The sequence below is a fragment of the Schistocerca gregaria genome, chromosome X (genome assembly GCF_023897955.1).
Source record: "Schistocerca gregaria isolate iqSchGreg1 chromosome X, iqSchGreg1.2, whole genome shotgun sequence".
In the NCBI taxonomy this organism is placed as follows: domain Eukaryota; kingdom Metazoa; phylum Arthropoda; class Insecta; order Orthoptera; family Acrididae; genus Schistocerca; species Schistocerca gregaria.
Window position 1 is genome coordinate 578562588 of NC_064931.1, and position 144179 is coordinate 578706766.

Here is a 144179-nt window from a genome sequence, read left to right on the forward strand (position 1 = left end):
TCCGATCTTTCTTGCACCGCGAGTGCAACTGCCTTTGCTTCCTGAGCATTCTCCGAATTGCGAGGAAGCATTCTCCGAATTGCGCTGTTAAACCACGGTGGGTCTTTTCCGTCCTTAACCCACTTTTTCGGCACATACTTGTCCAATGTGTGATTTACAATGTGTTTAAAATTTGCCCATAATTATTCCACATCCATCGTACCGGAAGTAAATGAAGTCGATTCATTTATTATTAGTTACATGGATTCACAGCAGTAACCAGACAACTGACCATCACAGGCTGTGTTCAAAATTACCATCGGCATTGGCAATTCACATTTCAAGGCTGGTATGGAGCGACTGCTGCAGACGTGCTAGCATTTCAGCGGAGATGTATGAGCAGGCTGCAGTAATACGTCATTGCATATCATCGGGTGTAGCTGGTACGTCCTTGTAGACAATGTCTTTCAGGTTTCCCCACAGAAAAAAGTCTAAAGGCGTCAAATCCAGGTAACTAGTCAGCCAAGGAGCAAGTCCTCTGCATCCAAGCCAAATGATTTGGAAACAATTCGTGAAGACATGCTGTAGTACTTGGCGCACTATGGGCAGGACAGCTATCTTGTTGGTACCACAGGTTCCTCCTAGTCTGCAGAGGAACGTCTTCTAAAATCGGTGTATGGTGGTCTGTCAGGAGGCTGTAATATTTGTGCGTGTTCATTGTTCCATCTATGAAGCACTGGCTTTTGAGCTGATGGTTCCCTATTCCACACCACACGCTTCCACTCCATGGACGCTGCTATTCCACCTGACGAAGTCAACAGGTGATTGTCAACAGACCAAGAGTGCATGTTTCGGCAGTTTACCTGGCCATGATTGGTAAATATGGTTTCATAACTAAACAAGATACATGATACGTCTGGAGCATCCTGTCTTAATGCTCATGTATGGAAGTTAACACGATTCTCGTAATCGTTCCCATGCAGCCTTTGGTGGAGAAAGACGTGATAGGTATGTAACCTATATCGATGGAGAATGCGCTGGACTCTTGCCTGATTCCTACCACCTCCTCGTGCGATTTTGCAGGAGTTAGTGTGCGGATCAACTGCAACAGCAGCAAGAAAATTAGCCTTCCCCTTTTCTGTCGTTACTGGTTTCCTTCTGCCACGTTGTCTAGGTGTTACTCCACCATTTCACATAACTGGTTGAAGAGGTTGATAAATAATTGCCGAAATGGTTTCTGTCTATTTGGATATCTTGATGCACACATCGTGAAGGACGAATTGCATTATTCCTACACTCTCCATACACCATGAGCATGTTGGCTTTTTCTGCACTGGTAAATCCCATCGTCCACTCACCACCTACTGCTTGTACTGCCACACACTAACTGAGTAGTAACTTTTCGCGATACGATATCTCGTAAACGACTCACACTAGACTCCTGCAACAAACACCACTGACACTCTAATTTACCCTACAGTACGTTTAGTTTGTTAATGTCAATAAGCGTTGTTCCAGTTAAAAATACGCTTTCTGAGTGTTATTATAATCTGTTTATTGGCTAACAGTGAAAGCCCCTGACTACCAATCCATTCTGTGAAAACCGCACATCAATAGCACTTTCCATGGAAGTTTTAGTTGATTCACCCTGTGTTTAACAGCGTTAGACAATCTGAGGTACGATCACATATGTTTACTAAATATTTTAAATGTAAGTTTTTTCCTATTTATTGCGTTGTACTACAACAGTCTTATTTTAATTTCGTATTCCTAGAAACAAATATGTACCGCATTTAAAGATGGCCGTCTCTATAATGCGCATTGACCAATCCACGGTACTTCCAGCAAAAATTTGTACCACAGCAGCTAATCGCTACGAGGCACACCCACCCAAGAGTTTTCAGCTCTGGATGATAAACAAGAATATACTCCAACTAAACCACCATCTATCTGTCCCAGCACACAACTTCTCCCCTGATAATGACGGGCGCGGCTCCTATAATTCCAGATTTGACGAAGAGATCTGGTACAGTCGCTTCTAAATAACCTTGGGTACAGTCAAAAGATCCAACTGGTAAGTATTTAACCGTTACTGGTTTCGGATATACATAAGTTATCCTCCATCAGAAGCTATTAAACATTAGCACCTGTCGCAGATGGAAACGTTTATTAAAATACACTCCTGGAAATGGAAAAAAGAACACATTGACACCGGTGTGTTAGACCCACCATACTTGCTCCGAACACTGCGAGAGGGCTGTACAACCAATGATCACACGCACGGCACAGCGGACACACCAGGAACCGCGGTGTTGGCCGTCGAATGACGCTAGCTGCGCAGCATTTGTGCACCGCCGCCGTCAGTGTCAGCCAGTTTGCCGTGGCATACGGAGCTCCATCGCAGTCTTAACCACTGGTAGCATGCCGCGACAGCGTGGACGTGAACCGTATGTGCAGTTGATGGACTTTGAGCGAGGGCGTATAGTGGGCATGCGGGAGGCCGGGTGGACGTACCGCCGAATTGCTCAACACGTGGGGCATGAGGTCTCCACAGCACATCGATGTTGTCGCCAGTAGTCGGCGGAAGGTGCACATGCCCGTCGACCCCGGACCGGACCGCAGCGACGCACGGATGCACGACAAGACCGTAGGATCCTACGCAGTGCCGTAGGGGACCGCGCCGCCACTTCCCAGCAAATTAGGGACACTGTAGTTCCTGGGGTATCGGCGAGGACCATTCGCAACCGTGTCCATGAAGCTGGGCTACGGTCCCGCACACCGTTAGGCCGTCTTCCGCTCACGCCCCAACATCGTGCAGACCGCCTCCAGTGGTGTCGCGACAGGCGTGAATGGAGGGACGAATGGAGACGTGTCGTCTTCAGCGATGAGAGTCGCTTCTGCCTTGGTGCCAATGATGGTCGTATGCGTGTTTGGCGCCGTGCAGGTGAGCGCCACAATCAGGACTGCATATGACCGAGGCACACAGGTCCAACACCTGGCATCATGGTGTGGGGAGCGATCTCCTACACTGGCCGTACACCTCTGGTGATCGTCGAGGGGACACTGAATAGTGCACGGTACATCCAAACCGTCATCGAACCCATCGTTCTACCATTCCTAGACCGGCAAGGGAACTTGCTGTTCCAACAGGACAATGCACGTCCGCATGTATCCCGTGCCACCTAATGTACTCTACAAGGTGTAAGTCAACTACCCTGGCCAGCAAGATCTCCGGATCTGTCCCCCATTGAGCATGTTTGGGACTGGATGAAGCATCGTCTCACGCGGTCTGCACGTCCAGCACGAACGCTGGTCCAACTGAGGCGCCAGGTGGAAATGGCATGGCAAGCCGTTGCACAGGACTACATCCAGCATCTCTACGATCGTCTCCATGGGAGAATAGCAGCCTGCATTGCTGCGAAAGGTGGATATACACTGTACTAGTGCCGACATTGTGCATGCTCTGTTGCCTGTGTCTATGTGCCTGTGGTTCTGTCAGTGTGATCATGTGATGTACCTGACCTCAGGAATGTGTCAATAAAGTTTCCCCTTCCTGGGACAATGAATTCACGGTGTTCTTATTTCAATTTCCAGGAGTGTAAATACTTAACATTCGCAAATGCTGGCTGTAACTGACTCCTTCGTCGAATAAAATTATTGTGTAGTTGCTGACAATGATTAGCCATGTTTGTGATATCAAAATCCTCCAACATAGAGCAAAAGAATTTTAAATTACCGCGCACCTGTTTGACAACAATTACTGAGCAGAAAAACCTCTCTTAAGAATTTCTTAACGTTACTTGTTTTGGATTCGGCTGTTAGTTATAAAATACAGCTGAAAACCGAAGCCTGCAGGAATACTTGACTAGGGCTACGAGTGACCCGTGGGGGTTGCAGTTTGACAACCACTGACTCAGATGGATTACCGAAGTCTGACCTCTCATCTCTGGCTAAGAGGACATGCCTACAGGCATGGCCAGGGTTTATATGTTACATTCTTTGTCGAAAATCATGTCTTGAATGTCCAATCCACAACGACAAATTTCTTCTTCTTTGAATGATGGATACTGCAGAACTTTTATGAGTGTATTTTTCCTTTACAAGCACTACATCCTGCTGCTTCATACATTCAATGCACGTCTGCAAATTGAAACTCCATCTTAAAAAAAGCCTGTCATGAATGGTAAACAGTGGTTAACTCTAATGTGGACACATCACAGATGATTATTTATTATTTCTCAAAGTAGTGACACAAATGTCTGTGCAGCAGGTTACGCTTCTTATAAAGCATATTCAGCTCTTAAACATGTGCCTCCCACCCACTGCTAGATCAGTATGGCCTATACATTACTGAACATTTATTTCTTATCTCAAAATCCTCCATTCAAGATCTTCTGTCATCTGTATAATTTTGACGATAAAGTTTTGGGATACACTATACATTTAGGAGCTCAAAAGTGGAATAAAATGAGGTGCTGCATTAAGAGCTGAAAATGCACAAAATGGGTGCCTTTCCAAACAATGTGGTATGGACATCCACTATCTCTAAGATGATAAATGAGACAGGAAATTGGTTTGGGTATAACAATTTGGTCACATACTAGGAAAAAATGGTATGGTTGACTTTCAGTAACATTATAAGTACAGTTAGAAGCAGTGCAAAAGCTGAGTTAGGGAATCGTACTAATGCACAAGCTCCATTGAAGTATCTAGAAGCTTTGAATAAAAAACTATTACATGCTAAGAATTGGGAATGTTGCAGCAATGGATCACTGTTCTGTGCCTATTATGTTTGTGTGAACAGCTTGCTTAAATATGGCATGATCTTCTGGGGATGTAGAGGTATGGCACAGCAAAGTATCAAGTTCGATTAGATTAGATTAATACTTGTTCCATAGATCATGAATACGACACTTCGTAATGATGTGGAACGTTTCAGGATTATCAGAATAATGAAAGGAGTTCCCCATAGAGAGGCATGAGGGGAAATATTTAAAGAATTTAAAATAATGACACTTCCTAGCTTATACATTTATGAATGTATATGTGTCCTAAAAATTCACCAGGAATTTTCAACATTAAACAGCTACAAAACAAGAAACAGAGATGATTTTCTCAAAGCCTCCCATAAAAAATTCCTTTAGTAAAAATGTGTCTGCTACAATAAGGAAAATTACAGAATTTCATAACTTGAGTACAGATGAAGCAGTTTTTAATAACATGTAGCTTTTATAATACTGAAGAATATCTGAATATGAAAAAAAATTACTTATATATACTGATGTTGGATGATTTTATTTATATGTATGATTGTAAACAAGTTAACTATAAGAAATTTTACTGTAACTAGACCTGGCTATGAACTGACTACATTCATACAATGTCTTTTGTTCGTGAGTGAGTAAAGGGACCCAATTATGTGTGCTTTTAAAAAATGGTAATTTCAAGTAGTGTCAAGTATATAATCACACAATTATTGCCTCTATTGAGGAACGGAGTGCTGCAAGGGGAATGAGTATAATTTGTGATGTGAGTAGGTGTTGTTGACTAGAATATGCCATAGCAATTTAATTGTTATCCTACATAGAAGCATAGAATTCTGATGATTAGAAGTGGAACAAATGTATTCAGAGTCTGCCAAATCATTGCCTATACTGTAGAGTGTGATATCCACAGTCACTAATAGCAAGACTTAACAGGCAAATTTGCCTGATGACTAGTGTCAGAACTAATAACATCATAACAACCACACTCTCAAGGTAAACTGCCAGTTAGCAGCTGCACACAGACATGAAAATAGCTCTTGGCAGCCTTTACCAGAAAATGAAGAGAAAATACAGCCTAATATTAATGACATCTGAAGAATACAGAGGCAGCAATTACTAAAAAAAAAAAAAAAAAAAAAAAATGTCAAATGTCTAAAGGTCTTTTCTGTTATTATTGAATTTTTAATTTTTCTGTATTTTAATATTTTATGAAAACTTTCATATGCTAGTCTTTAAATAGGGACCATGAACAAAAAATGGTGCACTCAATCATCAGAAGCCACACTCGAGTTCAATCAGTATGAGTGACTATAAATTCAGCCACCATCAAAGTCATTCCACATTGAGTCGGGTTCCAAGCATCATTGTTCCCATTAGAGTAGTAGTAGTACTTGCTGCTGTTGCTATGGTCTTCAGTCCAAAGATTAGTTTCATTCAGCTCTTCACACTACTCTATCCTGTGCAAGTCTCATCATCTCCAAATAACTGTTGGAACTCACATCCGCTTGAATCTACTAACTGTACTTGTCTTTTGGTCTCTTTCTGCAATGTTTATCCCCATGGTTCCTTCAAATACTAAACTGAAAATTCCTTGAAATCTCAGAAAGTATTCTATCACATGATCCCTTCTTTTAGTCTGGTTATGTCATAAATTTCTTTTCTCCTCTATTCTACTCACTACCTCCTCATTAGTTATGCAATCTACTCATTTAATCTTCAGTTTTCTTCTGCAGCATCACATTTCAAAAGTTTCTATTCTCTTCTTGTTTGAACCACATATCATCCATGTTTTACTTGTTTGCAAGGTTACTCTTCAGACAAATACCTTCATAAAATACTTCCTAACACATTTGTAGTCAGTGTTCACAAATTTCACTTCTTCAGAAACACTTTTCTTGTTATTGTCAGTCTACATTTTATATGCTATCTACTTTGGCCATCGTCAGTTATTTTACTGCCCAAATAGCAAAAATCATCTACTACTTCTAGTATCTCATTTTCTAATCTAATTCCCTGAGCATCACCTGATGTAATTTGACTGTATTACAATACCCTTGTTTTCCTTTTGTTAATGTTCATCTTCTGTCATCCTTTCAAGGCACTGTCAGTTCCATTCAACTCCACTTCCAGGTCCTTTGCTGTCTCTTACAAAATTACATCATCATCAGCAAACCTCAAAGATTTTATGTCTTCTCCCTGAAATGCAATTACTTCTCCAAATCTTTCTTTGGCTTCCTTTTCTGCTCACTCAATGTACAGGCTGAATAGCATTAGGGATAATCTACAACCCTGTCTCATTTCTTTCTCAGCCACTGCTTTTCTTTCATGCCTTTCGACTCTTATAATTTCCATCTCGTTTTTCACTCCCTGTGTTTTAACCTTACTACCTTCAGAATTTCAAAGAGAATATTCCAGTCAACATTGTTAAAACCTTTCTCTAAGTCTACAAATGCTATAAATGTAGGTTCACTGTTCCATAATCTATCTTCCAAGAGAAGTTACAGGCTCAGTGTTGCCTGAAGTGTTTCAACATTACTCCTGAACCCAAACTGACATTCCCCCGAGGTCAGCTTCTACCAGTTATTTCCATCCCTCTGTAAATAATTCATGTTAGCATATTGCTGCTTTCTTAGGAACTGGAATTATTACATTCTTCTTGAATGTCTCATATCTCTTACAGACTAGATGAAATAGTTTTATCTTGGCTGGACCTCCTGAGGATATCAGTAGTTCTCAGAGAATGTCATCTACTCTGGGTGCCTTGTTTCAATTTAGGAATTTCAGTGTTATGGAGAATTCTTCTTACAGTATTGTACACTATGTAATCAAAAGTATCAAGACACCCCAAAAACATGCATTTTTCATATTAGGTGCATTGTGCTGCCACCTACTGTCAGGTATTCCATATCAGCGACCTCAGTAGTCATTATATATCGTGAGAGAGCAGAATGGGGCACTCTGAAGAACTCAGACTTTGAACGTGGTCAGTTGATTGGGTGTCATTTGTGTCATACATCTGTATGTGAGATTTTCACACTTCTAAACATCCCTAGATCCACTTGTGATAGTGAAGTGGAAACATGAAGGGACATATACAGCACAAAAGCGTAAAGGCCGACCTTGTCTGTTGACTGACAGAGACCAGTGACAGTTGAAGATGGTTGTAATGTGTAATAGTCAGACATCTATCCAGAACATCACACAGGAATTCCAAACTGCATTAGGATCCACTGCAAGTACTATGACAGTTAGGCACAAGGTGAGAAAACTTAGAGTCCATGGTCGAGTGGCTGCTCATAAGCCACATATTATGCTGGTAAATGCCAAACAATGCCTCACTTGTTGTAAGGAGGGTAAACATTGGACGATTGAACAGTGAAAAATGTTGTGTGGAGTGATGAATCATGGTACACAATGTGGTGATCCAATGACAGAGTGTGGATATGCCGAATACCAGGTGATCTTCACCTGCCAGCGTGTGTAGTGCCAACAGTAAAATTCGGAGGTGTTGCTGTTATAGTGTGGTCATGTTTTTCATGGAGGTGGGTTGCAGCCCTTGTTTTTTTTGTGTGGCAGTATCACAGCACAGGCCTACATTGATGTTTTAAGCACCTTCTTGCTTCCCGCTGTTGAGGAGCAATTCAGGGATGGCGATTGTATCTTTCAACACAATTGAGCACCTGTTCATAATGCACAACCTGTGGCAGAGTGGTCACATTACAATAACATCGCTGTAATGGACTGGCCTGCACAGAATCCTGACATGAATCCTATGGAACACCTTTGTGATTTTTTGGAACGCTGACTTTATGCCAGGCCTCACCGATCGACATCGGTACCTCTCCTCAGTGCAGCACTCCATGAAGAATGGGCTACCATTTACCCAGAAATCTTCCAGCACTGGATTGAACATATACCTGCAAGAGTGAACAGTGTCATCGAGGCTAAGGGTGAGCCAACACCGTATTGAATTCCAGCATTACCGATGGAGGGCGTCACGAACTTGTAAGTTATTTTCAGCTAGGTGTGTGGTTACTTTTGATCACATAGTGTATCTCCCACCTCATCTTCATCTACTTCCTCCTCCATTTCTATAATATTGCCTTCATATTCATCTCCCTTGTATAGACCCTCTATAGTCTATATATTCCTTCCACTTTTCAACTTTCTCTTTTACTGGTTTTCCCCTGAGCTATTGTTATTCATGTAGCTGTTTCTCTCTTCCGTAGGACACTCCCATTTACTGTAGGTGGTAGCTGTAATTCCCTATTTATACATGCTTTCAGAGACTTGTATTTACCCTGCAGCCATTTCTGCTAAGTCAGTTTGCGCTTTCTGCCACCTTATTTTTAGATGTCTGTATTCCCTTTCATTTGCTTTGTTTGTTGCATTTTTATATTTTCTCCTTTCATCAAGTAAATTCAGTATCTTCTGTGATATCCAAGGATTTCTACTAGGCCTTGTCTTGTTTCTTTTTTGATAATCTGCTGCCATCACTATTTCATCTTACAAAGCTACCCATTCTTCTTGTACTGTATCCCTTCCCCAATTCAGTCAACCGTTCCTTAATGCTCTCCTTTCTGCAATTTCTTCAGTTTTAATCTACAGTTGATAACCAATACATTATGGTTAGAGTCCACATCTGCCCCTGGAAATGTATTACTGTTTGAGATCTAGATAAGAAATCTCTGTGTTACCATATCAGTATGAAAACTTCCAGCAGCTACAGATCTCTTCCACCTGCAGAACCTTCTTTCATGGGTCCTAAACTAATTGTCAGTGATGATTAAATTGTGCTCGGCACAAAATTCTACCACGCTTCTTCCTCTACCCCCCCCCCCCCCCCTGCCTTCCTAAGTCCACATTCTTGTATTCTCCTGCTACTCTTCCTTCTGTTACTCTTCCTACTACCAAATTCCAGTCACCCATCACAATTAAATTTTCCTCCCCCTTGATTACCTGAATAATGTCATCATACATTTCTTCAACCTCTTCATCATCTGCGTAGTTAGTTGGCATATGAATTTGTGCTACTGCGTGTTGGTGTTGTATCTGTCTCGACTACAAAAACATGTTCACTATGATACTCATAGCAGCTTACCTGCATTCTCAATTTCTTATGCACTTTGATTTTGTATTTATAACTCTGTACACCTGACCAGACCCCTTACTCATCATGTCACCAAACTTCACTGCCCCCCCACCATATCTAACTTCAAACTATCCATTTCTCTTTTTAAATTTTCTAATCTACCTACCTGATTAAGTAATTAACATTAAATGCTTCAGTCCACAGAATGGCAGTTTTGTTTTTGCTTATGACATCATCCTCCCGAGTAGATGCCACCCAGAAATCCAAATGGGTACTATTTTACCTCCAGCACATTTTACCCATGAGGATACCGTCTTCATTTAACCATACAGTAAACCTGTGTGTCCTTAGGAAAGGTAATGGCTGTCGTGTCCTCTTGCTTTCAGCCATTCACAGTATCAACACAGCAAGGCCATGTTGGCTGGTGTCACAAGGTCAGATCAGTCAATCATCCACATTGTTGCCTCTGCAACTACTGTAAAGGCTGCTACCCTTCTTCAAAAACATCATATTTGTCTAGCCTCTCCACAGATACCCCTCCATTTTGGTTGTACGTATGGCATGGCTATCTTTATCATTGAGATACACAAGCCGCCCCACCTCAACAATGACTGTGTCTCATGGGGCAGCCCACTTAGTTCTTATTAAACAATGTAAATACTCAAATAAATTACACGGTGGCTACTCAAACTTGGAATAAAATTTCCTCAGAATTCCAGGGTGAGGAGGAAGATGGTGTCTATAAGCTCCTGATTAATTAATGGTGAACAGGGGGAAGGGGGATGGGGCAGCATACAACAATAATGATCTTTCAGTCCTCTCAGCTGAGCTATATACCAGCCATAAGCAGTAGTTTAACCACAGTTTTTAAACATCGGTAATTTATATGCATAATTATAATAAACACATTTTGAAATATTATGTATTTTAATTTTTTTTATTTAAAAAACTCAATAAAATCTAATATCAATGCTTGGTTGTTGTTGTTGTGGTCTTCACAAATTCCATTAGATTTCCCTGATTTTTTCCAGGTAAGATGTAACTGCCCGAGAATTCCAGGTTTTCCAGAAGAATTGCCACCCTGAATTTATGTTATTTATTCATCCATTCATTGGATTATACAATTTTACAAGCAGACACGCCAAAATGGATCTAATATTTGTACTATGACTCCACTTACCATTTTATGTTATATCTATGTAAAAAAAAAAACATTTTACAGGAACATAAAAGGTCTTTAAATATTCTTCTCAAGTCACCATTTGATACCATAAATTGTGGCTCTTTTATATACATGGAAGGATGTGTGCTATGAATTGTCACTGTTGGCCCCTAGTGCAAATGAACCAATAGTACCCCAGTGGTGAAAGTTGGCAAAAAAACCAGTGAATCGCTATCGACTACCACTGTCAACATATTCTGCCAGCTGAATGAATTATCAGCATTTTTAATGGCAGATAAAAAAGGTTCCAAATCTTCCTCAAAGCATAACCATTGTTTCTATTTAAAATGCTGTCTGAATGGTAAGATGAAGGGAAAACTGTTTGTGTCTACTCCACCTCCACAGATTTCTCATGCTTCACCAATTGTGTGTGGAGATGCTGCTCAGTACATGTGTGCAGAATGATGTGAATTTTCCTGCCAACATAAATTCCCCACAGTGGCAAGGGATTTAATAAACAGTGGTGAACCGTGAATTTACTTTCAAAACCTTTTCTTAAGAATTTACTTAATTTACTAGCGATTCATCAAGAACATTAACACATTTAATCACACTCTGTGAGCATGGGAGTAGTTGCCAATGGGTAACTGATGTCACAAATTAATTTTTTTTTAAAAATAAACTGAAATTTTATTCCTAGAGGCCTTTTTTTAACAGATTTAAAAATTATAATCATAAAGCACCCTGTAAATATCAAGTCACAAGTTATTCAGAGCCAAAAATAATATGAGCTTTCGGGATGATAACCTTGCTGCCCCCTTTTAACATGGCCGTAGTCACGACTGCTTACAACCACCTCTGAAAGACTACATTGGTGCCACCAGATTATGTTAAACTAAAAATTTTAACAACTCACACAAACACATAAACTATGCACCCCATAAGAGGGATGGAAATGGTACAAAACACTCACATTAAAAATATTTGCCACCGAAAGTGCAACTTGTTTTTAAAGGAACTCTTACGGTGGAAGGGTGGCAACTTTATATACTAAAATGACCATTTAAATAAAATCCACACAATGCAGTTTTACATAAAATGTACCAACATGCTCTACATTACACATATACCACCTCTCAAGATGATAGGCCAGATAAAAACATATTTCAGGAATTCGACCTTTACACTTTAAGCAATAAATTTGTTAACACCGAATCCGACAAACATGACAGAGGTAGCTATTAACATACGGCAGACCGACAGACAGACAGACAGACAGACACTAACTGCCTAAAAAATGCGGATTATGAGAGACTGACCAAGAAAACAAGTAGAATTTAACAAGTAAATGAAACAAGATGTCATGAATCACTTAACTTCTAATGAACTGAGATGTCTGGTGAAGACCTGGTGCAGCACCCCCAAAAACACTCTCCCCAACCACCTGCTGCCACCCACTTCAATGGACGCAGGAAGGTGCCGATCTCCCGTCTCACGGCGTCGCAGCTCGCACCGGCCAGTCCGACGTCGTGGGCTGACCCCTGGTGCTCCTGCATCGGCCATGAAGCCACTGCTCCCGCTACACAGTGTGACCCACTGGACCAATGTGGCAACCTCACATGCGCCATGCCCAAGACGGACAAGTCATCCCGTGTCTCAGCGTGCGACCGACCAACCGATCGATGCAACCACCAACGACCACTGCCTGGACTAACTCGAGCAGACTGGTGGCCTAACCCATACTAGCACTCCAGATGACAGACAGACTCTGACGGCTCCACACTGAGCCAGCTGACCATCTGACTAGCCTCTCCCAGCCCGACAGACTAACTGACTCGCCGACTTCACTACTGGTCCGTCTCCAACTGCCCGCTCGGCGAGCTGATAGTGCCCCTTACATGCACATGAACAGGCAACTTTTACCCTTTCACACCAGAGGGAGACACCAAAGCTGTGAGTGCCACAGTGGTGCCACCGCCAGAAACGGAAGGCAACTGCTTTACACTACGCGCTGTAGCGCACTCTTCAAAACAGCAAATTTTTACCACAGCTCAAGTGGGCTTCCTCAATCCTAGGTCATCAGACAAGAGGTTTCACATATGCGGCATCAGGCTCTGCCCCTACTGAGTAATATCTCCTCCATCAAAAGGGCAGTGATCTGATCCATAAGAGACAATTTTTATTTGTTAATCCTACCAGCAGACGAAAGGTAATACCCTGGTTCCTCTTTCTTGGGATGATTATGTGGGCAAAATGTATCTTTTACTTAAGGGCTTGGTATACAATGGATTGCAGAATACCACAACTGAATTAATAAAACAGAAGACACTTTCACTTTTGAAGAAGAGTTAATTATCCACTGATGTGTTTAAAAAACATCATCCTGCATACCTATGAGATTATATGGTTTACCCAAAAGTTAACAAAGGAGGAGTTGCACTATGTCTCATCATGAGTGATTCGGGCATGAACACTTACAACTTGGCTAAGTATTTAGCATCTGTTCTTAGCCCTCAAAGAAGAAAGTGTGAATATATTTCCAGTTCTATGATATTTATCCAGTGATTGAAGTCTTTGTGTCTTGGTCCATCAGATTTGCTTGTGAGCCTCAGTGTAGTGCTGCTAATTACCTGGGTTCCTCTTGAAGAATCCTTTATGTTAATTAATGAAAAACTGGACATGGAAATGAAAAATCTTTGTTATCGTGTGCTGACATCGATATAAAACTGATGGAGTGGCTATAGGGAGCCCATTATCCCCCATAGTTGCCAACTTATTTATGGAAGATTTCGAAGACAGAGTGCATAGGATGGCATTTTTAAAATCCACCTGTCTTTGGAGGTATGTTGACAATATTTTTTATGGTATGTACACAAAGAATTCACACTCATAATTGTTTCCTGGATCATTTTAAATGCCTTCACCCCAGCATCAAGTTCACAATGGAGGTCAAAGAGGATGGAAAGCTTCTGATTTTAGAAATATCAGTCTATAGAAAGGACAATGGGATGCTGGAACACAGTGTTTGTTGAAAGGCTGATGCACACAGACCAGTATCTGCATGCAGTGAGTTACCATTCATTGTATAAACACACAGGGATCATGCAGACTTTGGTAAAGAGGGTGTATGCCATCTCAGATGCTCAGAATTTGACACAAGGGCTTGATCACCTTAAGCTCATGTTAAGTCAGAATAGCTACACAGGTAGACCAGTTTGGACTTGCAGCAGAACCTCATGAAAAAACCTGCAGATCAGCAACTTTTCTATCATATGCTGGTGGCAAAGCTTCAAAATTAGGAAGAATTTTAAAAATATATCAAAAGTATATTTCATCTGCCAGCCAAGGTTAGAGCATTCCTTGATTCAGTAAAAGATGACATAGGATTGAAGAAGCCTGATGTTTATAAAATTCCTTGCCACTGTGGGAAATTGTATATTGGCCAATCAATTTGCACCACTCAACACAAATGTACTGAGAACCATCCACACACACTTTGTGCAACCTGAACAACCTGAGGTGGTGGAGCACTATGTTATATAGAGCACAGAATGATGTTTGATAAGACAAAAATGGTTGCCCCTGCATCTCATGATTGGGACTGTGTTTTAAAGGAACCTATTAAAATTAGATTTTCAGACAACATTATCAATAGAAACAAATGTTACCCTTTAAGCCAGACTGGGAATGCTGTTTCATCTGATATTAGAAAATGTTGTTGACTCAGCTGGCAGAATGTATTGACAGTGGTACTTGACTACGATTTATTGTTCCTTCCAACTGTCACCACTGGGGTGCTGTATGTTCACTTGCACTAGCGACCAGCAACAGTCATTTCTGGTGCTTGCACTGTTGGCCTTCTACAGCATACAGAAGGGCCAACTTGCATGTTATCAATCTGTTCCAGTGAGGTTAGCATACAGTGTTCTCACCTGACTAGGGTGGCCAGGTGGACCATAAAAATATTATGTTCAGATGATTGCATGATCTGGGTGCATACCTGAGAAAAATATAATCTGTTAATGAACTGGAAAAGTCCGCTTGGTACTTTATTGTATTGTGTACACATTTCTTCAAGACATACACTTTGAAATGATTTTCAGATAATTTATTTGCTCTTATTTCTTTAAATGAGTTATTTCCTACATTTTTATTTTATCTTTTACTTTATAACTTATCAACTTACTGAAATGTATTAGGTTAACATGTTTTAATCTTATTAATTATTTTTATTTTATGATGGAAGAATCTCTTTTGCACTATATCGGTGTACTAGCCAATGATGTGTGCATGTCATGTGACTGACTATAGGTGTATTTTTCCCATCACTGAATCTTGTTGGTTTTATGTCATTCATACCACTATTGACAAACTACACCTTCTGGCACAAGGTATATGTGGGTTTCATGACGTTATTTGTGATTACTTTGATGGTATTGTTTACAACATTGCATGCTTTTAATTTTTGTTTTGTCATCTCTCTTTCCTTTTCCAACTTAGGTGTCAAGATGACCTGCAGAGCAGATTGAAACTGGTAGTCATTAATAACACTGCTCCACATTTTAATATCTTTTAAATTATGTTTTGGTTTTGAATAATGGTTTTTCATACTTTTGGGGCACTGAAAGCGAATATGTTATCAGTTTTTTGGCATCACATCACATTTTCTTGCAAATCAGGATAATAATTTGTGCTTCCACATACATTTTTAATTACATATCACATTTTTTCAGTCACATTATTTCTTACAAATTACTATCAATAATTTATAAGAAACAATGGAAAAATAAACGAATAAGTGACACATTCAGATTTCAGTTTGTAGGGTAGAATTTTTTTTTCATTTAACCATTTTACCTTAACCTTCTCTAAGGATGTTGACTCTTTTTCAGAGAACAACAAATCCAAACCCCATAATACCATTTTTCAATGTCCTTTAAGCCTTGGTGAAAGTGTTCACCATGTTCCTCACTGCAAACTCCAAGATTGTCAGGGAAATGGTCTATGTGAGAATGTAAAGAAATGCAGTGTAATGCTCATGTTGCACGTTTTCCAACAGTTATTGAACCATTTGTTTGTACTGTGGACTCATGTAGTTACAAGAAAGTTTTCAGTAAAATTTTTGAAACTTGCCCATGGCTGTTTCTCAACTTGTGTCATAGTATTCTCAAATTGTGGATAATATTGTAACATTCTTTTCTCATGTCCAGTAAATACATCAGCTGCAAGTGTTTCATAATTCACAGTTGTAAATGACATGCAGGTATATTTGAAGGAATTACCATTCTTAACCATTGTATGCACAAACTGGGACATAATTCCCAATTTAATATGTTTTGGAAGAAATAATATTTTGTTACATTACACAAGCATCTCATGTTTGATATTCATGTAACCAGCAGACAGAGATATTCAGGGTGGCCATTCTTTCCATTGCCAAAGCTCACTCCTTACACAAAAGTTCAATTCAGACTACAACACCCTCATTGGCATTGTAGCAAGAAGGAAGTACTTCCCAGGGAGGTATGATCAACCTGGTGTCTTGCTGCTTCGGAAAGTCCCTCGTCAATCAGTAGTAGCGCCCAGTTGTCAGGTTCCATGTAGATGGGGATCCTGCTGAAGTGGAGTGTTTAGGGATGCCAGTTGTTAATTGTCAACAATGTTTGTAGTATACTTGGTGTAATACAAAAATTGCTTTGTCACACACATCACAGAATCAGCATTTGCAATATGGCAGCTCTGCACTACGCCATTATATTCGACCCTTTCCGCACATTAACACAGTTTTCTGACTGTACATAATGATAGACACTGCCCACGAGACGTGGGGTTCTTATAATTAATAACTTCACTTTATATCTTGTTTAACATCTGAAATATGCACTCGCGACCGTTCTTTTAGAGCCGCCCTGGTTCCTTGACCGTGTGTTTTGAGTGGCTCCTCACGACTGACTCGCCCTGTCTTCCCGAAGGACAAGAGAGACCCCCCCCCCCTTTCTCCCTCAGCCAATAAGGACACTTCTCTTGCTTCCTACATTATACACAACCAATGGGCGTTCAGATCGCTATTGCTAGGCGGATCTGACGTCACATTTGCGGACATTGTGATGGAAGTTTGTCTCGGAACACTGTCTCAGATTGTAAGATCCTACTCCCGAATAGTCGGATCTTGTCCCTACTAAGGTTGCACAACATTGCCTCTTATGATTTCATCACTAATGCTCTTGCTGATGCTTAATTGTTAAATGTATGTGTAGGCTGGCTGCTACTGAGCATTCCCGGTCGCATAAATGTGCGTAATACTTGGCTTAAACATGTGAAGGGAATGCATATATGCATTACAAGACAAGAGACAAGAATGTTTGGGATAGTCCATTTGAAAGCCCACTAACATGCTTATCATTTCAGTTGCCACTGATGATCTTAGTAATTAATGCACTGCAGCATACATTTAATACTTTCGTAAGTTCTTTCTTGTGAATGGAACGGACAACAGGAATAGACCCAAGGTGATTTTCATTGTGGAGCAACACATGCTTTAAGCTTGACTGCAAGGAGTCAATAAAAGGTCTCTACTGAGAGGCCTGATAGTTGACACCAAGCCACTCTACCAGTCCTGATATATCACTGCAGTAAACCACAGACTTATGTTTGGAAAAGAAAGATATGATGTCCTGTTCCCTTATTCCATACATCATAAAAGTAGTCCCAAATGCAAAAAGATTTTTGAATTTGCTTCTGCACTTTCTTTTTATAATTTCAGTTCATTGATCAAGTCATTAAGTTCTGGCTATGTAAATAACTCTGATGGTGGCACTAACACTGGGATCAAATTCATCACTATCTAAATGTTGTGTTGAAGACACTCAAGTTGCAGACAGGTAAAATGAGAAGACACTTACTCAAAGCTTTCAGCCACAGCCTTCATCAGTAAAAGAGAGGCACACACCATTCACACACACAAGCAAGCACTCCTCATGCACACACGACTGCCAACTACAGGATTTCTCGCCTGAGGCGCTGGAGTTGGTGGTTGTGTGTGCATGAGGCATGCTTACGATCACAATAGCAAAACCATGTCCAATGACCTCACTGTCAGCAGGACGTTAAACTCTGATCTTCCTTCTCTTGCAGCAGCAGCAGCAGCAGCAGCAACAACAACAACAACAACAACAATGCTCTCCCTACCCTAGTATGCAAAACTATAGTTCCTCAGTGAGATGCAGTGATTTCTACCAAAAGAGTGCCATTTCATAGCCGTTTGATAAATTTACGACTACGTGGAATATTTTCCTGTGGGTTATGGTTGCCCTGAAGAACTCATCATTTTTAACACTCCAGGGGCAATATGTAACTTATCAAACAGTATGACTGACATAAGAATTACCACCTACTTCTGCAATGAGCATTAGTAACCACAAAACTGATGGGCATTATGAAGAAAGATAAATATGAACCAATTAATATTACAAAACTGATTTGTATTTCGCAACTCCATATTGGCATCAGCTGTTTGTGTGTCTGAAAGTGATTGTAATTTGAAGATACAGACTTTGTACAAGCACACACATTGTCACTATTAATGATGAAACCAATTAATAATAGCCCAATCCTAGTGCTGAAATATTGTCATAAGATACACAGAAGTTGAATCTCCCATTATATATTAAAAAAGAGTTTCAACACTTTTTTAACAAGCATTTTGACAACATGATAATATAAGAAAGCAAACAGCCTTTCAGTGTAGTTTCTCATTTTGTTCAAAGTGATTGTAATAGACAAACTCTGTAAGGGACCAATCTCATAGACTGGTAACCATAATGTAGTTACCTGGATGGACAGTTCTATGTATTAGTTGTCATTTCATTTTCTTCTCTCCCTGATCGTCTGTATGGACAGGAAGCTAGTGACAAGGTCACCGTTTTATTATTGTTATTATTATTAAAGGTCTTGACATCTGCTAAGGAGGATTGAAGTGGAGGTGGAGAACAAGCTGACTGCCATTGAGCATTGAAAGTTATTGGCCAAAGGCTTATTAAAGAAACTTTCTCTGAATTAATGAAAATCAGTAAAGTACAATATTTCATCAACAGTATCCAGACACCTGCAGTCTCTGGCCAAATTATTAGATGCACTGCACATTTTTAATGTTATTTTTAATAATTACGCATTGAGTACTAACTATATTTACTGCAATTAATCAGAAAATTTATGACTGTTATTCGGGGCACTTATTAAATTGTTGAATTTTGTATCTGTTGTTGGTACGTGACACTAGATTGTTCACTTATTTTTGGTATCAATGTGCAGATTACAGCATACACAAAAGGACCAGTTCAGTGGTGTTCTCGTGTATAACTGGTGTAATACTTTGTTCACTTTGATTATCAATTTGATAATAGCGATATCACAATTGATTGTTTAACAGCCAGATATTACTAATTGTGACCTTTAAAAATGGGTAAAAAAAGGCACATTTCACAACGTAAAAATGATGAGGTCAACGCCCTCAATAATACGAAAATGTATACCAATCATGAAATTTCATGAAGGTTGGAAATGTCAGAAGCTAGCATGAGGTACATAAAGAAGAAAATTGATTCAGGCAAAGACTTGAGCCCTAGAAGGAAAAAGAAGTGGAAGAAAACTAATTTTAACCCCAAGAACAGAAAGATTTCTCACAAGAATTTGCCTTCAAAACAGATTTGCAACAACGAAACACACAAAATCTCAACTGGAAGAAGCCGATGTGAATGCATCCAAACACACTGTTTGCAGAGAGGTGAAGGATATTGGTTTCTAGGCCTGTCGATCTGCTGGAAAGCCAATGTTAACAGCCACAATGAAAGCAAAGCATCTGAAGTGGGCTAAACAGTGGTGTGATAAGGATTTGGACTTCTGGAGATCAGTAATTATTATTTATGATATGATATAACCTATGTATTCATAGAATATTAATTATGTTTCTTCATTTTTATGGGTATGCTTCAGTGATGAAAGCATGTTTGAAATTTTAACTAACAAATCTCTGTACGTGTGCTGTTGAACAGGAGAAAAATTTCATCCCAACTGCATTATTCATGTCATAAAAGATGTAACTAAGGCTATGATTTGGTCTGTCATCTGTGGCAAGAGTACAGGATGTCTTTACGTGGTTAAAGGCATAATTGGGCAACACAAGTACGTGGAAGTCTTGCAAAAACAGTTAATACCACAGATCAGAGAATGGTTCCCAAATGGGCAACCCTTTATTTTTATGCAGGATGGAGCTCCCTGTCACACAGCCAGGTCAGTTAAATCCTTTCTGAAGGAACAAACTATCAGTCTGTTAGACTGGCCAGGTAATAGTCCCAACATGAACCCCACAGAAAATGTATGGGAACTAATGAAGAGGAAGGTGACAAAAGAAGTCATTAGCCAGGGACTGTATTAGTGACATTACTACGGCATGTGTCCACCCTTCGGCTTTATGATCAGTTGAGCTCTTCTGCGGATACTAACAAAGAGGTGTTCCACAAAATTTCGGGCAAACTGCCGGATGTTTGCAACATCCTGCCACAATATTTCGGCGCAGAGTCTTCTGACCATCTTCAGGTGATACTGGTGAAAACTCCCTGAACTCTGGTATTTAAGGCTCCTCTGGCACATGTGTGGCGGATTCACTTGGAGTCGCACATGTGCTACTTGAGTGCGTTCGATTCTGCTGTGCCTTGCGCCCTGTATGGTGAAAACTCACCGCATTGAAATCAATTCGATTGTCTTCCTGCTGTTCCATCACAGAACTATTCCAGCTACAGAGGTCATGAAGTTTTTCAATGATTGTATTCCATGCCAAATTTAGTTGGTACCCGCCATCATGATTAATAAGAGATTCATTGTCAGACAGCCATATTTCCTCAGATTGATTAATAATAGACATCCAAAAGTTAGATGTATGGGCCACAATTTTTGTCTCATTGTAATTCATGGCATGACCAGTGGAAATACAGTGTTACTTGCAAGCCGCTAGTTGCCACCATCCGGCACAAACTATGGGTGTTTTGAAGACGTTTATTCACCGAGCCCACGTCATCTCTGACACTGATAGTTTGCTAATGGAGCTTGAGCACCTGCAAACTATATTTTTGAAGAATGGGTATTCATCCCAGCAAGTGTAGAGTTCGCTGCAGACCTGTAAATGACAGAGCAAAGAAGAGGAAGAGGCCTTTAAAACCTTTGCCTATTTACCATATATTGGGAATATTTCAGCGCAAATAGGCAGAACACTAATGAAATATAAACTGAAAGCAATTTTTCGCCCTCCTGCAAACATTTCTTCGCTGTCGGGATCTGTCAAAGACGACCTACAGCTGCACAAGGCAGGTGTTTACAGGATTCCGTGTGAATGTGAAAATCTTATATAGGTCAAATGATGCATACTGTGTAGGATCACATTGTAGAACATCAGGGGCATACTCATCTTCTCCAGCCTTGTAAGTCTGGCATCGCCGAACACTGTATTTCCACTGGTCATGCCATGAATTACAATGAGACAAATATTGTGGCCCATACTTCTAACTTTTGGACTTCTATTATCAATGAATCTGTGAAAATATGGCAGTCTAACAATGGGTCTCTTATTAATCATGATGGCGGTTACCAACTGAATTCGGCATGGAATACAGTCATTGAAAAACTTCATGACCTCTGTAGCCGGCATAGTTCTGTGATGGAACCGCAGGAAGACAATCGAATTGATATCGATGCAGTGAGTTTTCACCATACAGGGTGCAAAGAGCATAGCAGAATCGATCGTGCTCAAGTAGCACATGCGCGACTCCAAATGAATCCACCACACATGTGCCAGAGGAGCCTTAAATACCACAGTTCAGGGAGTTTTCGCCAGTATCACCTGAAGATGGCCAGAAGACTCTGCGCCGAAATATTGTGGCAGGAAGTTGCAAAAATCTGGCAGTTCGTCCAAAATTTTGTTGTACACCTCTTTGTTAGTATCCCCAGAAAAGCTCAAGCGGTCATAAAGGCGAAGGGTGGACACATGCCGTAGTAATGTCACTAATACAGTCCCTGGCTAAATTATTAGATGCACTACATTTTGTAAGCAAATTTTGATTTATGTCTAATGAATTTTTTTTAATACATAGATTGTGATAAAATGATTATATAATTACAACAGAAATTAAAATATTGTGAAAGTGGAAACATTTTTTAAGTATCTTGTTGAGCCACCTTTTGGAGCTATGTGAGCCTTAATACGATGTGGCATGCTTTCAACGCAGGACTGTACTGTGTCCTGCATTTGTGGATGATGCCACACATGGATGATCTTCCCTAAGAGCTGTGTTTTTGTTGTGATGACTTCTTTTGTCACCTTCCTCTTCATTAGTTCCCATACATTTTCTGTGGGGTTCATGTTGGGACTATTACCTGGCCAGTCTAACAGACTGATAGTTTGTTCCTTCAGAAAGGATTTAACTGACCTGGCTGTGTGACAGGGAGCTCCATCCTGCATAAAAATAAAGGGTTGCCCATTTGGGAACCATTCTCTGATCTGTGGTATTAACTGTTTTTGCAAGACTTCCACGTACTTGTGTTGCCCAATTATGCCTTTAACCACGTAAAGACATCCTGTACTCTTGCCACAGATGACAGACCAAATCATCGCCTTAGTTACGTCTTTTATGACATGAATAATGCAGTTGGGATGAAATTTTTCTCCTGTTCAACAGCACACGTACAGAGATTTGTTAGTTAAAATTTCAAACATGCTTTCATCACTGAAGCATACCCATAAAAATGAAGAAACATAATTAATATTCTATGAATACATAGGTTATATCATATCATAAATAATAATTACTGATCTCCAGAAGTCCAAATCCTTATCACACCACTGTTTAGCCCACTTCAGATACTTTGCTTTCATTGTGGCTGTTAACATTGGCTTTCCAGCAGATCGACAGGCCTTGAAACCAATGTCTTTCACCTCTCTGCAAACAGTGTGTTTGGATGCATTCACATCGGCTTCTTCCAGTTGAGATTTTGTGTGTTTCGTTGTTGCAAATCTGTTTTGAAGGCAAATTCTTGTGAGAAATCTTTCTGTTCTTGGGGTTAAAATTAGTTTTCTTCCACTTCTTTTTCCTTCTAGGGCTCAAGTCTTTGCCTGAATCAATTTTCTTCTTTATGTACCTCATGCTAGCTTCTGACATTTCCAACCTTCATGAAATTTCATGATTGGTATACATTTTCGTATTATTGAGGGCGTTGACCTCATCATTTTTACGTTGTGAAATGTGCCCTCTTTTACCCATTTTTAAAGGTCACAATTAGTAATATCTGGCTGTTAAACAATCAATTGTGATATCGCTATTATCAAATTGATAATCAAAGTGAACAAAGTATTACACCAGTTATACACGAGAACACCACTGAACTGGTCCTTTTGTGTATGCTGTAATCTGCACATTGATACCAAAAATAAGTGAACAATCTAGTGTCACGTACCAACAACAGATACAAAATTCAACAATTTAATAAGTGCCCCGAATAACAGTCATAAATTTTCTGATTAATTGCAGTAAATATAGTTAGTACTCAATGCGTAATTATTAAAAATAACATTAAAAATGTGCAGTGCATCTAATAATTTGGCCAGAGACTGCAGGTGTATGGATACTGTTGATGAAATATTGTACTTTACTGATTTTCATTAATTCAGAGAAAGTTTCTTTAATAAGCCTTTGGCCAATAACTTTCAATGCTCAATGGCAGTCAGCTTGTTCTCCACCTCCACTACAACCCTCCTTATCAGATGTCAAGACCTTTAATAATAATAAAAATAATAAAACTGTGACCTTGTCACTAGCTTCCTGACCATACAGACGATCAGGGAGAGAAGAAAATGAAATGACAACTAATACATAGAACTGTCCATCCAGGTAACTACATTATGGTTACCAGTCTATGAGATTGGTCCCTTACAGAGCAAAGAGGAGGAAGAGGCCTTTAAAACGACTGCCTATTTACCATATACTGGTAAAGATAGTCACAATACTAAGGAAATATAAAATGAAAGCAATTTTTGCCCTCCTGCAAAAATTTTGTCGCTGTCAGGATCTGTCAAAGACGACCTACAGCTGCGCAGGGCAGGTGTTTAGAGGATTCCGTGTGAATGTGCAAATCTTATATAGGTCAAATGATGTGTACTGTGCAGGATCACATTGTAGAACATCAGCAGCACACTCATCTTCTTCAGCCTTATAAGTCTGGCATCGCCGAACACTGTATTTCCACTGGTCATGCCATGGATTACAATGAGACAAAAATTGTGGCCCATACGTTTAACTTTTGAACTGCTATTATTAATGAATCCATGGAAATATGGCTGTGTGGCAATGAGTCTCTTATTAATCGTGATGGCGGTTACCAATTGAATTCGGCATGGAATCCAGTTGTCGAAAAACTTTGTGTCTCTCGTAGCTGGCATAGTTCTGTGATGGAACTGTGGGAAGAGAATCGAATTGATATCGATGCAGCAAGTTTTCACCACGGAGGGTGTGCAGCACAGCAGAATCAAATTCGCTCAAGTAGTGCACGTGCAACGCCAAGTGAATCTACCACACATGTGCCGGAGAGGCCTTAAATACCAGAGTTTAGGGAGTTTTCACCAGTATCACCTGAAGATGGCCAGAAGACTGCACCAAAATATTGTGGCAGGAAGTTGCAAACATCCGGCAGTTCGCCCAAAATTTTGTGGAACAATATGTACGCTGGGAAACTTTTAAATCTCATAACAATGAGGTGTCTGAATCTCTGTGGAGGAATGGTAGCCATTCTTCCTAAACAGATGAAACCAAAGAATGTAGTGATGGTGGACGCTGGGGTCTGGAGTGACATTCTAACTCATTTCAGAGATGTTCCATTGGATTCAGGTTGAGACTGGGCAGGCCAGTCCATTTCAGGAACGTTGTTATCCACGAACTATTGCCTCATATGCTGGTTTATGAGAGGATGAGTTGTCATGCTAATTCAGTCAACCATCCATAGTGTTCCTCTAACTGATGCAGTACACATACCGTAAAATGTGTTCATATCCTTCAGCACTTAGCATTCTCTTAAGCACATTAATGGACCACACATTAGTCACAAATAACACCCCTATGTCATAACATCAGTATCTTTGTACTTCTCTGTTGGCACTACACATGATGGCACATAACATTCTCCATGCATTCACCAAACCTAAACCCTGCCACCAAATTACAACAGAGCATAACATAATTCATCACTCCTAATCACTCACTTCCAATCACCTACTGTTCAGTGGTGTTTTTCTTTACACCACATCAAGTGTTGTGTAGCATTCACTACAGAAATGTGTGGCTTCTCAATCACTGTGCCCCATTCTTTTTTTATTTCACTGTGCTAGCTGAACTGCTGGTAGCACCTTGGAACTCATGAGTGCTCCCTTCTGCTGATTTCATGCAGTTTTTATAACCACCCTCCACAATGCTTGACTATCCCTATCGATCAGTACATGACGGCTGCTTAGTCTTAGTTTAGCTGTCGTCGTTTCTTCACTTTTCCACTTGACAATCACATCAACAACATTCAACTTGGACAGTTGTACAAGAATTGAAATGTACGGGATGGATTTGTCATATGGGTGACACCCAATGTGTAGTCAATGTTTGAAGTCACCGAGCTCTCGTGACCAATGCATTCTGCTATTATTGCTTTTCTACTGGCAACACAGCAGTGCCTGACTCCTTTTGTACTGGTGGGTCAGCCTCTCACAACTTCTGCTGGTCAATTCCACATTACATAGGAGTGTCCTAATACTTTCGTTCACACAGTGTAGCTACACTAGGAGTTCAGACAGCTTCCTCCTCACCAGAACTTTATTATTTTTCTGCTGTCCCCCCCACCCTTCAAACTACTCCATGTTATGTTAGTATATTGTGATATCCTCACAACATATCCATTCTTCTCACAGTATTTTCTTAACTTATTCCCTCCACTGTTCGACACAAAACCTAATTGTTCTATGGACTGTAAATCCATTTAACCTTCTTGATCCCACCACTGCTCATTTTTGAAGATTCCTGTCTTTCAGCTATCTGTAAAAATTGATTAGTGGAGACATTCATACACTTTGTGCAGCAATAATGTTTAGTCATGCATTTAGAAAGCAAAGATGCAACAACTTAACTTTTATTATTATTATTTAATAGGCATAGCTGTATTTGACCAAGTGATTATAAGATATTTGCAGCAATTTGGTATAATCAAAATTTGCATTGAGTTCAGCTGTCCAGGCAAGAACTCTGTCTCATGGCCCTTTCCCTTGGTTGAAATAGAGCATGATTATGGGAAGTTACACCTTTTGGTTCCAGGCATGGGTTAAAGTTCGATGATGTAATTCTAAGTCTGTACCAACATACCAGCTGATAAGTGATGATAGTGGTATCCAGATGGTGTTGTGGCTTGTATTGCAGCAGAAGCTTAGTTGGCTTATGATCCTTCTCCCCAGCAGCATGTAAATATTATCCATAGACAGCACAAAATTTCATGAAGACTACTGTTACCAGTGTCACATTTACACACATACTATCTAAACTGCAGGCTATGGGGGGTTCACCAACCTCCCTACACTCCAGACATCGCTCCTTGCGACTTCAGGTTGTTTCCAAAATTGAAGCCGCCCCTGAAAGGATCCCATTTTGATGGTGGTGGTGGTTATGGTGTTATGGGCGCTCAACAGTGTAGTCTTTAGCGCCCGTCCCATTTTGAGAGTAGAGAAGAGATAATGCGGAACATGACAACGGAGCTGAACACCATTGCGAAAGAAGACTCCAGAGGTGTTTCCAGCTGTGGAAGGATCAGTGGACTAAATGTGTCGAAGCACAAAGGGCCTACTTTGAAGGGGATTATGGTCCCAACCCCATCCGGTATTCAAAATATTTTTTCTGGCCATACGTCTGATGCTTTTTAAGCAGGCCTCATATTTTATTTTATTTAGCAGTGTGCTGTGTCTCCAATTGCAGCAAGTGGCATATCCTCAAAAGTCTTGGTTTTGAGCAAGTAGTGTAATTTCAGTGCTTTGCTCACTGTATAATTTCTTTGTACAGCTACATGCCATGTGTAATGTAAATTCCATTCTTTTACAAAATTCCTTCTTAGTGTTGAAGTTTTCATGAATTAGCAATAAGTGTCTAAAATATGGGAAGAAAAAATCAATTTGATACACATCTGCTGGCTACTGTCACTGCAACCCACTTTTTAATCATGCCTATTTTTCTAATAGACAGGGACAAAAACTCATATTCCAACTGGGGTAAATTTCAGACAGTTCACATTCTTAAGTTAAATGTCGAAGGAAAGTTCTTTTAGAATGTAAATACTTCAGGATTGAAGGAGACAACTCATCAAAAAGCAGAAGCATTGATATGTTGATAGGCACACATAACAGAAAGAAAACTTGCTAGATTTTGGAGTTCTCCTTTGACGACCTAGGGGAAAAACAAACACACACACACGCCTATGCCCTTACATGGTGCCAGCTAGACAAGAGTGCCAATACTGTTTTGCTGCAGGTGGACTGGTAGTCATGAGGGTAGTGTCAGGTACAGTGGGTGGAGGGAAAGGGAGAGGGAGGCAGGAGGAAGGGAGAGAGACTGGGGTGGGTGACTAGCAGCTTGGAGGGAAGTGGCCAGTTTGCTAGCTAGGAATGTGGGAGGGAAGAGTGGTAGGTATATGTCCTGGTATTATTGTAGTAGCTGGTGAGAAGCAGCACACACTGGTGACGTGAATTGTGATGGAATGACTGGACAAAAGAAGGGAAAAATGTTGGGTGGAGGGTGTGGACAGTGGGTTACCTCAGATTGAGGCCAGGACATTTACAGTAATGGAGGATGTGTAGTTCAGAGAAGCTGGTGATGGAGGACAGGATTCAGCTGGCTTGGGTTGTAAGCATCCATCAAAACTGAGCATGTTGTACTTAACTGCATGTTGTACCACAAGGTGTTCAACTCTGTTCTTGATAACAGTTTGGTGTGGCCATTCATCCTGTTGAACAGCTGGTTTGCATTCATACCAACATATCAGGCTGTACAATATTTGCAGCAGAGTTGGTGCAAGGCACGGCTGCTTTCACGAATGGCCTGGTCTCTGATGCGGCAAGATAAGTCTATGACAGGCTGGGCCACATGTGAAAGCAGCCATGTCATATATAAAATTTGATATGGTTACCTGGTGGTACAAAATACAGCAGTACAACACACTCAATTGCAATGGCTGCTTCACAACCCTAGCCATCTGGATTCTTCTCTTTGAAACAAACTTCTCTCAAGTATGCAGATAGGAGTTATCCTTATAATGCATTTTCCACTCCCATAACTGTACTGTCCTCAGTTCCTGACAGTCCACTGTCCCCACATTCTCCACTCAATAGTTTCCCCTTCTTTTGTTCTGTCACCCCTTCCCAAATCACATCAGTTTCAGCATGTGCTACTTTCTGCCGGCCACTATTATCATGTCAGCCCTTATGCCTGCCACCCCACCGTCCCAAACTCCTAGCCAGCAAACCAGCTAACTCCCTCCGAGCTGCTAGCCACCCACCCTCAGTCAGTCTCCCTTTCTCTACCCACCGCACCCAACACTATCCCCAATGCAACCACTCAATCTGCTGCAAACTAGCATTGGGACTTTCAGCCTAGCTCACACCATGGTGTGTGTGTCTATTGTTTTTTTTTTTTACTCAAGTTGTCAAAGGATAACTCCAAAATGTAGTAAGTTTTGTTTCTTTTGTGTGTCCCTATCAACAATTCACACTTAAGTTAACCTCTTTAAGCACACTTTCAACTGAGACTAAAACGACATGTCACATTATAATTTTCTTTTATATTAATGTAACTGTGTCATAAAATTTGATGTATTTAAAGGAGGGATAATTTTATCTTATCATTTATCATCCAGATGAATTGTAAGTGGAATACACAGTTAATAGGGAAAACATTAAGGAAAGAATGTTGTACCATTTAGTGGTTTTTATTTGAATAAAAATAACAGAAAGTATTAATGACTCTTGAAAGGTGCTTAAACTGAAGTACATATCAGCAATATAATAAAAACAAACAGACTGTTTACAAATACATGGGTACATAATACTGTTGAGAGCCCACAATATTTTTTCCACAAAAATAGCTTTTCAATTTGTAATCAATTGCTCCACCATTACCTCAAATATACAATTATTTTGCATGTAACAGTGACAGATTGCTTTAACATATAATGCTTTTTGCAAAATTACATTCACTTTGTAATGTAGTCAGTCTTTTACAACTCCTACATTCATATTACGTTATTGACCACTACACAGGACTTGTAAATCATTCACAAAAACTATTTCCTTTTTTTAACAAAAATCTTTGTTTCACAGAACATCAATTTTTGTTCCACCAAAAACTTTGAAAAACTTCACACATGCAAAAGGTTTTATCTCCCACACCAGCAAAATTTATAAAATACAATGAAAATTTACAGTGCCTAAAATTATTTCACTGCCTGTATACTTCCTGCCAATAAATAGCAATGTAGTCTTAACTTTCAACTGGAATTTAATAAATATAACTAGTAACTTTCAGGTCTTTGTATCACATATAATAACAGTCACGCAAAATGCAGTGCACAAGGAATGCAGCATTAAACCAATCATTCATAAACAACACCAGCAATGAGCTGCAAGTATACAAAAGTACAGCTATCCTTTGGTTCTAAAAGAAACCATTATAGCTGAATGCCTCCAATTAGCTCAAACTGGCAACATTAATAACATAAGGCACATTTTTCAGCAAGAAACACACATTCCTTCATTTACATACAAATGCACCATTTGAATTATTAAACTGCAATATTCATTAATTCTAGCAAAAGTATTATGTGTTTTACTGTGGATAAGAGAGATGGCAAATGAACATTGTGAATTGCACCAACTTGGGCATATAATATGCAAGTTTATTGCATATACATTTTAAATTACTTCACTGTCAAAATATAATTATGCACACCTTATTCACAACCCTCAGCAATCTGATATATTTTTGTTTATTGAAAACACTAAATTTTGTCACAAATTTAAGCACTTACTCTGTTAGAGGCACATTTCAAAGCAAATATCCCAGTTTTTACACTTGTGTAGAGAGAGAGAGGGAGGGAGGGAGGGGGAGGGAGGGAGGGAGGGAGAGAGAGAGAGAGAGAGAGAGAGAGAGAGAGAGAGAGAGAGAGAGAGAGAGAGAAACAATGATTCCTGCTGCCTGAAGTGTGAGGTTATTCACACCACCCTCTAGCAGCTGCCAGATAATGTAGAGAAAACGACCATTGCTCCTACAATTCCCACTAAGTTCATCATCAGCAGATTTATTACCAGTTTATGATGAATGGAATGTTTGAACTAGAGAAAGATGATTCCCTGACTAACTTTACTGATCTGTCATAATTTATAAAACTGTAGGCTCACCTTAATCAGTACTGGATTACACAAAAGAAAGATTTATCTATTTAATGGACTGTATAAATGAGGATACGTATAAAAGTTGCTCTTTCTCATATTGTGTCTTCTGAAAACACAGGTATGAACAGCTTTGTAAGAATCCTCAATCAAACAGTGTTTACGTGCCTATAAAAATGATAATGAATTGAGTGACTGGATACTGTATTTCATTAACTTCAAATACCATCTTTTGGAAGGGTTAGTAATCCAACATTGGGTACAATTTGTTTTCACAATCTGGTCAAAAATGGTGACCTTGGGCTAAGAACTTGTGTTCTTGTTGGTCACATTCAATGATTGGTTGTGAGACACAATGAACATTATTTTGTGTGTACTCAGAATGATGTTCATGTTATAACAAATATTTCTTATTTGGTGCATCACTTATGAATATAATGAGTACACACAGATGATTAAAAACATTTCTACATTGTATTTCCAGGCACACCTAATCCCAGTTCACACGGGATAAGAGTGCCAATTGAAAAAAAAACAACCTGATCAGTAAAAAAGGTAAGTCCTGAGACCATTGACATTTAAGGAAAAACTACAAGATATACCACTTGCTTTCAAATCTAACAACTAGTTACATATATTTGCACGGCATAAAAATATCACCTTTGTAACTGTACACTAGGTAGTTTGTAGGGAACTCCGCCTTGACCCATATAAAGTAAAAGATGTTCAAAGAGTAGCAGACATGTTCTGAGGAAATGAATTCAATATCGTGAACAGTTTCAATTGGTTCTAGTGGACTGTTTTAATGGTATTTTAAACTATGTTTCCCACGCCACTGACTCATAAGAATGGATCACAATAGCAAGGAAATGAAATGACTCATCCTCTTCAGAAACAATTATAATCAATATTGTTGCACTAGTATGTGATAGACTTATAGTTACTTTTGAAGATTTGCAATCCTGCAGTCAACTATCACAGCAAAGTAATTGACTGTGAAATGCTAAGGGAAAAAACAGCAGAATTAATTAATACTTGGCACTCAATTAATTGTACCTTATAGACTGTAGTGAAACCATCACTTTCAATTTACTATCTTTCATAAAGTTACAGAAAATAGATTAACAGTTGATATAAACTCTTCATAAAATATGGTGTCTCATATACGTGTTACTTCTACAACTCATAAAAATTTATTTTTCTTTGTTTTGCGATTGAATACCATATGGTAATACACCAACAACTCTGTTCTTTTTGATAGTGTGGTCACTAGAAACTAGCACAGCAATAATAAACATTTGCATTCCCTAATGAAGTGCAGTAATCGCTTAAGTACAATTTACAAAGCTTTTATTCAATCACAGTTTTTCAAAGTAACCCATAGGCCTACATTATTAATTTCAGCTGGTTATAGACATCTTCTGATGTGACGCTATTACACCAATTGTCAAATTGTGATTTGTCATAAACGTGCAAAACATCAACTTATACAACAGCATTTCAATACATTTGAGGCAAATCACTACAGCAAACCAAACAGAAATCATTACTGTCCTTGAATGGCAGTAAGTATCCCATCAAAATGGGAAGGAGTAGAGAAGAATAAAAGGAGCAGGGGCATAGAGCTATGAAATTACAGTACATTCTATGTGAGCACATATCATACAGTACACATTTTTCTTGGCTCAAACAATGAAAACAATTCTAACCCAAATTAGAGAAACAATACATTCTTGAGTCGTGTAAGTGCTCAGATCTTATTTCAGTATAAAACAGTTGATAGTTATACGGGAAAAAATAGAAACATTTTGCTGCAAACCTACAGCATAACTTCCAACATTTTGCATAGAGCTGGTGAAAGGCTACTACTGGACATCCTTAAAGAATTGGAAATGAGTGATCACTGGAAATTTCAATAAATAAATAATGTTTTTAATTAAATTACTGAGAAAAAGATCTTGCCGAATCTTAAAAGAAGATGGAAAAACTAGTGTGTGGTATAACAGATGTGCGACTTCAATGTGTACACATGGACCAACCCAAATGCTGTTTTTGATATTATGCCAACAACAATGATACAAACACTGCAAATGAGTCACATTACAATATAATGTAAGCCGTTATGTAGAGTCTGTCAGAGCACTACAAGCAATGCCATACAATCAATTTTCAATATTTATTCTTTATTTTTAAATATCTGCACCTGTGTTGTTTTCTTTTCTTTTAAGCAATGAGTTAATATTTTAGCAAATGTTTTCTGTTACTGGCAATGCTATTTTATAATCAGCTACAATTTTATTGTTTAAATTACACAATCAGTATACCACTTCTCTAATTTCCTTTAGCATAAGACAGCTCTATTAATATGCTTTGCCCACTGTTTTACAGAATAAGCAATGAATAAGCTGTGATACACTTTCCAATAGAATTTGCAATAGTCTAATAGTTTTCAGCTCTTGATCACCCCTACTTTCCCTATCTTCAATGCAATACTCACTGTCCCAGTACTAATAGTATCAAGTCAGTTTTCTGTACTTATTAGTCTCAGAGGTATTAAGTTGTTCTAGCATGCTGTTTTTTGTATTTATTGATGTTTGCTGCATTTTAATTGATCATATCATGAAAATCAGTGTATAACTATCACATCAGAAACAAGTAACATGTGTCATCTTGTGGAACCATGGCTGTATTAAAGCACTTGTAAAATGGTAGCGCCACCACTTCAGCAAGAGAGTAGGAAGGAATCAGTTATCCTTTAACGTTAAGCTCGACAATCTAAATGCATATTCTGTGGACACTAAATTTTAGCTCAAGCTATGTTGGGCGAAGAAGAAGAAAACTGGCCATGAATATTATAGAAATCATAACGGTAATTACTTCAAACACAATGGCGAGATGGGGGATTTGGGTCCACACTTTTTGGGCAAATTCATGCCTGACTGCATACATAAAATCATGCCCATTAGAGAAACACTTTACATTATCTTTGATTAGATCTAATATTGCTGTTTAGAGAATCCTTAAAGACCAAGATTGATTGTTATGGGACAGATAGAATCCTTAAAGACTGAGATAGATTGTTATGGGACAGATATTTTAAACAACTTTTAAAACTTCAATCATTATGCCATTTGTAATTGCAAAATCAAAATTTCTTTTATTACCTGAATTAAGAATAACTCCATACAAAAGAAACCAATGGCTCAAACCATTGAAAATTAAATGAACAGTAAGAGCAAAGAAACGAAAGTGTAAACCTTTTAGTAGAACTATGAACATATTAAGAAATTTTGCAATATTCTTTCTCTGTCAATAATCTATTAAACAAGAAATGTACTACCAAATTTTCAATGATCACCAGGCTTAGAAAAGAACTTGAACTCCCTACATGTGAAATTTATGAAATGAGCTGTCACCTCTTTGTCAGTTTAATGCACAGAAAATTGTGACTGATATTGGAGAACAATTTCTTAGGCCATATAAAAAGTAAAAACTTTTAGGAAGCAAACACACTCTTACAGTTAATTGTAATGGAGAGACTTTTATGACACAAAAATTTGAAGAAAGCTTTAGGAATTGTAAACTGGAATAAAATGAATTATATCTTAAAGAAAGCTTGACTGAAATACTGAGACAGAGAAGTAACTGACAAAAGCTACAAACATTAACTGGAAGCATCACTGAGTAAGGAACATAAAAAAAGTCCTGCACCTATTAAATACATTGAGGTGGTGTTAGGAATCTGAAAACAAAATATGATGGCTGTGCAGAACCAGACTTGAAATTGACAGTTCTGGAAACTTTCAAATGTGCCTGTAACAGGAATAAATTCAGTTTAATAAATTGATACTAAAATATTTTATAAATAAAAAATTAGAACAACATACTGAGCAATACATGTTCATACATCAGCAGCAACAACCTGTTTAGCAACAGTAAGTACTATTTAGGCAGTGCTCTTGCTCAACAGAAAGTAAAGAAAAAGGACTGTGCTTTACCTATGAACCAAATCTGACTCACATGGTTGCACATAATTCAATGCCGAGAAGGTTAGTTTCACTATATGTTGCACATCACAATTCCTTCATTACAAAGAAAAATGTCAACATTGCACATTACAAATATTTTTTAAAAATGTTAAAAAAGGGTAGTACAAGGAACTTTATAATTCAGTTCTATGTTGCCATAGTAAGAAATAAATAACAAGGAATATCCAATATTAAATGTAAAACCTGGGCAGTGCTTTAATTAAACTTTTACTGTAGGCAGTAATTATCTTAGTATTGAAAAAAAGTCTTCACATTTCCATCTCCATCAATATACATCATACTATTTCCTTTTGATCTTGTCATGTCATTAGATGCTTAAAGACAGGGATGCATATGGAGAACTTTAATGAAGCCACAAAAGAAGTTTCGGGCTTCTGAACCAAGTTCTAAATGGAGATGTCACACTTGCGAGGTTTGATGATATCCATATTACTCTCATACGAGATATACTGAGTTACTGCATCACCATACGTTCTCTATGTGTGTTAACTTTACGTTTTGGGTGGAACATTTTAGTTCTATTCGGCGGGTTAGCTCATGTGGTATTACTCGATAATACTGCTCATCATACGAATGTCTGTAAAATAAGAATAAAATTGTTTATGTATATATTCAGGGAGCCTTGCATTAGAGATTACACAATGATTTCACTAATTAACTTTTTATTGTATGCCTAAAAATAAAGCATTCATAGAAATTGCAATGATACACAGCACAATTCAATTATAAGGCAAAGCAGCAAAAGTTAGCATGCTTTCAGACATGGGCAAACACTGGATGTCTGAAAAGAGGTAATAATAATAATCTAGTGATAGGGAAAATTTAAGTGTGATTTTTTAATTTTAGACACAATCACACAACATGATAATCATAGCCAGTTTTGCATTTACAATGGTAATCTTTCGATTGTATAAATTAACTCACAGGAAGCCTTTGGTAAATATTTAGTTCACCAAATACCACTTACCTTTATCATGCCCTTATCCTACATCTTCATGAGGTTGAAATGTTAATCTGGATAGTTGGCAATGTTAGTAGAAGGAGGTCACTAGATGCCCTTCCTGTCGCCATCCCCCCCCTCCCCCTCAGGGATGGAATTTGTATGTACGACATCCATCTGCATCTAGTGTTATCTCACGTGAAAGAGTGAGAACATTTTCATAATGTTTGTGAATCATGTAACTGAAGTGTAGGTACCAGCCAGGTTGGTTTAAAGGAGGGGGGAAGGACTAAACTGCGAGGTCATCGGTCCCTTGTTTCCGGTAAAATAATTACACAAGGGAAAGAAAAAAAGAAAGGTGCATACAGCACAATAACAGGAGAATGGAATAACAATAAGAACGACAGAAAGACAATCAACACTACTATGGACAAAACAGGAAAAGAAAACCACAGAGAGAAGCAAAAACAGGTAGAATGGAAAAAAAACAAGAGAGCAAATGACCATGGCTGGCCGACCACAAGAATAAAAAGGAAAAGCCAGCCATTCTGTGACACATTGAAACATCCAGCCTAAAAGCATTAGATTGGAGAATACAAAGGGACAAATGACACGCATGAAAACTTATATTGAATGATAAAACTCACTGTTATGTATAAAACTTAAAACTAAATTAGCCAACGAGGCGTTGTCAGCTAAAATTAATGGCAATGAGTCTGGTAACTGAAGAGTCCATCTCAGGGCAGCCAAAGAAGGACAGCTCACCAAGAAATGGGCCACTGTCAGCCGGGCACTGCACCAACACTGAGGTGGGTCATCATGGCACAGAAGGTAGCCATGTGTCACCCAAGTGTGGCCAATGTGGAGCCAACAGAGAACCACAGAGTCCCTGCGAGAGGCCAGCGTGGAGGTATTCAACACATTCATAGTCTCTTTAATGGCACACAGTTTGTTGTGTGTACTGAGCTTATGATATTCCATCTCCCAAAGCCACAAAACCTTGCAGTGTAGTACTGAATACAGGTCAGCTGCAGAGAAGCTGATCTCCATAAGCAGTTTCCGTGTAGCCTCTTTGGACAACCTGTCGGCAAATTCATTGCCTGGGATTCTGACGTGACCTCGGATCCAGACAAACACCACTGAACGACTGGACCATTCCAGGGCATAGATGGACTCTTGGATCGTTGCTACCAAAGGATGGCAAGAGTAGCACTGGTCGATAGCTTGTAGGCTGCTCAAGGAGTCAGCAGACAGAAGAAACAACTCCCCAGGGCATGAACGGATGAGCTCAAGAGCACAAGAAATAGCCATCAGCTCGGCAGTGAAAACACTGGAGCCATCGGGCAAGGAATGCTGTTCAATATGTCCTCCATGGACATACGTGAAGCCCATGTGATCATCAGCCGTCAAGCCATTGGTGTAAACCACTTCATGGCCTTGGTACATGTCAAGAATTGAGAGGAAGTGGCAGTGGAGAGCCATGGGGTTAACTGAGTCCTTAGGGCCATATGAAAGGTCAAGGCAAAGCCGCAGACTAGGTGTACACCATGAAGGTATACGTAAATGGACCACAAGTATAGGTGGTAAAGGCAACGACTCCAGTTCGAAAAGAAGGGATCGTACACGAACTGCAATTGGAAGCCCTCAACTGTGCCGCCGATGCGTGAGATGAACCACCATGGGTGCAAAAAGGAGGTGGTAATTCGGATGCGCAGTCCACTTAAGCTGATGAAGGTGAGGAAGCCAATCCAATTGGGTGTCGAAAACCAATCCTAAGAATCGATATGTCTCCACTACAGTGAGTGGAATGTCATTACGCTAAAGTTCTGGTTCCAGATGAGAGTGGTACAACACTGACAAAAGTGCATAACACATGACATTGCGGCCGAAAACTGGAAACTGTGGGCTAGAGCCCATGATTGCGCTTTGTGGATGACTCCCTGCAGGTACCGCTCAGCAACACCACTACTGGAGGAGCAGTATGAAATGCAGAAGTCATCTGCATACAGAGAAGATGAGACGGACGGCCCTACAGCTGCTGCTAGACCATTAATGGCCACTAAAAATAGAGATACACTCAATACAGAGACCTGCGGGACCCCATTCCCCTGGATATGGGGGAGGAACTAGGATATGATGTTGCCAGGTCATGACATACGCTTTTCGTAAATCAAAAAAACGGCAACCAGGTGTTGGTGTCTGGAAAAGGCTGTTCAGATGGCATTCTTGAGGGACACAAAATTATCAGTGGTAGAGCGACCCTGGTGGAAGCCGCCCTGACAAGGAGCCAGTAGGACATGTGGCTCTAGGACCCAACCCAACCACTAACACACCACACATTCCAGCAGCTTACAAAGAACGTTGGTGAGGCTGATGGGCCAGTAGCTACCCACATAAAGTGGGGTTTTACTGGGTTTGAGCACCAGAACAATGGTGCTCTCCTGCAATTGCGATGGAAAGATGCCATCGCACCACATTCGGTTGAAGATGATGAGGAGATGTTGTTTGTAGTCAGATGAGAGATGTTTAATCGTTTGACTGTGGATCTGATCTGGTACAGGAGCAGTGTCGGGGCAGTGTGCAAGGGCACTGAGGAGCTCCCACTCTGGAAATGGGGCGTTATAGGATGCACTGTGGCGCGTAGTGAATGAGAGGACTGTCCCTTCCAGCCACCATTTGAGAGTGCAAAAGGCTAAGGGGTAATTCTCCGATGCAGAGACTCGAGCGTAGTGCTCAGCAAAGTGCTCGGCAACCGCGATTGTGTCGGTAGATAACACGACATTTATGTTAACACCTGGAACACCTGGTGGGGTCTGGTACCCGAAAACACATTTGATCCTTGCCCAGACTTTAAGGAAGGTGATGTATGGCACCCAATGATTGAGACGTATCTCTCCCAGCACTCCTGCTTCCATCATTTGATAAGTTGGTGAATGTGGGCACAGAGCCATTTAAAGGCTATGAGGTGCTCCAGGGAAGGGTGCCATTTATGCCGCTGTAGAGCTTGCCAATGCTCCTTAATTGCCTCTGCATCTTTAGGCGACCACTAAGGGACTGTCTTTCACCGGGGCACTATAAAGAATGAGGGATCACGTTTTCTGCCACAGAAACAATTGTTGTAGTCACCTGCACAACCATCACATCGGTGTTTTCGTGTTTGGGAGATTCAGTGGTGACAGCAGAGGTGAAAGTTTCCCAGTCTGCCTTGTTTAAAGCCCATGAAAGCAGGCATCCATTTGCCTGACACCGGGGCAGTGACAGAAAGATGGGGAAGTGGTCACTACCACACAGTTTGGCATGTGCTCTCCAGTGGATAGATGGTAGAAGTCCTGGGCTGCAAACTGATAAATCAATGGCCGACTAACTACCATCAGCCACACTGAAATGTGTGGCGGCCCCAGTATTTAAGAGGCAGAGGTTGAACTGAGACAGTAAAGTTTCGGCATCTCTGCCTCGGCCAGTAAGCAAAGTGCCACCCCACAAGAGGTTATGGGCATTAAAATCTGCCAAAAGTAGGAAAGGTTTAGGGAGTTGATCAATCAGTGCAGCTAATACATTCAGGGGTACTGCACCATCTGGAGGAAGATATACATTGCAGACAGTTATTTCCTGTGTCATCCTTATTCTGACAGCCACAGCTTCAAGAGGAGTTTGAAGGGGCACAGTTTCACTGCAGATTGCATTTAGGACATAAACGCAAACTCCAACCGACACTCTAGTATAGTCACTACAGTTCCTGTAATATCCCTTATTGCCATGGAGGGCAGGGGACCGCATTGCCGGGAACCAGGTTTCCTGGAGGCCAATGCAAAAATCAGGTGTAAAGCTTAACAGTTGCCAGAGCTCAGCCAAGCAGTGGAAAAAACTCTGCAATTCCACTGGAGGATGACGTCACCGTGAGACTGGGAAGGCATGTAACATTTAATGAGGGAATTTACACCTCAGGGTCATCTGCTGCCACTGACTTACTGCCTGAGCAGTCTATATTCATTGTGTCTGAGGGTATGGCGAGATCGATGTCCTCAGTGGATGCCAGAATCCCCACCTCATCTGCAGACGCAGAGCTTGTAGTTAGCGGTGGTGTGGGTGCCACCGCAATTTCCTTGGTCTTGGGGATCTTCTTCGGGGTTTCTCTCACTGCTCCTCGGGTTTCCCTGTCTGGGAGGACTCCACTGATTCAGTCTCTGGGATTGAGGATGAGCATGAAGCCCTACAACCAGCTGCTTTGGGGCTCTTAAGCCACTGGCAGGTGTCATCTTTCCCACTAGCGGAAAACTGGGATGGGAGTGACCCATGGGACCCCTTCCTAGTGAGAGGAGCCAAAGATGATTTATACTTCTCTGGTACAGAAGAGGGAACTCATATCCCCAATGGTTGGGGGGTATTGTTCCCAAAGTAGGTGGTGCAGGAGCAACAGGGAAGGAAATGCCCCCATTATCAAGGGGGCAGGTGTAGTCTTCCGGCTCTGAGAGGTAACTGGGGCTGGCGGAGATGATGGGGTTAGAACTGTTGTAGTGGTGGTTTAAGACTATGTCATACATACAGGATGTAGGTGTTCAAATTTCCTCTTAGCCTCAGTGTAGGTCAGTTGGTCCCGGGTCTTGTACTCCATGATTTTCCTTTCTTTCTGGAGCATCCTGCAGTCAGGTGAGCATGGCGAATCGTGTTCTCCACAGTTGACACAGATGGGAGGCAGGGCACATGGAGTATTGGGATGTGATGGGCGTCCACAATCTCGACATGTGACGCTAGAAGTACAGCAGGAAGACATATGGCCATACTTCCAGCATTTAAAGCACTGCATTGGGGGAGGGATATAGGGCTTTACATCACAGTGGTAGAATATCACCTTGACCTTCTCGGGTAATGTATCACTCAGACCCCGGTGGACACGCCAAACCAAATGTACACCCCATTGCTCTAAATTGGTGCACAGCTCATCGCCAGACTGCAAAAGAAGGTCCCTATAAAATATGATACCTTGGACCATATTTAAGCTCTTATGGCGTGTGATGGTTACAGAAACATCCCCCAGCTTGTCACATGCAAGTAACACCGATGACTGGGCACAGGATGCTGTTTTGATCAAGACTGACCCACATCTCATTTTGGGCAAGCCCTCCGCCTCCACAAACTTGTCCTCTAAATGCTCAACAAAAAACTGAAGCTTCATCGTCATGAAAGGTTCCCCATCAGCTCTCAAACATACAAGGTACCGGGGCAAATAAGAGCTGCTGCCATCCATGGTGTGGCCAGGGAAGGGAACAATTTGGGGTCGTACTTCTGTGCATTGAATTGAGCCCATGAACACTTAGAGACTGCTGGTGTTTTACCACCAGCAAGAGATGATGTACTACACTTCATCGCATGTCATCCACCCTGATGCCACCCACTCCAACTAGGGGCCCTCCCCACAGCGCCACACAACCAACAGGGTACATGGCGGTCCCACCACAATGGACTGGCTACTGTGCTGGATATCAGGTGCAAGCATGCAAACAAGTCCACTATCATCATCAGCGTAGAAAACGATACTGCGCAGTTGATGGAAAAATACACACCCAGGAGGGTGACCTTGCCCTACTTTTAGAGAATGAGCAGAAGTGCAGATCCACGTCGATGAAGGATGCGATAGGCCTCAGCGCATGATGGACACGCACCATGTAAGGTGCCCTTTCCCAATTGGCTCGCTCTTCGGGAAAATTTTGAAAAATGGAGGTCAAACCCTACATGGGACAATCACATAAAGGCTGAAACATGTGAGACTCCTTTTAGTAGCCTCATGACAGGCAGGAATACCTCGGCCCTATTCTAACCCCAGACCTGCAGGGGGTCCTGTTCCCAGTAAATGGTAATTTTTAAAATGGAGCAAACAAACTATGAACAATGAATAGTCTATATTAAAAACTGTCTACACAGGATTGTTAACAAATTCTGTAAATGTTTTTTCTCTCTCTCTCTCTCCTCTCTCTCTCTCTCTCTCTCTCTCTCTCTCTCTCTCTCTCTCTCAACTTACTCACTTTCACACATCCCAGTAAGGGTACGTTGTTCTGTAGAGATGAAAATTGTCATTCAGAAAAATTAAGACAAAAACCAGTATCATCCAAAAGTTGAACTGATCCCTCTAATGTCTGAATAGCTACTGTTCCCATTTGAATGATCCTATTGCAGAGATCTGCAGCAGTGATTTTGCACTGATCGCGGAATCTATTGAGACCATTCCTTCATATGCCTTACAAATGTTATTTTCAGTACGTTTTAGGCATGGTAACACATTCCTCCTCCTCCTCTTCCTATTCTCCATACAAGCTGGTATCAGGAACTGCTCATTACTGTCAACTGGGAATTATCTGAAAACATACAACTTAACTTACTGTCAGAGGTCGCAATAGTGACATACCACACATCACTGCAATCTATGGGTTGGGAGTCAGTGAAATGCACTGTATTCTGTGCACACAACAAAATACAATGAAGTTAAAATGAAATGAATTTGGTATATGCATGGTTCTCTGAAGCACTAGCACTATCTGAATAATTTCTTCAGGAGTAACAGAGCTATTTTTCCCCTTGTTTGACAATGTACAAGGCACATCCAGTAATTAAGTTTCCTTATGTTGTCTCCTTTAAAGTACATGTATTTAGCCAGGAAGATTGTGCATGCATAACAGATCTATGACATGTCAATCAAATGCTAGCTGGACAGGTTCCATCTGATGCCAGTATCATGGCAGCAGTGACCCGAAAAGTTGTCTCTCATTTGTTCCTCCACCGTCTGCAAGGTTTTTTCAATGTTAAGGTTCCTTAATGCACAAAACATAGTGCCCATCAAAATTCATCATTTGTTCTGTCAGCTACATGGTTTTCATCATAAGCAAACAGGTGATGTGTCGCTGGTGTAGGATTTTTTCTGAAGGTCATCAAAGTGCACATAATGAAGAGCACAATGGGCAACTATCCCTCATCAATGATCACCTGGTTGAGCTGGTGTGGCGGCGCATCCTGGAGAACCATTTCTTCATGATTACATAGTTCAGCAGCCATTTTCCATGAATATCATGAGCCTTGTCACATGAAATTGTCACTAAGCACCTGCTGTTCAAGAAATTGTGCGCCATGGTTGAAGAAGACTGTCACACACTGGTTCCATTCAGAGGTGACAGACTTCTATGACACAGGAATACAAAAGTTGATCCCATGATATGACGTGTCTTAATTATTTTGGTGACTATGTCAAAAAATAGCTCAAACATTGCTGTACCTGTTGCCAATAAAGTTTTTCATGTAACTATGTTGTCTTCATTTTAAAATATAGGGAAACTTACTTTCTGGATGCACCTCATACAAATATCATCAGCTATCATCATCATCATCATCATAAATCATTCAGTTACTCCCTCCCACAGGATGTATAAGTGGACAAGGAAAAAAAATCCCAGATTTCCCAGTTAAAAAATACATTTTTCCCGGGTGAAAATACACTTTTTCCGTGTTTTCGTAAATATGGACTTATAAATTCAAATTCCACCAAGCACAGCAAGTTAGTTGCCAAAGCATTGAAATCAAGATTGCAATGCCCTTTTGTAAGCCAATCATAATTCTTGTCACGTGGTCTTGCCAGCCGATGACAGCAGTTATTCAGAACAGAGGGCACATGATGTTGTCAGCCAACAGCGACATCACTTAAATGGTTTAAATTAACATATGTAATGTAGCTACAACAAAAGCTAAGCTTCCACATATAATATAGATCTCTAAGATTAATAAATGCCGGCCACTGTGGCCGAGCAGTTCTAGGCACTTCAGTCTGGAACTGCACTGCTGCTGCAGTCGCAGGTTCGAATCCTGATTTGGGCATGGATGTGCGTGATGTTCTTAGGTTAGCTAAGTTTAAGTAGTTCTAAATCTAGGGGACTGATGACCTCAGATGTAAAGTCCCATAGTGCTTAGAGCCATTTGAGGCATTTTTGATTACTAAGCTAAAAGAAGAGCTGAGCTTTCACATGTAATATTTATTTATTTATTTATTTATTTATTTTTTTTTTTGCAAGTGTTACACTTTAAGATACATCACAGAAATGTGCCAGTAAAATTTAAAATAATGACATAAATGTCTGGTCTTCTGGGCTCGAAATTCTTCTAAGTGGCTGGTCCTCAATGTGTGATTTAAGAAATACATTGCACATTCTCACACGTAGTATGTTTTACATAGTGTAAAAGAAAATTTACTTTGAAAATAATACTTTTCAAACCACCATTCACAATATTTTCCTGAAATCTGTCAGAAATAGATTCATTTTGGTAGATGACACAGAGCACCAGAAAGCAGGCATTACGCAGCTACGATGGCGTAGGAAGCCCATATGTCCATATGTATTAAGCATTAAGAGGCCTTACAATACGTCATAAAAGAAACAAGACATCAGAGGATACTCCAAGAGCATCAGAATTTTGTAAACCATACTAAAGTGTATAATTCAGCTTGATGTGCGCATTCACATGTCCATATTCGGAACGAAGTAGGTCCCAACCTCACATTAAGCTTTTCACTATGGTTTTCGAGATGCAAATTTCTTGGAGTACCAGAACTGTACTATCTCACATTTGGTTCTTTATTATGGTAAAATGCCGTACATACCAGAAGATGAGAACGTGCACTTGAAATTCTGCAAACTATTGGAACTAGCCATACTGTGGAATGAAATGCTTCATTTCAAATAAATTGATTGTCTCAGTGAAAATATTAATAAAAGCCAAATTTCTTTAGAAAACCGATGAAAATAACTTCATTGTTCCGTAAGGCGATTATTGCTTGGCTGTCAAACTCATGGAATTAAAATCAGAAAAGTGAAACTAATAATTGTTTTCAGCCTTCCGTAATTATGTGAATGTATTTTAATTCATTTCATAGCTCCTGGCCACAGAAACCTGTTTTGTTTCCATTTGACGTGGAAGCTGTAAACCAAGAGGAAACAGCAAAAAAATCACTAAACGTAAACACGGGTCACGTGGGAACTACCTCACCCCCACTACAACTAAGACTGCTCTGTGCATGCATGAATCTAGCAGTTTGGGTGCTCCAGATAAATTTATCCGCTTGGCATCTGCCTACAAGTAGCTAGAAGCGGGAGAAGGTACTGCTCACATGTGACTGAAATGCGAACGCGCATGAGCCCACTGGCAACTGCTCAAATGAATCTAATGTAAACAGCTTTGATGTCACGTTCATCAGAAGCAATTAGTTGTTATGAAGTATTGCATTGTCTTCATCCAAAGGCCATTGACACATTTTGCTGTTGGCAGGCAGGACGTTGTGAAGTGTGCATTTCCTTTGTAACTAATCTTTTATTATTTTTCTCTCATTTATGTTTTATTGCTGCAGCATTATTTTGCAGTAGTGGGATAAAGTAATATTCTTTGCTAGAGTATCAGTTTTTAACAGTCAAAATTACATAAATTTAACAGAAAAATAAAACAATGAAAAATTCCTGGAATTCCAAAAAATTCCCGGGTTTTCCACGGTTTTCTCCCGGATGAAAAAATTCCTGGGTTTTTCCCGGATTTCCCGGTTGTCCCGGAGCGTATACACCCTGATCCCAATATTGCCAATGTCTCCCAACCACAAAGTGTTGTATGTAAAACATCTTTTGACCAGAAAACAAAATGATAATGACTTTGTGTAAAATATAGAAATGAAATATGATTTAATTGTGAGTCTCTATCTGTGTCATACAGACAGCTGTACCTATTGGGTGGTTGTCACAAGTTAAGTGTGCATGTCTATCCAAGGATTTAACACTAGCAACATACAGATTTTTTTAAATGCCTCTTCTACACAATCACAGTATCCATACACAAACTGTATCACAAAACAAACAAGTGTCAATTAAACAAGATCATATAAATCAGAAGATGAATCACGGCATGAATGAAGATCCAGTAGTAACTAGAATCCCTTTGCTGTGAGTGGAAGTGTAGTACTCAGGAGTTATCCTGCTAGGTACCACACTGTTGTAAATCAACTGACCAACCATCATCCATGCAGAGACATCAGCAAATGCTGGTTTTTGTAAGTTACTGATTGACATGCTTGACAATTTTGCAGTTGTGGGTATGACACAACCCCTCAGGAGACACTTCCTTAACAAAACACTGTCCGTGTAAGCAAGGGGGTTTGTGTGATCCAATGAATTGGAGGGCTATACCAGAGGTAGAGTAACTACCAGCAGGGGCTCCCAAGCCGGACAGGTCTCCATAGAGGATCCAGACAAAGTGTGTCTCACAACATCCCATCTAGTGTCCTGTCCTGTCATATTCTATTCTATCCCATCCTAAACACTCCCTCCCTTTCCTCCCTGTGATTGTGTGGCAGCAGACACAGTCCCCTAATGTGGACAGTGGAAGATCCTTGGAAACCAGGACAACGTTGATGTACATAGGCCTTACTGCGAAGGGATGGATAGTGTTCTGTAGTTGTGGTGAAGACAAGCAATCTAAGGAGTAAGGCCCTGAAATAAAACCTTGGCAGCTGCCCAGGCTATGAGGTGACAGATCCACCAGGACACTCAGGGGCTGTGGGCTGATAACCCACACAACCAAAAAACACATATCACAGAAACTAAAAGCAGAAACAGCCGGATGGATCTTAAGGATATGACCATTGGCCTGAAAAGAAAAACCCATATTGGTTTTTGGAATGTAAGGACATTGAGCGAGGGAGGGAGGCTAAGACAGGTTAAAAAGAGATGGAGAACTATTGACTAGATATATTGGGACTAAGTGAAATAAGGGAGCCAGAATCTGGGGAATTCCAAACACAGAATGGTGGAGTGCTGCTGTATGTGGGTCACACAGTTGAAGACACAATGCATAGGAATGGTGAAAGGCTCTTACTATGTAAAAGCAGCAAGAAGAGCTCACTGGAGTGGCAACCAGTCTCAGAAAGGATAATAAGCGCACACTTTAAAACAAATGTGTGATATGTCACTGTAATTCAATGCTATGCACCTAATGAAATAGCTAAAGAAGAATTAAAAGATGCATTTGATACAGAGCTTAACGGGGTCCTTAGACAAATAAATTCTAGGGACATAAAAATTTTAATGGGTGACTTGAACTCAAAAGTTGGTTCAAAAAATGAAGGGCTTGAACATATCATGGGTGTGCATGGTGCGGGGATCAGGAATGTAAATGGTGAACTGTTGATAGATACATGCGCTGAACATGACCTAGTCATTGGAGGCACATTGTTTCCACATTGTAACTGCCATAAGATAACGTGGGTTTCTCCAGACCACGTTATCAAAAATAAAATAGACCACATAGTCTTAAGCCGCAAGTTCTGACACTGTTAGATGTCAGAAATAGAAGAGGAGCATACGCTGGAAGTCACCACCACCTAGTTTTGGCAGAATTCAGACTGAAGATAGTGGCAAATAGAACCAAGCTCAATCACAGGCGCAAGAAAATAGATGTGGCAAGATTAAAAGACCAACAGATCAAAGAAACATTTGCCCTTGAACTACAATACAGATTCCAGGTCCTCTCCAAAGAAAACTTTATGGAAGATGGAATTGAAACATGTTGGCAAAAAATCCAAGACAGTTATTTACATGTGGGAGAAAAAATCTTAGGATTTAAGGCACATCAAAGAAAGGAATGGATCTCCGATGCTACACTGAATAAAATCACCCACAGGAAAGAACTAAAACTTAAGTTAAATCTTTGTGAGACAAGACCGCAGAAGCGTGTAAGGAATACACAGAGGCGAACAAAAAAGTGAAAATATGGCTTACGTTGAGATAAAAGGAAATGGAGAGATTAGCAAGAAAAATTAGCAGAAGAGGCAGCAAGACAAAGAAATATGAAAGAGCTCTACAATATAACCAAACAGTTGTCAATTAAGAACTTCAGACTTGAAGGACCAGTTAAGAACAAGGATGGGGTGATGCTTGCAACTCAACAGGCACAGCTACAGCGATGGGAGGAGCACTTCAAGGAACTGTTAAATTGTGAAGACAACCAAGAGGAACAGGTAAGAGACGTTTCAGAAGAAGTCAAAGATGATCAAGATATAAATTTGCAGAGCCCCACAATGGACGAAATTAGGATAGCTTTGAAAACACTAAAGAATACAAAGGCTCCAGGCCTAAACATGGCACTGGAGCTCTTAAAAGCTGATACTGAAAGTACTGTTAGTATGTTCCATCCCTTGCTGAAGCATATTTGGCTTGAAGAGAAATCTCCAAAGGAGTGGAAAAATGGTTTGGTGGTAAAGCTCCTGAAAAAGGAAAAATTGTCAGACTGTAACAATTGGCATGCTATTACACTGTTGTCACCAGAATTATTTTGAACAGAACTAAAGAGTCTCTTGGAAAGTGACTGCGTAAAGAACAGGCCAGTTTTAGGGCACAATGCAGTTGTGTTGATCTTATTAACACTCTTAGGATCATTTTAGAGCAAAGCAAAGAATTCCAAGCAACCATGTACCTGGCATTCATTGATTTTCAAAAGGCCTTTGATTCTGTGAAACAAAGTGCTCTGGCAGGTGTTGCGGAAGAATGGCATACCAGTTCTCCTGGATGCCCTATGCCCCCATAGGGGCCAAAGGAAGTAAGTCAAGTCAAGTAAGTATGACACGTCAATGTGTTGATATCAAGTTCTAGTAAAAATTATTACAGATGGTGATGCGTGGTGTTACAATCATGAGAGCTACTGCAACAATTACAGGTTGCAGTGTGGGTATGAGATAACTGGTTCTTCACCATGACAATACTCCAAATTGCAAAGTGTTGTGAGTCAAACATTTTTTTGGCCAAAATACAAAATGATAACAACTTTATGTGACAAGATAAAGTTGTGTGTTGATCTGTAATTTGTATCTGTAATGAGTTATAGCTAAAATTGAGCCTCTGTGGGTGGAATAACTGGTACTGTATTGCTCAGAAATGGCAGGAATCTGGGTTCAAATTCCAGTTCAGCATACCATTTTTACTTGTCTCATATAATCATCACAGCTAATATTATAAATGGAGTCATCGTTTCTTCCTTTTGCCTTTGTCCCACATATCAACATAGGGTCAGCATGGTCATTAACAGATTTGGTGTGGTTAATTTAAGTGGTGGCTGGATGGCCTTCCCGTCACTACACTATTATGCCCCCCCTCCCCCTCACCACCAGAATGGAATATGGGCACCTAAACTGCATGCATGTATTGTTATTAATGTGAAAGTGAGTAAAAGTTCTCTATATGTTTGCAAATCACGTGATTGATGTGGGACTTGGGTACCAGCCCAGTATTCACTTAATGGGATGTGAGAAACCATCTACAATCCATACTCAGGCTGGCTAGCACACTGACCTTCACAGTTAATGTGCCACACAGATCCGGGCCCGATGCACATCCCCTACCTGTAAGCAGCACGTTAACACACATGGCTGCATAGGTGGGTAAATATTCTGCATTGAGTAACATAATTAAGTCTTAAAACTAAGATAGTTTCACACCCATCCTATTCACTGGATCTGTGTGACTTCATCCTATAATTTGGATTAAAAGAGATTCCAAGCCTTTTCAGGACAAAGAAAAATGTGAAACGAAAATCACCAAAAACGTGAAATAATTTTTATGAAAACAAGCACTCTGAACTAAATGAAACTTCTACACAGATCGTGATTGCTCAACTGATTCAAAACAATGTGTAACGAAGTCATCCTGTCAACCTCTACATGGAAGGCAAAAAAAGGTAATGTCCACAAAACTGCCCCTTTATGTCTTGAAAGCATATCTGAGGTCTTGCCCATAGCTGAGAATGTATCTGATCCAGCATCAGACTCCTCTCTTGTTAGAACCGAAGCCAATCTTGCTGAAAGGTCTGGAAAAGTGCAGAATTTAGGTGTGGTAGTCAGTGGGAGCTCCAATGTTGGGTGGATGATGGGAGGCCTTCAGGGAAACAGTGCACAAGTTGAGAAAGAAAGCCAGTGTCAGCTAAGTGTGTTTGCTGAGGCTCTCATCTGAGATATGGAAGAGGTACCACCAGTAGCCACTGAGAACACTTGGTGCAGCTAGCTGCAAATTGTTCTTCACTGATGCCTGCCTTCTACACTCAGGGAGACTCTTTGATTTCTGTTGGCAGCTGACTGAATTGTCATTCCCAAAATCAGTTGTGGTCCTCTTCCTTACAACCAAGCGAATATCTGAAAACAAAGGCTCAGATGATTTTAGAAGAATTACTCTATGACTGAGAAATAGTGCATTGCAATCCTCTGATCAGTCGATAAGTTCCAACCCTATTAATACAGCAGTCCATTCACTGTTGTGGCTTGATTATTATGTATGCCAACTGATAATCCTAAAGAAATCAGTAAGAAATCTTGCAAAAAGGGCACTGAAGCTTCAGGGCACAAAGTCACTGTAACAAGCAAAAACAATGATGCTATCTGCTTTTCACAAAATCCATTCAAGGAACATAATAGTTGCTGGTTGTACCCATGTAGAGTTCTAGAATTACTGCAGGTTACTGTAAACTACCATAAGTAAGTGAAGACTACAGTAATTTCCCTAGTTACCTTGGTCAGTTAAGCTCATAACTGCATTTCCTGTATGTTAGGTGTTGCATATCTAAGGGGCATTGCCTCATTTTCATTGCTCTGCTTGTGTATGGGATCAGTGTCTTCAGTGTTTTACTACGTTCCCCCAGAAACCAGAAGTGGTGAACTGCTTGGAAACTGGGTAAGGATATACAAGGGTTGCCCAGAACGTAATACACCACGTTCTTTTTCTCAGCCAAAAACAATGCTACAAGTGTGAAACATTACATGTGTATTATTTGAAGTCTCCTGAGTGAGCGTGCCAAGTTTCCGTCACTTCCAACAGATAGTGTAGCTGCTGGACAGTTTCAAAATGTCATCTGTTGGTGATGTACCTTACAAGCAATGTGCCGTCATTGAATTTCTCACTGCAGTGAAAGAAACTGTGGGAAATATTTACAAACACTTGTGCAAAGTTTATGGAGCATCTGCTGTCGACAGAAGGACAGTTAGTCACTGGGCATGGAGGATGAGGTCATCAGAAGGCAGTTCAGTGGAGCTCCACAATTTGCAGCAGTTGGGGAGACCATCCATGGCAGCGAGCTGATATAGTCATTTGCAAGGACAGACACATTAGGACCCGGCAGTTGGTGTTACACCTGTCAATTAGCAAAGGAAGTGTGGATGCCATTATCTGCCATCAGGACAAGGACTGATACTGACAGGGCAGTCATGTCCTTGTTTCACACTGGAGGAAGAATATAAAATGAGATGGAGATTACGTGGAAAAATAGGGTGTGTAGATAAAACACCATTCTTGCGTGTGTGTAATTCTCATTATGTTCCATAAAGAATTGTTGAAGAAGGAAACATGCAGTGCATTAATTTCTGGGCAACCCTCATATAAACGGCTACATAAACTATGGAACATTTTTGTTCTATATAGTTATCCTTCCATCTGGTACTTAAAAATAAGCAGTATTTATAGCGAGATTCAAATTTTCAATGTTTAATTCAGGTTTTACTCAAAAGTTACTGTTGGTTTGAAATGTGAAACAGAAGGATGTTGTAGCAAAAATCAAGAAAAGCAATACAGATATATTATGTGGCTCTAGAAAAAAAATTTCCTTAAAACCATATCAAACTTCGCTCTAATACTTCATTGAACTTATATAAAACATTTTTTTGTTATTCATAAACAACTTTCACACGTATCAATAATAACAGGAAACTGTTGCCTTTGATCATGATGAAGAATGTTCTATTGAGTAGATTTGTATGTGTAAACTGTACTTGCATTGAAAGTACTCAATATTACTTTGGTTACATAAAAGAGCAAAAGTTATGTGGTCCACTAATTTTTATTACTTATAAAATGCAATTTATATTCTTTAAGGACATAAAATATACAATGGACTAACACCGAAGGGCATGCTGTTCTAATAATGTGCAAAACACACAAAAGGCAGAGAGAAGTCATCAGCTTCCAGTTTCCCTCTCATATACTCCCTTATGTTTCTTTCCTTCCAACACTACCCATAATCCTATCATTTACTACATCTTTATGTACTGTTTTGGTAGAGTGAAACTCTATATCCAAGTCATCGCAGCAGTAATGAACAAAGGAAAAATCCAACATCAGTGAAGATCGTAGATACCATAGAAATGAAAGATGCCACCAAAGCAGAATTAAGATTAAAAGATGGAACACTGTGTAAAAATAATTATGACCCAATGGGATGCAAATGATTGCTCATCATTCCAGTCCATTTACATACTGAAGTATTTTCATGACACTCCAATGTCAAGTCATCAGGTAGTTTCAAAGACCTTTGATATAATCAAAAGCAGATATCATTTGCCAAGTCTCTATTGAACTGTAAGACATTTTGTAAGCCACTGTAGGGAACTGCCAACAATGGAAGCCCATGCCTTAGTATTCCCAGGACATCTCGTACCAATTCCTCCTACAGTTGCTCCACTTCATTACACTGGAATTTCCTTTTCTGGGGGGGTAAATTGAGTCAACAAATGGGAATAAACGGATAACAGGTGCACTGACTACTTCATCCACTACACAGTCATCAAGGCTATAGGAACTGTCAAAGCTCTGTAAATCATGTGGTTTCTTGTGGAAGATATACTTTTGAATTAAAGTTCATTAATCATAGAAAAGTTTTTTAGTCAAGATTGGTGTCAGAAGTAATTTCATAATGCAACATCATCCACAGGACATCTACCTACCAGCATCCGACAAATGTCATCACACAATGTTTTAATAAGATGTTCACAAATGTGCTCTCAATATACATGGACACTGAACAGAGACTCAAACACAATTCTGTCTGTCACAATATTCAGATACAACACAGCAAACAAAGTCACTATGGATTTTGCACCATTTTTCCTGATCCATGGGTGAGAGGATGAAACAACAATGGATACTTTGTTCCCACTTCAAACTGAGGATGCTTAAGATGAGTATAACAAATGAGGCAAGATAGCTGGCATGTGTATGGACAGGCCTTTGCAATCTAGGCTACAGACCACAGACAGTATTATTCGCAACTGCCACATACCATAAAGTATGCTGGTGGAGTCAGATGTAGATTCTGTTGTTCCTTTGCAATCTAGGCTACAGGCCACAGACAGTATTATTTGCAACTGCTACATACCTTAAAGTATGATGGTGGAGTCTGATGTAGATTCTGTTGTTCGACAACAGTAATCTTCTGGTGAAGTAATTGATGATCAATCAATTGAGGAACTAGAGAGATGGTGATAAGGAATTAACAGTTACCTCAGTAAAAGTTCAAGGTCAAATTTAGGATAACCACTGCTACGATTCCTCACACCTTTTGTTCTCACTTATCTATTTTCTTCATTTTTTCTTAAACATGTGTCCTTATAAGGGAAGAGAACAAGAGAGGGTGGACATAGTACTGTTGGCTTAGTCAGTGACTGATTGTTCTTGTCTCCTGAAATTTGCGATATAGTGCTACTGCATTTACCACCCATAAATTGTGGGATATACTCTAATGTTGAAATCTGTCATTTTGTAAGTATATTTGCTAAAAATTTACTGATGGCTTTGAAACTGTGTAAGTAAGTTTACTTTATAAAATACAATTTCAAAACTGCGATAAAGGATGTAAAAATTTGAGATGGGCGAATGACCCAAAACCTCAACTTAAGGTGTATGCTGAGAGACATTAATTTCTTGAGGCATTTTTCTTCCTTCCATCAGCAGAAAACCAATGTGTACTGCATTGTGCATTTTATTAACAGTTGACTCAGACTAGTCAGGATGGTCACTGAATTACTCATGTATCAGAATTGAAACCACATACATCTCTCATCAGTTTTCTGCTGCATGTTGATGTCACACGTCTTGCTCTACCTCTTTGACCCTATTAACTGTATGAGAGGCAGTTAAATAAAAATAGAAGAGATTGGAAAAATGTAAGTAGCTGCTTATTACTTCAAAATTTTTTTCCATAACTTAAAAAAATTATCCTACTGTGTGATAAGGTGATCAATGCCTTCATGGCAAAATGTTTGTGAATGCCTACGGAACCATGACTGTACCCATGTGGGCCCACATGTTGCTAAGGTTGTCTCCACTACATTCCATAAGTTTTGCTGAGAAGTCCTTACATATCCCCACACGACCCCCAGCTCTCCCCGTGTGATTTCCATATTTTTGGGTCCCTGAAGAAAGACAATTGTGGCCGTCAATCTGCTTTCAACAAAGAGGTGCATGCCTGGGTACAATCATAGTACTGCACGCAACTGCAACATTTTTCATTTAAGGCACTGACCATCCTAACTCAAAGTGAGTCAAATACATTATGACATGGGGATTATGTCTGAAATAAACAGTTTACTTACTTTTTTCCATCTGTCTCACTTTCACTTGGCTACCCCTCATAATACCAGCAATGCATCTAAATGACAATGTCTTCCACATACAATTATTACAAATGTTTATTATTATGCAGAAACCAGCTGAGGCATAAGTGCCAACTAGAAAACAAATATAATGTGTGCCTAACCACTCATTCATTTGGATTTCCCCACAGACCATTTACACTATGTGATCAAAAGTATCCAGACACCTCAAAAAACATACTTTTTCATATCAGGTGCATTATGGGGGGGGGGAGGGGGGGAGGGAGGGAGGGAGGGAGGGAGGGAGGGAGGGAGGGAGGGAGGGAGGGAGGGAGGGAGGGAGGGAGGGCCAATACTGTTTATAAAAATAATGTCAATTAAATTTCTTCTAACCTTAGATATTTAACACAGTCTTACCTGACATTATAAGCACAGTGATGTAAATGGTCAGACATATTTCCTGAGTTTGTGTGAACCCAGCCCTCAATAGGGCTGAATGCAGTACTGAATACCCATTTCTGAAATTAATAAAGAAAAAATACCACTGTTCAGTAAATACTTACACATACAGGTTTTTTGCACACATTACAGACACTACTAACTATAAAGAAACAATACATTGAAAGGTAACAAAGCATACACCATAAAGCTTGAGAAACCAAACAGAAGTAGAATATTTTTCCAACTGATGTCTCTAATTTTTCCATGGTTCACAAGAATTATTAATAAAAAAGTGAGTTACAGTAATTAACTTCTTTTTCATGTGCCTAATCATTTCCTAGCCCATCCTCTATACAAAAATTGCTTTCCTTTATTCATTCTGTTGTTTTTTATCATCATATTAATATGAGGGCTATTTACTTTTCAACCTGTGATAGTGCTGGAAATTAAATCACATGTGAGTATCAGAATGGGTATATAAACAGAAAATGGACCTACCAGTTCTTCTGCACTCTTTGCAAAAAACTCTGCTAACTTTCGATAGAAATGTTATCACAGTGCCTGGCATGTCCTCATTTGATGTCAAATGTCATTTGCTCAATTACATATTTATCTCAGTAAAAAGGTGGAAGCCACATACCAAATACAGACTGTAAAGAAGGTAATCCACCACATCCCATTCCATTCACTGTAGTCAAATACTGTTATTTAGCAGAATGGTACCTTTATTTGTTTTCAATGGATGCATGTAGTCTTAGAAACAACTCAGTGTACAGTTACTTCATACAGTTGTCAATGGAATTACATTCTTTGGCTTACACAAATAAGGAACTACAGGACACTGTACCAATGTGATTTGACAGACACAAAGGTGCTCGTCTTTTACAGATGGGGTATTAAAGCTAGAACACCACAAAGACATATGTCCCAGTCACCAATACAATATGTCCACCAATGGCTGATACTGACCACGACTCCCCATCATGTTATAGTTCTGGGTGGAGATTTTAATTTGCCGGATATAGACTGGGAGACTCAAACGTTCATAACGGGCAGCAGGGAAAAAGAATCCAGTGAAATTTTTTTAAGTGCTTTATCTGAAACCTACCTTGAGCAGTTAAACAGAGAACCGACTCGTGGCGATAACATATTAGACCTTCTGGTGACAAACAGACCCAAACTATTTGAATCAGTTAATGCAGAACAGGGAATCAGCGATCATAAAGCGGTTACTGCATCGATGATATCAGCCGTAAATAGAAATATTAAAAAAGGTAGGAAAATTTTTCTGTTTAGCAAAAGTGATAAAAAGCAGATTTCAGAGTACTTGATGGCTCAACACAAAAGTCTTGTCTCAAGTACAGATAGTGTTGAGGATCAGTGGACTCAGAGGTGGTACAGATTGTAGTGAACCATCATCAACAGGTGCATGTGTGACATGTCATGTGGGTCAAGCCATTTGCAACAGCTAAGCCAGACAGGCAGTATGATTCAATCTAGTGCAGTCCGCTTTTGAGCTACTACCACTCTGCTTATTGGATTTCATCTGCATTGTACTTAGACTTTCTTGTTCTTGTTATTGTCTTTCATTTAATGTTCTACTCTGAATTACGTCTACACATCAAGGGCTGACAGAAAAACTATGATGGCTATTTATAAATGAGTCAATGTATATGTTTAGCAACTTTGATAAGGTGACAGATTTGCTGCAGTATGGTTTTTACTTCCAAAAGTGTCTTCTGCCTACCAGTGTTTTGAAACCATTTCTATGCACTCAGCAGTTGTGGTTGTTTGTATGCAAAACCTAAATTTATACAGACAGATTTATAGTAGAAACATATCCCAATGTGTCAACCACTTTCAACCTATCAACATGTACAAAAGAACAGTAGTTTCTTTCCAGTTGCCACTTTATAGTGAACACTATGTTGGGATATATTGAGTTCATATGTTGCACAAACTGTTATTTGTGTCTTTAGTGCAGCCAAAATGCAATTGTGTATCTATATACAACCTATCAGAACTCCGGAGATGGGAACTTGCCCTTCAGTATATCCTCTCTTCCCATTCCTCACCCTCCACTAATTTAAAGTTGCCGCCACTCATACCTCACCTGTCATTCAACAACATCTTTGCCTCTGTACTTCCGCCTCGACTGACATCTCTGCCCAAACTCTTTGCCTTTACAAATGTCTGCTTGTGTCTGTATATGTGCGGATGGATATCTGTGTGTGTGTGTGTGTGTGTGTGTGTGTGTGTGTGTGTGTGTGTGCGTGCGTGCGTGCGTGGGCACGCGCGTGTGTATACCTGTCCTTTTTCCCCCTAAGGTAAGTCTTTCCGCTCCTGGGATTGGAATGACTCCTTACCCTCTCCCTTAAAACCCACATCCTTTCGTCTTTCCCTCTCCTTCCCTCTTTCCTGATGAAGCAACCGTGGGTTGTGAAAGATTGAACTTTGTGTGTGTGTTTGTGTGTCTATCAACATACCAACGCTTTAGTTTGGTAAGTTACATCATCTTTGTTTTTAGATCTATATAGTGAAAGGTAAATAAAACAGCAGACTTCCATATAGCTGATTTCAATACCTCCTTTCAATTAACAGTATTATTATTATTATTATTATTAGTAGTAGTAGTAGTATTAGTAGTAGTAGTAGTAGTAGTAGTAGTTGTTGTTGTTGTTGTTGTTGCTATCAGTGTCGTCATCAACAGCAGTTTGATGCAATTCTCCAACGTTGTGTATTCTGTGCTATTATCTTCATATTTACATAAATATTGCAACCAAGAGTCACCTTAACATGTTTCCTTTAGATAAACCTTGGCTTCCCTCTACAATTTTTACCCCTCACACTTCCCTCCATAATAAAATTGGCTATTCTTTGATGCTTCCGGATGTATTCTATCAACTGATTCTGTCTTTCACTCAAGTTCTGTCCTAGAGTTCTTTTTCTCCCCAATCTGAATCTGTGCCTCTTCATCAGTTATTAAATCTACCCATACTACATGCAGTATTCTTCTGTAACACAACATTTCTAAAATGTCTGTTCTCTTCTGATCTACACTGCTTGTCACCCATGCTTCACTTACATAATCCACCAACCCAATTATGGGACCTAACATTCTGAGCCATACAAAATCAGTTTTTTTCTCCCCTGTTGAGAACATCCTTCTGAATAATTCCCGACCTAATATCCAAATGGGGGACTCTTTCAGCTCTGTAATATTTTCCTTGAGAAGATGTCATCATCATTACAGCATAGAGTTAAGGTCCATGCCATCAGGAAATATTTAACAGCTATATTTTCCCTAGTTTTCAGCTGCTTGCAGTACCAACATAGCAGAGTAATGATGCTTCATGTCAAAAGGCCATGTTAGTTATTCATCCAGACTGTTGTTCCTGCTACTACTGAATATGCTACTGGCCCTCTTCATGAGCTATATGTCAGCTAGACCTCTCCACAGATACCTCTCCAATGTGGTTGCACCTATGGTGTGGCTATCTATATTGTTGAGTCACGCAAGCCATCCCACCGTGTTAAGGCCCATGGTCCATGGTTCAAGGAGGGTTTAATTAGTACACAAACTTTCTGTTTTTTGAGAGGTCACTTAAAGATGTCTTGACAACAGCCTGCTTGCTTAATTTCTGTTTGAAGTTTTCTCTGTTTTTACAACTGATACAAATGTTGATCCTATCAACAATTTCTTGACTCTGTTCTTGCTTAACAGTTTGACTGCTAATCTCATCAACTGACAGGATGTGAAAATTTTGGTAAACTGATGACCCTGCCATTTGGAAAGATATGATTTCTCCAAATTTTAAATATGAAATCACCTATGTAGATGACATCATCAGAGTTCACTCTGTAGTTTCTAAAACAGCTGATAAATGGAAGAAATGCTGTGCCTAAAGAAGCTGGTAGATTGCGTTTGTTGTATGCAAACAAGCTGGTGGAGAATGGTAGTTGTTCATTCAGTATATAAAGAAATGAATGATGAAGTTCCATGTTTTCTTACCAACAACAAAATTCTTTGTGATTTGGAGGAAGATTTTATAGAAAATTACAGTGAGAATGACAATACCAATTATTCAAATGATCCTGATATTAAGCAAAGAACTGTCACAAACTTAAAATGAATATTTCTTCTTTTCATTTTGTAAAACATTTGTTGAAACAATTGTTCGTATTACTTTCTGATGTCTCTTCATTTCTGAACTGTGATACAGTTTCTTTAAAAATTTGTCGTAGGATCAGAAACTACAGAAAGTACTTCCGTTACAAACATAGAACCACGAAACGTCAGTTATGACAATCTTGAAAGGAGGATAAGACAATGGAATGGAGCAACAAAAAATTATACTGATTCTAAAGAAAGATGGACAGATACAGACTCCTTAATGAATATATACATATTTAGTGCAGGTGACAGCATCAGATTTGTGTGAACTGGATATAGATAGTTCTGTTAATATATATTTTTGTTTTCCATGTTTAATGGACAATGGCCTTCTTGCTCATTTCAAAGAGATGACTAATCTTTATTCTAGACAGGAGATAAGGAAAATGACTGTGCAAGCCAGTTCACTTCTTCATGTATAATATCTGGTTGGGACCCTCCAATGGGGGTGGGGAATCTTGGCTATAATTTTTCAGGCCAGCATCAGCCAAAACCCCCTTAAGTAAGATCAGTGAAACCAAGGTTCTTGTCTCTCTTGCAATTACTGCCCAAATTTATTGAGCAGAAACAGATTCCTCCAGATCATGCCAAACTTTCACCTGAATGATAATTCAATGGAAAACAAGCAAGGTGAACCAGGATACGACCTACTACAAAAGGTATATCCTCTAGTTTAAACTATTTATTTAGTGTTTCAGCATGTGTATCTGCCCACCAAAACATATCAGTCAATGAGGATGTGTGTAAATATAGGGCAGAATTTATTTCAAGTAGCACTTGTCATAAAATCAGGCAAACATCACAAGAAATTATACATGGTGTCAGTCATATTTTGGTTATATATGGAGTTTTGACATTTTTTGTGGCCAAAGTAATGTTGCAGCTGAGACTGTGAAAAGACTACTTGACACCTAAGTGGGTAAGGGGCATGCATTATTTACCAACAAAGCCTTACTGTCGTGAGAGAGCGGGGAGTAGACAGGTCTTATTGGAACTGTAAGAATAGGAAGAGATTGCTTTAGACTTTGAAATCATCTGACGTACAAAGACAGGAACAGATGTACCAGCAGAATAGGAATCTTATAGCGGTATGCTGGAAAGACAAAAGATATGTATTCATGCTAAGTTCTAGGCACTGAGTGGAAATAGTAAGTTATGAAGACAGAAGAGGTAAACCAAAATATAAAAACAGTTGGGGTTGATCTGTATGATCGCAAGGCGTTGTTTGGGGGCCTCTGAGCACAGAATAGCGAAATGGTGCAGGAAAATTGCATTACAGAAAAGCATTTCCTGGAGGAAAAAAAAAGTCCACCTTCACCAGATAAAATCGGAATTCAGAGGATGTGCAAAGTGCATTCAGACAAAGGCTGCAAGAAAATACTCTACATGCCAGAGCAGTTGATACAAAATCACCACGTGCAAAGGTCCTCGTTTCACAGTTTATCACAAAAGAAAAAATACTATGTGAAAAAAATTTAACAACTTATAATTATGATTTTAAGATGTAAGTTTTCAATTATTTAATGTATAATAGTAGAATATTATAACCAGAATGGCAATTAAAAATTATCTTCACTTTGATAAACATTTATATATTTTGCAAAACCTAATATTCATTAAAAATACAGAAAAAAACTAAGTGTTCAAAGAAACTGGACATATGTTACAAGAAGTAGTTGTAATTTAGTTCTTTACTTCCCAACTCTCATCAATAGCAATAGTTTTAACATTAAAATTGAATAAGGAATACTAACACCTCACTTACTTCAGTAAATAGAAAAGCAGGTTACATGTCCCAATGTTTACAATCCACAACAGACTACTTGTAAGGTGCATTTAAAACATTCAGTAAAAAATATCCAAAACAAAAAACATAGAAGATATGAAAAATATACATTTTTGCCTACAGAGTAATCTCCATTGCTCTTAAAAACTCTCAGTGAAGGCATCGTTTGGAATCGGTCAAAGCATTGGTGTCAAATTCTGTCAACATCTGTCAAATTGTGATGCAGACAGTTGTGAACCTTGCTGGCACTCTACACTACACCAGTGATCATGGCTTGGGGGAAAAATGGATTTCTCGCACACATGTCAATAAATCTACAGCAGTGAATTTGTGTCACATGAATTTGGAACAGCTATTCCACTTACTCAAATCTCTGAATGATGCTGATAACAATGTCCTCATTAATCCACAGTTTGTCATTTCAGTCTTATTGACAGTCACTAATTTTGTGCCAGCATCTGTTAACACATAATTCATATTGTCATTTCTCTTCTTGACAATTGACTAAAATGTGGAGCATGCCAACAATTTCCTTTCTGCCCTGAAAACATTCAGACCAGACAAACATGAATTCTGATGTTGGCTTCTGTTTCATGCATTTTCACCAACATTGCATGCCATTTCTGCAATTTTAATAAAAGTATGTTTACGCATTGCTCCATTACACTGCTATAATTCTTCACCCATACTACATTTTACTGGCTGCAACAGACGAATCTTCTTCATGTTTGTGTGTTCAGCATTACATGAGGCTTTGACACAACTCTTCATGCACATTTACATGCATTTTGAAAACATATATTGGTTCACTCATCGAACCATTTACACATATGAACTGTGTAATTCACCACAATTCACAAAACACACATAAAATGGTATAAAAAGCCAAAACTACAACAAATAACATTTATGTCTACTACCATTAAGTTAACATGTAGTTTTACTGACAACTGCCATTTCTGTAAGTAACTGGAAGTATAAAGTTAACAGTACCTAATTTGTACCAAATCAATGCAAAAACTCCATAATGACAAGTTTTTGAAAGTTTATCAGTGCTCAAATCCACTTTGAATGAGACTGACTAAAATTTTAAGTTTTATTTGACTTTATACTAATGAGTGCCATTATGAAAAAAACAGAATTCATATTCACATAAATAATTACATTTTACAAAAGACAGAATTTTCATAGACCTATTGATGGCCAAGCCTTACCTGAAATCACTTTCTCTGAACTCTGGAGCAATTAAAAAACACATAAGACAAGAAACCCAGAGCATGACCTGAACTAAGATTCCTCTAGTTAAAGGCAGAGACCTTAGCACTGTGCCATCATAACCCACTGCTGTTACTCATATAGTCTTGTATCTAGACTTTCTGCGTACTTCCAGGCCATCTATCTCCAGGTATTTGCTGTCACATCCTCAGTGCTCAAAAACACCAGTACCTTGAATATATCTACATTAGCAGTATTTCTACAATACCAGGATCTCAACCTCCAGTTATTCTTGAAATTGTCTGCAGCTTCTCCTGCTACCAACTCTTACATTTTTTAGGAGGTTTGTCAGTTTTCTCTTAATAATTTAAAAGTGAGTGACAGCAGTAAACTGGCTTTGAAATTCAGAAGTTCTTCCTGTTTCCATATCTGAATAATGGAATGATAAGAGCACTTGGCCAATCTTCAAAGAATTTCTCACACTTTTCAGATGGCAGAAAATACTTTATTCATTCATTTAACAGCAGTGGGAATGAAGTTTCTTACGACAACATCATTGTATAAAATTTTCTCCACCTGTTTGTCACTTAACACAGAATTAAAATTTTAGATAACATTTCACTGATATTTATCATTAGTTATCACATGTAGGGGTTCTTTTCCTTCCTCTCTTTAGTTTAGTCTTTTAGCATTGCTATCTCTATCTTTGGACTATCATTAATACTTTCACCATATTTACCATACAAAACACAGTGTTTTAATTTATAGTCATACAGTTACAGATAATGTGTTACGTATATTCAATCTAATGTTCAGTGAATAATCTGATTCACACAGATACTGTCTCAGCAATCCACTAAGCTCTGAGTCCATGTCAGTTTGAGTATTTGTGTCCGTTATCACAGTGGTGTCCACTGACATTTCATTCTTCCTCTTCCAGTTACCCAAACAACACTATACACCTACGCTTTGCCAGACAGGCAACAACAGAATGAAGCTGATTACATACTTCGTAATCAGAAGTGGAAGAGTGCTGTCTAGTCAACTACAACAGGATCTGGAGCTAATTTTGAATCAGATCATGAGCTCTTAATTGCAGAATTCTGGTTGAAACTGACAAAAGTAGCCAAAGTTATTCCATCTTAAAGGTATAACCTTAATAGCATACCTTCTGATAATCCAGTAGAAGTCAACAACACTTTTAATGCATTAGAGTTAGAAGACACAACAGAAAAATACATTCCAAAGATAAAGAATATCAAGACTGCCAGATGGTTACTGGATGAGGTATTGCAAATTGCAGATGAAATAAGAAAAGCAAAAATCAAAATGGATGGATCAGTAACTTTTAAATTAAATACAAAGTTTCAGAAATTAGCCAGAAAAGACAAGAATATTTCCTTAAATGAAGAGTGCTAAGAGGTTGAAGAGGGTAGGAGAATGAGGAAGACAAGGGATCTTTACAAGAAAACTAAAGACATCAAAGGTGGAGATGCTGAGTCACGGATAGGTACAACAAAAAGACCATGTCATTTGTGACGGTCTTTTTGTTGGGCCTATCTGTGACTCAGCATATCCGCTATATGGTGAGTATCAACTTACCTTTTCATAATGCTGTTACTTTCTATCCTGGATTTTCCACTGTTTGAAAGACATCAAAGGAAAATGCCAGGCAAAAATTGGAATGATAACAGACAGAAATAGTAAAGATCTAACAGAAGCAGAGGACATTAAAGAAAGAAGGGCATAATATGTAGAAGATCTATGTAAGAAAGAATTAGATGATGATGATTATGATGATGGTGATGATGATGATTGACTCAATGTGATTTTAGAAGCAGAACAAGGTGTTTTGGAGATTGAGGTCAAGTCAAATGGGCCCTATAAAGTACTGTTAAAAACAAGGCTAGTGTACTTTGGATTCCTGCAGAAGTGTTCGAGCTCATTGGAAAGAATGCAGTGAAAGTGTTGCATTCAATATGTCAGAAAATATGCAGAAACCAACAGTGGCCAAAAGATTGGAAAATCTCAGTATTCATCCTGATTCCAAATAAGGGAATTTCTAAAGAATGTTCAAATCACTGAACAATTGCACTCCTCTCTCATGCTAGCAAAGTCATGCTTAAAATCTTACAAAATAGACTTCGCCAATATATAGACTGAGAACTACCTGAAGAACAAGCTGGATTTTGTAAAAGATGAGGGTCCAGAGATCCAATTGCTAACATACAATGTATTATGGAGAAGGAAATATAATTCCAGAAAGGTGTGTATCTCTGCTTTATTGATTATGTTAAAGTCTCTGACTATGTTGACCACAACAAATTATGGGAAGTACTAAAAAACATGGGAGTACTAGATCACTTCATTTACCTCAAGTGGAATTTATACTCTGACCTAGAAAACACTGTGAGAACCATTTATGGGGCAACTAAAAGGGTCAAGATTCAAAAAGGAGTACAGCAAGACTGCACTATGTGGAGCACATTATGAGGAATGTCAGGTAAGATGAAGAAGAAATCAGAATTAAAATAGCTGGGATAAATAGAAGCAGATGATGCCATACTGATGCCAGAAAATGAAGAACTGTTAAAAATCCTCTTACTGAAGGTGAAAGATAAGAATACAAAGGCTGGTCCTATGTCAAATATCATGAAAATGAAAATTATGGCAACTACACACATCACTTCATGGCAAATACTAAGAGAAACAATGGAGGTAGTTTCTATGTTCAATTATCTCTGCTCCCAGATTGCTGCTGATTGTGATGCAGCCACGAAACCAAGAGACGTTTCTTACTTGGCAGAGAGGCCATGTCCAACCATGTCAGTGTTTTGAGTAGTAGAGAAATAAATTTAACAACAAATATCTATATAATATTTGTTTTGGTCTTTTCAGTTGAGTGATGCATGGATGTGAGACCTGGACCATAAGAAAGGCTGAATGGCGTAGAATAGACACCTCTGAATTGTGCTGTTGGAGGAAGTTCCTTAATATTCCATGGACTTCAAAGAGAATGAATAGGTCAGTATTACAGCAAATAAAACCAAAGTGCTCCTTGGAAGGTCTGATTATGAATCAAAAAATGACTTAGCTTGGGCACATTATGAAAAGACATGATTCACTGGAAAAGAAGCTAATGCTGGTGCATATTGAAGGCACAAAGAGAAGAGGGGGCAAAGGATGAGATGGACAGACAACATCACAGAAGTAATGGATTTCAACATGGAAAGTCTGTGAGAGGAAGCAAGATCCCCCCCCCCCCCCCCCCCCCCGCGGGGGTGGGGGGTGGGGAGGGGATGCATCCTATATGTGTCTTATGTTTTCTGTTTTCTTTAAAGTGTATCCTTATGTTTTCTTTAAAGTGTATCCATGTACATGCATATGTCATATGATGTGCGTGCCCTGAATGTAATCTTATCTAGCCGTGAGTAAAGCTGATGTGTTCTAAATATGTATCTTCACAGAAAAATAGTGCAACCATAATAAACTTTCCACCAAGCCTCCTTAGAAACTTTATCATCACAATTTTATGTCAACACATTGGATAACAAGCACAGATATGTCATCAATATAATAAACTCTTCCAGAACAAAACACTTTTGCGAAGTTACCAACCGTGCACAGGCAGGGTGACGATTCCAGCGAGTGACCAAACGATGTAAATTGCCCTGAAGATGACCCCATCGTGGGTTGAAACCAGTTGGCGGCAAAATAAATAATGTGATTATGACTGTCATTTTGAATCACTGATTATAAGTAAATTAATTGCTGTTTATCTCCATAGAACTATGTTGTCTAAAAACTTTTGGGAAGTCTTAACAAGTGCATTTCAGTGCTCATTTCTTACAGTAGTGGAAGATGTTAGCATACTTGTACAGAAAGCTATCCTTTAACTGGATGGCAGCTGGTGAAGCAAACTGAAATGACAAATGACCTCCAACTTTTTGACAAGGGCAATTAAGCCCAGTACATGCTTGCAACATGTTTATCAAGGTCACATGAGTGCTGCAACATGTTTATCAAGGTCACATGAGTGCTGGATCTCACAAAAGCATCAATGACTGTGGAAAACAAGGCTAATGAGGAAGATCATAACCAAAAAGTACTAGTACACAAAAACCAATCCTTAGTGACAAAGGTCTTTGTGAATACAGAGAAAGCATGCTGCACAACATTACATGTGTTTCATATAAACAGAATGGGACTTCAGGCAGAAGTCAATGAACTGAAAATGGATTCTGAATCAGATGGCATGTACTTCAGAGAACATCATATTCTATGGGAACAGATACAGATATGAATAGTGGGCTCCATGTGGTTCCCAAGTCGAGCAGTAACCATAAACCATAAAATTGTCAAATATGCAGCAACCAGTCGCAAAATCATGTTTTATTTATTCACTTTTGCAAATCGATTTCAACTGATTAACAGCGATCATTTGATGTTCAACCTCTGCTTAAGACAGTATTACTACTCAGAGCACATATTGGTTGATAGCACTTAATCAGTTGAAATCAATTTGCAAAAGTGAATAAATAAAACATGATTTTGCGACTGGTTGCTGCATATTTGGTAATTTTAGATACAGATATATTCTCTTTATCTCTTTTTCCAGTACACTCTCCGTATGAGAGAACCCTAATTTATTCTGGAGAAAAAAATTCTCTCAAACAGGCTGAACTTTTTAAAATTATTGCTGTGAAGAGATATTTTAGTGTGAATTTAGCTAAATAAAAATTGTAGCAATAGCATTTGCTGTTTTAACTTCAGAAATTTTGAAAGTACACTAACTGTTCTTTTTTAAGGGGGAGGGGTATGTATGAGGACTTTAATGTAGACTTGAGTATTCTCTGACAAAGATGAAGGGAAGAGCACATCTCCAAGTCCTCACTTGATTTGTTTTCCACAGTAATTTTCCCAACAATACTATAGGTAAGTAGCAGTGTAGTGCCGAAATCTCATTAGTAGATACGACCATTATGAAAGGTTACTAATAATCAGGTTATGGGATACTGATCTTAGCAGTTGAAGATTTTAAGACAAAGGCTTTACAACAGAAAATGCTATATATGCTTTCACTGAGCAAATGTTAAATGCTCTGAATTATCGAACGTCACCCATTGGGATATTTTGTGATCTCTCAAATGCTTTTGGCTTGTGAATCGTGAAATTATTCTAGATAAGCATAAGTATTGTAGTATGAGTGGGGCAGTGCAAGAATGGTTCATATTTAACTGGAATAATGCAGTAGGTTAAAATTAACGATAGAGATAGTCTGCAAAAATCAGCAGAGTAGTCAAACTGGGGAGGTATCAAGAATGGTGACCCACAGAATTTTTTCTTAGATCCCTTATTGTTTTGAAAATACATTAATGACTTGCCACTCTATATTCATGAAGATGCAAAGCTTCTTGCTGCTGATCCAAGTATAGTACTCACACCCAACAAACAAGAATTAGCTGAGGAAATTGTAAATAATGTCTTTCAGAAAATTATTAAACAGCACTCTGCTAATGGGCTCTCAATAAATTTTGAGAAAACACAGTATATACAATTCTGTACAGTACACGGCATAACACCATTGATAAAAAATAGACTTTGAACAGAAGTCTGCCACTAAGGCAGAACATTCAAAATTTCTGGGTGAGTGCACTGGTGAGAAATTGAATTCGAAGAAACACTAACAGTTTCACCTATGTATGCTATTAGGATTATGGCATATCAGTAAATTAGCCTCCTATGCCTATTTTCATTCACTGTTTTCAGATGACATCATGTTTTGGGGTAATTCATCATTAAGAGAAAAATTATTCATCACACAAAAGTGTGTAATCAGAATAATAGCTGGAGACCACCCAAGATCACCTTGCACACATTTATTTAAGGAACTTGGGATATTTGCAGTATGTGCACAATACATATATTCACTTATGAAATCCGTTAATAGCCCTAGCCCATCAACCAATGGCCTCAGCAGTTTGGTCCCATAAGACCTTACTACTATTAACCCATCCCAAATCAAAAATAATAGCAAAGTGCATAGTACAACACTAGAAGAAAGGATGACCTTCACTATTCTGGGTCAAACCTGACTTTGCCACAGAAAGGGGTGAATTATGCTGCCACAAAAATGTTTGGTCATTTGCCAAATAGCATTAAATGTTTCACAGATAGCCTAACTGCATTTAAAAACAAATTAAAAGAATTTCTGAATTACAACTCCTTCCACTCAATACATGAATCTTTATATATAAATGAGTAAATGAAAAAAAATCATGTAAAGAAGGCTTATGTTAAACTGACATGTTCCATGTCATTACGAAATGTCTTATTCATGATCTGTGAAACAAGTATTAATGTAATGTAATCGAATCAAGAAACTTGTTGCAACCTTGTGATATGGATTAATGACTGGAAGAGAATAACTTTAGCAGACAAGTCATCCCTTACTTTCGTACCCACAAGTCACATTCCACTCGCCCTACAGTTCCTTTAAATGGATGAATTGCAACAGTGTTTATGTGAATAAGAATGTCATGTAAAATTCCTGCATAATTAGTGACATATTCACATTCCTGCCCAATCTATATAAACTAAGTTTTTCATAATTTTCATATATCACTGCAGTGAATGCCATGATGGTTTCTTCAAAGTGTCCACTGCTGATTCCTTCCATGTCCCTCCCACATAATTGTACAATGTAGGCTGGTGGTACCCCTCCAACGACTGCTGCATCACTGGAAAAACACACTAACTGTCCTTCCTTCCTTTCTTGTGCACATAAATCTTTATAGTAATTCATTCTAGGAGTGTGTGCACAGGACTTCATTACTATTTTTATTTGCCTGAAATCACTTAAGGAATGCACCGGAGACTTTAATCATTAAGGCCAGACCAGAATGTGAATATCACCTCTTTCTAATATGAATACATTGTCTTACACACTGTAATAACCTGCTCATCTATTTGCACAATTTCACAGTGATTAAGTGCTTCCTGCGGTGCAGACTTTTCCCTCAATGAGACCACTATCTTTCAGGGCAACTCATTCTCAGTTCTGATTGTCAAGTGGATAGTGAGCAGAGAATTGGACAAACTTTCTGCTTCTTCACTGGTAATGGAGCTAAATGGCTCACTGTGTGACAAATGACACAAGACACTGAGTGTATTCTAAAATTTCATGCATATGTACAGCAGTCAGAGGTGTCCACTGCATATTAATTATGTTCATTTTCATATTATCCATTTTTCAGATGGGAGGTAGTGGTTCCTGTAATTTATCGGTAACAATTATTTACATTTAACCACTTTAATAGCATTTATAATTTTCTTCTGGATGGGTGTATACAGCGTGCTTCACAGGAAATATTGCAAGATGAGGATGTTTAATGACTGTGCTTTCCACAATTATGTATGGCATGTGATTTTTAAATTAATGACAATGATGTAGTCACATATATTACTGGTGATGCACTTGAGAATGGACTATGCTCAAAACCGGTAGTGTGCAAAAAAAAAAATTTAAAATACACAGTCTGGTGGGAAAATTTTGTTCTTCAATATAATTAAACTATGTATTGCAAGAGACAACATTCTCTTCATAAGGTTGTTGACAGTATAAAATGAATATCCACAGTCCAAAGCGTTTTTTTTTTATTTTATTTAATGAACACCACAAACTGAGTGTCAGCAACCTGATGATGACAGAATTCACTCTTGAAATGCAAGGATAAATTTTATCAGTACTATCATAGTGGCCAAATGCAAATAATTATTGCTGAATTATCTTCATTCATATGCAACAATCATTTCTAGAATTACCTATGGTTATGAAATTACATCACATACAATATTCCAACGATAAATGAGAACAGTCTTAAAATAGTCCATCACCACTGGCACTAACACTACAGAAACTCAAGAATATTTAACTGCTGTAGATTTTAAGAGTGTGAACTTCTGCTGGAAATAAATCATGTGGCACATACAGAAGAACTGGTATTTTCAAAAAAAAACTTCATTTTAATATTATATGTTAAATTAGGTCTCAAACTATATATAACTGAATTATTACCACTTTGCTGGTCACCCAAGAAACTCTTCCATTGACTAAAATTTTGTTCCACTGCTGCAAAATTATGCCTCTTTCTTTCAGACGAGAGAAACATACACTTCTCAGGCGACGACAGGTCTTTGAGAGATTGCACAAGCTGTTGGACAAAAATTGGCGTATGAGAGACTGATCAATGTACACGTTCTCGAAGTTTATTCTATCTTCTTCCTTTATAATACTACCATAGTGCCAACAAAATGTATTCAATTTAAGACTAATCTCTGTTACCAATTTTGATTTTTTTTAAAGTTTTGTTAAATTCTGACCAGCTTTAAACAGTCAGAAGACAAATACATTTTTCAGATGATTAAAAATACTTTTTGCTCATTTAAATACAAATGAGAATATTTTAAAGAAATTTACTTTTAAATAAATCTTTGCTTAATTACTGTGTGTAATTATCTGTATGCTATGTGTGCATCTACAACCTCTAGGATAGCTTTGCACCCTATCTGATGCATGCAAGGCAGTTTAGACTCAACTTATTTTTACATGGTTATGACTCGCTGCTGTCCACCAGAATGAGAAATATTTAATGTTTATATTATATTTCCTGCCATTTGTTTTTAATCCCATACTGTAGTAAATAGAAATGTTTTTCTATTTCTTTTACTTCTATTGTAGATTCTGAAGATGTCTAATGTCTAGCTAAAATTGGTAATTCTGTTCAAAACAATTTGTGGTCAAGATAATAATACAAAAATTACATACATTTATGATAGCAGTCCAAATCGACATTTTAAGGGAAATTCAACTCAAATTATAATACCGGCAGAAGATTTAAACTTACCACCAGCTATAGATCGGGAGACTCAAGTGATTATGGCAGGTAGTAAGGAGAGGGAATTGTATGATATCTGTAGACCTCCTGTGCGTCTGTCTGGGTCACGTAAGTTCTCCACAATATTTTGGCAAATACAATCAGTGCAGTCTTCAGTTAATTCATAATGACTGCTACTCTGCCCATGTCAGTGTCCTATATATGTTGATCATTATCACCTCCACAAATCTGTTCTGCTCCTATCACTACCTGTGCAACTGACCCAGTGGGCAGTGCTGGTGGTGGTGGTAGTGGTGGCGGTGAGCCCCAGCTTCTAATTGTGGTTTCCAATGTTCACAGTACTGTTGTGGGTTGTGCACCTCACTGTATGTCAATGCTTTGCTCTTCCTTGACACAGTACAGGGTTACACCCCTGACTCAGTTGTAGGATGCTGTCTTTCTTAATTAGATCATCTCACCCTAGACCCTAACTTCAAATGGCTCCTTTGATCTTGCAGTCCCAGAAGGAAGAATGTTGCTCAGGTATCTTGGTTTTGTTGTAGTCTATAGTATGACCAGTTTTATGCTACAGTCAGCCATCAGTGATTTGACAGTCTGGCATGACTCAGTGTGGTATATATATTCATAGCACCTCTCTTCTAATTAGCAAATGCTTTTCCTATTGTATATCTTGTCACAATGGCCGTGGATTTGCCAGACCCTGGTTTGAGGAGGCTTAGGTCATCCTTTACTGAACTTACTAATGTCAAGGTTAGATTCTGTTTACTTTTCTGGAGGTATTTCCAACAAATAGTATACATGCTAGTGATTTGTAGTCCTCTTTATCTTTCTGCTGTTGTCTATGTATTAACTGTCTGAATGCATGCCTTATCTCCTTACTGCTGTACACTTTATACAGAATATTGTCTCAGCTTTGTGAAACACAATCTTTGTGGCAGATGGATCACACCCTGTGAACAAGTGTATACAGGGTGTTACAAAAAGGTACAGCCAAACTTTCAGGAAACATTCTTCACACACAAAGAAAGAAAATATGTTATGTGGTCATGTTTCCGGAAATGCTTACTTTCCATGTTGGAGCTCATTTTATTACTTCTCTTCAAATCACATTAATCATGGAATGGAAACACACAGCAACAGAAGGTACCAATGTGACTTCAAACACTTTGTTACAGGAAATGTTCAAAATGTCCTCCGTTAGCGAGGATACATGCATCCACCCTCTGTCGCATGGAATCCCTGATGCAGCGCTGGAGAATGGCGTATTGTATCACAGCTGTCCACAATATACGAGCACGAAGAGTCTCTACATTTAGTACCAGGGTTGCATAGACAAGAGCTTTCAAATGCCCCCATAAATGAAAGTCAGAGGGTTGAGGTCAGGAGAGTGTGGAGGCCACGGAATTGATCCGCCTCTACCAATCCATCGGTCACCGAATCTGTTGTTGAGAAGCATATGAACACTTCGACTGAAATGTGCAGGAGCTCCATCTTACATGAACCACATGTTGTGTCGTACTTGTAAAGGCACATGTTCTAGCAGCACAGGTAGAGTGTCCCGTATGAAATCATGATAATGTGCTCCATTGAGCATAGGTGGAAGAACATGGGGTCCAATCAAGACATCTCCAACAATGCCTGCCCAAACGTTCACAGAAAATCTGTGTTGATGACGTGATTGCACAATTCCGTGCAGATTCTCATCAGCCCACACATGTTGATTGTGAAAATTTACAATTTGATCATGGAATGAAGCCTCATCCGTAAAGAGAACATTTGCACTGAAATGAGGATTGACAAACTGTTGGATGAACCATTCGAAGAAGTGTACCCGTGGAGGCCAATCAGCTGCTGATAGTGTCTGCACACGCTGGACATGGTACGGAAACAACTGGTTCTCCCATAGCACTCTCCATACAGTGACATGGTCAATGTTACCATTTACAGCAGCAACTTCTCTGACGATGACATTAGGGTTATCGTCAACTGCACGAAGAATTGTCTCGTCCATTGCAGGTGTCCTCGTCGTTCTAAGTCTTCCCCAGTCGCGAGTCATAGGCTGGAATGTTCCGTGCTCCCTAAGAGGCCGATCAATTGCTTCGAACGTCTTCCTGGCGGGACACGTTCGTTCTGGAAATCTGTCTCGATACAAACGTACCGGGCCACGGCTATTGTCTCGTGCTAATCCATACATCAAATGGGCATCTGCCAACTGCCAATTGCCAATTGTAAACATTGCACTGACTGCAAAACCACGTTCATGATGAACACTAACCTGTTGATGCTACGTACTGATGTGCTTGATGCTAGTACTGTAGAGCAATGAGTCGCATGTCAACACAAGCACCGAAGTCAACATTAGCTTCCTTCAATTAGGCTAACTGGCGGTGAATCGAGGAAGTACAGTACATACTGATGAAACTAAAATGAGCTCTAACATGGAAATTAAGCATTTCCGGACACATGTCCACATAACATCTTTTCTTTATTTGTGTGTGAGGAATGTTTCCTGAAAGTTTGGCCGTTCCTTTTTGTAACACCCTGTATAAGAAACCTTCATGCTGGAAGTTGTGATTACTGCTGGAAGCATGCAGATACAGATCAGTGTGTGTAGGCTTTCTGTACACACTGTGTCCTAATTTGCCTCCTGGTTTCTGGTTCAGAAGATCAAGAAATAGGAGCACATTGACACCATCCTGTTCTGCTTCCACAGTAAACTGTCTATATGCTGGGGTGAAGCAAGTTGAGGTGATGGAGACATTTATCAAAGCTGTCCCATCCATGTAGCAATATGAAAAATGTGTCATCCATGTACTGGTCGAAACACATTGGTTTTCATTGGACTTGCTCCACGGCCTTCTTCTCAAAATCGTCTATGAACAAATTCGCCTCAACCAGTGACAGGAGACACCATATGGGGTGCTTCTGTTCATAATAATTTCCATTGAACAGAAAATAAGTTTAGATGAGCAGAGTCTCCTCAGATTGGTCTCAAATTTCTTGCTTATTAGTTCCATGGAGTGCTTTAGTCTGGTGAAGAGGGACACTATGTCAAAACTCATCAACAAGTCACTATCACTGAGAAAAAATTCTTGTACATTTTGTATAAAATGAATAGAATTTTGGATGTGATGTTGGCATTTTCCCACGGATGGACTCAGGAGAGCTGTCTGGTGTTTGGGCCAATACATATGTTGTTGCTGTGCTACTGCTAACTGCAGGCTGCACTGAGATGCCCTCTTTGTGGATGACAAGTACCATTCGAGCACCACCTAAGTGAATTATGATCAGCCTTACGGAGAGGACAACCAACGATCAGCAGCAATTCTGATGCCCGAGAAAGGACTGAACTTTGCCCCAACTCCAACTTCGCTACCAATTGTGGAAATTATAAACAATGTGATACAAACCACCTGAAGGGCCACACCACTGAACAGAAACATTTCAATGGAGAAAGAGCAGCCTTCTGTGAGTCACATGACTGCCCAGAATTGGTCATCATGACAGCCGACAAAGGGAACTTATGTGTTACACAAAATGTGTTACTTCTAGATGATGCATTGTGAAGGAAAATGTAAGGCAATCTGAGAAGTTGCTTCAAGAAAAAATCACTGCAGTTCCTTGCAATACCTTCAATGTGTAAACAGTCAAGAAACTTTGGCCACAAGCTGCTGCTTCACCAACACTGTACGGGGCTGTCAAAAATTCACAATGAGGCAATCTCACTGCAACCGATAAGAAACAATATAGAAGCAACTACAAATGGATTGGATTGGCTGAACACCTGACTGCTCTCCTGAGACCATTTATCGGAAAATGCCATCATCATATCAGAAATTCCATTCATTTTGTGCTACATCTACAAGAAATTTTTCTCAATGACAGTGACCTGTTGGTGAGTTTTGACATAGTGTCCCCCTTCACCAGCCTAACTCTAATGGACTCCATGGAATTGTAAGCAGGAAATTCAACACCAATATGAATGAGACTCTTTGAGTTTGTGCCCATCTCAACTTACTTTCAGTTCAACAGAAATTATTATGAACAGATGGAGAGCAGCACCATGAGGTATCCTCTGTGGTGAATTTTTTCATAGATTTTGGGGAGAAGGTCCTCGAGTAAGCCCAACTAAAACCAACCTATTTCTACCATTATGTGGATGACATGTTTGTCATTTGGTCGCTTGGATGGGGCAAATTTGGCTAATTTCTCCACCACCTCAACTTGCTTCACACCAACATTCAGTTCACCATGGAGATGGAAGAGGACAGTGTTGGCTCCCTCCTGTTTCTTGACATTCTGGTGGAAGAGAAACGAGATGGCAAATTGGACACAGTGAGCAAAGAAAGTTTACACAAATAAATCTGTACCTGCATCTCTCCAGCAGTCACCACAAATCCCAGCATGAAGGCCTCTTACACACATTTGTTCACATAGTGTGATCTACCAGCCACAAAGACAGCCTTCCAACTGAACCAAAGCTACTGAAGACAACATTCCAAAGGAATGTGTACAGTAATAAGCAGATAAGGCGTGTGTTCAGGAAAGTAATAGGTAGACAACCATGCAATGAAAATGAGGAACGTAAATCAGTAGCACGCATCCAGTTTGTTGGTAACACCTACAGAAAAGCAAGCAGAATCCTGGAATGACACAATGTCAAATATGTATTTCACCCACCCCCTATCATTGACAATAGTAAGTTCGGTAAAGAATTATCTAAGCCTCCATAAGACATGGGTCTACCAAATCTGCTGCCTATGCAGCAAGGCATATGTTGGGGAAAGTGTTTGCAAATTAGTAGGGAGGTGCCATGAACACAGACATCACACTGAATTACACCAGACTACCAAACCAGACATGGCTGACTGCAATATAAAACTGGCCATACTACAGGCTATAACAAAACTAAGACAGGCAATCTTCCTCCTTATGTGAGTGTATCATCAAAATGGCCACTGAAATTATAGTCCAAGACAATCTAATTAACAAAGATAACGGCCTAGAACAGGGTCAGGTGCGGAACCCTGTACTGTGTCTACAAAAAGGAAAGCATTCCCGCACAGTGAGGTCCACACCCTACGACAATATTGTGTACATTGGAGACCACAATTCACAATTTCACAGGCGGGCACCCATACCCCCACCATCAGCACCCATTGCAGCAGCTGCACATATAACAACAGGAGCAAAATGATGGAGGGAGTAATAGCCAACAAATACAGGGCACAGACATGGGCACAGCAGCAGTCATCAGGAATCATCTGAAGATGGCTGCAAGTCTTTCTGCCAAAATAATGTAAAGAACTTACAGTGGGAACCAGGTGGACACCCAAGAAATTTAAAATTTAAAAATATTCTGAAAGACTATCAGATGGCATACATCATATGAAATTTTTCTAAATGCCTTATCCTAAAATTATCTTGAGCAGTTAATCACAGGAGTGATTCAAAAAGCTAATATCTTAGATCTCCTGGTTAGCAACACTCCCAAAATTTTCAATTCAGTTAACATAGAAAAGGGAATCTGTGACCACAAGATCATTACAATGCCACTGAATACTGATTTAAATAGAAATGTAGAGAAAGGTAGAACGATATATTGGCTTAGCAAGTGTGACAAGATACATATTTCAGATTATCTGAGCAGTCAACATGAACATATCAGTTCCAGCACTGATAATTTTGACCATCAATGGACGAAGTTCAAGAATACTGTACAATATTCCTTGGACTGATATCTGCAGTCCAAAGTCATGAGGGATGGAAAAGATCCCACTGTGATTACACAATCATGTTGGAAAGCTGCTCTGCAAGCAAAGAGAGCTTCATTGGTGATTTAAACATAGTCAAAGCCTCATGGACAAACAGAAACTGCACAAAGCCAAAAGTAGTACATGCATGCAGTGTACAACTTACTCAAAAACAAAATTCTATCAAGCAATCTGACAGAAAATCCTACCAAGTTTTGGTCAAGATCAAAGCCATATGTCAAGACACTCTGTGACCATAATGGTACTGGAATGGAGGATGACAGAAAGAATGTTGAAATACTAAATTCCTTTGTCCAAATCAGTTACACTGATGAATATTGTATTGCGACTCCTTATTTAAATAATTGCACCATTGTCAAAATAGCATCTGTCAAAACAAGTGACCAAGGGATAGAGAACTGACTGAAATTGCTCTACAGAAGAAAGGTGACTAGACTTGATGAGATACCTCCACAACACTATGTAGTGTAAGCAAAAGAACTTGCTCCTCTTCTAGCAGCAGTGTACCACATATAACCCAAAGAGAAACACATTTCTAGTGATTGGAAAAAAGCACAAGTCATTCCCATTTTCAAGAAAGATCTTTAAACACACACACCAAACTATAGGCCTACATCACTAATGTCTATAGCTGTAGAATTCCCGAACATGTTTTAAACTGATGTACTATGATATTTGTAGAGATCTAAAATCTCTTCTGTAGGAATTAACAAAGAACTGAAAACAATTATCGTGTGAAACCCAGCTTACTCCGTTCATCCACAAGACCAAAAAGGCAGTAGATTTCAATGCTGAGGTTGATGTTGTGTTCCTTGACTACCAGAAAATATTCAGTACAGTTCCACACAGCTGCCTAATGAACAAAATACTAGTATATGGAACATCAGACCAGGTGTGTAATTAAATTGAAGAGTTCTTACCAAACAGAACACAGCACATTACTCTTAATTAGGAGACCTTTTCACACATAAAAGTAACTTCAAGCATACCCTAAGGGAGTGTTACAGAACCATTACTTTTCTCAATATATTAGAATGACCTTGTGGATAACACCAGGCAATGGCCTTGCCACAGTGGATACACTGGTGCCCGTGAGACCACCAAAATTAAGTGCTGTTGGGTGACCCTCCAGCCGCCATGTGCTGTTGCCATTTTTTGGGGTGCACTAAGCCTCATGATGCCAATTGAGGAGCTACTCGACCAAATAGTAGTGGCTTCGTTCAAAAATACCACCATAACGACCGGGAGAGTGGTGTGCTGATCCCACGCCCCTCCTATCCGCATCCTCCTCTGAGGATGACATGGCGGTCGGATGGTCCCAGTAGTCCCCTCGTGGCCTGAAGACACAGTGCTTTTTGTGGATAACACCAGGAGTTTGATGAGGCTTTTTGCAAACACTGTTGCATACTGAGGAGTTTAATGCTAGGAAATTGTAGTGAAATGCAGGAAGACCTGCAGGGGGGTCAATGCTTAGTGCAGGGACTGGCAGTTGATACTGAATAAATAAACATAATATAATTAGCATAAATAAGTAGAAAGGTATACTACTGTACAATTACTCAAATGGGAACACTCACTGGAAGCAGTGACATCTATTAAATATTTCAGTATGCATAGAGTGTTATTTAAAGTGCAACAATCACATGAAATTAATCACAAGTAAGGCAGATGCCAGACTGAGATTCCTCCAGAAGTGCAGTCCACCCATGGAGGAGGTAGCTTGTATAACCCTCATTCAACTAATACTTGAATGCTGCATGTCAGTCTGAACTCCTACCAGACAGGATAGATAAAGGAAACATGAATAAAACCTATGAAGAGTAGTGTTTTTCACTAGAGGTTCATTTCTTAAGTGAAAAGGTGTCACAGAAATGCTCATCCAATTCCAGACACTTACCAACAACTATTCTTCCTACAGACCATTCAAGGCTGGAACAGCAAAGGGGAAAAGTGACAGTGGTACATGAATTACTCTCCATCATCCATCGTAAAGTGGCTTGCAGAGTACAGATGCAGATGAAAAATAAAGTGACCAGTCCTGATCTGTGAGCCCCATTTATAATTTACAGTCTCAACTTGAAAGCAATTCCTACAATGGTACTTATGTAATCACACTTATCAATTTTCCATACCTTGTGATGAAGTCCTATCTTCATTTTGTATCAGGTCTCTATTGTGTTAAAGCACGTACCCACTGTGGAGCTTTTAAATTATAAGTTAAAAGCTAGTTAAAGGAAAGTGATTCCTAATGTCAGAAGGTCTTCTGGATGAATGCAAGAAATTACACTGTGTCAAAGATATATGAGACACATAACCCAAGTAGTATGGTTTGCTCTCTCTCTCTCTCTCTCTCTCTCTCTCTCTCTCTCTCTCTAAGGGGAGAATGATTATTGTGACTACTTTTCTGATCACATTAGCACATGAAGAAATTCTGTGCCCTCACAAGAGAAATGTGCTTATGTGATGGCAAAAATAGGAGGGAAGTGATTTGGTGTGCAAGCAATTCTATGTGCATGTGATATCATTATATACTGGTGTAGGCATTTTGTATAAATTGGTGTACAACTGAAAACCTGCCCACTGTACACCCATGACTTAATAATTTATGTGATTGGTGCCATTAATCGTAGCTTTACATCATTTTGCACTACTTCCTCCACTTAATGCTCACAATGGCGGGCACCTGATGATCAAGCAATAAAGCCTCCAAAATTTTTAATTACATTATTATGACAAAATAGTTCGTGGGAAATTACGGCAGACTGCCACTACAAGAAGGAGTATTTCTGAAACATTCTCATTGGATGTTTGTTGGTAGATGTCCTAGAATACCCAAAGCTTCACCCATCCACTCAGACATTGGAAGTGGACTTTCCTGGAGAGGGACTGCAGAAGTTTTGAACCACACAGAAACACGAATTGACTGGAACCTTGCTGTGGAAGAACAGACATTCCTATGGCCAGAAGCATGCGGCAGCCTAACATGTAAAATCCAATCACAGTATGTTTCTGTGTTTATTTGTTTGATGAATGGACAAAGTGGCTAGGAGTGCAAGCCACAAATGTGTAACATCACACTCCACCAGATGGCAAATGTGCAACTGATGAACCTCTAAATGTAAGCCATGGAAAAAAGAGGGGCTGTAAATCAATTTGGAAGACAGTTCAGTTGGGTTGGAGCCTGGTAGAACGACATTTGGCACACACAGTTCTGTTGCACTGGAGTCTTGGAGGAGGACTGGAGCACTGGCGACTGCTACTATGAGATGATGATCACCAGATGTCAGTGACAGTGGCCATCACATCCTGACCACCTGAGACATGAGGAAACAGTCCCACATGGGCCGCAATGGTTACCACGAGTGAGTTGTCTGCACCAGACTGGGATTATGTACTCTGGCTAGTGTGTCATTCTCCATTTTGAGAGATACTAATCCTTTGTTTTCCTTAAGCCTCATCCCATGTTAGATCAGAACTTAATTACATACAACACATACGTCTAGTGTCTAACTGCCCAGAAGTTGATAAATACTTGTTGTGTTCAACCTGTCATTCAACTGCAAAGATTTTGCCATGTTGTTTACTTCTTGTGCAATGGTCCAGTATATGCAGTCACTAACATTAATATGTCATTGCTTGAAAAGCCATATTTCTGTATCACATTCTTATTACCCCTCTTTATGAATTATATGCACACTGTACCAAATTCTTATTACCCCTCTTTATGAATTATATGCACACTGTACCAAATTTTAATTGGCTTATAGTAAAAAGTCTGGCATCACACTCAATGAGTTAATTGAAGCCTTCAGCATTATCTAACCCTAACAGTCTAACTATTCTAAAATTAAAGTACAACGTATATTTTTATTAAATTAGTATTGCAGATACAACTTTTTGGCAACCACAGTATGGGCCAAGATTCACCATTTCACAATTTTACAATAATATAAGTTTCTTTTAGTGCTGACCATCATACCTGTATTCCTTATTTTACTCTACCTTTACTTGGAAAGCTTGAGTTCACGAATACCATAATGTTGCCATCACCTATACTTAACTTTCTTCCCCCCACCCCACAAGTTACAGCTTTCCCATCCACAATTTATAGTCAGAATATTTATTTCCACTTTTGTGAAATAATAAAGTTAAGCACATGAGTGTATGCATTACAAATTTATTTTTCCATCCAGTTGTGTTGCAACAGCTAAACATTCTTACAAGGAACTTCAAATAGTACCATACTTCGCATTTTAAAATCATGGATGGTATGTGCTGGTTGATATTCTGTTTAAAAATCAGTTAACCTTTAATAACATTATTTTAAAGTTACTTTCTCTTCCTTCCAAGTTCTTACATTTCATTTTTTTTTTTTTAGTTTGCAAAGAATAATCATATTGAAACAAGTGTAAACAGTTCAGTATATAAACAAACTTGCATTGCTTTGAAAGTGGCAGATTCCAAAACAGAAAATTGAGGCTTGATTCAGAGATCTATTCACAGATACATAATAAGACACTCTTCAAAAATTAAAGTCTCTGAAGTGATTCTCTCTCTTTTCTATAACAACATTGGTTTAGAAACACAATTATGTATCTATCTAATGCAGTCTAAAGAACTCTACAACATATCTTTACTGATAACATATAAATCTCAATAAAATAAAACTGAATAGGGATCTGAAACAGATAAACTACAAATAATGTATTTTTATGCAAATACTACATTAGGACAAACCTCTAACACAATGAAGTGCTATATGGAAGTTCCTTCTATACATAGCATATCAGGTGTGATATATGTAAGTGCTGTTTACAATTATTGGTAAGACAAAACTATGTTTTACCTGAATGAGTCCAAGTATAAGCATATTTGACTCAGTAACTCAAATGGCAGTTCAGCCAAATGCAGCTGCTGTTGGTCAGACTCTGAATGTGATTCTTCAATGCTGTTAGCAGCCTCCTTGAATCCAAAACTTTCAAGCTCTTCACTGTGAATCACAGATGCTCCCAACTTACGTGGGTGTAATCTTTTAATACTGTATGTGCAGCCATACTGTGCTAATGGGCAACGATATTCCACCCATCCGTCCAATCCACCTTGAATATCACAGTGTACATTCTTATAGTGCCAACCATAATCATCTCGTCTGAACTCCTGAGCACATAAGAATGTGTATATGTCCATTGGTTTGCTCTGACTTCTTGGGAGTCTATCAATGGTAAGACTTAATGAAAATGACAAAGGCAGAACAACTGAAGAAATCTCTGAAAACGTATCAATACCATTTTCATTTGCATTACTGTGCTGCTCCACAGCTTCTGCCTCAATATTATTTGACAATGATGTACTGGAAACTGGTGTCTCATTTGATACAAAATTATAGACTCTTTTGTTTGTGGAAGAACTGCATTGCTCTTGATCAGACTCAAATTCAGTAACATCATCACTGCTGCTGGTGTTCAGCTGACCTAAAAAAATAAAGAATAGCAAAAATAGTGTTGTATGAAATAAAAATATTGTCTGATAGAATTGGGAGATTGCGATAGAAATTACACGTAATTCCTTGGTATGATATTAGCTTTTGAAACTGTGCTCATACAGAAGAGGGGTGACTATATGGTGGTATGAATGGCATAATGAAGAAACCGTGATTCACCTTAACTTTTAAATGAATTACAGCAAATATAATAAATGAGAAATATGAAACTGGTTATTTCCACTAACTACTCATGGAATTCTATAAGTTGCACAGTATGAATTTTGAGAGATTGTACAAGATATATGATATTATGTTGCAGACCACTGAAAGAAAGGAAGATGACAAGCTGCCAATAGCAGAAGGTACTAACAAGCAATGAAGAAGGCACAGGAAGTGAAACATTGATCATTTAACTGAAATGTTAACTGGGCACTCGAATTATGAGAAGACAGTGACAGTGTCCTTGCAGTACAAGAGCAACTAAATGAATGTGAACCTACATTAAAATAACAAGCAGCAGCATATGTGGGTGTGTTTGGGAAGGGAGGGGCACATGTGCATGGGTGTGGATACAACAAATGTTCAACATTTCTCTTACAATTCACTGCATTTTCACCCTGACTAGGTAACATACTTTTAAAGATCATGCGTAACCCATTCAAATCAATTCAAATTATTAAGGTGGTTGTGGCCATCAAATGAACTGTAATACACACAATAATTTTTAAGGAGAATACACATTAGATTAAAACACCAAAATATTAACTTGGGGCCAACAGTATAAACATAACTCTATTGCCATATTTCCACAGCTATATGGTGTTAATGTTAAACCGAATTGCATAACACTGTAACTCCACTAGAGAATGTCACATCAACAGATATATGTATCTGTAGGTCACTACTTCACTGTTTTTTTTTCATCTTCTAGACTCATACACAACACTTCAACTTAGAGATTAGTGTTGCTTGTTCCTCCTCATTGCTACTTGTATTCTGACTAAGGCTTGTCACTATGCAAGTACAAAACAGTGGTATTAGTTTGCAAGTGTGCAAGACATTAGTTATTAGTCCTATTCCATCTGTAGATATGCAAGCCCACATTTCTCCAATTTTACAATACTATGTGCTTCATGGTTCACCAACATCCAAAATTTATTATCCAACAATGAATCTTGTAGATGTAAGACCTCTCGCATTTTAATTCAAATATTTCATAACTGTATTAAGACAAAAAAGCTGTGAGGATGAAGCGTGAGTCGTGCTTGGGTAGCTCAGATGGTAGAGCACTTGCCCATGAAAGGCAAAGATCCCGAGTTTGAGTCTCAGTCTGGCACACAGTTGTAATCTGCCACTAAGTTTCAAAACTTGTGTAGTTTTTCTCTGTGTGCTATATATCTCAAAGTCCACAATAAGAGTTGTTTGTGAACATCATATATCCAAACTGAATTTATAGTGTCACTGGATGTTCATGGAATTTCCAATACTTAAGCATATCCAAACACTGTTTCTGTTACCTCCGAGGGCAGCAGATAGTTAATAATCCCCTGATCATGTAGCAGTGATTCCTAATTTCTCACTGAATTTTTTGAGATAAATTCAAAACAAGCAAATCTTCGTTCCCATGATGTAAGCAATATCAGAAGCTGATTTCACCAGAAAATAATACATCCATCCCTCATTCAAAAAACTTCAGTTACAAAATGCTTATTCAAACCAGCACATATTATTTTCTACTAGAAAAAGGACAACGACGACACTGTACAACTGATCAACAATCGCCTTAATTACAATTTATTCACTAACAAAATAAAATTGGTGTTAGTTCAGAGCACACATTTCCACAACAGAGGCAATGATGGTCTTTAGTGATCCAGTACATAGCCACTTCCAAGCAACAAAATCCATCTAGTCTACAGATAATTTTCTTATCTGCCACAAATTTCTCCAAGGTTTGAAATGACAATAAGACCCGACTGCAAAAAATCTGAGTATCAAAATTTCACCTAATTTCCGAGAGCCATATCATATACAGTGATCAGCCAGTACCTTATACCGCCTACCTAAAAGCTGGTATGTCTGCCTTTGTTTGGCATGGATAACAGTGGTGATGCATCATGGCAAGGAAGCAATAAAGCCTTCATATGTCACTTGAGTGAGTTGGCACCACATCTGCACACACAAGTCACTTAATACTCATAAATTCTGGGGAGTTGGGGGGGGGGGGGGGTGGCGATGAGCTCTTTCACCATGTTCAATCTCCTAGCCTTGTGACATGGCACATTATCTTCTTGAAAAACGCCTCTGCCGTTGGAAAACATGACTGTCATGAAGGAGTGTACGCGGTCTGAAATCAGTGTATGATACTCCTTGGTCATCATGGTGTCTTGCACGAGCTCCACTGGACACTTGGGTGCCCACATGAATGTTCCCCAGAGCATAATGAAGCCACTTCCAGCTTGTTTCCATCCCACATTACGGAGTCAAGGAGCTGTTCCCCTGGAAGATAATACATTTGCACCTTCCCATCAACACAATGAAGGTATGGGTATTCATCAGACCATGCAATGCTCCACCTTTGCACCAACATTTAGTGCAAATGGTCACCTGCCCATTTCAGTCATAGTTGTTGATGTCATGGTGTTAACAATGGCACATGCATGGGCGTCAGCTGTGGAGACCCATAATTATGAGTGTTCAGTGCTCTGTGATTTCACATGCTTGTACTCTGCCCAGCATCAAAGTCTGATGTTAGTTCCACCACAGATCACCATCTGCCCTGTTTTACCTACAACATCTGACATCTGTAATGAGGGGTGGTCGCCCAAATCCACAATGTCTGGACATGGTTTTACCTTGGTTTTACCACGCACTGAAGACACTCACCTCAAATACCCGATACGTCAAGCAGTTTCTGAAACGCTCTGAACACCTGTCTTATTCTGTTAGTGAACAAATTGTAATTAAGGTGAGTGTTGATCAGTTGTACAGACCATCATAATCTGCCTTCAGTCAAACTCAAATGGATCTTGCACCTCTCCCTTTCTACACATGAACAGCACACACACTGGTCCTACATGCACCATGTGTGCCTCTGACTAACAGTCATTCCTCACCAGGTGAAGCTGCTATCACCTGGACAGCTTTCTATTGATAGTAGGTTGGTGGTTACAATGTTCTGGCTGATCATTGTAACTAAGCATCATTGAAAATTGTTTTCCCATTAACATCATTACACACAAATTTTGAGAGAAACAGGAAATTCATTAAAGTGGGCAATATCAGTGGTTTAAGGTACCTTTTTCTAATGTTTTTTGGTGGAAGCTACCTAATCTTTTGCCACTGCAGTTTTTATTGAAACGATTAAGGTGTTACATGAATAAAATAAACAATAAAACTATATATTTTATCACATATCATGAATTTATTGAAGATCATTAGACCTCATAATCTGAATTAACAGTAATAACATAGATTCATATCTAAAAGAAATCAAAGAACACCAGCATCACAATACCCAAATCATTGCACCAGCCAAACACAAATATGCTATGTTCAGGGCCACAGTACAGAGGACAGGCACACAAAAAAACTGAGAACCTTAAAGCAATCGCATGGAACAATGCATATTCAACAAATAAGATGTATAGCAGAATATATTCTGACAACAGCACAATGGAAAAGACAATAGACAATTTTGATGTAAATAAGTATATTGTGCTTGGGAACAGTGAATCAAAAGGCATCAACAGATTTAAGAATAAGCTGTGAGTACAGAGCTTTCCTTCCTCACAAAAAAAAAAAAACGATCTTTGCAATCGCATCATCTGGAAGTGACCATCATAACAGTAACAACTGCTTAGCAAATAAGAGACTGAAGGGGAAAAAAAGCAATGAGAACACTGTAATACAATGTGAAATATTTGCACAATAGTTATGTGCAATTCCAAGAGAAGACTAAATAGGCAAAAAGACTCAGCCCAGTAGAAATCCATGGATAATGCATGAGACATTTAACTTAACTGACAAAGGAGAAAATATAAAAATGCTGCAAATGAAGCAAGTTAATGGGAGTACAGATGTCCAAAAAATGTGACACGCAGAAAGTACAAAGTGGAAAAGTAGGAATGGCTAAAGGAGAAATATAAAGCTGTACAGAAACATGTATGACTAGTGAAAAGACAGATGTCACCTATAGCAGAATTAGAATTTAGATATACATTTGCAGTAAAGAGAAGCAGCTGCATAAATATCAAGAGACCAGATGGTAAACCAGCACTAAGCAAAGAGTGGAAGGCCGATAGTTGGTAGGAATAATACACTGAAGGGCTATATGAGGGAAATGAACTTGAAGACAATTTTATAGATGGTGAAGAGGAAGTACATGAAGTCAACATGGGAGAAATGACATTGTGAGAAGAATCTGACAGAACACTGAAAGATCCAGGTCGAAACAAGATCCCTAAGTAAAGGACATTCCTTCAGTTTTATTGCAACTCTTGGGAGAGCCAGCCATGAGAAAGCTATTTCACCTGGTGTACAAGATATGTGAGACAGATTTCAAGAAGAATGTACTAATTCCAATCCAAAGAAAGCAGGCACTAACAGAAGTGAATATTACTGAACTATCAGTTTAATAACAAATCATTGCAAAATATTTACACAAATCATTTACAGAAAAATTGAAACACTGATAGCCAAACTCGAGAAAGATAAGTTTGGTTTCTGAGGAAATGTACAACCGTGTGAGATAGCACTGATCTTCCAATTTATCACAGAAGATAGACTGAAGAAAGGCAAACATATGTTTACATCATTTGTAGATTTACAGGAAGCTTTTGACAATGCTGATTAGGACATACTATTTGAAATTCTAATGGGAGCAGGGATAAAATGCAGAGAACGAAAGATTATCTACAACTTGTATACAAACCAGACTCCAGATATAAAAGTCAAGGGACATGAAAGAGAGACAATAACTGAGAGGAGAGTGAGGCAGGTATAGCTTACCTCTGATGTTATTCAATGCACAGAGAGAATTAATGTTCAGGGAGAAGAAGTTAAAGCCCTGAGATTTGCCAATGACATTTGCAACTCTGCAAGAGATGGCAAATGACTTGAAAGAACATCTGAATTGTATAGATAATGCCTTGAGAAGATATTATAAATCAAACAGCAACAAAAGTAAACGAAGGATACTGAAATGTAGTCTGAGGGAATTAGATTGAGAAATGGGACACTAAAAGTAGTACATGAGTCTTTTTATTTGGCCAGCAAAATAAGTTATGATGGGAGAACTAGAGAGGATATAAAATGCAGACTGGCGATAACAAGAAAAGCACTTTTAAAGAAGATAAATTTGTTGATATCAAATATAAATTTAAATACTACAAAGACATTTCTGAAGGTATTTGTCTGGAGTGCAGCCTTGAATGGAAGTGAAACATGAATAATAAATAGTTCACGCAAGAAACGGGTAGACACCTTTTCAATGTAATGCTGTAGTTCATATGGGTGGAGAGGATAACTAATGAGCAGATACTGAATACAACTGACAAGAAAAGATATCTATGGCACCACTTGACTAAAAGAAGGGATCAGTTGATAGTACATACCCACCGACATCAAAGAATCGTCAATTTGGTAATAGAAGAAAGTGTGGGGGTCAAAATTGGCTTGATGATAGTAACCATGTTCAAATGGATATAGGTTGAAATAGTTATACAGAGATGAAAGGCTTGCACAGGATAGACTAGCATAGAGAGCAGCATCAAGCCAGTCTTCAGACTGAAGATCACATGGTTCAAATGGCTCTGAGCGCTATGGGACTTAACATCTGTGGTCATCAGTTCCCTAGAACTTAGAACTACTTAAACCTAACTAACCTAAGGACATCACACACACCTATGCCCGAGGCAGGATTAGAACCTGCGACCATAGCATCGCGCAGTTCCGGACTGAGCGCCTAGAACCGCGAGGAAGATCACATCAAAGAAGAACTAGTAACTGATTGTTGTGAAGTGATATTTAGAAAAAAAACTGTTACTTACCTTTCCTAGAATTGTTAGTTTCTTCCTCACAAAAGAAAGAGGGATACATTGAAAATGAGAGAAATCATTCAAAACACAGATTGATAGGGAATTACCTGTTGTGAGGAGAAAGAAGAATGAGGCAGCATCTGAGGCAAAACAGCTCGACAAATATTAGTACACTGATAATCAGTGTGTCAGCTTCAGGCTGAAGAAGAGAACAGGTTGGAGTCAGAAGTGAACATGGATTAAGAAAAAGAGGAATGAGAAGTGAAATTAATAGTGAAATTAAAAACTAGGAGGAAATGGGGAAAACCCAAAGAAGAATATGTTGGAGAACTAATTCTCATCTCTGGAGTTAAGGAAAACTAGTACTGGGGAGGATCCCAATAGCCCATGTTGTGTAGGAGGCTTTCAAGCCCCTTAAGCCATGCTGTGGAGCAAGCTCAGCAATCAGTTATTCTGTGTCTCTAAGGCAGACACTATTTCTGTGCCCATTCATATGCTCAACCAGTTTACTGCTGGTCACCTGTTAGAAAAAGCTATGCAGTGAACAAATGTTTCTTAGTAAACGGTATGCAGGGATTGATATGTTTCTCTGTGTTTGGTGATGTAAAATTTAGCAGTGACAGTGCTAGCACAATGGCAGTAGGTGTGTATGTGGAGCAGGTCTTACAGTGGGAATGACTGCAGGTACAGGAATTTTGGTGTACAGAAAATAATCTGAGAGTATCACAAGGTTTGACCACAATGTTGCGGAAGTTAGGAGAATGATATAAGGCAATAGTGGGTGTTGTGAGAAATTATCTGTGGCACATAATCTCATGCCAAAGCTTGACTTGAGTCATGGACTTGGAGCAATTTCCTGGGTGATAACAGAGAGGGGAGTGGGTTTTCAGAGTTTTTAAGAAATGAGAGGTGTATTTGTGAAGGGACGAAGGAGGACACTGTCTGCAAGCTATGTTTGTGAACAAGGTCTGCTGTGAAGTTGAGGGAGAGGAGATAATGGAAGAGATTGTTGATGCATATGTTGTGGGATTCAGTGTTGGTATGTTTTTCATGACAAGACACTGTAGAGAAGGGAGAATTTGATGTGGAATGATTGGAAGCTGTCAATGTGGAGATTCTGTTGCTTCAGGGTTTGTTTTATATGGACTAAGGCTTGCACATGATGAAAGATGCAGGTTTTACAATAGGATCAGTTGCAGGAAAAGTAATCTAGAGTTACTGACAGTAGTCTCTGAATGTTATTGGGTTCAATATGAAAGTAGCAAACATTAAGATCAGATGGGGTGAAGTCAAAATGCTACTCTGGGTGGCATTAAAAAAAATAATAATAATAAAATAAAATGGCAAGGGATGACCTGATTAGGGGACTCAACTTGATAAATTTTGAATTGGCAGAGTAATCCAACAGATTTGGGTGACACTAGGTAACAAGGGAAGTGATTCTATGCCACTCGGTTCAATACAGATATACAAACAGAGATGCAATTAGAATAGTAATTTTGCTGCTGGGAGGAGAAGGGAACCAGAGATGAGAGGCAGCAGCAGAAAGAAGACATCATCCCCCGCTTGCCCCCCCCCCCCCCCCCCCATAGATACACACAAAAAAACAAAACCTGAAATACATTAAGACAACTATCAACTATTCTGGCAGGTATCAAAGTGCCAACAAAATGCATCACCAATCTGATAGCAGTACCTCCAACAAATCACCCAGTCTTGCAGACCTGAATCCATCACACCCACACCCACACACACACACACACACACACACACACACACACACACACACACACACGTACATCTTCTGAAAACCTTGCTCCTTGTCACACTAGTCACATGGTTTTTGCATCACATCTACAAATTGAATCCTCAAGACAGTTATTTCTGAGGGATTCCATGGAAGAGTTATTCCTTAACTCTCAAACACCATCCACTGTCTTAGTATAGGTTCATCAATACCTTTATGATCTGGATTCATGGTTAAAAAAAGTCAGTTTTTTCAACTCCTCAGCTCAGCTAAAAATAGGTTCATCCAGTTAGCCTCCAACTCCAACACTCTAACTCATTAAAGCCAGTATCCAAACATCTGTCCACAATAAATCAAACAAGAAACACACAACAATATCCCTACTTTGATAACTGCCACTCTCCAACCACAACAAACAGTCCCTTCCCCACAGCTAAAGTATCTGTCAAAAGCAAATTTGTTCCAACATCAAATCCCTTAACACTCATACCAATAAACTCTCCCATTTCCTCTCCCACAAATACCCCACTGACAATGAAAGGAAAAAAAATGAACTGTCCACGTAGCATACTTCCTTTAGTATCCAACAATGGACCAGATTCCCTGCTCAGCCCAAGAATCAATCTGGAAGACAGGTCAGAGATACTGAGACTTCATACTGCAGTTGCAGCTTGGCCCCACAAGAGGCACTGCTGCAACCACAGACATATCACATGGGCCCATCCTCAGATGAAAGAGTACTGGTAAATACCATGTCCCACACTTGGCAGTTAGTCTCTCACTAATCATTGAAGCTTTCAGTGTGCATCATTGATCCGTACAGTTTTGACCTTGTCTGTACTACGTTTGTGATTCAGAAAGCTCCCTGGACTGATTCTATATGCTTAAGATGACTTTGCTAACAGTTTGGACTTATTTTTGTTAGCCATTCACTTCGTGAACTCTGCCATCATCAACCTCAGGAACCTCCAGATTTGTTCCACTGGTCTCTGTGTTGCCCCCAGTGCAAGTGTTCTACAAATGCAAAATGGGATAGAAAAGTTCCTACTTTTGGTAGAGGTCTCCTTTTTACTTGTTTGCTGATATGACTATTTTATCTAAAAAAGGAATTAATATGACTACTGATCTCTTAAATTCATCTACTCTTAGTCATCTTTTCGGTAGATCCCACCTAACTTTCAGTGATGCGGAACAAGTTCATAACTACAAGTACAAAAGGACAGAGTGAGTGTGTGAGAGAGAGAGGGAGACAGAGAGAGAGAGAGAGAGAGAGAGAAGGAAGGGGGCATTGCAGAATTGCTCATGAAAGGTAAATGTCTGAATTCAAAGGATTGTCAGAGATTCAACTTTTCATTGTAAAAGTTCCTCTGTATATTTTTAGGTTTCCAACAAGCTGAATGCCATGGCATGAGACCCCTTTATTATGTGAAACAAGATCAAAGAAATGTAGATGTCATGCAATCACATGATGAAAACCTCATTCTGACTGCAAACACCAGTGCAATAAAAAATTATGAAAATGCCTCATCTAGTCTCATCCTGTGCTGATAAGCAGAGAATATCTTACAACTTGCAATAAAATTTGACAGAAGAGGCTTGTTGGTCTATGATCCTGATTATTTATTTTTCTGATGAGAAATAAATATAGAGCAATAAATAAGAAACACAGTTTCATCGTTCAACAATTTCATCATCATAAATTAAGATTAGGAGGATAAATAAAAATTTAGTATTGGCAAAATGTATCAGTTATTACCCAAATGAACTATTTAATTAACATCTAATTTTATGGTTGAATACTTCTTACCCTACAGTTTCACTTATTGGAAATTCTACAAAAAGCTAGAATACCCAGTATTACCTATAGATTTTTCTGGAGAAGACGAACCATCTAAAGCTTCAACAAAAGTTCCTTCACTGCAATCAATTTCCTTTGGTACAGGAACAGCTGGAAAAAAAGTCAGCAATTACACTATTTCTAAGTAATTATATCAATAATTAAAATGTTGTTCCACACAAAATAATTTATTCATCCAGACAAGAAACAATGCATGCTTAGAAATAAAAAAAAAATGTTAAAGTTTGTGGTGGGCTCACGGACACAGCCCTCATAAAAGTACCCAGTAACATACAGTGAATCCTTGAAAAGGTGCATGTTTCAAAGACAATCTACTGCAAACAATGAAAGACTGTTACATTTTGCTGCAACTTAGGTAACAACAGAGACTATACTCTGAGGCCATAATATCCCTTTCTTTTTTTTCTGAAGTAGTTTGCAAAGTTTGCCACAGCCACCAATCTTCACATATGACGGCAAATAATAAATATAGATGATAATAATAATAATAATAATAATAATAATAATAATAACATAAAGGCAGTAGTACTGCTGTATCAAATTAAATTATACCTGGAGAGCTCTCCTGTGAAGAAAGTCCATCTTGTGTGTCATTGAAAACTAGCTCAATACCATCCTTCTCCTTTGATACAGGAATGGCTGGGAAGAAATTATTACAACAGTGTCGGTACTGTCTTTTCCACATGGGATTTTCAAATGACTTTACTAAGGCGCGCTCGTCACTTTGGGCTAAATCAGCATCTGAAAAATGCCAGAAAATAAATGTCCTGAAACTAACACTTCTGCAATTTTAAAACTTTTTTTTTTAATCTTCAGACTCTGACTGTTATTCCTATTATGTCAACTGTCAGATAATCACACTGTCAGATAATCCACAACAGTAGTTTCACATCTTTATGCAAATGAAAACCAAACAGTTATGAAAGTCACTGAACCTTCCCCAAGATAGCTAACTAGAGACCATACAGAAATTTCACTATGCATGAAATGCACCAGCATCAAATACTATCTCCATTTATCAGTTCACAGTACTTCCAATTTAAAATTCTATTCTGTACCTGGATCTTCATGGCATATGGATCCAACACTATTCAGATCCACTTAGCAAATGTCTTATCCATTTTGCCTATTCCTTCCAGATCCTGTTAACATCTTAGCAACAAATTTACACTTCAGGCCATAAATGTTAAGTATATATATTATGAATTGCCACCACGATGCAATAACAATTTTCTCTCATATCAAGTAATGCTCATCATCCAGACAATAAATTCACTTTCTTCAAGATATTTGCATCATTGTTACCTCAATCTTCTATGGTCTTTCTCAAACTTTGGTCACAGCTTGTGACATCAAGAGACTCTTCCTACCCCACAATTCATGCAAAGTCAGTGAGTTTCAACAAAAGTCATACATCAACATGAGCACAGCAGTGTAATAAACAGGCTCTGACTTATTATCTCTCTGTATTCATCACATATGTTGATTGACTTCATTTGTAGGCTGACAAGTGCTAGGAAAATTATGCATAGTCGTAGCCATGAAAATACAGTTTATTTAAGTTCATTAAGAAAGAAGATGATCAAAAAAAGCCTACCAATTTTAGAAACTTTTAAATATATGTGACAGACACTATGGCTGTATGTGTAAAAATCTTGAACTCATTTTAGGTGCCACTGGGGTGACAAGAAAGCTACATCATTTAAAAACTGAATAAGAAACAGTGATAGAAGGAGCTCAACACACACACACACACACACACACACACACACACACACAAATTCCATTAAGTGGCAGCAGCCTGAATGACAATAATGAACAGTGAATTATGATGAAAGAAGAAAGCAGATATTTGGAAATTATTTGAGGAAATTGAAGACTTTCACAAAGAAAAGGTGTAACACTGTATGAACCATTCAGTATAACAGGAATTTGTATATGTAGACAAGATTATAAACTTTATAACAAGAGTTACTGCTGATGTTTGTTCTATGGGCATAATGCCCTGGTCCAAGGCATAATGCTCAGTCTAACTGGAGTTATGCTACAGAACCACACCACCAAAGTTCTAGCAAAAGTAAGTGACTATTGTGCATGCTGGTGACAATAATGGGTGTGTGTCAAATGCATTACTATTGCAGCCTGGGACAAACACCTGTGATTACTACAACAAAATGAACTCTGAGGAATGGCTCAAAAGATTTTTTAACCCCAAACTATCCACCAAATTCAGTCGTGTGCACATAAGAAGGTGAGAATATTTGCAATAGAGAGGGCAGTGACAAGCCAAAAAATTGTGTCATTCTGGAATGCGCACTTCTGGCTGCATACAGAACAGTTGGTATTGACTTTCACACTAGTTTCCACATAGTAAGGCTGTTTAGTGTTACAGTCACATAAAGCTACCACTTCCATTTTAATTACATTAACAAGTGATATTGCTAGTTCTCAGCATACATAAATTTTTCACAAAAGCTGCATAAGTAAAACAGTGTTTGCACATGGAACATGTTCTAGGATTTTCAATTTTCTGAGTAGCCAGCAGCTAAATCTTATGGTTTGGAAGTGAGGCAAAGAGCATGCTCACATTCTGCAAAGTATTCCATCTTTCTTTGCATCTGTGCACAGCTCTTCATGAACCCACCATCTCTTACACACCATAACATCCCAATTATTCCACTTAAATCTTAATTTTTAGAAAGAGGAAATAAATCAGTTTTCAAAGAAAGTTGTAAATTCTTGTTAAAAGCAACATGAAAATGTTTGAAACATTTAAAATTGATGCTATTATAACCACACATGCGAACTGAATTATTTAATTACCTCTTTAATCCTAAAATTTAAATACGCTGAAGCAGATATTGGCTACAGTTAAGGACTATTTACAAAAGATGAATGTGACATTCAGACTGGATGAGGCAATGTTTTGCACAGTAGGTAAAGTGAAGTGGGTTTTATGTTGCAGTCATAATCATCAATAAGAAAAAGATTATATTTTAGTGGAATGTACTACTTACACAATGGCAGCACAAATTATCATTATTTTACACGCCAACAATAGTAATTACAGATTAAAATTGTGTCAGACAGAGAGCCAGAATGTCACCTTGTGATGGGAGTGCCCTTACTGACTGATATAATGAGGTATATCTGACAATCAGCCTTCTGGGTTCAAATGGTGCTCCAGTACAGAGGTTAGGTTAGGTTATTGTTGTTCAACGTCCCGTCGACAACGAGGCCATTAGAGACGGAGCACAAGCTCGGGTTAGGGAAGGATGGGGAAGGAAATCGGCCGTGCCCTTTCAAAGGAACCATCCCAGCATTTGCCTGAAACAATTTAGGGAAATCACGGAAAACCTAAATCAGGATGGCTGGAGACGGGATTGAACCGTCGTCCTCCCAAATGCGAGTCCAGTGTGCTGACCACTGCGCCACCTCGCTCGGTGCTCCAGTACAGAGTTTCAGTATTTCAAGAAGTTTCAGAGCTGTGTGCACTACACTGCAGATTGAAATTTTAATTTCGAAAACAAGATCCTATACTGCGTCTACGCCACTTCTCATCAATGTCCTTTCTTCCATAAGTGATAGTTCAGCAAAGTGTGCAGGAGAGACTCTACAAGGTTTTAAATGTAGGAGAGATGCACTGGCAGAAGTGAAGTAGCTAAGAGAGATTGTGAGCTATGCCCCGACAGCTCAGTTGAGAAAAGCGCTGTTCACAACAGGCAAGGTACTGGGTTCAAGTCTCAATCCGGCACACAGTTTTAATCCACTAGAAAATTTCAAAACCATGCACTGGCCATTGCTGAGAAAGCAGTCACTGTGGAGGATTCATGTCAGAATCCTTATGATAATAGTACAGCATTAATGGTGAAATTGACACAGAAGAAGATGACAGGGCAATTGGCAGCAACGACACTGATACAGCTGTGTGCATGTAAGAAGGTAGGTTGAGGGGAAATTTGCAGTAGCAACAGCAGTGATGCACCAGAAAATAGAAGTGTGAATAGAATGCAGCTATTATAAACCCAATTACAGGTGCATATATTTTGAGCCCTACTGTTTATAGGGTGGGTGGTACAGTAAGTTCGTGAGAGGAAAATGAGTTATTTAAATTCAATAACAGCTACATAACCCACAACCCAACTGTCAAAAACATGTATTAGTAGAAAAAAAAAGTGAGGAACTGGGTGACAATTCATTGGCCCAAATACAGAATGATTTTTAATAGTGCGTGAAGAAACAGACATTGGTGATGGTCTTGCAGCAGTACTTAATTTATGAAGTTTATTCACAATTGCAGAATCTTTCTGACATTAGCTTCAGCAGGTATAAAGATCAGCCCTGCATCTACAGTATAACCGAACCAGGGCAAAATCTTGATAGTGTTGCCCTTCTTACCTGTTATTCCTGTTAGTCATTTATTTCCATTCTGGTGGTCTGAACCTATGGATTTCGCTAATAATTATTACAACAATGCTTATCATTTGCACACCCAGTCAACTACATAAACAAACAGCAATCGGTATTCACCTGGGTCAGCTCCTATAGCTCTATCCAATTTTGTCTGTGGGAAAGTTTGTTTATTTCTTGATGCAATGGGGATTCCCCTGCCGGAGACTTCATGTGCACTATGCACGCATTCAAAAATCAACTCATAATTCATTCAGAAATCAACTTAGAATGTGTTCAAAAATCAACAGGGATGTGTTTCAAAATCATATGGATAATCAATAGACCAATGTGCACTAAATGCTAGGCGCTTTGTGAAACAAGGTTTTTTTTTCTTCAAGAATATGAATTTGGCACCCCCTGAAATTGCCACCTGAGAAAGATACCCAGTTTGAACCCCCCCCCCCCCCCCTTTCAGATTTTGGCCTAATGAAGATACTACCTACTGGTGACACATTAAAGTTTGTGGCAGACCAGGACTCAAACCTGGATTTCCTGCTTGCTGCGAGCAATCACCTCAGCCACTTTGTCTATCCAAGCACCCTTCCAGCACTAACACCAGCTTCATTACGATGTGCTCAATAGGCAAAATGACAATTGCAGTACTAACGTTGAATACATTTGCTTCCTTGAAAACCTGTGACAAGAATCCAAGTAAAGTTGTGAACGATCGGGTCATAAAAAGTATGACATATGGAAGTTTGGGTCAGTCCTGAAAGCATGCAAGGATAGTTGAAGTAGTTAAGGTGACCACTTGTGAAAAACGGGAAAACTAGGTTTGAGTGGCAGTGCGCACAAATTTTCATGTGTCACCAACAGGTAATATCTTTTCAAACACAGACACTGTTTGAGATGAATTAATTATCATTTCTAGCAACATGCAATTTTTGCATAACATACATACTACAATATGAGGTCAAAAACCTGTATGGTTCTTTCTACATCTGATTCAGCTAGATTAGTTTGCTATTTCTTTTGACTACCAAAGTTTCGCAGCTGTACAAATTATACCTTTTCTCGCCAACATATTTTTATTGGCAACCTTTCAGATGCATCTGTGCACCTCTCTCACATTCTTGTTCAAATATTTCCTGTTTCTTGCATCCCCCCCCCCCCCCCCCCCAGCCACAGTGTGCTTTTCCACTGTTTTCTTTATCTTATTTTTTATTCTCTCTATTTTCTGTCAAATTATCCTCGTGGGAAAAATTTTATATTTAAATTCTTTAGCAGTTACCTATGTATCTATTGTTTCTACTCCTAAGTGCAATACTCTCCGAATTTTTTTTAAATGTTGTTATATATGTGGGCTACATGCTGGCCATTTATCGGTTTGTAATTGACTACTTACGTCTATTCAAAAATTCCTCCAGGGTAAAAAAGGGGCTGTCATGTGCAACCACCTTAATGTTCATTTAAAAACACTTCTTCTCTCTGTCAGACATTCTATTTCCATGGTTAGACTAATAAAGAGTTATATAGCTGTGAATTTCAGTGCTTTCTGTGCCAAAGTTAAATTCACTAGTGGAAAGTGCAGATAAATTTTCCCTCTACAATTGTATTTGTCAAGATCTGCATTACTCTCAAATTACAGCTGATTTTTGAGAACAAAATTCATGAATGAATGAATAAATCTACTGTGAGTCTGTGTTTAATATTCCCAAGTGTTTAACAAATGCTTACAAGAACCCACACAATTTTAATAACATTGTTCTGTGCAATAAATATTTTTGCCAACATGAAGAGTTACCCCACAATATTATCCTGTCAGAAATCAGAGAATTAAAATATGTTAAGTTACCCATTTCGAATATTCCCAAAGTTGTTCAATATTCTTATGGGGAAAGCAGTTCAACCTGAAAATTTTAGTAAGTCTGCTACACTTTTTTTTTCTTCCCAGTTTCAGTTATTATCAACACACAAAGCCAAGTACTTAGAATTTGCTACCCAGTGTATTATTTTTTGTTGGTACATTACAGTGATAGGATATGGATATTTTTGACAGTTATAACAGCTGCTATCAAGCAAGTTTCTAATTCCTCAGAGATACTGGCAATCCAAAGTACTAATAATAATTTCTATGGTATGGAAAATTCTGGCAGAACATAAATAATTTAGGAGTGAAGATAAAAACTCACCAATATTGGAAGAATTGAGGTGCTGACAGGGCCACAGAAAACATTTTTACTTTGATAGCTTTTGGATGAACACATTAGCACACTTGTATATGTACAGCTACACTGTGCTGCCTGAAAATACAACACTGCTATTGCAGTTAGGCAGGTGAACTGGGTGAGGGGTTGTGCCAGGTGGTGTGGGTAAGGGGAGAAAATGGGCGGAGAATGGGAAGGAGATTTGGGAGAGGGTGGTTGACAGCTTGGAGGGAGGCAGCAGGGGTGTGAGATAGAAATGCAGGAAGGAGAGGCAGGAAGTTCATGGGAGAAAATGTGACACACGGGCACCGCTACCAGTGAGTTTATGCACGATGACTGTGACATGATGGTCTGGATTGGGAGACGGTATAAGGACAAAGAAAGGGCAGATGTTGGATAGACCGAGTGAGGTGGCGCAGTGGTTAGCACACTGGACTCATATTCAGGACAACGGTTCCAAACCGCATCCGGGCATCCAGATTTAGGTTTGCTATAATATCCCTAAATTGCTCCAGGCAAACGTCGGGGTGTTTCCTTTCAAAGAGCATGGCCAACTTTCTTCCCCATCCTTGACACAATCCAAACTAGTTCTCCATATCTAATGACCTCAATGTCAATGGGATGTTAAACCAAATCTTCCTTGCTTCCTTTTACTGGTGGGTAGAGGGTGTGGGTGCAGGGGTTCACTGGATATTAAGGCCTCAATCTCCGCTAACCTTCAGCACCCAAACCCTAACCAAGTCTCCCTTTCTTCTGTTCTGTCACCCAGTAGCAGTACCCCCCCCTCTGTTACCATCACTGTGCACTGCACTCTCTCACTCTGGTGCCCATGTGTCACATTCCTCATTCATGCACCTGCTCTCTCTTCCTCTGACAGTCCTATCTTGCACACCTGCCACCTCTCTCCAAGAAGTCAGCCACACTACCCCAGCCCTCCCTCCTTCTTCATGACTCTTTTCTTCCCTCACCCACTCCACACAGCACAATCACTCATCCTACTCTATCTGCCTAAATTCTGTCCAAGGATTGTGTAGTCAGTTGACACAGTGTAGCTGTGTGGGTGTCTACATGCATATGCATGTGAAATCTAGCTCAAAAAATCATTTGTCCAGAAGCCTGTGAAGTTTTCATTCCTTTTTGTGTGCCTGTCTATGACTCAACACTTCCCTATTTGGTGAGTTATTTCTTTGATACCTACACTATACACACAATAATCATTTCTTCAAGATTAATATGCAACATAACAGCAGTAAATGGCTTCTTACTGTAAATACTAAACTCAACAGCAAACTTAGGCAAAAGTACATTTATGGTGAGCCAAACTGCTTGATCGTTTGCTGCAGTTGGTAACTGACAATGAATCAGACAAAGTGAACTCAGTGAATACTGAGTTGTATGTGGGTAGCCAATGGCAATGGTAGTTCGTAATTTCCTTTGCTATATAAATGAAGTTACCTGGTATTTTGTCTAAGCAGAACTATTAGGTCCCAATCTAACGACCACCTCTGAAATCTTGACATATTCTGGAAAAATAGCCAAATATTTGTGACAATGAAGATTATATGAGCAAGCAATTCCAACTGGTGCTGTATCCTATCATCTGACTGGCTAAGACCAACGATAAGTTCCCAACAGAAGCACACAGTAAATTAGCCTAAGTTTATATTTAACTAATAGAACACTTGTTTCGGATAACCTAATGAAAAAGTAAAGGAATTCGTGTGAGAGAGGTTTTGTAAGCCATTTTTAATGTAAAAACGATACACCTCTTCCTTCCATGCAAGAAGAAATAAACCTCTCTGTTAGACCATAGTTGACACAAAGGTGAATTTATCAATATTAACTGCTGGACTTTTGGGTTAATAGTGTCAGATATGCACTAAACATGTGAACATTTTTCATAAGGGTGAAGTTATAATTATCATCATCACTCATAAGTATAACCATTTCACATAAAACGTCTAGTTTTCACAGCACTTAAGACATAAAAATAATGGAAAACTACTTTACCTAGTTGTCCTGATTTGTGTGATTGTCGGGGCAAATGTGGTCCTTTCATCTTGCATGTTGGCCAACGGTTCCATTCCACTGTACACACAACGACACTGGCAGGGCAAGTCTCCAAGTGCTTTCCCCTCTCTTTGCGAGGCATGGTAAATGGGCACCCATTTCCAGAATTAATGCAAGGAACTCTTAAATTCAGACACAATAGTAAATGTTCTGACATTTTGCACTTGTGGAACATAAATCCACAATCATTTGGGCAGTCAATAATACCACATTTCTCAGTTCTCACTCCTTTTGCTTTGCATTCTTTAACTTTAATGCAGTTCTGACAATGGCTGTGATCCTCATCAAGTGGAAGACCTAACTTTTTACACTCTGGATGCATCTTTTATGTCTTGTGTTCGAAATATTTCTTAAAATACCTGGAACAATGGAAAAGGAAACCTAATCTAAGTATAGCATCTTTTACTCAGTAATTATTTGTAGGCAGACTGTCACATCAACACAAACAATCAATTATATGAGAACAAGAGATTAATAAAACTTGTCCTCAGCCAACATCCAATGTTACAACATCTGATTTAGCTTTAGATTTTTACTCTAAATGAATGCTTACAATTTGAGATAAACTCTTTCTGTAACACAAAGTGCCTTTTATTGTAAAAATATGATGGTGTTTAATCTAGTGCAATAGGGGATGCTATTCAACAGTCGTCCGCAGCTCGTGGTCTTATGGTAGCGTTCTCACTTCCTAAGCATGGGGTCCCAGGTTTAATACTCGGTGGGGGGTCAGGGATTTTCACCTGCTCCGAGGTGACTGGGAGTTGTTGTGTCGTCATCATCATTCATCTCCATTACACACACACACACACACACACACACACACACAGAGGGTGCATACTTGGGGCACCAAGTCATTGTTGTTGTGGTCTTCAGTACTGAGACTGGTTTGATGCAGCTCTCCATGCTACTCTATCCTGTGCAAGCTTCTTCATCTCCCTGTACCTACTGCAACCTACATCCTTCTGAATCTGTCTAGTGTATTCATCTCTTGGTCTCTCACTACGATTTTTACCCTCCACACTGCCCTCCAATACTAAACTGGTGATCCCTCCTTCTAGCCAAGTTGTGCCACAAACTTCTCTTCTCCCCAATTCTATTCAATACCTCCTCATTAGTTATGTCATCAACCCATCTAATCTTCAGCATTCTTCTGTAGCACCACATTTCGAAAGCTTCTATTCTCTTCTTGTCTAAGCTATTTATTGTCCACTTTTCACTTCCATACATGGCTACACTCCATACAAATACTTTCAGAAACGACTTCCTGATACTTAAATCAATACACGATGTTAACAAATTTCTCTTCTTAAGAATACTTTCCTTGCCATTGCCAGTCTACAATTTATATCCTCTCTACTTCAACCATCATCAATTATTTTGCTCCCCAAATAGCAAAACTCCTTTACTACTTTAAGTGTGTCAGTTCCTAATCTAATTCCCTCAGCATCACCTGACTCAATTCGATTAAATTCCATTATCTTCATTTTGCTTTTGTTGATGTTGATCTTATACCCCCCTTTCAAGACACTGTCCATTGCGTTCAACTCCTCTTCCAAGTCCTTTGCTGTCTCTGACAGAATTACAATGTCATCGGCGAATCTCAAAGTTTTTATTTTTTCTCCATGGATTTTAATGCCTACTCCGAACTTTTATTTCATTTCCTTTATTGCTTGCTCAATATACAGATTGAATAACATCGGGGATAGGCTACAACCCTGTCTCACTCCCTTCCCAACCACTGCTTCCCTTTCATACCCCTCGACTCTTATAACTGCCATCTGGTTTCTGTACAAATTGTAAATAGCCTTTTGCTCTCTGTATTTTATCCCTGCCACCTTCAGAATTTGAAAGAGAGTATTCCAATCAAGTCATTAATGAACTAAATCACTTTAAAAAATTCCTTAACAGCCATTCCCTGTCAATAGAAAGTTTAGCTACTATCTTTACAGGCTACTATGCAGAATATTTACAAGTAGTTGTCTTGGGATAGTTATGTCACATGCAGCTACAGGAAACAGACTAGAAGCAAACTATTATTAAATCAATTTATAAGTTTTCTATTAATCCCCAACAATCTATCATATGATATGATAAATTTTATTTACATTCCTTTTATGGTTATATAAGGGCAGGAGTGAAAACTGTGTATAAATGCTCAAGTTGTATAGCCCCAGTAGTATTACCTGTCCTGATCAAGGCCACTCTAGCAGTGCCTGACACTTTAGTAAATCATTTTACAACATAATGCCATTTACAAACCAGAAATTTTTTATAGAATTATTATTAAATGATTCAAAAGTTGGGACTAAAATGGATGGGATGAAATATCAAGTATGCATATGAAGAGCAGCACACCACATGTTAGTGCTGCACTGTCACCTGTAGCCTTTCCCCCTCAGATTTGGTCAGATGCCAGGCAGATTAAAAACCACTCCTTAGTGAAACCACATCATTCCATAAAATGAGAGATACACAATTTAGATGGCTACAGGTTAATTTCCATAATACTATCAATGTTACATGTTTCTGAGAACATCATATGCATATGAGCAGGAACACACTTTTGGAAAACATGACACTATCAGCAGAAAAGAGTGGTTGACATTTTATACAGTTCTATTATTTTTAAAACAAAATATAAGCATATACTGCATAATATAGGTCCCATTAATTACTCATCTGTGCTACAGGCCCCATGCAACGTTAAACTGAGTCACCCCAGACCAAGGGCACCCATATGACAGTTGGTAGGGGGAGGTGGGGGGACTAGACGGAGGTGGGGTGGTGGGAGGGGGGAGGTTATGGAGTATTGTAAATATTCTGGAAGATGATTGGCGACTTGTAAGTATGTGTAAAAAAAGTTTCAGTTCCAGCCCCATTAAAAACCTACGTAATACTGACTTTTAAATGATTTTCTTGAAAGAAAAACATGCGATTACACTATTTTTTTCCTTTCCCCTAAGAGCCAGGGGTGAAGTGGGGGATGCTGAGCAGGTAACCCCTTTCACCACACACCTGGGTGCCTTTGCTCAAGCTACTTACAGTGAGCAGAGTGGAATAATTCATAGAAATTAAACTATTGCCTTGACTATTTTCTACTGTCTTCAGTTAATCACAGGTCCACTGATCCAAAGAGGATGCTAGGTTCACCACAGATCCTTCAAGCTTTAAACTGACTGTCTCTGACTACAGAGCAACATTACACTAAAACTGAGACATATGCTTCCCTGAGCTCATGCGGATAGATGCAACTATATTTCAATTCACTGTTGTATGCAACATCACTTAAATAGTTGCTTTTACTGTAGTACAAGCTACATTCAGAAATCTTGTGCCTTTTAACTGGCTGTATTTGTTTTCCTTCTGTTTCTTTGATACTGTGTGAAAGAAGTCTAAGTTAATTTTATTTTAACAATTTTTGTCAGAAAGAACCTGCCTGATTACTTCAGTCCCTGAATTTTCTGCTTCCCAAAACATACTCTGTTCAATATAGGGTTATATACCTTGCAATTAATGGATGTCAGTGTAAATAAATATTGTTGGTCAGTCTGTAAAGATTAGCACACAGCACACTAGCTTGCAAGACAGGCAGGAGAAAAGAGTCTCAACACTGGGCTCCAGTATGTTGTTTATAGGTAGCACTCCCTCTCATGTAGGCAAATGCTGGGCTAATACCAAAGCTCTAACTCAAAGAATACTATCCACAAACTGTTAAAATACAATAATACACACAACAAAAGTTTACATAACTCACAGGTAGATGGTGTACACGACTTCCATCCCTTAAGTTAACCAATGACTGTTGTGACAGGTGGCCATCTTGCCATGAAGTTAAAGTAAAATAATTTTGCCAAATCATAAATACAGAAGGCTCTGTATAATGCAATAAAGGCTCAAGAAGACAGAGACTAGAAATTTAGAGGATAACTGTTTTGTGTGCTGCTGGTCCACACCTATTGCAGGTCCAACCACATTTACATGCAACAATAGTCTGTCCTTATCTCCGACATCTGAAACACATCACAGGCTTTGACATAAAAAGTGTTGGAGTGTAAGCCCATATGGACTCTGGCTAAGCATGTGAGATGAATGTTTAAACAAGTACTACTCTTTTCTCCAATGTACCTTTTACTTTTATCATATATTTTTATTTTTTATTTCTGTGACACCAGTATCTGCCTAATCTTCCAGTGACTCTCACGTCCAGGTTAATAATGTCACAGCATGACACAACGTCCTTACAGAAGCTGAATGTACTGTGCAGTAATTTTGCTATTTGAATGGAGTTAGTCTATAGGTTAAATTTTGCAACATTTTTAGTTTTCAAGGAAGCTAATAATATTTCGAACAATTTCTGATTTTGTGGAGGAAAAATATTTTCCAAGCAGCTTAAATCTTTCATACCAACAAGGTGCCAATGTTGACCTTCTAATGGCCATATGTTTGTTTTATACAAGGGTTGATCAGGAAGACTACCTCCATAAGTTTGGCTTGGTGGGTTGACTGTCCATGCCCCCGATAGTACACAAATGGTGGGCTGACCATTCATGCCTTGTAGCAGACAAAAGGTGCTAGGAGTGTTACAAGTTGACAATTTGTTTCCACATAATACCTAATACCTACACGTATCAACACATGTTAACAAAGATAGTCAGGCATACATAAGCGAGATTAATACAACTGAATATGGTAAATGCCCTGCAGACTGGTCACTGACAACTGTTCCACTTCAGCAGTCATCTGAACTATTGACATGCCCACCACTATGATAGTGTCATGGATCAAAGACAAGATGTGGTACTGACACAGTAATGTGTCTGGAAACTACTGCTAGTAGATATGAGATAACTCTTTTTCTTAAAATCTCCTTGCAATGCAAAGCAGAAGTAAATAAAGTGGCTGCACTCTACAAAATAGAACAAAGTCTGAAAGATCATCATGAAGTCCTCACTTGATCTATGTACCTGTTCAGAAGTTACAAATGTAAAATTCAGCTACCCTCAAATCAGCTAACAAAATAATGGCATGAGAACTCAAGTCTTTGACTCAATAAGTATAATAATATCATCATTATACATAAATGCAAGAAATCCCATTATTATTGTTATCAGTAAAAATAACAGCAGCATTTGGTTGTTACAAGTATTATTAAGTTATTATCTCATAATTGAACCCAATGTATGTATCACTGCTGTTTAAATTACTGAACCAAGCAAACTATCACACAACAGCATATATTTTACTTCAGATTCAGCATTATAAGAATCCATACCCAATATGAAACATTAAAATCTGTTATTTACTCCACTGCTTTAATTAGTTGCTTATGAGTAAGACTTTTCTACTGCTAACAGCATAAATCCATGTTGACTACTACACCATTCTCCATGCCCTGGTTTCATAACCATAACATTTCTATTATATGTTAATTCTCAACACTTCCTTCTACAAATTCTCTGTGTTACTCACTTAGCTGTCAATACATCATTACATAATGATAAGATGCTTCAGTATTGTCAAGTAATCTAAAACCATCAATGGTATACAATATATTAAAATCCTTACAACCAAAATAATGACAAATAATACTGCATCTATTGTGTGAGCTCCCAGAGATCAGTAACATACATTGTGATTTTCATTAAAATATTGTTCTACACGATTTCCTTCGATCTTCGGGTGACATGCAGATGCGCATATGGTAACATAGAACATAAAATAAGTTAATGTACAACATGCTAGTTTTCCACATGATATGTTTTAAAAATTGTCAAAGTGTTGGCATACTAAACACATTACCAATCGCTCCGGGTCCAAAACAAAACATCATAATCCAATTTTTGCAATAATGTCGTTCTCATACATTCAAGCATATCGTAAATGAGGAGGACGGTGGACTTACACAACTTTCATTTTTGTCACTAAACTGCCTGTTTACGTGATGACTTCTGACAACTATCTTTGAATTTAATAAAAAATCATCAATTGTTTACCGGTCAAGGAAAAATACTTACAGTAATTGCAAAATACATCCCCTTTGGTTTATTTCATATTCTGAAGACGTTATTCTTTCGACCAATGGTGATACTTGAGACTTTTTTTGTACACGAGCGGCTTCGGCCGCAACTGCTGCACTTGAGAACACATTGACAGTTCGTTTTGACACTTCAACCTAACCTTATCAAACAGTATCGTGGCGAGCATGATTTAAAGTTAGCCTCACAACATCTGTTTATATGAAAATTTTCAGGTTTAAACAACGCAATACACAAACATAACACTCAATCATTCGCACTCTCTATTGTAAAACACACCTCATGCAACACTGCTTATCGGCAAAGATATTGCAAGACATGCCCAAATGCTTAACCTCCTTGCTCTTTCTTGTGAGCCTTGGCGGGAGATAAAAAGCGTTGGTGGATGGAGCCAATCTACTTAACACCCGACCTCTAAGTATCGCCAGTGTAGCAATCTGATCAATATAAATAAGTGCTGTAAACTAATTTCTGCTTGATGATGCATGGCTACAACAGCCAAATAATTACCAAGTACACTTCATTGTATTAAACATTTATCATGACAAGTTAGTTATTATTTCATCAATGAAAGTAATTCAAACGTCTTGTAACATATTGTAAATCCATGAGAACAGTTTCAGTTAACCTTCGCAATACCAGGTTAGGGGAGAGCCTACTCCACCATTCGCACGAGCTAAGTTAACACTCGGTGCCGTGGCAAATGGGAGCAACCGTGTCAAAGGGAAATGCCTTTTTGCATTTGCTCCCATCAGCCATTCCTCTGAGAATCAACTTAGTTTGAGTGAATCATACCCGTCGTTGTTGTTGTGGTCTTCAGTCATGAGACTGGTTTGATGCAGCTCTCCATGCTATCATGCATACCATCATGCCCATCCTTTTAAAATACTGTAATCTGGTCCCGTACTTCACATTTAAAGATTTCGAAAAGAAGGTTTATTTTTAATGATTTATTATACCAGATTCGGTAACTGTTTTGAATTTTTCGGTTAAACATAGACCAAAAATATAAGTATCCGTAGTAAATGTGACTTTTCGCAATAAAATAATGTCGTATTCATATTTTCAAGTTCGGGATCCTCCTTACACATCCATAGGTCTTTAAAAAGTATGTTGCGAATAAAACGTAACGATAATTAATGAAACCTGTAGTTATCAAAATACTCACAGTGGTGTGCCGTGACAATTCAGACAACTGAGGCACTGAATATTATAGTTATATTATTAATTAAAACATAAATATAATTCTAAAGTGGCCGATTTCAGCACCTTACATGAGATTCATTCAGAAAGTAAACGACAAATACAACGTGGACAGGTAGAACCGTTAGGCAGAAATAATACTAATAGCAAAACCAAGGTTCATACTGGCACGTAAGATTTTGAGAACTTAGCATATTATCATTGGGAAGGTGGTTTGGATGGACACAGGAAAGAGCTGTTTTGAGCTGTGGAACAAGCGAGGTGGCTGGTGGCTGGCCAGAGCTTCACACAGCAGCTGCTTTGGCGGCACAGTGTCACCAGTGACTGTAGGAGGCGCCGGGCGAGACTGAGACCACACAGGTGGAAGGAGAGAGAGAGAGAGAGAGATAGAGAGAGAGAGAGCGTACATGCGAGACAGAGAGAGAGAGACTGCTTCTCGCCGTTACGACAATACAACGGTTGGAACGGGACACAAATACGGCGCAGCTGTGAAAGGTGGGAGAACCGCGAGAAATTTCAGAGTCCTAATTGGCCGAAAATGTGCAGGGATACATGTGAGAGGAGCTAGAAAGTTTGGCGGCAACAAGAGGTACTGAGGACTCTGGTGTCTGGTGTAGTGCTGGGCAGACACGGAGAGACTTGTGGACGAGTGGCGGGCTAGACATAGGTTTGAAGATATTTCTGGCATTGCGACCAGTGATCCCTCTCCAATTGTTCAGAGTTAGTGCATACATCTCCACAAAAGCAGTATCATCTGTTGCTCTGAGAAGAGAACATATTTGTGCTCACTTGGAGCGTTCGAATGCAACATTAAGTGTTCCTTTGCTGCCGCGCACTTGAGTCTACAAATTACTCCTGGCGTTTGTGCAAGTAGATTGTGTACCGACTCGTGACGAACTCTGTAGATGAGTAACTTACGGCCAGGAGGTTTTTGGCCGGAATAACGTCCACGTTTTTAGATAAAGTCACGCCAGTGGCTGGGACGACCGTTGTGGTATTCACACTGAATTACGGTGATATTAGCACAAACAGCAGGCGAAGTAGGGCCCTAATATTGTAAATGAGTACATGTTCCACTAGCTCTTTGCTTGAGCTCTCTGATTCTGTGTCCATTTAGGTGGAGCTTCAGTAGAACAACATCTTGTGTGACCAGTATCAACCAACGTAAGTTAGGGTAAGGGGCGCGATAAGGAATTTAGCTTCCATTGTGCCAATGGTAGTGTAGTTAGTTTAAGAAGTTAATTTGATTGGTGTTGCAGTGTCTTATGTTAGTAATATTGCTCATCCTGTTTTTAATAATTAATTTGTGATTTCGTTACATACCATAATTAAGTTTATTATCATTTCTGCAGGTAGCAAACCACTTATTGAGGATAAGAACTTTATCGACAGAAATTATTATTCAAAATTGATGCAAACAGTAATGGGGTTATTATTCATACAGTTAAACAGAGCCAAAATCGGATAGCACTAAAGAAGTAAGGATGTTTCATAGACATTATAATCCCTGTACGTTTCATGTGGCGACCGTGTCGTCGGCAGGCATTTACTTATTTATTATTACAAGTAGTACCTTCACTGCGAAGACCTGGTGTAAGGCAGCTCAACAGAAGCAGATGGACTCTTTGCAAAAGCAAAAGCAAAGTTACAGTTTGTCTCAATGCCAAGACCCAGTAAAGACAACCACTAAGTTGTAAGAATGTGTGGAGGAGGGCTTGACACATTGTGCGCAAGCGACAGAAGAAGATAAAGGTACAGGACATCAGACAGAAGAGGAATACTAGCTCGTGAATGGCAAATTTATATACTCAGGTGCACTGTTCGTTGGGATAATTAGAAGTTTCGGGGACATTTCTGTATGTCATCCATCACCAATTCGACAGCTAATGTTTTAAAAAATTCGTTTCACAGGAAAAAGTATATAACAGTGCAGTTGGTGTAAGCAGAGAAAGCAGTGGAGAGAACTATTCTGACCAATGGAGTAGCTGTACATTTGACAGCAAAGTATTATCAAAGGAAGTTAATATTTTTCTTAGAACAGGACTAACTAGTAGTTTGTGTGCATGACTTGCATGGTATTTAACACTAACACATTAACATGTATGTATGAATACGACAGAATGTTTTATTTCATAGTTTTACTAAATATACTTTCTTAAGTGGTAAGATAATATGTAATACTTAGATGATGTAAAATTTCTTAGTAGAAAAATCTATTTTCAAGACATTTTTACAAAGCTAATCAATTTGGTTTTTAACTTAAAGATTCTCTAGTCACTTTTATAAATTTATTTGTCATTCATACTTAATTCAACCCCTTCACATACATGAATGTATTGGAGCTGAAAACTTAGATGTCTGTGGTGGTTTGTATAGTAAAACCGTAGTGGAAAGAACAGTGGGTGCTTTGAGGATTCCCCTTGACTTAGTAGAGGTAGCCGCATTGAAAGCAAGAGCTTTTCACTTGGCGCATAGCTGAGCTGGGTGGCTCAGATCTTCAACACAGCCAAACAGTTGGCACAGGGTGGCGGCTCACGGTATTTTACATGGACAATAGAGACAGCAGTACAGTCACCACACACAGCCACTACAGACAGTACTAGTGAACCCCCTGAATGACTAAAAGATCTCATTAATGAGCACCTCTCACAACTATACAATTCTCTTTCGAGTTTGTAGGACCAAATGTCAGTCCAGTATATGATTACCTGAAAACTTATCAGTCAAGCTTACACAAAGTTTGGGCACAAGTTGCCAGTGCAGAATTTCATGATTAATTGTGATATTATGGGGTAATTTCCGTATGTAAGTTTACAATTCTAATTATATGTTTTCACAAGTTTGTTTTGTTTTGGGCACTAGTTGCCATTACCCTGTTATAAAGTTTGGGAACATGTTTCCATTGCAGATTTGCACTATCAATTTTGACATTTTGAGGGGTTATTTCCAGATGTGTTACCATAATGTTTTTATGCATGTTTTGGAGAAGAGTCATTTACATTTGGGAAGTCCAATTTTAGCAAAGGTTTTTGAGGTACAAATTGCTATTTAACTTCTTTCAGAATGAATTCAAGCCTTAATTGTTGTACAATTTTATTCAAGTTCTCACACAAGTTGGTATCTGTAATGTCTTGTCAAACATATTTTGTTTTACATGATAACATTTTCACATAATTTCTTAATGTGTCTTCACAGAGTTTTGTTTTGTTTTACATGTTACCATTTTCATAATTTCAAACATTGTGCAACCTGTTGTCTGTATTTTGATGTTTCCTTATATTTCTGTTTTATGTTTTGTTCAGCTCATGTGAATTTTTTTTTATTTTAATGTTTTGATACAGATGTTAGAGTTAAATTTTGGCCAGAAAAAGTACATATTCTTGTGGATAACACTTGTAGTGCGTATATGCTCTGTTTTTATGACGTTTGCTGGTGCTGCTTCAATCGACATTACACCTTTTCAATCATTCAATAAATGCAAATGCACATCATGTAAGAAAATGCCATGTAAAGATGTTAAAATTGATGTGATGTTGTTTGTTTGACAAGTTAATACAGCTGCAGAAACGTTTGCAGATCACCTTAGAATCATTGTTTTAAGTTAACTCAAGTGATACTACTAGTTCACTTATAAAGTTTCATGTCTTTGAAATAACAGTAAATGTGCAAGGGTCACAAGAATTGAACATAGAAATACATCATGATACTTCTGCTTCTCTTGTTTTGTCATTATTTTCATATCAAAATAATCTTTAAAGAAACAGTAGATAATGAAATTGTAATACTAGTAATGAGTCATGCTTCATCTTTGCATTTTATTCAAGATTAATAATTTTGCATATTTAAATTTTGAGTCACATTTTATACGAAAATAAGTAATTTAATGGTGGATGGCCACAGGTAATAAGTAGTCATGAATAATTAAGTTTCTCGGCTAAGATAAGTGAATGTGTGGGAAGGATAACTGAAGTATGTGAGAGATTAATGAGTGTGGTAGCTGTTATGTATGAGGTACGTCTGAGGCCTCAAAAAAGTAGGTGGGGGACTACCATTGCAGTACAGACAGACAGCTACACTGTTTACTGTAAGTCTGATCTGTTTTAAATATTTTTTACACTGTATTGCTCACTGGGTCATCTACATAGACATGTATCCATGATGAGTCACAGAACAAGAAGTTCTATCAAGAGGTGACCAGTAGACAAGTAATTGATGACCACAGTTTAAATTTTTTAATGTAGAATATTTTTGAGGTAGTCTCCATGCGGCAGATTGGCACAATGGAGGTGAGTAAAAAAAAAGGAAATTTAGAGCTTGATCGAAATCGAAAGATACAAATTGGAATTTGTTTTCTAAGGGCTATGTTATGTAAGGTGGCAGATTTCAGCTCCTCAGAAAGTTAATGACAAATACCACATGGACAGGTATAGCAGTTAGGTAGAATAATACTAACAGCAAAACCAAGGTTCATACTGGTATGTAAGATTTTGAGAACTATGCATACTAAAACTGGGAAGGTGGTTTGGAGGGACATAGGAAAGAGCTGGCAGGCGAGATGGCCAGCGGCTGACCGGAGCTTCACACAACAGCTGCTTTGGCGAAAGAGTGTCACCAGTGACTGTAGGAGGCGCCGGGCGAGTCTGAGACCACACAGGTGGAAGGAGAGAGAGAGAGAGAGAGAGAGAGAGAGAGAGTACATGCGAGACAGAGAGACTGCTTCTGGCCGTTGCGGAAATACCAAAGTTGGAACAGGACACAAATACGGCGCGCCTGTGAAAGGTGGGAGAACCGCGAGAAATTTCAGAGTCCTGATTGGCCGAAAACGCGTAGGGATACACGTGAGAAGAAGTGGAAAGTTTGGCGGCAACAAGAGATAGAGACGTAGAGAGGACTTGCGTATCTGGCGTGGTACTGGACAGACACAGAGTGTCTGGTCAACGAGTGGAGGGCTAGATATAGGTTTGAAGATATTGTTGGCATTGCGACCAGTGATCCCTCTCCAATTGTTCAGAGTTAGTGCATACATCTCCACAAAAGCAGTATCATCTGTTGCTCTGAGAAGAGAAAACATATTTGTGCTCACTTGTAGCATTCGAATGCTGCCACGCACTTGATTCTGCGAATTACTCCTGACATTTGTGCAAGTAGATTGTGTATCGACTCGTGATGGACTCTGCAGCTGAGCAACTTATGGTCAGGTGTTTTTTGGACGGAAATCACGTCCACGTTTTTAGATAAAGTCACGCCGTGGCTGGGACGACCGTTGTGATGTTCACACTGGATTACGGTGATATTAGCACAAACAACAGGCAAAGTAGGGCCCTGTAATTGTAAATGAGTACATTTTACACTAGCTCTTTGCTTGAGCTCTCTGATTCTGTGTCCATTTAGGTGGAGCTTCAGTAGAACAACATCTTGTGTGACCAGTATCAACCAACGTAAGTTAGGGTAAGGGGCAGTATAAGGAATAGAGTTTCCATGGTGCCAATGATAGGGTAGGTAGTTTAAAAAGTTAATTTGATTGGTGTTGTAATGTCTTAGGTTAGTAACATTGCTCATCCTGTTTTTAATAATTAATTTGCGATTTCGTTACATACCATATTTAAGTTTACTATCTTTTCTGCAGATAGCAAACCACTTATTGAGGATAAGAGCTTTATTGACAGAAATTATTATTCAAAATTGATACAAACAGTAATGGGGGTATTATTCACACAGTTAAACAGAGTCAAAGTCGGATAGCACTAAAGAAGCAAGACTGTTTCATAGACATTATAACCCCCATTTGTTTCATAGTTATATTATTAATTCGTTAATTTTGTTACTATTACAATTTTAAGTAAACAATAGTAAATCAAGGGCCAGGCTCACCTCCATAACACTCGCTAAAGGTAATAATTTAAATTAAAAGAATGAATATTAAAAATTGAAATTACATCTGGTAACAGTTAAACTGAAAGAATAGATACTGAAATACGCTCACAGAAATAATGGCGACAACAAAAAATAATTAATGTTGCGAATGGAATTTTGGTAATACATTTGTCTAGGTAATGTATGTAAGTGATTAAGATTAATAACCAGTGTAACTGCCAGAATGTTGAATACACATATGCAAACATGCATGAATTGTGTTGCACAGGTAGCAGACAGCAGTTTGTGGGATAGAGTTCCACACCTTTTGATTTGGTCTCGTCAACACCGGGGTGGTTGATGATGTTTGTTGGTGACATTGAAGTAGTCGTCCAATGATATCCCATATCTGCAGGATTGGAGACAGATCTGGTGACTGAGCAGGGTAAGGCTACATGTCGATACTCTGTATAGCACGCTCGCTTACAACAATGGTATACAAACAGCTGGCAAAGTAGGGCCCTATAATTGTAAATTCATAAAATTCTGTGACACTGCGAAATTTCTTATCCAGTATCTATCAAGCAAGGAACCTTTTCTTCAAATATAGTTACTACTATAGGTTGTCCCACGTATTCACTTCTAATTACAGACTTGGGTGCTTCAAACAAATCTTGCACTACTTCGAGTCTGTCAAAGCCTACCCCTTCTGTGGAAAGTACATTTAACTTAACTGGCTCCCCTTTCACTTCATTATTAGTGGCGGCTTTTACTATCTGTTCCACCATAGACAAATCAAAACATTTCTCTATCTTCTCACCCTCCAGAATAATCTTTGTTTTTGCAACCCTATCCAAGGTGCCGTTGGAACTATCTAAATCATTTACTTCTTCTTCCTCTTCCGTCCCTTCATCCTCACTCTCCGAAATTACTTGATTCAGTCTATTTACAACATGCTGAGCAGGGCAAGGCAACATGTCGATACTCTGTGGAGCACGCTCGCTTACAACAATGGTATATGACTGAGTGTTATCCTATAGCAAAACACCCTCTGGAATGCTGTTAGTGAATGGCAGCACAATAGATGGAATCACCAAATTGGCGTACAAATTTGCTGTCAGAGCCTGGGATAACCATGAGAGTCTCCTGCTGTCATAAGAAATCGCACCACAGACCATAGCTTCAGGTGTAGGTGCAATGTCTAGTAGGCAGACAGGTTGGTTGCAGGCTCTTCTACCAACACGCAGCCACCAATGGCACCAAGGCAGAACCATATTACATCACGAAATGAAGGGAAAAAATGAAGTGAAGGTGTTGTGCTGGATGTTTTAAAATCATTATCATTATTATTTAGTTGTATAACATGTTTTTTATCAAACCACTACTCTGTTTTATCTAAGCAATTCTTCAATGTATAAAATGTATTGCATAACAGGTACTTCTTAGCTGCCTTTTTAAATAAGTCTGTTTCTGCTATTTCTTTAATCTCTTTGGGTAATTTATTGTACAGTTTTTTTTTCCTTGGAAGAAAACGCCGTTTCGAGTTTTATGTTTATCTTTTCTTCATAAATGTAAGTTGAGTCCATCTTTTGTTGCATGGTCATGGACAGAGCTGTTTGTGCAGTAATTATCAATGTTATTTTTATGTGTACAACTGACTGGTAAATGTATTCACATGGAGGAGTTAAAAATCCCCAGTGTTTTGAGCAGATCTTTATAATGAGCTCGACTAGTGTTTTTGGTTATTGTTGTTATGGCTCTTTTCTGGAGTTTGAAAATTGTGTTCATATTTTTCTCGTTTGTTCCCCAAAACAGAACGCCATATCTAAGAATTGAGTGTACATATGAGTAATATGTAACTAAAAGACACTGCATAATACACAGATGATAGGATTCTAAGTGCATCACATGCTGATGACATCGTTTCCAAGTACCTATGTGTGTTCACACCACTTCAACTGAGAATCAATATTCATTCCTAGAAATTTTGCATTTGTTACACAGTCTATAGAGGTGCCATCTACATTTAATTTACCATTGTCATTTTTCCTCTTAAACTGAAATTCATGGCATTAGTTTTCTTTCATGTTCAATGTCACTTTATTGCTTATTGACCAATCGTAAACTTCCTTGAGAGTTTCATTTGCTTTCTTGACAAGGAGTTCGCTTGTTTTCTCAGCAACTATAATATTTCTCACATCAGAGAAGTCATTGATGTATATCAGGAATAGTATTGGTTCTAATATTCTACCTTGCAGAACCCCTATATTAATGTATTTTGCTTCTGTTATGTGTTTTACTAAATATTTAGATCTATTTGAAGTATGTGTTATCTCTACTTTTTGCACCCTCTCTGCTAGGTATGATCGAAACCAGTCATTAGCTACCACTCTTATTCCTAATGCTTCTAATTTATTTAATAGAATCTTGTGGTCGACTGTATCATACGCCATAGAAAGATCTAAAAATGTTCTTGTGACACACTAATCTTTTTCAAGAGCATCAAGTACAACTTTTGTGAATTCTACTGTGGCTGACTCTGCATTTTTGCCACTTTGAAAACCAAACAGTGATTCGCTTAAAAGATTATATTTATTCAGATAATTCATTAATCTGTCTTGCATAATTGCTTCTATTATTTTTGAGAATGCTGATGGCAGGGAAAAATTGAGATAATTTCTTATGTCTTCTGCATTACCTTTCTTAAGCAAAGGTACAACTCTTGCCTCTTTTAGCTGCTCTGGAAATGTCCCTGATGTGAAGGATTCATTTATTACATTTGTTAAAGGGCCTTGTATAATCCCAATGCATTGCTTCAGTACACACATTGGTACCTCATCTAAGCCTACTGACTTTTTATCTTTTAGTTTTTGAACAGTTTTATTGACTTTATCCTCTGTATTTATTGCAACATTTTTACAGGTATTATATTTGTTTAGGGGAATTTTTGGTGTAACGTCTCTTCAATAGTTAAAAATGCTCGTTTACATAGTTTGCTAACTCTTGTAGATCATTTATTACCTTATCCCCCTCCCTTAGCAGTATGTTACTCTGCACTTGTTTGTCTCTCCCCATTTCCTTTTTGATAACATCCCAGACTGCTTTGCTTCTATTTTGTCATCAAATGACTTTTTTGCAGCAATCAGCACCTTCCTATCGATCTTTTTGTATCTACGATAGAAATTTAAGAATTCTGGATCACTGCGAATCTTTTTCATGGACCTGAGATGTGTAAGTGTTTGGGAGGACTTCCTAATACCTGCTGTTAACGATCTGTTTTTGTGAGGTGTTGATACTGTCATGCATACTTCTGGAAATGCGTTTTCGAAAGGCCGGCCACGGTGTCGAGTGGTTCTAAGTGCTTCAGTCGGGTACCGCGCGACTGCTACGGTCGCAGGTTCGATTCCTGCCTCGGGTATGGATGTGTGTGATGTCCTTAGGTTAGTTAGGTTTAAGTAGTTCTAAGTTCCAGGAGACTGATGGCCTCGGATGTTAAGTCCCATAGTGCTCAGAGCCATTTGAACCATTTGAACTTCTACAATTTCCCACTTTATTGCTGATAAAACGGTCGAACCTATGGCTTGCATTAGATAATTTTGAATCCTATCAGAAAAATCTTCAGACTTAATAGAGGTCTCTATGTGCTCTGTCAAACAAGGATGATATTCTACAGTTTACTTCAAGTATTCCGCAAAATTTCTGTGAGTAATAGAATCTGTTGTTTCATGGTGTCATCGAAAGGCCAACTCTTATTTTCCCAGAAAACACACTGCATTAATATGCCTTTTAAGGATTTCCCTGTTTCGGTTTCCATCTTGATTACGTAGAAATATTTTTTTTTGAAGCTGGTCCTCAAACGCAGTTTCTATTCAATTTTCCCTAAAAGCAGCTATAGCTAGAGGTGATCTTAGACGATTAAAAGACTGTCCATGCTCGATAACTGACTTAATCAAATTTCCTAAACTAATGTTCCCAGTTTTCACTCAACTAGCATTTCTATCCTTTCCAAAAAAGAAGCAATACAAGCAACACCCCGTATTTAGGTCACTGCTGCCAGCTAACCAGTCACAGTTGAGATAAATACTACCTTGAAAATATCTAGTAAATTTATTGGCCTTTCAGTAGTTCTAGTGTTTACCATCCATTTTTAACTATCTCCTTCTTTTTTAAGAAATAATTTGCACCAAACAATTTCGACAAAATCTAATTTGTATTGATGTAGATATCCACTGCAGAGCCAAAGAAACTGGTGCACATACCTAATATCGTGTAGTGCCCCCGCTAGCACGCAGAAGTGCCGCAACACGACGTGCGGAGTTGCTTGGTTAAAATTCGCGAAACTGCTTACTGCTTCTTTCGTCGTGCTGTCAACCACAAAAGTTCCACCTACCTCAGTACGGCGTCTGGTCATCAACCCGCTTCTCTGCAACGTAAATACTGTTCTGACGATGTTAAAACCAGCGTTGCAGAAAAACATCGTCAGTACTTACGTTAGCACAGTCCGCATTAACTCTGTAGCTAAATGTCATGTAAATATCTTATAACAATTTTCGGGTAGACAGCGATTGTTTATCTCTTAGAAAAATGTCAAAATCCGCCAAACAGTTATTTATTTTGCTTAGGTGCCATCAGCCAGCATTTAGAACTAACAGCTAATATCACTGTCCTCATCTCACAGCTCATACCATCTAGTATACACGCAAGACAGCCAGATATGTACCAAAGTTCAACCCGAATTGTTACTTGATTTTTACAGTTTATACTCAGCTACAAAATGAGTTTTACATGCGGTCGTTTTCAGTAGATTTCTTTAAAAAATGTCTCTCTCCAACTATTCCGTAAATGATAACTAAATATGCCACGCAGAATTCTTCACAGAGGCCAAGATTCACACGCGTTTATCTCTCCAACTAATTCCTTCACAAAGCACAAATGTTCACAATCTGTCTATAAATGTATCTGCCTTCATGGCGATATAAACCGAACTCGAAATAACAGAACCTTCTTCGTTTTACATATAACTTTTTCGGACACATTCAACATGACCTGCGCGGCCGACAGCGAGACTACGACTGCCTCAATGCTATTGTTGACAGCGCACATACTACTTGATAGAGCGATAGAAAGACTTCACTCTAATTGGTTGATCAAATGAACAGCCGATCAGATCAATCTTTAAGATCATATTTGCACCTTAACTGTTTTACTCCAACCAACATTCACAATTGCATTTACGTCATTTTATGCTGCAAATATTAATAAAATGTTCCACCAAACTAAACTAAACGAAAACTAATCTTAAAATATTACTCTACAAATAACTATTCTTGCTGCCTTCTTACAAGAACAAGCACACTTGGACATACATCATAAGCAAGTAAGGGGAATTACAGCTTTCGTTCATTTACACCAACAAAAAATAGTTATTAAATGAATATTTATTCTTACTGAATTCTCTATTATGAAAACGAAAAATAGTGAACGTTATTTACGTATAAAAACTCAAACATACTGACCTAACATTTTGTAAACTTCAGTAATGATTCCAAATGACAGTAGAAGACAAACTGTTATGCATCAGAGCTGACTTTAATCTTACTAGTGTCAGTTTCTGGCATTTTATGTAACTTTCTCTAATTTTGAGAATACCCCAGCCAGAAAGCTGAGATTTTGCAACCAGCTTCTTTTTAATAACAAAAGACTACATACTAAGTTTTAACAAAATTTAATAATATTTAGTATCGTTTATTTAGATTCTTAAGGGCTTGAATATTCTGTCTCCGGAACTGACACAAGTAGCGCCTCCCACAGTCGTGCTAGCTACAGGTGCGAATGAATCACGACGAGATACAAGCGGCTGTCACAGCCACCGACTCCAAAGCTACGAGCCTCTACTGGGCAAGGTAGCTCACTGGAATAAAATGCTATTGCGGTTTGACTCACGACGTTACACACCCCCTAAGAACCTAAAATTTCTTTTAAGAATGTTTATGGTTCTTATAAAATATGGAGCAAATAGGAAGAATGTCAATATCCATATGGACACTGTCAAATGTAAAATGGTTCTTACGAAAGTCTATGTTGAACTAAAGTCTTTCACAAATAAACAAAATATTCCAGATTACGTTATAACATTTATATAATTACATCAAATAATCATTGGCTAGGGCTTGATGGGATATAGAAAATTCTTATACAAAAAAACTTTCAATTTTTTTCTCTCCCACAATCCAATACTACAACATTTTCTTTCAATTTAAATTTACAAAACACTCATGAGGAAACTTTTTCATTTTGTGCCTAATTTTTAACCCAAAAACAAATATTCTATTTCATCGCTTATGAAGTGTTCTAAAACTTCACTGAAACATAAACCTTTATGGCAATATGAGGGTCGTCCATCCCTACAACACTTTTCCAAAACAAAATTGGGGTTATGACTACTTTCACTGACGAAACAAATGGGCGCGGATCACTAACACTAACATATGGGTTACATCATGACTTTTTACTGGGATACAGCGTCCAGCTCTGTCTCAACAAATGTGTTCTTTCTCTGTACCATTTCCGGTTCCGTCACATTATTCGTGTCTGCAATATACAGTATGGCTTAGTGTCCATTCTTAGTATCTACATCCTAACCTAACACACACAATTACAAATTACAAATTTCTCAAAGTTTGATTCTCAGATTCCAAGGTAAAAGCAAAACTTTTTCAAAGAACTTTTCAATTCTTTTTTCAAAATTTTACTGTAGTAACAGTTTCACTTTACTTGGAACTCTTTCTTAGGCAAATTCATATTCATTATTAATCCAACATTTCTTTACATTTAGTATTAAGTAACTGAGTGAAAAATGAGTTAACTGTCTCCTTCAAATCTTTAACAGTATCTGAAATTGTCACTAATACTGAATTATTTTTCCAAAATCTGTTTTAATCATTAAAAAAACTTACTGTTACAAATTCTTTCAGAAAAAATCTTACTGCTTGACTTTACATAAATTAACTATTATACACAAATAAATAGCCACATCATTAAATATACTGAAAATTTATTTCTGCCATCTCCGGCTGCTCTGCTTAACATCATTTCACATTACATACAGAAATACAAAATTTATTAAGCACTGAAAATCATTCAGTCCACCTCCTGCAATTATGCAAACCTCCTATATACATCGAATAAAAGAGAAAACAATTTTATAAAATCCCTAAAATTTACTCATGTCCACTTCAAAAGCTCAGAGGCTCATCTTATCGACTACTATGTACAAAGAATACCTATTCTATAGAAAGTCCTTATACATTTTCTACAAATTATCCTTGCCAGATTCTGTGGCTCTATCAAAACTCATTAGACATACATTATATATGGAATATACTTTATTACTGGCAGGGAATACCAAAAGTTTTCATAGAAGATATTGAACATAACTCATACCACCTATGTGTCTCTGTACAGCTTGTACACAATATTCCAGAAAAATTCAAAGAATCCTTATAGAAAAGTACTGAACCTCCTAGTCAATTAGTGTGGCTCTTCGTTACACATTATTGAAACTAACTCCAGCCAACTTCTGTGGCTCTCAAAACACTTCTAATACCAGTCAGTTACTGTGGCTCTTCATCATCTCATGATCCAAATTACATATTATATAGACAGTAAATACATAAAGTCTTTATAGAGAGTTACTACAACTGACTCATGCCCCCTTTTGTGGCTCCCAAACACATCTCATGCCCTATATTCAATAAAATTACACTACTGAAATAAGCCACCCACTGTGGCTTTCAACAGATATCAAATACAGAACTTCTTTTTACTCATTTGAACAGGTCACTCTGTTATAGAATTTGGTTACATGTAACATACATCAAACAAAATAAATATTTGATACATATAATAGATATATCTATCTCTTACAACATATTTATAAGCCACAAAAGCTTCTGACAACTCTTCACATTACTGTATAGTCACCTTAAAGTATTCTTTTATTCCTTTCTCTCTCGATTAGTCACTTCTTAGTGATGTTATTTACTCCAATTGCTCTCAAAAACTGTCTTACTTTTGCCTCTACTAAAACCACTCTACGAACTCTATTCTATCACTATGTTCACTATATACAATAACAGGGAAGTAGGAAAGACAACAGCAAAAGCTCTCAATGATGAAGAGGAAGGTTGATCATCAACCACCTGACAATGCAAAGAATGGACGTCCCTTGAGGCTTCTTAGTTACTGCTGTTTAATGGTTCCTTCAGTATGTATTTCTTTAAAATTATGTTTCTCGAGCCAAATAACCTATGTGACTTAACATAGTATAATCAGTAGGCATTAGCATGGAGTTTGGCTATAATCCTAAAAGGCCCCACATATTCATCTGTAAATTTTTTAGTTTCAGACGTAAGTTTTTTAAACTTTTATTTAGTTTTTACCAGCACCAGGTCACCAATCTGAAAACTCGTAGGACTCGCCCTCTCATCGTGCCTTCTTTTCCTTTCCAAAGCCTTTTTTGTACCCCCTTTTCTTCCATCGCTACTTCTGTGAGATTAGCAGATTCCACTAAATCAAAAAGGAGATTATTAGGTTTAATCCCCCCCCCCCCATTAATTCTACTGGTGCAAAAACCGTGGCTTTGTGTTTCAAATTGTTAAACACCTCCTCAAAATATTCCAAGTAGCTAGCCCAGACAGAGTGTTTCTTATGACAGTATGTTCTACAGAGACGATTAAGTTCCTTCATGATTCTTTCACACATGATACCCTGTGGAAAATAGGCCGAAATTTTAATGCGTTCCACGTTTTTCTTCTTTAAACATTCCTCAAAACGCTTAGAAATAAATTGAGGCCCATTATCTGACAAAATTGCATTTGGACCCCCAATGTTTACAAAATAGTACTTTTCCAATTTACTCACTAATACCTTACTTAGCATTGGCCTTTTTAATCGGATAAAATTTTACATACTTAGTAAAACCGTCTACCAGTACGAACATTTACTGACAACCTCCTCTTGAGACTGGCCAAAAAGGGCTAAAAAGATCCACTGCTACTATATCTCCTTCGTTTTGAGGTTCCACAGAGTACATCTCTCCCTGCACAGTTCTGTTGTTTGCTCTTACATTTTGACGTCGGTCTCAGTACTCTTGTCTCTTTTGCACTCGACGCCACATGTTATCAAAAATCACCACTTCATTCAATTTAGCAATACATTCATGGGCCCGTAATGCTCACACTTCCCGTGTATAAAATCAATTAACAAATCCACATGTTGTTTAGGGGAGCAAATGCGCCAGTTCTCATCAGTGTTCCTTCTCCTTCTGAAAAGTATATCTTTGTGCACCTGACAATATGCGACTAGTTTTGGAAAGTCTGGGTGACCTAGCGTGCTTTTTACTAATTTCAAATTATCATCCTGGTTTTGCTTCCGTTTATGATTCTTGCAGATATGCTTAATCACTCCCTCTTCTTGCAGTTGAATAACCGCCAGCAAAATTTCATCACAATTCATATTTCTTAATGGATCCATCCCCTGCTCCTTTTCCATTACACTTCTAGATAATACATCTGCCATGACGTTTTCAGAATCCTTTATATACTTCATCTCATAGTTAAATTGCTGTAAGTACATAGACCACCTCCTCAGTCTGCCATGGTTAAGCTGACAAGTATCTAAATATGTTAGAGAATTATTGTCGGTAAAAATCATAACTTTATGTCCTAAAAGGTATTGCTCCAATTTCTACAATCCGAAAATAACGGCTAATGCTTCCAGTTCGGAAATGCTATAATTTTTCTCCGCTTGTTGCAACGACCGACTTGCAGAGGAGATCGTTTTGTGGACAGGTTCTTCACCAACCGTTTAGATTTGGAACAATTCCATCCCCAGTCTGTAACCACAAGCATCTGATCCTAAACAAAAAGTGTGACATTAGTTCACTTTCCACTGTTACAATTGTAGCATTTCATTCTTATTTGACCTGATTATTGTTACTTTTAATATTATTACCAAACGAAGACAGGACATTTTTCCATAAATCCCTCAAATTCTAAATTTTATTTTCCATGTTGGAATCCATTTCGACAACTTTAGTATGTAATTCGTTTATTTCAGAACTTAGTGAAGTTTTTATATCTGACGTCATTTTTGTATCAATTTTATTCATTTTATCGTCAATATCAGAACTCAATGACGTTTTAATTTTGGAACCCAAACCATTCACCTTACTATCAATATCCGATGCCATTTTACACATATTAGCATTTATTTGTCCACATGTTGCGATTTTTGTATGGCGTGGGATACGAATTGTGTGTTTACTACATCGACACAGCATACAGTGATATATTCCTGGGTTGGAGATCGGTTTCAAGCTCTAATATTTAAGCTCCTCTCCTCAGTGGGAGGGCAGTGTAATTGAGTAAGAGTCTTTCCATATTTGACGATATGTATGGCACATTGAGAGGTTTAGTTGTCAGTGAAATATGGTGATCAATGTAAAATAGGTTTTTACTGGTCAAAATATCGTCTGCAGAAAGGAAAAGAAAACGCATAGGGCGCTTCAGCATCCTCAGCATAATTAATTCTGTGGGTAAATTCGATAAGAGCCAATCATAATCCCACATTCATTCACAAGACATCCATTGTGCTGTGATACAGGGGTCTCTACATAGCAGTGAGAATGTTTGTGTATGTTGAAATCAGGAAGGGTAACATGTGATGGACGGGGTGCTATGTTAGGACCGCGAGGAAGAACGAATTCACATTTTCCTTGTTGTTCTATTGATAGTGATGATGATTACGTACACCAACCTGCATCAGTGATGGCTTTCCAAGCACTGCGTCTGTGGGTGCAGTATTCGTTATCACACATAGGGCCTGACGCCTGTCCTCCAAACATTTGTTTGAGAGAAACTTGGCAGGATGCAACACCTTCCAGAAGCGCTGATTGTAAGACTTTGTCAGATAATTTCCTAGGACTGAGCAGAATCGAAAGATACAGCTGGTGTGAGTGAAGGTATACCACAAATTCTTCAGGTGCTGTAGAGATATAAGAAATAACTGCACTGTTTGTGTATAATGTGTATATATTGGAGTGTAAAGTTACTGTGGCTTGTGTTGTGGCATGCCCAGAGAAGATGAGTGTATGTCCTGTCGTAGGCGACGTATAGATTCAGCTCATCAATAACTGCGAGGGTATGAGAGAGATTTTTTACATGGAAAATTATGTGCACTATAGATACTGAAATTCGTTCCAGAACAACAGCTGTTAAGTGGAGACATTGCCTGTACATTGATCGGTGTCAGCGATCATAATATTTAATTGTAGTTACACTGGTAAATATGTTCCTGCCTGCCAATATCCTTGCGAGTCCTGTATGTATTAAATGATCCATAGACAACTTTTGTGGGTTTAGCTGTATGTGCAATTTTGCGATCTGTGCAAAATAATTTTACCGGTGAAAGTCTTGTCTGCAGAAAACAATTGCGAACAGTGATCCCACACTGCAGCTATGTGTCATCACGCCCGGAATGGAAAAACTTTGACATGCTGTCGGCAGCAGTGAAAGAGCCATGGGTCGCAGTGGCTTGGGTCCGGCTGTGGCTCGCGGTGGAATCTTCACTCCCATCCGGGCGTGTAGGTAATGGTGCCTAGGTGAACATGTAATTTGAGAGGAATTTCTCAGGTACCAAGTATGAAAGGGTTGTCGCCACCTCACGCATGCGGGGCCCAAACAGGCATCTGTGCGTGGTTTAACATCTGACGGCCGCATCACTTCATGGGTCTGTTGGTAGCTTCCTGTGTGGTCTAGTGGACAGGGGGCGGCAGATGTCAGTATGCGTGTGCGTGTTTCATGCTGTGACATCACTATGCATGATTGGGCTACACACATTGAATGAGTACCATTAGAATCACGAGAGGTGTAGTGGAGTTCTATTGCATGATCTGTGATGTCAGTAAGCGCATCACACACATATGTCGTGAGTTGTGGAACAGTTTTAGTATAGCAATTGTGAGGATTAGTCGCTCTGCAAATAGGTCTTCACTGAACTGCAGGTACAGAGGGGAATGACATCAGCAGTGGTGAACATGCATGCACGAAGCCCAGAGGACGACTAAGCGCTTATTTAAATAGAGATGTGTCAGTATGCACATATGGGCTATATGCTGTTACATCACTATGTATGCACAGGCTACACACCTTGCACAAGTACTGTTAGAATCGCAGGGGAGAGAAAGCGGCTGAATAGATGAGAGAGATGACAGCGTGTGAGCTGCTGTGGTTGAGTGATTCTAGGCTCTTCAGTCTGGCTCTTCAGTGTGGCCGCTATGGTCGCAGGTTCGAATCCTGCATTGGGTATGGATGTGTGTGATGCCCTTATTTTAGTTAGGTTTAAGTAGTTCTAAGTCTAGGGGACTGATGACCTCCAATGTTAAGTCCCACACTGGATGGGTGTACTGCATCATATTGTTTAAATACTTACTGCATGCAGAATAAAAGACTTATGTCCAGCACAGGTCGAGTCCTCTCCCCAATCAATCCCTGCTACAAGGAGATGGCAGTTGGCTGACTTAGGTTAACGGAACTGCCCTTTGTTTCTCGCCATTTACTTTGGTTAGTAGAGATAGCCCAAGTAACCTTTCTTTACCGCTAAAATTCAAACTTCCCACCAATCCCTAGGACGAGGTGGCGGTGGGGTGACTTATGTTACTGGAGGTAGCCCAAGTGCCCTTTCTTTCCCGCCATTTTCTTAGGTTAGTAGAGGTAATCATGGCAGGGGAGCATGACACTTTCCCGCCATCTTGAATAACGGTACTTGCGTCATCAGCTGACTTCACGGCCGCCATCTTGGATGAAGTCATCAACTCATGTCATGTACGCCATCTTGGATGCCGTCATCACCGCCATCTTGACGCTCTTTTGGGGTAGAATGCAGGTTGCTCCAATAGTAAAACTGACACAGTGACAGAGCTTTGCATGGTGTGAAAAATCCTGATACCTTCTTCAACATGCCGATGCATGGGCGCGAATCCGTCTTCTTCCAGGGGAACAACTCCTTGACACCTGTACTGCAGGACAGAGACAATCTGGCGGCGGCTTCATTGTGATCTGGAGAACATTCACATGGGCAACCATGGCTCAAGTGGAGCTCGTGCACGGCACCATGACGGCCAAGGAGCGTTGTACACTATTTTCAGACCATGTAGACCCCTTCATGACGATCATGTTTCCCAACAGAAGTGACGGTTTTCAGCAAGATAATGCGCCATGTCACAAGACCAGAACTGTGATGGACTGGTTAGAGGATCACTGTGGCGAGTTTCAATTGATTCACTGATCCCCCCCATTTCACCAGATCTAAAACCGATCGAACACATTTGTGCTGTGATTAAACATGGCATGTATGCAGATGTGGTGCCAACTCCCTCCAGTGACCTACCAAGGCCTCCTTGCTTACATGCTATGATGTGTCGCCACTGTTATCCATGCCAAAAGTGGACACACCAGCTGTTAGGTGGGTGGTCATATTGTTCTGGCTGATCGGTGTGTACTGTATATGTGATGTCTGTTCTTTTGGACATGTTCGAAAGAACAGACAATACATATAGGTCATTAAGGCGAACCTATCTTTGATTGTTGGCTGGAAAAGTGCACGCCGTGCAGGACCAACAGTTCTGTGAGCGCATCTCTCTTGTTGCTCAGCTAAGCTATATGGAGATTGCTTCAGCGCAGCTTATAATGCTCTATCAATATTTATAGTAACTTATATATATATATATATATATATATATATATATATATATATATATAGTTGAATAGATGTGTACTTACTATTAAATAACATATTATTAGCGGTATTGTTATCGAAGCAGTGATTCAGTTGCTTCCCCTGAATGCACGCCACAGGTATCAGATTTTGAAAAGAGAGGTTCTTCATCTTGTCTTACTTCCTTGTGTCTATCATGCTGTGCAGCTGGCGGTATCTTCTACCAGAGTAAAACCTTTGGCCAATGGTCTTGTCGCAGTGGTATCACCGGTTCTCGCCAGGTCATCAAAGTTAAGCACGGAGAGGCTGGGCTAGCACTTGAATGGATCATCATCTGGTCTGCCGACCGCTGTTGGCAAGCGGTGTGCACTCAGCCCTTGTGAGGCAAATTGAGGGACTTGAGATGTAGCGACTCCGGGCTCGTAAACTGACAAAAAACGGCCGTGAGAGCAGTGTGCTGAGCACATGCCCCTCCACATTCGCATCCAGTCACGCCTGTTGGCTGAGGATGACACGGCGGCCAGTCGTTACAGTTGGGTCTTCATGTCCTTTCCGGGCGAAGTTTAGTTTCAGTAGAAACGTTGCCCAGGCGTTTGGGGTTTTTGTTGTGAGAAACGTATTCTACGTTTTCCAAGCCTTCATCTCGTCAAATTGCTTGCAGAAAGTTATTCAGTGCAATAAATGACGGACCTAATCCACTGAAAATAATGCAGTAGTGCAATATACGTTTGATGTCTATTTTAGGAACTGTTTCTCTTGTTTTGCCCCAGTGGTTTGGACTAAAACTCCACTTTGAGATACCAGCGATTGATGAAGGGCTGTTCTCCCCAACTCCTCCGTAATATGTAAAGTTAAAACGTAAACAAAATTTATCTCACTTTTCTGAAACCTCATTTTGAAGAATGACAGCTTGTAAACAAGGCAATTCAGTTAAATTCTGTAGACCAATCACGGCTCCTGAACGATGTCATTTTGCCAATCAGTGGGTTTGTAAGGAGAATTGTTGCACTAGGAAATAGAGGCGATCTTTTAACAGCAGTTGTTCCAAAATATAAGTTGCCAAGAGTATACGTAAGTCTTGCCGCAAGGTATGAACGCTTCCGACAAAATTTCATCTGAGGTTGAGAGTGCCATAAGGAAAGCGTGTGAAAATTTCCTTGTTTCCTTCGCTTCTAAGCTACAACACCGCTTTCCAAGAAATGTGAAAGTGTTTAAAATGTATCGGTAATTGTTCCAAAAGAATGATTAGGAGTGCTAAAAGAATCAATAATATCAATGGCGAAGGAAATTAGCTTATACAGTAAACGAAATTGATTCTCGATGGTCGAAGCTCGCTATTGTCCAGTGGAAAGAAATAAAAAATTCTGAGGCGTTCAGGAATGAAATTAGGTCATACAGAGATGCCAGTGGCTCATGTTCTTTCCAAGAACTTTCAGATCTGGCTATCATGCTTTTGATTTTACCATTGGTCCTGTGCAGAGATGGAAGGGGCCCTTAGACAACTGTATTTCATAAAAACGTCCCTCTGGAACATTTAATTTAATTTATTGCATAGTTAAAGACTTGTTGCCTGATATTTTAAAAGCAGGTCGTACATTATAAAGTTTTATATGTATTGTACTTTAAAAGTCTAGTTCTGTAGGACCAAATTGAGGAGCAAATCTCCAAGGTCATGGAATGTGTCAGTACATGAAATTATAACATAAAAGACAGATAAGAAATCTGTTTATGAACCCAAAAAAGGAAAGCCATAAGTATATGTAAACTCAATTAATGTAGGTTGGATTTCTGCATGGTATTAACTGAGTGAAAGCAACTAACTCTTAGGAATAAGCTGATATTGTTAACAAGAAACGACAGTAAAGAATATATGTATATACTGAGAGGCCAATGTCAGAATACCCAGACTAATGGACAGGGGTCGACAAGAGGTTCGCGAACTTACATCACTTACTGTCCGAACTGCTCGTTTCTGAGACAAAAATATCGTTTGAGAATGGGAATAGTTACCCCAAAATATATAATACCATACATCATAAGTGAATGAAAATAAACAAAGTAGACTAATTTTCGTGTCGAACTATCAATTACTTCAGATACTTCACGAAGAGGTATTTCAATGTTGTGCAGGGGCAGATGAATTTAGTGCAGCTAAACTTCTAAGTGTTGTTGTTTATAGGTCCCCTAATTCTGAGTCCAGGGAATTCTGGTCACATTAGAGAGGGTTCTTGGTTCACTTTATAGGAAGTACCAAAAATTAGTTGTATGTGGTGACTTCAGTATTAATTTTGTATGTGATTGAGCAAGAAAAATTCATATGATCTGATGCAGACTGTGTTTTTTCCAAACAGGGAGCAGGGGAACAGTAGCACAGCCATAGACAATATTTTTATTCACTTTTCATTACTAGATGGGCATTCTGTTAGTAGAAGGATGAATGGCTTTTCAGACCATGATGCACAAATTTTAACACTAAAAGATTTTTGAACTCAAACAAATGTTATATATAATTACAAACGATGTAGAAAAGCTAATGCAATGGTAACAGAGACTTTTTTAAACCTCGTTAAGGAACAAGAGTGGCAGGATGTTTATAGTGCTGATAATATAGATATAAATATAACGCTTTCCTCGACACATTTCTCTTGCTCTTTGAAAGATGCTTTCCATTAGAATGTTCTAAACAGGGTATTAACAGTAAAAGGCAGCCTGGGTTGCTGATAGTGGGATAAGGATATCATGTAGAACAAAGTTGGAATTATACCAAAGTGTAAGAAGTAGTCACAATCAAGCTACAGTAGCCCACTGGGGCATGGTTAAATGTGTAAATGATATGTCCTCCAGTAGTACAGGTGATTCTAAAATATTTCTGTTTACTGATGACACTAGGTTTTTAGTAAAGGATATTGTGTGCAACATTGGCACTTATTCGAATAGTGCAGTTCATGATGTAAGATCATGGCTTGTAGAAAATAAACTAACGCTAAATCACAGTAAGCTTCAGTTTTTACAGTTTCTAACACAACATTCAACAAAACCGGACGTTTTAATTTCACAGAATGGGCACGTGATTAGTGAAACAGAACAGTTCAAATTCTGGGTGTTCAGCTAGATAGTAAAATGTCATGGAAAGCTTACTTTCCGGATCTTGTTCAAAGACTGAATGGTGACATTTTAACTATTCGAATGGTATATGAAGTAAGCTATAGCTCGACACGAAAAGTAGTCTGCTTTGCTGATTTTCATTTGCTTATGACGTAAGGCCAGTATGTGTGCGGAACGATTTAAAGTGGAATGGTCATATAAAATTAATTGTTGGTAGGGCGGGTACCAGGTTGAGATTCATTGGGAGAGTCCTTATAAAATGTAGTCCATCAACAAAGGAGGTGGCTTACAAAACACTCGATCGACCTATAATTGAGTATTGTCCATCAGTGTGGGATCCGTACCAGATCGGGTTGACAGAGGAGATAGAGATGATCCAAAGAAGAGCGGCGCGTTTCGTCACAGGGTTATTTGGTAACCGTGTTAGCGTTACGGAGATGTTTAGCAAACTCAAGTGGCAGACTCTTCAAGATAGGCGCTCTGCATAGCGGTGTAGCTTGCTGTCAAGGTTTCGAGAGGGTGCGTTTCTGGATGAGGTATCGAATATATTTGCTTCCCCCTACTTATACCTCCCGAGGAGATCACGAATGTAAAATTAGAGAGATTCGAGCGCTCACGGAGGCTTTCCGGCAGTCGTTCTTCCCGCGAACCATACGCGACTGGAACAGAAAAGGGAGGTAATGACAATGGCACGTAAAGTGCCCTCCGCCACACACCGTTGGGTGTCTTGCGGAGTATAAATGTAGATGTAGATTATGTTATATTTTTGAATAATTCTTCCCTTTCTCAAAGGAGATTTTTGGCGCAGTAATGGGCAGTTTGGGCATTAAGTGATGTAAGTTCGCAAACCTCATGTCGACCCCTGTTCATTACTTTGGGTATTCTAATATCGGTCTCTCAACATATATATTGTTTATCGTCCTTTCTTGTTAAGGATATCAGCTTATGTAATGTACAATGTTCCACATTACTAGCACCATTTGTTTTAAGTAATAAAACAAGGATAACAACATTGATTTACGATGAACATTAATAATATTACTTGAAAATACAGCTCTTCGCTTGCACAGGTAAAAATTTCCAACTTTACCTAGGTTTCAACTGCTCTAAGGCAGCCTTTATCAGAAGTAACAAATTTTTACATTACATAGAGTAAATAGTTATGAAATTATCGGCCATGTTAAAAATTGAAAGAAAATTAAATTAGTTGTAGGAAACAGAGTGTTAAAGTAGTAAATGTTAGTAATTAAGAAGAAAATTATCGGAATATAGGAAAGAAATGATCTGAAAATTTTCTTTTACTGTTAAAACAAATTATGAGGTACAAACTATGGTTCATGTTGTTCCTATTCCAGGTGGAAGGGCCATGGCAGAAACATTAAGCCTGACTCAAATGAAATAGCTCACAAAATTATGTCTTCTTGGACTAATAAATGAATGCACCATTGGTGTCTCTATTTTTAGTTGCTTCTAGTGTACAAAAACTAGTACTACTGATTACATCTTTTAAATGCTTATGTAGGTGTGATTTTGTACATTGTGTATGTGCTATTGTATGTTATATGTTAGAGTACATGATGCTGTTTCCCTTAACCAGTGCCCTGGGCGAGCGGAAGGTCTCAGTACCTAAACTTCGAGCCTTGCCGCCGTGTACGAGACATTCCTTAAATTTAATGAATGTCTCTTTGATTATATTGGCAATGGCCTTTCCGCAGTGGATACATCGTTTACCGTCAGATCAAAGAATTTAAGCGCTTCAGGCGTGGTCGGGACTTGGATGGGTGACCATCCGGGCCGCCATGCGCTGTTGCCATTTTTCGGGATGCACTCAGCCTCGTGATGCCAATTCAGGGGCTACTTGACCGAGTAGTAGCGGCTCCAGTCAAAAAAAAAAAAAAAAAAAAAAAAAAAAAAAAAAAAAAAAAAAAAACTAACATCATAACGACTGGGAGAGAGGTGTGCTGACGACATCCCCCCTATCCACATACTCAGCTGAGGATGACATGGCGGTCGGATGGTCCAGATGGGCCACTTTTGGCCTGAAGATGAAGTGCTCTTTGATTATATTAGTCATTTTTCTTTACATTATTTAGTTATCATATTTAAAGTGCAGTTAAGATACATGAACCAATCACGTTCTATGTCTGCTTTTATTATAATTATCTTAGTTATTTTGATTGGTTGGTTGGAGAGAGGGGACCAAAAGCGAGTTCATCGGTCCCATTGGACTAGGGATGGATGGAGAAAGAAGTAAGGAAGTCGGCTGTGCCTTTTCGAAGAAATCATCGTGACATTGGCCTGAAGCGATTTAGGGAAATGATGGAAAACCTAAATCAGGATGGGCATTGTTCTCCCGAATGCGAGTTCAGTGTGCTAACCACTGCGCCACCCTGTTCGGTCCTATTTCTGTATTTTAGGTGTTATACTCCTGTTGAAGATTAGATGGGTAGATCACATAACTAACGAGGAGGTATTGAATAGGATTGGGGAGAAGAGAAGTTTGTGGTACAACTTGACGAGAAGAAGGGATCGGTTGGTAGGACATGTTCTGAGGCGTCAAGGGATCACCAATTTAGTATTGGAGGGCAGAGTGGAGGGTAAAAATCGTAGAGGGAGACCAAGAGATGAATACACTAAGCAGGTTCCGAAGGATGTAGGTTGCAGTAGGTACTGGGAGATGAAGAGGCTTGCACGAGATAGAGTGGCATGGAGAGCTGCATCAAACCAGTCTCAGGTCTGAAGACCACAACAACAACAACTCCTTATGTTATCAACCTGTGACTGACGATGTTTTGTGTTAGTGTCATTTTGTGCGTCTGCATCTGCATCAGTGTCTGTGGCCGTCTCTGAGTTTACTGTATGTCCTGCCAACGGTTCTGTTGTGTTTGTTGTGTGGCTGTTCAACATCTACCGTATCGATTGTCTGTCTACAGACGTCATGCAGTGCCCTTGAAACCTTATCAGCGATTTTGCCTATAGCACACCATTTGATTGGTTCTCGCAGTACTTCCTTGATGTCACTGTATTCTGTTGTAGGCATTACGCATGTGATGGAGTTGCAGTGTAATGCCACGTGTTCAGGAAAACCGTATGCCGCGCATGTGCACGTATTGCACTGACTAAGACCACGCGTTTCAAATGTTTTCGGTATGGCTCGTCACCAGTCAAAAAGCGGATCATCCTACGATTTAGATCCGCGTACTACAGCTCCAGTAATTCAAGAATATTGGGGAAGAAGGAGAAAACTCCACGGCCTTTGTCGGACGTCTCCCACTACTGTTTCCATGTGTTAGAGTGCCAGCTGTTTAATTGACGCACTTCTACAATGTTTTCCCCTGTTATTTCACGAATCTTGTTATTTCTGCCCCTCCTCACCTAACATGCAGCCACTCTATGACGACTAGTGATGTCAACGGGGCAAGTCCCCAGATCCACACACAAGGTTCCTACTGACGTGGTGCCAACAGTACCTGACGTTCTGAGTAGTATGCTCCTCTGTTCTCGCCTAACTTTTTTTTATTATAGGTCACTAGACACAGGTGGTGCGTCCATGCACTTGCTACAAAACATACTATGGTTTCCAAGAGAACTGTGTGATACTTTCGTAGCATCGTCAAACATGTTTAACCTTGCAAGTTTGTGCATCCGTTAGCGTCGCTTTGTCAGTTGTCGGTCTAGCATACATATTAAAAGTGAGTCGTTTGTCGGTATGTATTCCTAAATATCGTTTTACTTGTTTCCTCTTGATGTTAACTTATCCAGTTTACTAATATACTGTTTTGTTTACAGCTAAATTGAATTTATTTAATCTGTACCAATTGCTTATACTTATGAGAAGGTGGTAGTTTTTTTTTTTTTTTTTTTTGAGAGTACTCGTGAGTTTTCTGATACAACTAATAAGTCATTTGCATAAGCGACTAACCCGTTTACCCAGTCATCTGCATCCAAGTTGTTTGGTAGTGGCTCGATAGCAATGTCCTAAAGTATTGGTCCACAGATTGAGCCTTGTGGGAATCCTTTCGATATTTTCTTCACTACTTTCTGGTGTTCTGATTAGCACTCTGCTGTTCTATTTTTGCAATAATATAGTAAGCTATTGTACAGGGCAGTTGAAAGTTGCATCTCCCTCAACCAAGCTAACAATGGAGGCCACCAAGAGTTATCAAAAGCAACTGCAATGTGATAGCGATTAAAATTGTAACTGCATTTTTATCGTTGGTCGTGCGTATTATTGCCAATACCCTGTTGATTTATCTTTTTGCTCTAAAACCATACTGGAGTGGCCTTAGCCCAAAGATTTGCCCGTGTGATTGTAGTCGATCACAAAGGAGCCGCTCCTGTACTTTTGCCAATGTGTTTAGAAGGCAGACTGGCCTGCATGTTTTGAAGCCAGTTGAGTCCCTGTCCTTTGATTTCTTAATAAATACCACGTTGTCTGTTTTCCAAAGAGCAGACTCCAGAAGAGACTACCTACTATTATGGTGAAAGCCATTAATCATGGTGGTAAGTGCTGCCGGAGAATGTTCTCCTAGAAATTAGCACCATGAGAGCATACTCCACAGATTTTCTTCACCCAGCCCGAGGACTACAGTAGTGGACATGCTAGACGCCCTATTGCAGGACGAGGAGGAAACTGATGCCCGGTGAAACTGCAGTTTTAAGTGCTACCACGAACTATTATCCACGACTGTATAGGGAGGCTATTGAAATTTATAAACATGAAGATAATTTTAATAGGAAAGAAGAGGCCTTGAAATTAAGTGAGATATGGACTGTGGCGTTACAGAATCCATAAGTGATTTTTATTTATGATGGACTATTATCGATAGTTACATTTTATCTTTGACTAGTTTTCTCTCTGCTACTATGTGCAAGCTAGACCAAGCCCACTTTCCTCGATATTTAGGCCACTCTCTGACGCCCGACTCGTCAGTCGGCAGGATTCATCAGGACCAGCCATACCTCTGAGGATGTCCAACGTAGTATTGGACGAAACGTCAGGAATAAAAGTATTCCATGGAGCACGGCCATATAACTCTGAAGAATTGTCAACAGCAATATACTGCTTGACTCCTCGGTGAAGGTATGTTCTCGAAACTTCGACAAAAGCCCGTATCGAGCTACTGAGCGTCTCTCTTGCAGAGTCTTCCACTGCAGTTTATCTGTCATCTCCGTAACGCTTTCGCGATTACTAAATGATCCTGTAACGAAGCGCGCTGCTCTCCGTTGGATCTTCTCTATCTCTTGTATCAACCCTATCTGGTACGGACCGCCCCCCCCCCCCCCCCCCCCCCCGCCCTCCGGTGAGCAATATTCAAGCACTGAAGCAGTGGGCGAACAAGTGTGCAGTGACCTACTTCCTTTGTTTTCGGACCGCATTTCCTTAGGATTCTTCCAATGAATCTCAGTCTGGCGTCTGCTTTACCGACGATTACTTTTATTTGGTCATTCCATTTTAAATCACTCCTAATGCCTAATCCCAGATAATTTATGGAATTAACTGCTTCCAGTTGCTGGCCTGTTATATTGTAGCTAAATGATAAAGGATCTTTCTTTCTATGTATTCGAAGCACATTATACTGGTCTACGCTGAGATTCAATTGCCATTCCCTGCACCATGACCGAGAGAGGTGGCGCAGTGGTTAGACACTGGACTCGCATTCGGGAGGACGACGGTTCAATCCCGCGTCCGGCCATCCTGATTTAGGTTTTCCGTGATTTCGCTAAATCACTCAAGGCAAAAGCAGGGATGGTTCTTCTGAAAGGGCACGGCCGACTTCCTACCCTAATCCGATGAGACCGATGACCACGCTGTCTGGTCTCCTTCCCCAAACAACCCAACCCAACCCTGCACCATGCGTCAATTCGTTGCAGATCCTCCTGCAATTCAGAACAATTTTCTATTGTTACAACCTCTCGATATATTGAAGCATCAGCCGCAAAAAGCCTCAGTGAACTTCCGATGTTATCCACAAGGTCAGTTAAATATTTTGTGAATAGCAGTGGTCCTCCGACACTCAACTGCGGCACACCTGAAATCACTCTTACTTCGGAAGACTTCTCTCCATTGAGAATGACATGTTGCTTTCTGTTATCTAGGAACTCTTCAATCCAATCACACAATTGGTCTGATAGTTCATATGCTCTTACTTTGTTCACTAAACGATTGTGGGGGACTGTATCAAACGTCTTACGAAAGTCAAGAAACACGACATCTACCTGGGAACCCGTGTCTATGGCCCTCTGAGTCTCGTGGACGAATAGGGCGATCTGGGTTTCGCACGATCGTCGTTTTCGAAACCTATGCTGATTCCTACAGAGTAGATTTCTAGTCTCCTCAGCACGATGGCATCTTCCAGCAGACAATGCAGCGTGTCACACAGCACGCAGTGTTACGTGCGTGGTTTGAAGAGAACTGGAATGAGTTTACCGTACTCCCCTGACCACTGAACTCCCCGGATTTAAACTCAATCGAGAATCTGTGGGACAACCTTGATCGGACTTATTCGCGCCATGAATTCTCAACGGAGGAACTAGAGCAGCACTGGAGTCGGCATAGCTCCACATTCCTGCCGGTACCTTTAAGAACCTGAAAGGTTCTCTTGCTGTTTATCTTTCAGTGACATATGTTTGTAAACAACGGTTATTCAGGCTTTTGACGTGTAGTCACATTAATGTGACTGGGCACTGTAATAATAATAATAAAAAAAAATATTCTTTGTGAAAGAAGGATCCTTTATTGTATGATTATATGATAGCGGAACAAACACTGGTAGCAGTTACTTCTGTAAAATATCTGGGAGTATGCGTGCGGAACGATTTAAAGTGGAGTGGTCATATAAAATTAATTGTTGGTAAGGCGGGTACCAGGTTGAGATTCATTGGGAGAGTCCTTATAAAATGTAGTCCATCAACAAAGGAGGTGGCTTACAAAACACTCGATCGACCTATAATTGAGTATTGTCCATCAGTGTGGGATCCGTACCAGATCGGGTTGACAGAGGAGATAGAGAAGATCCAAAGGAGAGCGGAGAGTTTCGTCACAGGGTTATTTGGTAAGCGTGATAGCGTTACGGAGATGTTTAGCAAACTCAAGTGGCAGACTCTTCAAGATAGGCGCTCTGCATAGCGGTGTAGCTTGCTGTCAAGGTTTCGAGAGGGTGCGTTTCTGGATGAGGTATCGAATATATTGCTTCCCCCTACTTATACCGCCAGAGGAGATCACGAATGAAAAATTAGATTCGAGCGCGCACGGAGGCTTTCCGGCAGTCGTTGTTCCCGCGAACCATACGCGACTGGAACAGAAAAGGGAGGTAATGACAATGGCACGTAAAGTGCTCTCCGCCACACACCGTTGGGTGGCTTGCGGAGTATAAGTGTAGATGAAGATGTAGATGTAGACGGTCTTTCTGTTTCATTCTTCCCTCTCTCAACTTCCTGTCGTTTGTCATCTCTCCCTTTGAACTCATGAATAGTGACGGATTTGATGTTGACGGCAGGTACAGTCAGCCTGCAAACGTGCGCCTCTACCTGAGGGAGGCTCTCGTGCAAGCAGGTGAAAAGTATACTATTAAACGTAGATGTAATTTATAGAATTCTTTGACATATTAGAGACTTTTAGTTGTATTGCTACTTTATTCTCTGAAAGTGACCGATGAAATCAACAAATTTATAAGTACGTGAAAATATAAACGTTTCTAATAAAACAATTATTTGTGGGGGTCACGACCTGGGACTCCCATTACGCCTTTCCCCTTTGTTGGATTCGTGCGTGAAGGGATTGTGAGGCCATCAATATCCAGTACGGCCTCTGTTGAGACTTCCTTTAAACGAATACTTCTCACTAACTTTCATACTTTTGCGGACAGTGTAAAATGATTTACTGAATTTACCGACTCTTGCCATGATTTTCTTACTATCTGGAAGGCTGCTATATTCTTATCCGACAGATCCTCTTTCTATATTATTGACCAAACAGCAGTCATCACTCCACAAGGAAACTCAGTGCATCGAGAATTTATCTTATGAATACTGAAAGGAAATTTTACTCACTTAAGCGATGTGATTTACGATGTATTTGACATTATCCCTCTGATCGAACACAGCGAGCTGGCTCTGATAAGTACTGATTTTGGTGGCTCTCTGTCTGGCGACAGTGTTCCTTACAGAGAGGCCACAGACCCACAGACGCCCTCATGGGATGGGGACGGTGGAATTTGGGATTTGCGGGCAGGGGGGGAGGGGGGGAGTTGCTCCTAGTGAAAATTCTAGTTTACGAATATGGAAAACGACTTGCAGCTGCCGGGCTCGGATTTTTTCGGAGTTTTATGACCTAAAATACCATGAAAACTATCAGTAAAATGACCTGATAACAAAATGATGTAAAACATTATGTAAAGTGAGTTACAAAATGAACTAGAGTAACGAAAACTTTGGAAGAGTTTGTGACTCAATACATAAAAAAGAAAATTAATTTAAAATCACTATATTTTTCTTTAATAAATCTTATTTTTCTAAAAATTACGGAAATTGCCATATACCGCCAGTAGTGTGACTGCCAACATGCAGAGGTTCTCGAAAGTGAGGGAACGTCTGTTGATGGACAACATGTGCTTGTAGTTAGAAAATCTTCCAGTCTACAGTGCCCCGTGTCAAGAGGAAGCAAACGGAAAAAGTTAGCGGTCTACTATTCGTCCACAGTTAGAAGTTACGGTGAATACTAGACCCCTTAGGGAAATGGCTGTAGGGTCTGGCTTACCATACGTCCAAGATTTGCCCAGACAGTACTGTCTTTTTGGCACTTTCCGGTGTTACAAAAAGTCTGAGGTTGAGAATTATGTAACTGGTACGGATTTATTTTTAACTTGAGACCTATGCGTTCTGCATCGCTTTCCTAAAATTTCCTCTTATAGCTATGTCTCTCTCATTCTTCCTTGGAGGGAGCGCTGACGTGGCTACCGGTTACGCCACGATTGTTCATCTAGTCTTCATTTGTGTGGGCGCATTATGCGTAGTTACTTTATAGTTACTGAAGGCATTTCAATTCCGTCTTTGCAACTACAAGAAAACGCGTTTTTTGGTCACCAAACGTGGTTTATTTTATTGAAATAATACATTACCAGTAGTTGTGTTTTATGCCCCGTTTCTCGCACACAACAGGAAGGGCAATCTGTTTGCAAATTTTTGATTACTTCTTCGTTCAGCGTTGTTAAGTCTGGCCTTTGCAGAAAAATGCATTTCTTATACGTAGGTTGGAACTTAAAATAGTGGCAACACTGCTATGGAGATACTATGTAATGGAATCTACTATTGTCGCTGATAGGACACGTTGTTGTCATACCTACCTTACCTCAGAGCAAATGAACTCGCCTGTCCCACGTCACCGGCGTGCGCACAATCGAGGGAAACAGTCACTTGTAAGCGAGCGGTCTAACGTAACGGTGTCACTATGTTTTCGAAACGGGAACAACGGAGTTGGATCAAGATTGAATGTGCCAGAGGTCGTACAGCACGACAGTGTCATCAAGGTCTTCATGAGGCGTGCGGGGAATCGGCATTGCCGTACAGAACAGCGGCACGTTGGGTAAAAGCCTTCAACGAAGGTCGGCAGACTGAGGCAGACATGCATCGGGCAGGTCGTCCTAGCGTCTCTGAAGAAGAAATGCATGCTGCTGCCGCGTTAATGGATAGTGATCGATGCCATACGATTCGTGAGCTCGTCCACGAAACCGGATTAGCGCATACGACTGTGCTTTGCATCCTGACGGAACGCCTGGGCATGCGAAAAATTGCATCACGATGGGTTCCGCATGAACTGACGGAAATGCAGAAATGGATGCGTTACGACGTTGCTCAGACGCACTTGGAGTGCTATAAGCGCGAAGGAGAGCTTTCTTAAGCCGTATCGTAACACTGGATGAGACATGGGCCACATCGTACTAGCCAAAACTAAAACGTCAACCCAACTAATGGCGTCATTATGGGTCGGCGCGAAAGTCGAAAGTGCACCAGAAACCCAGTATGGTGAAAGTTACAGGGAGTCTCGTATACGGTTGTGATGGTGGTATCCTCACACATTACGTTAATGCACAGTATTACTGTTCGTTTTTGGAGCATCACCTGCGATCAGCTTTGAGAAAGAAGCGGCGACACTTTCTGCGCAACCCACCCATCATTTTGCACGACAATGGGCGGGCGCATACAGATCTAACTGTGGCTGCTCTGTTCGGTCGATGGGACTGGGAGGTACTGTACCATCCACCATACACCCCAGACTTAAGTCCTTGTAACTTTGATTTGATTCTGAAAATGAAGGAACCACTTCGTGGCATTCGCTTCAGAACTTTTCCAGGGATTCACAGGCAGTAGACCGCTCCATTCGCACCATCAACGGAACAGGCTCTGCCAATGGTGTACTACACCTTCCACATCGCAGGCAACAGATTCTACAGAACGCTGGTGACTACTTTGAAGGACAGTAACAGCTGCAAACATGTAACTCTGTGGAAAGTAATTTTTAATGTTTTTTAAAACACATTTCAAGTCGCAGTATTTCTATAATCGTCGTTGAGTTTGTGATGTCTTTGCCGGAGACGTTGCTCCAATTGAGAAAGGTTTTTTTTTGTAATTGAGGAAAGTATTTCGTGTGTAGAAATGGAGACTTTCAACATGTACTGTTAAACACTTGCTGAAAGTTAAAATTAATTCAGAATTCTCTTGTTGTAAATTTTATGATGTCAGTAGAACAAATAAACCACTTGTTAAAGAAGTCATGAAAAATATAAGCGAATAAATAAAATTTAATGTTTCAGTAAATTGTTATACAACTAAGTACATTCAAGAATATGTTCTGGATGACACCCAAAAAAAAAACTATGATAACATGTCCTAGGTTTGACGGAAAAGAATGCTGTCATCATCGGAGGAGACTTTAATCGTCCAACAATGGATTGGGAAATTACATGCTTGTAAGTGATGGGAACAACAAAACGTCCTGCTGCGAAACGATACTAAATGCGTTCTCTGAGAAATACCTAGAAGAAACCTATCGAGTCGAATAGCAACAAACAGACCTGCTCTCTTTGAGGATGTCCAAATCAGTGACAATGAGGCAGTTGTAGAAACACCGATTACCAAAATATAATTATAAAGGGTAACTGAGATAAGTAGGAGGATTTTTATATTCAATAAACTTGATAAAGAATCAGTAACTTCGTATCTCAGTAAGAAACTTGCAACATTTAATTCTGAAGAGGAACATATAGAAAAACTGTGACTCAGGTTTACAGGAATAGTTGACCACGCACTTGATTGATATGTATCTAGAAGAACAGTTCATCATGGGAGGGACCTACATGGTATGCAGTCACTGTAAAGAACTAAGGAAATGGAGCATACCGGATAATAGGTGTAAAACAAAGCATAGGGCTACAAATAGGGGGATGCTGAAAGAAACGCGTGTAGCCGTCAAGAGGGCAACTGGTGAAGCATTCAGTGGCTACTGTAGCAGAATATTATCGAACGATCTCTCACAAAATCGAAAAAAATCATGTCATATGAAAACGCGGTTAGCGGCACCAAAGGAAACACTTGTGGAACCGAAGTTGAAGGTGGCAAAGCAAACGCGGTAACGCTTAACTCAATTTGCAAATGTTCCTTTACAAAGGAAAATCCAAGGGTATTGCCCCAGTTTACTTCTCAAACCATTGAAGTACATATTGAAGCCAGTGGTGTTGAGAGTCAAGTGAAATCGTCGGAATTGAACAAAGCTGCGGGGCCAGAAGGAATCCCTATCACATTCTATACGATTTTGCTGCTGATTTAGCCCGTATTTTACTCATAATCTACCGTACGTGTTTTGAACAAAGAACTGTGCCCTCTAGTAGGAAGAAATCACAGGTCTCACCCTTCTACAAGATGAGTAGCAGAAGTGATCCACAAAGCTAACGTTCAGCATCTTTGACATCCATTTGTTGTAGAATCTTAGAACATATTCCGACGTGAAACATAATAATGAGTTATCTCGAACAGAATCACCTCCAAAAGCCAACAAACATGGATTCCAAAAACGTCGATGGTATGAAACCCAACTGGCATTTTTCTCACATGACGTTCTGAAAGCCATGGATCAATTCAGTCAAGTAGATTCAGTATTTCATGATTTTCGAAAAGCATTTGACTCAGTACCATATCCACACTTATCAACGAAAGTACAATCGTGTGGAGTATCAAGTGGCGTATTGAAGCTTACATGGCAGGGTGGATGCAGCATGTTATCTTGGATGGAGAATCATTCACAAATGTAGAAGTAACTTCAGATGTGCCCCAGTGCGGCGAGGCGCTTACTGTTCATATTGTATATTAATAATCCTGCAGCCAGTATTAATAGTAACTTCAGAATTTTCGCGGATGCTGCGGTTATTCATTACCAAATACTGTCTGGAAGAACATAAATATTCAGTCTGATTTTCTTAAGATTTCAAAGTGGTGCAAGGATTGGGAACTTGTTTTAAATGCTCAGAAATGTACAATTATGCACTTCACAAAATGAAAAATAACTCCGTGTAACAAATTGTAGGAATATGAAGTGGAACTATCGCTTCGACTAGGTCGTAGGTAAAGCGGGTGGCAAGCTTCGGGTTGTTGGCACAATACTATGTGATATATACAGAGAAAGACAGCGTGAATGGCCACATGCTTGTTTAACCCTTGGAAGATATGCTGACAAAACAAAACTGAACTGAACTGGCAAACAAACTATCTGGAGAAAGCCTACTTACCAAGTTTCTACTACCACATCTCCACATTGACGAAGCACTGTCCTTGAGGGTGGAGAGGCTTGCGCGGGAAGCTGAGGGCTATGCCGAAGGTAGAGGACCTACTGCCAGAAAGGCCTCAGTCGATGAATCAGATTAAGAGTGTCCCACAACGTCCCCTATTCCCTATCCACTCCTAGTCCTACCCTGTTCCCTGACCAACCCAAGGTGTGATGCGATCCATGCTGAGGGGTGCGTGGCACATGGAAATATGGGTCGCAAATGGAGCCTCAGGGGTACCGGGCGACCTTCCTGAGTAATTAACCTTACACCACGCAGGGTATTCGTGGTGTGGACCTTCTAGATCCCCTAATCTCGTGGGACCAGCATGGACACGATTACAGAAAAATAAACTGAGGGGCAAATTGAGACCTCAGATAAAAAAAAAACATTCGGGACTGAACCGATGGAAGGCACTTCCACTATTGAATCAGGGTCTAGACCTGAGCCATAAGTTTGAACTGTAACCGAGAAGCTAGACCAGATCAAAGGCTTGTCTGGAGCCGAAAGGAGGAAACTACTCAGGGAACAGAGGAAAAAGGAAGGAAAAGAAAGGCTTCCCAAACACAAATGGAGAGAAGTAAAGGGACTAGAACCCAAGAACCCCAGAAAAAAACTGTCTCAGGTTGAAGGGGACACGCAGACCCCCACAACGTCAAAGACAGGTAGTAAGCGGATAAAGCAGGAATCAAAGACTCCCTCCTCCCTGGATAAGCGAGTCCAGAAAAAACCGAGGCAAGAAATAGGGAAACAGACCTATAGTACTGCAGTCTCGGTTTTTAGGATGGCAGTTATCCAGGAAGGTTATCCACTGGTGGCCATTCCCTCGCAGCAGGAGGAACTAGTACAGATGGGCCTCTTTGAAAAGATTGGGGGGGGGGGGGGGGACTCTGGGGCAGCTCCCAACTTCAGGAGGGTCTATCTAGACCGTGGTGCACTCATTTATGTCTGTGAAGGGGTGCACACAGTAGAATGGCTCAAGGACAAGGTGTCCATGATATCCCCATGGGAAGATGCGAAGCTGCTGGTCAAGACAGCAGCGGAGCTTCTTAAGACCGCAAAGATATCATTATGGGTACCCAAGATCCTTAAGGAAGTCTCTCCCAAGACTCTGTTCGGGAAAATAGGGGCCCAGAACCCAAAAGTCCCGACAGAAGACTGGAGAGTGATTAACCAGAAGGTTGCTCCAAAAGGACGAACCCTGGTGGTGGAGGTTGGTGAGAAGTCCCTGAAGGCGGTGCGGGGGCAGAACCTGAAACTGCTTTTAGGATTCTCGCAGGTCACCATCAGGGTTCTCAAAGAGCCCAAAGATGATAGTAAGACGGAGCCTGGAGGTGCTGCAGATTAATCTGCAGGACAGTAAAGGAGCCTCTGCTGCCCTGAGCCGCTGCCTGTGGC

General features: G+C 39.3%; 1 protein-coding gene across 1 annotated transcript; it reads right to left on the reverse strand.

The window, feature by feature from the left end:
* Positions 1 to 31029: 31029 nt before the first annotated feature.
* On the reverse strand, positions 31030 to 106351 carry LOC126298683 (F-box only protein 30-like). Its single transcript, XM_049990119.1, has 8 exons — positions 106009 to 106351; positions 99935 to 100353; positions 91878 to 92066; positions 91329 to 91415; positions 81047 to 81671; positions 69607 to 69742; positions 54331 to 54431; positions 31030 to 35129 (listed from the first exon to the last, which is right to left on the reverse strand). The coding sequence occupies exons 2-8, from the start codon at positions 100314 to 100316 to the stop codon at positions 35015 to 35017; spliced, it is 1635 nt and encodes a 544-aa protein (XP_049846076.1). The 5' UTR covers positions 100317 to 100353; positions 106009 to 106351; the 3' UTR covers positions 31030 to 35014.
* Between the last annotated feature and the right edge of the window lie 37828 nt (positions 106352 to 144179).

Bases quoted from the DNA above. Each gene is read 5' to 3' on its own strand.
- LOC126298683 (XM_049990119.1), bottom strand. From the start codon at position 100,316: ATGCATCCAGAGTGTAAAAAGTTAGGTCTTCCACTTGATGAGGATCAC. The intron at 92,067-99,934 runs GTAAAGTAGTTT...GGCATTTTTCAG, and splicing joins ACACAAATCAGGACAACTAG to ATGCTGATTTAGCCCAAAGT. The intron at 69,743-81,046 runs GTAAAACATAGT...TTTGTCCAACAG, and splicing joins TTATACTTGGACTCATTCAG to CTTGTGCAATCTCTCAAAGA.